The 139261-nt window shown below is 55.1% G+C and overlaps 4 protein-coding genes across 9 annotated transcripts in view; 3 read left to right on the forward strand and 1 right to left on the reverse strand.

Moving 5' to 3' along the window:
* The first annotated feature begins 24945 nt into the window (after positions 1-24945).
* Positions 24946-42680, forward strand: NUP50 (nucleoporin 50). 2 transcript variants are annotated; one of them, XM_070411282.1, is made up of 8 exons: positions 24946-25300; positions 28916-28994; positions 30993-31076; positions 32170-32356; positions 33213-33869; positions 36181-36262; positions 37917-38035; positions 39272-42680. In XM_070411282.1, exons 2-8 carry the CDS (start codon positions 28926-28928, stop codon positions 39472-39474), a joined length of 1401 nt encoding a protein of 466 aa, XP_070267383.1. In that variant the 5' UTR covers positions 24946-25300; positions 28916-28925; the 3' UTR covers positions 39475-42680. The 2 variants fall into 2 exon arrangements, with proteins under 2 accessions (XP_070267383.1, XP_070267384.1); XM_070411283.1 differs by lacking the exon at positions 30993-31076.
* Positions 42681-47952: 5272 nt separating this feature from the next.
* Positions 47953-88795, reverse strand: KIAA0930 (KIAA0930 ortholog). Its single transcript, XM_070411284.1, has 10 exons — positions 88667-88795; positions 60056-60207; positions 56312-56443; positions 56138-56215; positions 55873-55974; positions 54454-54594; positions 53811-54005; positions 51205-51367; positions 49619-49777; positions 47953-49300 (listed from the first exon to the last, which is right to left on the reverse strand). The coding sequence occupies exons 1-10, from the start codon at positions 88728-88730 to the stop codon at positions 49260-49262; spliced, it is 1227 nt and encodes a 408-aa protein (XP_070267385.1). The 5' UTR covers positions 88731-88795; the 3' UTR covers positions 47953-49259.
* Positions 88796-99607: 10812 nt separating this feature from the next.
* On the forward strand, positions 99608-107928 carry UPK3A (uroplakin 3A). Of its 2 annotated transcripts, XM_070408026.1 has the most exons (6): positions 99608-99721; positions 100591-100746; positions 102009-102288; positions 103919-104001; positions 104771-104903; positions 107615-107928. In XM_070408026.1, the coding sequence occupies exons 1-6, from the start codon at positions 99670-99672 to the stop codon at positions 107772-107774; spliced, it is 864 nt and encodes a 287-aa protein (XP_070264127.1). In that variant the 5' UTR covers positions 99608-99669; the 3' UTR covers positions 107775-107928. The 2 variants fall into 2 exon arrangements, with proteins under 2 accessions (XP_070264127.1, XP_070264128.1); XM_070408027.1 differs by lacking the exons at positions 104771-104903; positions 107615-107928 and adding an exon at positions 104572-104750.
* An 8637-nt stretch (positions 107929-116565) lies between these two features.
* Positions 116566-139261, forward strand: part of FAM118A (family with sequence similarity 118 member A) — a 22747-nt gene continuing 51 nt past the window's right edge. The window contains exons 1-9 of one of the 4 annotated variants that reach the window (XM_070411289.1): positions 116566-116671; positions 125527-125582; positions 126267-126522; positions 129679-129900; positions 132864-132992; positions 133912-134197; positions 135836-135865; positions 136666-136743; positions 138808-139261. The exon at positions 138808-139261 is cut by the window's right edge and continues 51 nt beyond it. In XM_070411289.1, coding sequence (XP_070267390.1) covers positions 125536-125582; positions 126267-126522; positions 129679-129900; positions 132864-132992; positions 133912-134197; positions 135836-135865; positions 136666-136743; positions 138808-138827 — 1068 coding nt within the window. In that variant the 5' untranslated portion in view covers positions 116566-116671; positions 125527-125535 and the 3' untranslated portion in view covers positions 138828-139261. The remainder of the gene's footprint in view (positions 116672-125526; positions 125583-126266; positions 126523-129678; positions 129901-132863; positions 132993-133911; positions 134198-135835; positions 135866-136665; positions 136744-138807) is intronic. The other 3 variants (XM_070411290.1, XM_070411288.1, XM_070411287.1) reach the window with 3 other exon arrangements.

The raw sequence follows: 139261 nt of genomic DNA on the forward strand, positions 1-139261 counted from the left end.
TCAATTAGTAGGTGCACCGGTTAATAATGCGGATTTTTTTCACTAGATGGAGTTACACATATGGTGATATATATGCGATTTGTTATGTATGCTATTTTGTTGTATTGACAACAAGCTTCAAAACTTCACGTGTCAAATTTTCTGAAGGTGTTAAGGTATTTTTACACTTAAAAATGTCAAATTTCATGCCAAAGAAAGAGCATTTGCGGGAAGTTTTAATTCATTATTTTGAAGAAAAGTGCTGCTGAAAGTTATCGTATACTTCGGGAAGCTTATGGTGAACATGCTCCATCTCAAGATACTGATTTAAACGCTTTAAAAGTGATGATTTCGATGTGAAAGACAAAGAACCAAAAAAAACTTGCATGCCCTGACCGGTTTGGCTCAGTGGATAGAGCGTCGCCCTGCGGGCTGGGGGGTCCCGGGTTTGATTCTGGCCAGGGGCGTGTGCCTGGGTTGCGGGCACATCCCCAGTTGGGGGTATGCAGGAGGCAGCTGATCGATGTTTCTCTCTCATCAATGTTTCTAACTCTCTATCCCTCTCCCTTCCTCTCTTTGAAAAATCAATAAAATATATTTTTAAAAAAAAAACTTGCAGACAATTACAAGCATTATTGGATGAAGATGCGTGTCAAACTCAAAAACAACTTGCAGAAAGATTAAACGTTGCTCAGCAAACAATTTCCTATCATTTATACGCAATGGGATTTTAAAGCAGTGGTTCTCAACCTTGGCTGCACATTAGAGTCACCTGGGAATCTTTTTAAAATCCTGATTTCTGGGCCTCATCCTCCGGAAATTCTGTTTCTTTGTTATGGGGTGGGGCCACAACATTAGTAACAAAGAAACAGAATTTCCAAAGGATGAGGCCCAGAAATCAGGATTTTAAAAAGATTCCCAGGTGACTCTAATGTGCAGCCAAGGTTGAGAACCACTGTTTTAAAGGAAGGAAAATGGGTGCCAAATCAACTGAATGAAACACAAATGGAAAACCAAAAAGTCATCAGTAAAATGTTGCTTCAACAGCACGAAAGAAAGTCTTTCTTGCATCGAATTGTGACTGGCGATGAAAAGTGGATTTATTTTGAGAATCCCAAACGCACAAAATCATGGGTTGATCCAGGTCAACCATCAACATCGACTGCAAGGCCAAATAGCTTCAGAAAGAAGACAATGCTCTGCGTTTGGTGGGATCAGGAAGGTGTGGTGTATTATGAGCTTCTAAAACCAGGTGAAACCATTAATACTGATCGCTATCGACAATAAATAATCAATTTGAACCATGCTTTGTGAAACGATCAGAATGTGCCAGAAGACACGGCAAAGTAATTTTGCTTCATGGTAACGCACCATCACACACTTCAAAACCAGTTAAAGACACATTAAAAGATCTTGCCTGGGAAGTATTAACCCACCTGCTGTATTCACCAGACCTTGCCCCTTCAGATGATCACTTGTTCGAATCGAGGGCACACGCACTTTCTGAGCAGCACTTCAAAACGTACGAAGAAGTGGAAAATTGAGTCTCTGAATGAATGGTCTGCCTCAAAACAAGAAAAGTTCTATTGGGGCAGTATCCACAAATTCCCTGAAAGATGGGAGAAATGTGTAGCTAGCAATGGACATTACTTTGAATAAAGCACTTTTGATGTTTCTCTTGAAATGATCATGTTTTCTTTGCTTACAAAATCCGCATTATTAACCGGAACACTAGTAACATCGGAATGCCTATGCCCTGTGAATAGCAGCCAGTATGTTTGCAAGACGCTGGGGAGAAATGGTGCAATCGTACTTTAAACGTTCACACTGATCCATCACGATCACTTCATACTCCCCCCAGCACAGAAAGCACCTGGCACACACTCAACAAATGCCCCTTTCAACCCGTGCCAGCCGGCCACCAGCCACGCCAGGCTCAGCAGAGCTGTGGCATGTTTTTTCAGCCGGGCCCCAATGCAGTTCTGGACTCTCAGTGCCAGTGACACGTGTGCTTGTGTGTTGGGCTCCCTGAACACGGGGGCCTGCCATCCCTGCCCTGCTTCCGGGAGCCTCCGTAAGGGAGCTGGTTAACTCCTGAGCTTCGTCATCCAACTCGAAACTAACACATGTTCTGAGTGGGTGTTCCACTGGGTTTAGCACCAACGGGGGAGAAGCAGGATTCACCAAATGCAAAACAGAAAGGCTCACTCTAGGGGCCCCCGGGTTCAGCTCAGATGGTGTCCAGCTCAGGGTGGTGTCCCCCTGCTCAGTGCGTGTGCTGGCCTGGGCGCCAGCCTGGCCTAGTGGCTGCCCAGGGGGCCAGGATCCCGGGAGCCAGAGAGGGAGCTTAGGAGAGGATTCTACTGAAATCGCTGTAAAGGTCACTGGCTTTTTGGTAAAACCTATAATCATCTCATTGGTCACACATGTGTTGAAATCAACAGAGCGTATTCAGGTTCCTCTCTCTGTGGCCCAAGCCACAGTGCGTGGGAGGTCATTGCTGGGGAGTGAGGAGAGTGCGGAGGGCCTGGCTTCTACTCGCCATCGCGGGGTCCTGCTAGGCGTCTGGGTGTGAACAGCGGGCGAGAACCCAGAGGAGGGAGCCCCATTCTCACTGACCGGCTTCACACTCCATCCAGTCCCTGACTGCTGCGGGGGTGACAGTATCGTCACCTGTGGTCTGATGGGGAAACTGAGGCTCAAGGTGGCTGGGTGACTTGCAAGTCACCTAGTTAGTGGGTGTCCGTGGGGATCCAGATCCTGGCCTTGAAGCTGGGCCCCAACGGGTTCAAATCGCAGCTGTGGGGGCCGGGACGTTTCGGGACCAGGCAGCCAGGAAGCCCGGGTGCAGAGCTGGAATGCATGGGTGGTCTGAACACAGGTGTGATGGGGAGGAAGGCGGTGGCTTGGATTTAAGCTAGAAGCCAACCATGCGCTGGGAGTCAAGAGAGAGTGTGGCTGGGAGATCAGTCACCCCAGGGGTGACCCCGGAAGCACGGGGTGGGGTGTGGAGGTGAGCTGGGAAGAAAAGGAAGCCCCAGGAAGTGGGTAAGGAGCAGTCACCTCCGTGGTGGGCCACGGGCGGCTGTACCGGGGATTCTGGAGACCGTGTGGACCTCAGCGCTCAGCGGTCCTGCTCAAGAGGAGAGAGCAGGGCTGCTGCTCCCCCACCTCCCTGCCCCTCATTGCCCCAGGGTTGCTCCCGGGGGACAGCGCCCACAGACCCCCCTGCTCCCGAGGTGGGAGAGCACAGGTGACCTCAGGAGCTGGGGTGCGAGGGAGGAAGACAGAGGGCAGCGCCTGCCCCGGGCCAGAGGCCAAAGGCTTCCTAAAGCAGGTGGGATGGTCAGCAGGCGATGGGGAGCCATTGACATTTAAAGTGCCCTGACCAGCCCTAGCTGGTTTGGCTCCGTGGATAGAGCCTCTGCCTGAGGACTGAAGGGTCCCAGGTTCAATTCCTGTCAAGGGCACATGCCCAGGTTGCAGGTTCGGTCCCCCCTTGGGGGCGTGCAGGAGGCAGCCAATCAATGATTCTCTCTCCTCATTGATGTCTCTCTCTATCCCTCTCCCTTCCTCTCTAAAATCAATAAAAATATATATTTAAAAAATAAAATAAAATGTGCCCTGACAATGTTGTTGTCTGCAGAATCCAGATGTGGGGCGACGTGGGGCGGGGCAGGGTGAGCACGCTGCCTTGGGAAGAACATCCAGACCTGGCCCAGCGGGGAGCAAGGAGCTGGTGAGGGGAGAGCGCTTAGGCCAGCCAGGCGAGAGCACCAGGGCCTGTCTTCCCGGGGAGCCCGGTGGGCAGCGGTGTTGCCTGGCACAAGCAGGGTGGATGGGCAGAGCGGCGGCCTGGAGAGCTGTGGCCAAGGGCACCTGGGGGCTTGGAGCAGCAGCTGCGGGTTTGTTGAAGGCGCAGGGGATGCGCTCAGTGACTCTCGCTGCCCCTGATGTGCTGCCCTGATTATGCCCTGGGCCTTGGCCTTGGGGGAGGGGGCGGGGGGGCTGGCGATGGGGCTCCAGGATGGACCTCTGGGCCCTGTGCTTGTCTTTTCTGGGTGGAGAAAGGAGTCGGGCAGCCCAGTCGCCTGAGGCTGGAGTCTCGAAGCCTCGCCAGCACCGGCACCGCTCGTCTGATTGCTCGAAGTCCCGTCTCTCCTCCTCTGAGATGGGGGTTGCCCACTCAGTCGACAGTCACAGAGCTCGCGCTAGTGCCGGTGGGAACAGAGAGCGCGTGAACGCAGCTCCTCCCTCTTGGCCACACCGCTCAGTGAGCCGAACCGCGGGCGCAGGAGTAGGCCGTGCCAGGGCGGTGGGCAGGAGAGGGCCTGGCCCCCGAGGGACTGCTGTGCTGGGCTCCGCTGGACCCCAAAGTGCAGGTGGCGCACCTGGGAGGCAGCCACCCGGTGGGAGTCATATTCAATGTCAGGCCTCATGCTCAGGGCTTTCCACGTTGTCTCACGTTAATCCTTCACAAAGACCCTGGGAGGCAGTATTATTAGCCCCATTGTATAGATGAGGAAACCGAGGCCAGCATCCATTAGGAGACCTACCTAAGGACTTGCCTAAGAACAGCCGGTAAGTCACTTTCCAACTGAAATGAATGCAGGTCCAAGCCTGGCGTGCTGCCTCCACCCCGCGGCCGAGCTGGCCTTGCCGAAGACGCCTGGCAGACACGGCCCGGCCTGACCACCAGGGCCTGCGGGCAGTTACACCCAGGAGGGCGGAGCACAGGCTTCCAGCCCCGTTTTCTCTCTCTCTGGGGAGGACACAGGTAAAAACCCTTCTCCTGCCATGTGGCAGCCCCTGGCGAGAATCGCAGTTCGGTAGTTACGAGTTATCAATAACATTTATAATAATGAAATGAGGATCATTACTACAATCATGAGGGGTACCGTGGACTGGGGTTAACTGCAGTGACTATGAATTTATTGGGGAAATTAGAAGATGGTTCAAGGTTTGTAAACCTGGGAGGAGTGAGAAAGGCAAGAATGTGAGCAGATGTGTGAACCTGGATGTTGTGAACATCTGCCCCTCCTGCTGACCCGCCTGGCCTCTCCCTCGGCGGCCAGGCCAACCCAGCCCACCTCCAACGCTCTCTCCTGCTGTCTTCTGACCAGCTTCTCTCCCCGCCCGCCCACGTTGGAGACGCCCACCGATGGCCACATGGAAGCCACTGGCCAGGCCGGCTCTTCTCTCCTGAACGCCCCACCCCGTTCCCCAGGCTCAGTACCGCTAACGTGTAAGTCACCCCTTCCCCCCAGCGTTGCCCTGAGTTAGAAGAGAGATGGTTTTCCCACTTCTACCAGCCCCCTCTCCGCCCCCCAATTCCATACCTGGGTCCCCTGTCAGGTGCCACCTTGGAGAGGATTCCTAAATCTTTCCCTCCGAGCACCTGGACCTCAGGCCCATGCTGCCTGGTCCTTCCCCCACCTGCACCCCAGGACCAGGCTGGCGAGGCTCTGGCGGTCCTCCTGCCTGGGCCAAGTCATCCCCTACAACAGACTCTGGGTGACACTGCTGCGCCCCCGGCCTCGCCCGCCCCTCAGACCAGCACAAGGCCCTGCTCTCGGCCCCCTCCTCTCCTGACCCAGCCCTCCCCACTGCCTGGCCTCCTCCAGCCCCTTCACCTTCACACCCTGGCACCTCTGACAAGCTCCCTCTCCCGGGATCCCCATCCCTACCTCCTGCCTGGAAGCTCCGGGGCCCCTGGCAGATTCCATCTGCGCGGCCCCTGCTTCGGGACACTTCCCAGGTGATCCCTCTCGGGGAGACCCGTCTTCCCTCTGCTCCCGGCTGCTCGGAGCTGGAGCTCAGCGCGCTGGGCGCCTGGGCAGACGGAGTGAATGACTGTGAATATGTCAGGGCACATGAACACGCACAGGGAAGCTCCTACTTAAGGCGTTCCATCAGGAGTCACTTCCTAAACAGAGCCTCTTCCCAGCGGGAATGACCTCCCTGATCCCCATGGCGCCGGCGGAGTCTTCATGGACAATGTCGCGTCTCTTAATAAAAAGAACATCTCACAAGGACATTCCTCGTTGCCAGAAACTTTATTCCCGAGCCAGCAGGGAGGCCAGGAAATACAGTGAAAGCTGCGCTGGGTTACGCCAGCTGCCAGGACCCTACGCAGCCGGTGTCCTGGTGTCTTTGCTGGAGGGACGGGTGAGGCTGGGTCAGAGCCGCTGCTGGGCTTGCAGAGCTCAGTGCAGATGAAACGCAGAGCCCGGCTCAGCGATTACAAATCGCCAGGCAGCACCGCAGGACAGTAAACCGAGTGCGGGGCTGAGCCAGGGCCCTGCATGGCGGCCCAGGTCCACGGGATTCTTAGAAGGGGGTCTGGACGGGGTGTCAGAGCCTCACGCAGGCCTCACAGCGGGACCCTGGCCTGGGGGAGGCTGCCCGGCGGGCAGGACCCCGAGGCTCTCAGCACCGGCCTGTGGAAGATGATGGATGGCATTGGTAATGAGGTGAGAGAGGGTCTGAGGGGGCCCAAGGACTTGGGAGCAGAGTTTGTGATGAATTCTAAATGGTCCCCCAAATCCCAGCTTCAGTGTCACCTCCCCTGGTGTGGCCCTCCCCACCCATCCAAGCTCACCTTCTGAACCACGCACAGGGGTCTGACCACACGCACTCCCTCACCGGTACCTGCTGGTTGGCGCACCTGTCTCACCCACCATCCAGAGGCCTCCATAGAGGGCAGGGACCTCGGCCTGATTCCCTCCTGGGGCCCAGGCCCTGACCCCAGGGAGGAGCCCAGTACGTGGTCCTCAGGTGAATGAGCAAAGGAAGGAAGGGACAGAGGGTGGGAATGTGAGTGCAGGGGTGGGATCTGAGCGGAGGAGGAGGGCTGGGCCCTGCAGCCAGGGGAGTGGCAGGGAGTTGGGGTGTGGGGACTTCCTGTTACGGCCAAAAGGGGCCCTGAGTGGGAGTGGGTGTGGGGTGTGTGTGTGTGAAAGGATTGAGAAAAGACAGACAAGAGAATGAAAGCTGGGTCTCGGTGGGACGCTGCTCCCTGATGAGGAGACAGCGCCAGCGCCACAAGCCGTGTCTTTATTTGATAGCAGATGCCACGAGGCAAAGTAGGGGCGTGATCACGTTGTTTACAGCATTCTCGTGAGCTCCAACCTCACTTAACTACATGCACCTGAACTCTATCCCAAGGCACGTGGGGCCACGTGTTCGGACCATAGGTTCAAGCTCACAACCACAGCCGTTGGCTATGATTGTGCTGGGAGGGCCCTGCCCTCCAGCTGGGACTTGCACGTGGCAATGAGAAGACCCTGTCCTTTCATTAGTCCGAGGCTCGAACCTGGCCAAAACACTGTAGCCTCGACCCACATCTCCCCCTTTACTTTTGTTTTTAAACACGCCTATTTACATTATCCAAAAAACTAAACAAATTATTCAGCATAATCAAAACAGACTTCTGGTTATTAGCAAAAGCATAAACACAGCAATGTTAACAAGAGAGAACAAAACTGGCTAATAACAAAGCAATACCAATGCAAAATCAAACTACAAACATGTGAATGTTTTCAGGATATCTTACTCAAAGTCCTTAGATTTAGCTCCGCAAGATTTTACAGAAAACTGACAGTTTACTAACGTTAGCATAGCTTCCACTTGCTTCTCTAACATCTGCTTGGCCTCAGTCGCCATCTTCTTCAGCTGACTCCATGTTGATACCTCGGCCACTTGCATAGTAAAATGCCGCCGATGCAAAGATGTCGTAGATGCAAAACTAGTCCCCTGGATCAGGCTGTTTGGAAGGTTGACCTCGACACTGAGTCCGCACCAGTCCCAGTCAAATCAGCCCTGTCCGCACAGGTGGAAGTCTGGTCCCTTCTCAGCCTCTTTCTTTAGCCCAGCCGTGGGCAAACTACGGCCCGCGGGCTGGATCCGGCCCGTTTGAAATGAATAAAACTAAAAAAAAAAAAAAAAAGACCGTACCCTTGTATGTAATGATGTTTACTTTGAATTTATATTAGTTCACACAAACACTCCATCCATGCTTTTGTTCCGGCCCTCCGGTCCAGTTTAAGAACCCATTGTGGCCCTCGAGTCAAAAAGTTTGCCCACCCCTGCTAGCCGCTACTGCATGGAAACGAGCAGCCCTCGGTCCTGCAGAGCCGGAGACTTCCAACTCTGAGTCTGGCGTCTCACACAGACCCACAGTCCCAGGGAGCTATCAGGTCACACAAGCAAAGATAACCAAAGCCCAGAAACAATGCAACTGCTCCAAGAGCTTACAATCTAGGTCTAAAATAAAATTACTTCCTTAAACATCAACCACCACAGCCATCTTCTGCTTTACAGTGGCTTAACAAAACCTAGGAGATTTCTACCTTATTTTGTACTTCCTAATTACTGATTTTCTACCGCTTATTTTCTACCACTTATTTCTACTTATTTCTCTATTCCTACAGCTTATTTCTACCTTACCTATCTTTAGCTTAACAAAACCTAAGAGATTTATTTTCTATTGCTTATTTCTACCGCTTTTTAATTTTTATTTTATTTTTAGGGATCCACTTTTCATGCTTTTCTACCTCATCTCTTGTCTATTTTTTATTCTCTCAAGAAATTTTAAAATGCTTCAATTAAGCGTTATTCCCATGTTTTACACCGAGCTAAAGTTTACCACACTTCAGCTCCCTACCTTATTTTTGTTTTTTGGCCTTCTTACTTTTGCTTTTTAAACTTAACTTCTTATTTTCTTACTTTTGTTTTTTAAGCTTACTCTCTGCGCGCGCCTTGGAGCCTCCTTTCACCTGACCGCTTTTTAAATTCCCCCGAACTCAGGCCTGTTCGGACGCCACTAGTTACGGCCAAAAGGGGCCCTGAGTGGGGGGCTGAAAGGATTGAGAAAAGACAGACAAGAGAATGAAAGCTGGGTCTCGGTGGGACGCTGCTCCCTGATGAGGAGACAGCGCCAGCGCCCACAAGCCGTGTCTTTATTTGATAGCAGATGCCACGAGGCAAAGTAGGGGCGTGATCACGTTGTTTACAGCATTCTCGTGAGTTTCAACCTCACTCAACTACACGCACCTGAACTCTACCACAAGGCACGTGGGGCCACGTGTTCGGACCATAGGTTCAAGCTCACAACCACAGCCGTTGGCTATGATTGTGCTGGGCGGGCCCTGCCCTCCAGCTGGGACTTGCCTGTGGCAATGAGAGGACCCTGTCCTTTCATTAGTCCGAGGCTTGAACCTGGCCGCGCCCCACAGCTTCCCCTCTGGTTTGAGGAGCTGGTGAAGGAAGGAGCTCTGCACAGTCTTCCTCCCCTCCTGCCCCGTTCCCGCCCCCTCCCCCCCCCACACCTACTTGCCCCTCCTTCTGTCCTTTGATTTCTGGCTGAAGGGTGATTGGGCAGGTAGGCTGGTCACACCTGAGGTCAGATTTGACCAGCTGTGCTGTGCTACCTTAAGTAAGTCATTTAACCTCTCTGAGAAACACACTTTAGTCAGCCTCCTTCTCTCTCTCGCTCTCTCTCTCTCTCTCTCTCTCTCTCTCTCTCTCTCGGGAGGGGGGGGCGGGGAAGTACTTCCTGACTTGCAGAGGTTCTGGGGAGCTGAGAGGGTGGAGGTGGAGGCTCTGCACATGGCCGTACTAACTAATAGCAGAATTACAGTCACTGCAGGAATTCCGAGTTATGTCAACTCCACAGTTAAAGGGGGTGTTTTCACGTTCAGAGCCATTTCAGGAAATCAGGTATAATTCATGCTGCCACTGGTTCCCACGGTGAGTTATCTGCCCTGAGAGGGGTGATTGGTCCAGATCGTTAACTTGCAGAGGGAAGAAGTGTCAGAGAACAGCGGAAGCACACGGAATCCTCACCCAGCACCATTCTCTGCTCGCCGGGAGGGACCAGGTCCTGGGCCTGCAGGGCGGGGCCGCCGGAGGATCCCGCGGGTCGGACAAAGGAGAGACTGCACGTGGGAAAGGGGCTCATGAGACCACGCGGCTCTGCTCAGGGCTGGGTGTCTGCTGTCCCTGAGCTCCGAGCCTCCTCCCACCGGACACGGGGGTCACCCCACGAGGCTCCCTGCGTGAGGTGCCCGGTCGGCAAGCCCTGCCTCACCGTCCACTGCCCCTCCCCCAGGACGCACACTGTGCTCTCAGCGTGGGCTGCAGAGCGAGGGGTGGTTCTTTTTTTAAAATATGTTCTTATTGGTTTTAGAGAGAGGAAGGGACGAGAGAGATGAAAACATCCGTGAGAGAGAAACATCAGCTGGCTGCCGCCTGCACGCCCTGCACTGGGGGTCGAGCCTACAATCCGGGCATGTGCTCTGACCGGGAATCGAACAGGTGACCTCTCAGTGCATGGGAAGACGCTCAACCACTGAGCCACACGGACCAGGCGCAGGGTAGACTCTTGATAGGTGTTTGTCGAATGAATGGGTGTGGAATCCCGTCCGTGAGGCCCGCCAGCTGCCGTGTCCGCCTCCCCAAGGCCAGCCCTCACTGGAGAGGCCCTGCCTCAGTACGCGGCACCTTTCTTTCCTAGTTGTCACTCAGGGCCATCCTTCCTGCCCGCCTTTGTGGCTTCCAGGGCGGGGACACCTGTCCTTCTCGGCACGTGGGCAGGCTTTGGGCCTCCCTCCGGGGGACCCCACTGCGCTGTCATTGCCCAGGTGGGTCTGCCGGCCATGCCCGGCTGTGGAGCCCTGAAGCCCAGGCCCAGGGCCTCTGCCCGGTGTCTGCAGCCCTGGCTCAAGGCCTTGGATCATCCAGGGACCAGAGGGCACTCAGGGTGTGCGTTCAAATTGAGGTTTGAAATATGAGAAGATGGGAGAGACGTTCTGAGCAAAAGGACTGAAAGGCCCCAAGTGAAGCTGAGATGGGAGTTCATGGAGGAAGGACACTCTGGGTGGTAGGTGTGTGTGTGTGTGTGTGTGTTTGGGGGAGGGACGGGGGGGGGGGGGGGAGAAAGGGACCGCCTGGCATCGCCCTGTGCACAGAAAGGTTGCTGGTTCTATTCCTGGTCAGGGCACATGCCTGGGGTGCAGGTTCAATCGCCTGTCGGGGCACGTAAGGAAGGCAATTGATCTATGATTCTCTCTCACATGGATGTTTCTCTCCTTCTCTCTCTCTCCCCCCACCCCTTCTCTAAGCATGTACTAGTACTTGGGTGGGGTGGCAGGCAGTGCCCCCTGAAGGTGGGACATTTCTGAGGAGCCTTGGGCAGCACGGTTAGGAGTTCCCGGGCTTGGGAGGAAGGATTGGACTCTGGAGGGCGGGGAGAGAAGCAGATTCCCGGATGGAGGTCATTGTGGGTGAGCAGGGAGGGGAGGATGTGGCAGGAGGGGTTCCATCGAGGCCGCAGGCCTGGCAGCTGAGGGCTGCACCTGAGGGGCCGAGGGCACTTCTGAGCAGGAGTCACTGTGTGTGTGTGTGTGTGTGTGTGTGTGTGTGTGCGCGCGCGCGCCGAGCGCAGGGTGGACCTCAGGAGGGTCTCCTGCATGAGGAGTGAGGAGGCCCGAGGCTGGAAGGGTCCAGGGCAGATGGAAGTGTCATGGGCAGTGGGCAGTGGGCCAGGGCAGCTACTACACGGGAGGAGCGGGGCCAGCCAGGAGGGTGGGGAAGGGCCATGGAGGGCAGGGAGGGAGGGCACAGAGGAGCTGCCTGGGGCTCCAGCTCAGCCTGAGCTGGCCTCGGCCTCGGCTTCACCCCCACCCCCGGGCCAGACTCTCCCAAAGGCACAAGCGCCCCTGCTCAGTGGGGTCTCTGAGCCTCTATGGCTGGTTTTTTCCTGATTTAGTAAATCCGGTAACTAAGAAGCAAGTGCAGCGATAGGAAAGTCAAGGGAGCTGAGAAGATCCTGAGTCCCTTACTGGCCAAACACATAAATCCAAGAGCAGGACATTCATTTTTCCAGGAATTGCATTGTGGAGGCCTCGGTTTTAGCGGGGAAGGTTTCTGGAAACCAAGAAGTAACGACACGCGCTCTCTCTCTCTCTGTTCTAACACAGTCCTCCACTTACTGGGGGGTGAGCTCCACCACGGATTTCAGGCTTCCGAGCTTCGGTTTCCTCCTCCAGGGAGCCCCCAGGGTTGAGAACCTGGAAAGCACTTGGAGCCCCGGCACATGGCAGGAGCCGAAAAGAGCCGAGAAAGTATCAGCAACCGCGTTCTAACCGGCGGCATGGGAGGTGTCCGCCCCACTCACTGCACCTCGGTCACCGCCCTGCGCTGCCCCTCCGCCTCTGGGGGAGAAATGACGTTTCCTCCCAGGCAAGGGCTGCCCCTGTTGGACTGTCCTGGCTGCTGGTAGGAGTGGTTTTAGGCCAGTGATGGCGAACCTTTGGAGGTCGGCGTGTCAGCATTTTGAAAAACCCTAACTTAACTCTGGTGCCGTGTCACATGGAGAAATTTCTTGATATTTGCAACCAGAGTAAAACAAAGACTGATATTTTTGATATTTATTTTATATATTTAAATGCCATTTAACAAAGAAAAATCAACCAAAAAAATGAGTTCGCGTGTCCCCTCTGACACGCGTGTCATAGGTTCGCCATCACTGTTTTCGGGTTTATTATTACTGACCGGAACCTGAAAAGACCCTGTTTACTGACCGTGAAACACTTGGTCCTCGGGGCGGTGCTGGGGGCCAGGCGCACTCGGGGTGTCCCCAGGGGGAGGCGGGCGCAGGGGCGCTGGGCGGTGCCTCCGGCCTGGTGCGGCCCGCCCGCATCCCGCGGCACCGGCTGTACCCGGTGGCCCCACACCCTTAGACTCTGCCTCCCACCCTGAGGTCGCCGGGCTCAGTCATTTCGTTAGTACTTTTCACGACCTTATTTTTTAAAGTTTAATAATATATTTTATTTAATCAAATATTTTTCAAAATATTGTCATTTTGACCCATAATCAGTATTAAGCTTTTGAGATATTTCATCCCCCCCTTTTCACTAAGTCTTCAAATGCAGTGTGTGTCTCACCCACAGCACCCACCGCGCCCCTCCATCGCGGGAGCCCTGAGGAGGCCCTGGCGGGTGGGAGCACCGGCCTGTACACCACAGGCCCCCGCTCCACTCCTTAGGGGCGTGAACATCCATGTTTCTGTCTCTCTCTCCCTCTCCATCAATTTTTAAAAACCACAGAGCCTTAGGGGAGGATTTGTAAAAGGCCTCAGAGGACGGCACCGACCGTGAGGGGGCACTGCCAGGGTGACTAGTAGCAACTGAAGCCACACTTGGCTGTTCACAGGCTTTCACGGCCTGGGCGGCTGCCTGGGCGGGACGAGACCTCTTTACGGATGAGGACCCCAGGCTGACGGGTTCTAAGTGGCCTGTGGTCGTGGGGTAGCTGACCTGCCAGGTCATCGCTAACGGGTGCCACCTGGTGTGGGCGGGCGGGGCCTGGCCCAGTGGAAGTGCCTGGGCTTGAGCCACAGACGCCCACCAAGGGGTCTGTCTGTCTGTGGACAAGGAACGAAGGCGGTCGCAGACAGTGTTCTCTTCCAGGGAAGCCCAGCTCTGGCTGCACACACACTGGGGCGCCTCCATTTTGCTCAGATGGCTAGGCTGGGCCACTGCTTCCTTGGAAAGTTTGGGAGGTGGGCGGTGACATTCTTAGCTGCTATTTCCACGGGCTGTGCTTAGTCACTCTGGGCAGCTCCGAAGCCGGCAGAAGCCATCCCACTGCCTGGGGTTGCTCATCTGACTGCAAACCCCCCCCCCACACACACACACACAGACTCTACCTGCTGAGGAGAGGCGCACTTAACTCCCCCCTCTCGCCCCCCAGGGCCCATGAGGACCCCCCTCCTGCCCTCCAGGGCCCATGAGGACCCCCCTCCTGCCCCCCAGGGCCCATGAGGACCCCCCTCCTGCCCTCCAGGGCCCATGAGGACCCCCCTCCTGCCCCCCAGGGCCCATGAGGACCCCCCTCCTGCCCCCCAGGGCCCATGAGGACTCCAGAACAGCTCCTCCCAATTTAAAACAGAAAACCCAGGCTCCCGCCAAGGCCAACTCCACAGTGAACCCGCCTCTTCGGAGACCCATCACCAGCTCCCTTCACACCTGGAACATTCTCTGGAACTGGAAATAGCAGAGGCGGCTCCTGGACATTCACAATAGATGCCCAGAACCCCAACCCGGAGGTTCACACATATAATCACGCGAGAGCCCCTGGCACTCCTACTCTAAGCATTTATTTTTGTTTCGGCTACAATTAAACAGCCTGGGTCCGCTCAGGGAGGGCAGACTCAAGGGACAATTCCTCGCTCGGCCCTGCGGGCCATGAGAGCAGCGCGGGCGGCTTCATCCGTTGCATCATAAGGTCCCTTCCACCCCCCCCATACCCCGAATTCCCATAATCCTCAGCACAGATCACCGAGAATGAAAGTTACAATTCATTCCTCAACACCAAGCAAACCAAACACTTCCACAGATATTACTGGGAGACGCTTTCTTCAGCCTGCCCACCGCAGCCTGGACCGCCGCAGGCCCCTCCGCCCCTCCCCGCCCCCTCTGGCTCACTTCCCTGAGCCGAATGTCCTCCAGGCTCACCCACCTTGCAGCCTGTGTCAGTTTCCTCCCTTCTTCGGCTGAATCACATTGTTTGTCGGATGGACCGCACGTTGCTTATCCGCTCATCTGTCCGTAGACACCGGGGCTGCTCCCACCTTTTGGCGACTGTGACTAGATGAACAAGGGTGGACAAGTATCCGGTTCCCCGCTTTGTTCTTTTTGGTGTTTACCCAGAAAAGGGTTTGCTGGGTCATAGGGTAACTCTGTGTTTAATATTGTGAGGAACTGCCATTCCTAAGTCCCGTCTTTCTTTCTCAGTAAAATGCTCAGTTTTAATGGAAATTCCTAGGTTTCCTCAGGCCTCACCTCCTTGGTGACAGGCCTGTGCTGTGTCCATCGGGGGCCTCTTGCCGGAGGACTGACCTCCAGGCCCACCCATGGCCAACGCTCCCGCTCCCATATCATCTTTTCCGCTGCCCAAAGTGCCCAGTCATACCTCTCCCAGTCACGAGGTGGCGCGGACGAGTAGCCGGCTTTCTGGGGGAATGACTGGCTGAGACCCCCGCTCTCGCCCCACCCAGGTCTTTCCCCACCCTTACCCACTCCCTCTCCCACCCCCACCCCCACCTCCACAAGCCGTCACTCTGGAGAGCTATTGTGACCGATCAGGTGAGAAATCACTTCCCTTACACAGTGTGTGTGACTGCACCATGGCCTGTAAGAGCAACAGGGAACCACGCCAGTGAATAATTTCTGAGCCCGAACTCCTGAGCGTGGCTTTCCACACGGAGGGAATAGCCCCCGGGCCCGCTCAGCGCCCCGCTGAGGTAAACAGTGGGCGTTCTGTAACTGGGCTGGGTCGGAGCAGAGCCACCACGGTGGGTCCAGGAGACCGTGGGACCCCAAGAAGCAGAACGCACCAGCAAAGGGACTTGATATTCTGCTGGGGGCCACCAGCCAGCCAGCGAGAGGAAACCGGCCCGGGCTGACGTGCCTCCGGCTTCCCGCTTCACTGACAACTGCGCCAGGCGAGTGCAGTCAGGCAGCAGCCAAGCCGTGGGGCTGTTGCACACACAGGGTGTTGTGTGCACAGGATGGGGGGGGGGGGGTCTTGAAGAAGTGTCGGGGTTGCAACAGTTGGGTTGTCTGAGACTCAGGACCTGCCTGGCTCCTTGCCCGTCACTCTCTCCCCCTGGGAGCGTCCCCTGGCCCTCCTGGGAGAGCTCAGCCCACCCGGGCGGCAGCCTGTCCCAAGGCCCAGGCTCCACTCGGGACCAAGGAGCTCCAAGCTGGCTCCATGCAGGTCATCAAGGCAGCAACCTGAGGAAGTTAAGATTTTTAGGGGGAAAAGCAGGTGCCAAGTTATACAAACAGCTTAAGCTCACCCAGGTAAAAGAAGGAAATATGCCACCTACCAGCTGTAGCAACCTTTCAGAGTGAGTTTTTTCCCTAGTTTTTTGCATTTTCTAAAATTGCCTATAATGTGCCAGAACCGGTTTGGCTCAGAGGATAGAGCGTCGGCCTGCGGACTCGGGGGTCCCGGGTTCAATTCCGGTCAAGGGCATGTACCTTGGTTGCGGGCACATCCCCAGTGGGGGGCGTGCAGGAGGCAGCTGATCGGTGTTTCTCTCTCATCGATGTTTCTAGCTTTCTATCCCTCTCCTTTCCTCTCTGTAGAAAATCAATAAAACATATTTTTTTAAAAAATAAATAAATAAATAAAATTGTCTATAATGAACATACAAGAAATAATCCTATATAATAAAAGCCTAATATGCTAAGTGTCTGGTCGTCAAGTCGTCCATTCAACCAATCAAAGCGTAATATGCTAATGATATGCTAAGGCTGCTCAACCACTCGCTATGATGTGCACTGGCCACCAGGAGGCAGATGCTCCGACTGGTAGGTTAGCTTGCTGCTGGGGTCTGGCTGATCGGGACTGAGCGAGATGGGCCAGACACACTCTGGAGCCCTCCTGCGGTCCCTCCCCGGCCTGATCGTGCACCGATGGGGTTCCTCAGCCTGGCCTGTGCCTCTCGCAATCCAGGACCCCTCAGGGGATGTCAGAGAGCCGGTTTCAGCCCAATCCCGAAGGCCAGGCTGAGGGACCCCACTGGTGCACAAATTCATGCACCAGGCCTCTAGTAAGAATAATAAAACGAGACTTTAAAAATCTCAAGGTCCTGCTCTGAACTTATGTCCAAGTTCTGGTAACAAAACCCACGCACGGGGAGCAGTGCCCACCTCACACCTGACAGGGAGACACAGCACCGACAGCTTCCGTGAGTGCAGGGGAAGAGTGCGGGACCAGGGCCGGGGGACTTCCGGTCCTCGTCCTCCGGGTGGGAGCTAAGGCGTATTCACCTGAGGCCAGAGCTGGCCTCCTGCATGCACGCCTGGCCTTGCTTCCCCTTCAGGCTCCTCCCTTGTCCACCCCGTGCAGTCCTGCTTGGCTGTCTGCTTCTCCCAGCCGGGTGGGCTCAGGAGGCAGCCGGACAGAGCACAGCCGTGGTGCCTGAAGGGGGGTGGTGGGGGCACGGCAGCTGGGCAGAGCTGGGCCCTGGGAGAAAGATACTTTCTCTCCCTCGGGGCCTCCAGCGCTGAGGATCCTGCGAGCCCAGAGCTGCTGATTCTGCAGCTGCAGAGAAAGGCTGCTTCTGAATGAAGCCGAGGAATGAGAGAACAGTGCTTAGACATGGAGAGACCGAGTCCTGGGGACGTCGCTAGAGCCGATCTGCGTGCCCAGGGCCAGCCCCAGCCCCAGCCCCAGCCCCAGCCCCAGCCTCCTGCAAGTTCTTCTTGCTGATGCAATCACTTGCCTCCTGGAGCTTTCCGGAGCAAGTGTGGGTGGAGTGTGTACCCCATTACAATGGAAAGACTTCTGGGGCAACCACCGTACAGGATCGGGGTACGGAGACCGCACCCAACCCTACCCTGGCTCCCCACTAACAAACCCCCAGATGCTCGAATTACTACGGAACTTGCTTTCCTCAAAAGTGATTAGAGCAAACTTACTCACCCGGGGAAGGCGATGGAGGAGGAGAGAAACTGTCTACAGATCCTGGGCACTTCCCTGGAGACGTAATTAGTGTATCTGGGCCATCACTCATTCTCGGCTGTTGTAATTTTCAGCTGCAGCTTAAGCTGCTGAGTATGAAGTAGCAGCTATTAATTAGTACACAGATTCATCAAGTGATGAAATAGAGAGGAATTGGTTGGGGGAATGGAAGTAGACATCACTCCACACGTCGATTCTCACGATTGCACCAGTCTGCCTGCGGGGCTTCCTTAGGGGATCAGCTGCTGTCTTCTCTGACCCACGGCCTGGTCGCAGCCCCGAGAGCCTGGCCACTGGTGACGGGGCCAGCCCTCCCACCCAGCTCAGCCCAGTGTCCCTCCCTGTTCTCTGAAGCGTCATTTTTAAGTTTACTATGTCCTGTCCTAGACATGGCTTGTTCAGTGGCCTTCTGTCATCATTAACCTACTCCTGCCTTTTAACTTCCACTGTCATTTAAAAAACGCTGCCACTGAGAATAAGAACGCGAGGGGAGAGACCACACCATGCCCCACGTGTCCAGCATCGAGCCCTGATGTCAATAAAGTTACGTAGGAAACGGTCACTGCTGTAACCGAGAGGTGTATTCCCTTCCTGCAAAAACAAAAACAAAAACGCAACGAAACACAGCCCACCGGGTGCGAACTTGGGCATCACGAGCTTCTGGTCATTCAGAGCTGAGGCTGTGGGACAGCAACCTGCCCACAGCGGCGATGGAAGGGGAGGCGGGACCTCGATACAAGTTCCGGTCACTGGGCCTCTGGAATCCTGCAGTGACGCAATGAGGGGCCCTGGTGATGGGAACAGGAGCTAGATGCTCCTGGTTTGAATTAAATGTTTTCTTTCAAATGTTCAGACAGCCTCCTCCTCCTCCAACACCATAGCAACCAGGCGGCAGCTGGGAGAGCCGCCTGTGAGCTGGGCTGAGTTGAGGGGGAGGCCGCCCGGGAGTAGGGACCTCTGCTCCCCTCTCTGAGCCTCAGTTTTGGCATCTAGAATATGGGCACAACAACCTAGTTGTCGGTTCCTGTCAACCCAGGTGCTCCAGGAAGCGGAGGCCCAGGCTGGACTCATGAGCGGGAAGGCCCGGGAGGGAAGGGAGGCGCTGGGGAGACCCCTCATCATCTCGCAGCTGGGGCTGGGCAAGGCGGTGGGGAGTCCCCGTGTCACGTTGTAGCCTGCGCTTCCCACCAAGCAGCCTGCCTGGTGCGCCCACTGCACTGTCGCTGCAGAGGAGCCTGGGGAAGCGGGAGACAGGGCCGCGGCCTGGACACAGGGATGGAGCTCCCTGTGAGCCCTGCGGTGAGAGGTCTGGGGGTCTCCCCTGCCGGGGCACAGGGCTCAGCTGTTCCCAGAACCCGGTCAAAGCCCTGGTTGAGGTGTGTGCTTGAGGCAACCAATCAATGTGTCTCTCTCACATCAATGTTTTTCTCTCCTCCTCCCTCCCTCCTTTCCACTGTCTCTGAAAAAGCAATGGGAAAAATATCCTCGGGTGAGGATTAACCAAAATAAATAAATGAATCTCAGCACATCTGACAACTGGGTACCCTTTCCCCGGAGTCCCCGGTGCTGACAACGGCAATGAGAAGCTCAACAGGATCCTGAAGACAGGAAGTGGTGTTTCCTGCAGGGATCGCTCCCACCACCCTGATCTCGGCCTTTACTGTTTTATACTTTCTCCTTCTGCAGCCCTTCCACTGTCCTTTGCCGGCTGGCGAGAGCCATTTGCAGAGCTGAAGTGCTGTTTCATAAACAAAGCTTTTAAAACAAGAATCCCGCTAGAAAAATAACTTGGCCTCCTAATAACGGTCCATGTACTGAGCCCTTGCTGTGTGCTCTACAGGAATGCTCTCTGCAATCCTCACAACCCCATGAGAGGTCACAGGTGAAGAAACTGGACTCGACGTTCAACAGCTTGTCCAAGGCCCCCACCCAGCAAGCAGCATGGTCAAGAACCAAACTCCAGGCCATCAACTCTAAAGCTCATGTTCTTTTTTTAAAAAAAGTATTTCTATTGATTTCAGAGAGGAAGGGAGAGGGAGAGAGAGAGAGAAACATCAATGATAAAGAGAAAATCATCCATCAGTTGCCTCCTGCAGGCCCCCCACTAGGGGTTGAGTCTACAACCCAGGCATGTTCCCTGACGAGGAATCGAACCGTGACCTCTTGGTTCATAGGTTGACGCTCAACCACTGAGCCATGCTGGTGGGGCTAAAGCTCATGTTTTTTTATTTGTTAATTATGTACTTACTTAATTAAAAAATTTTTAAAATAATTCTTTATTGTTGAAAGTATTACGTCCCCTCTTATCCCCCATTGACTCCCTCCACCCGCCCCCAGCATCCTATCGTCTGTGGCCATGGGTTATGCGTATGTACATACAAGGTCTTTCATTGATTACCTCCCACCCTCCCACCCACCTCTCCCCCGCCTTCCCTCTGAGATTCCGCACTCTGTTCCATGCTTCCATGTCTCTGGATCCACTTCATTCATCAGTTTATAAAGCCCATGTTCTTAATCACTGTATTAAACTATTTTATTCACCTCCTTTCCCTCTCTCAGTTTGGTAAACCTTTCCTTCCCCAACAACTAGAGGAGGCCTTTCCTTGAGGCTCAAGCGTAGGCAAGAAGCATCCTGGAAGGAAACAAGATGTGGAGCCCTGGCCAGTTTGGCTCAGTGGATAGAGTGTTGGCCTGTGGACTGAAGGGTCCCAGGATTCCGGTCAAGGTCACATGCCCAGGTTGCGGGCTCGATCCCCAGTAGGAGGCGTGCAGGAGGCAGCCGATCAATGATTCTCATCATTGATGTTTCTCTCTCCCCTTTTCCCTTCCTCACTGAAGTCAGTAAAAACATAGTTTTAAAAACATGGAGATGCTTGTGGTCCTCATGAGCCGCTGGACTATGGCTCCCAGATGCGCCTGGGGACACATGCATCTTCCAGGAACTCTTGAGTTCCTTCATTCTGCTGCTTTAGTACTTACCTTCTCTTGACTGTGGAGGTCATTTTATCAATATTCAATGTCAAATTCATGGAGAGCTGAAAGATGGGGGAGGAGAAAAGCAGTGATATGACATTCTTTTCAGCACTGAATGCTTTCTGCCCATTTGTCCTAACCCTTCTTTCCTTTTCTTTAGGTAAAAGACACAGTAGGACAGAGCACAGACATTGGTCAACAAATGACCCAAAATAAAGAGAACGCCTCACTTCCGATTCAAAAAGGTCACGCCAGACACAAAGGCTTCCAACAGCTGGGAACCTCAGCAGGGCCACTCCACCTGCCGCCCCACGGCTGGGCCGATGACAGAACACGCCCTGTTTTAATTCCTTAAATGAGGAGCACAGCGCGGTCCTGTAGGCTTCCTGTTGTTGGGCGTTTTCTGGTAAGCCCAGGAGAATGACTCCCATCTCAAGTCTGAAGCCTACCCAAAGCAAAGGCCAGAATGCCGCTGGAATTCAACAAATGCTGCCTTGCAAGTCCCTTCACCAGGGTAAACTGGGCATGAATTGTCTGAGACACGTGTGACTTGGTCAGAGTGGCAAAGCTGACACAATGTCATGACACGCCAGCAACAGCAGGAAATGCAAGATCACATAGCCACGAGCTCGTTCTGAATTAGGTAAGGCAGTAAACCCACACGGCTAGTAATTTACTGAACATAAAGATGAAAATGACCAGCCTGGCGACCATAAAAATCCGCAGGGGTTGAGCACATTGAAAGGGATTTTTGGAGGTAGATTTCAGAAAAAACGGGCTAACACCTTTGGAGGGCTCGTTCATAAAACGAGGGACAAAGAATCTCACTGAATGGAGCAGCCAAATTCAATGCCGGCAGGAGTCGGCATGCAAACGGCCTCCATTCTCCTGAGTTACAGGCAGTTTAAAGCTGTCAATTTAGTCAGCACTGAGATCCACCATGCAACGTGCATGTCAGCTAAAGTGCTATTGTATGCATAAATCCTTTTTTATTTGTAGCAGAAAGGCATCAATTACCTCACGTTACAATATGTAATTAAGTAAATGTGCTATTTTGCTTAGCCTTAAGGATAAATATTGTACTACTGTAAGAATAGAAGTTGTGATTTTAACAAGCCACATTTCAACATAAGAACTGCGAATATAAGAGAGTCTTTCACTACCTAAGCCATGTCCCTATACGGTACATTCTAGATATAGCTGACCTCCAAGAAACATCCAAACCTGTAGAGAAATTTTGTGAGTTTATTTGAGCCAAACTGATGACAATTGCCAGGAAGCAATATCTCAATGGATTGAGAAAGTGCTCCAGAGAATGGCTGTTTGACAGGCTTAGGCCCTGACTACCTGCCATGACTCACTTTTAGGAATTACTGTATACATGAGAGTCACAGGAGACATAAGGGGGTTACATGAAATCCACTGATGATAGATTAGAGAGGCGGGAGAAAGTAAAGTGGGGAAATCTCTGAGACTGAATAAAAAGTCAAATGCAGAGCCCCCCTGGTGTGGCCCAGTTGGGTGAGTGTCATCCCGTGCACCACGAGATGGGTTTGATTCTGGTCGGGGCACATGCTCGATCCCCAGTAGGGAGAGTACAGGAGGCAGCTGACCAATCTCTCTCTCATCAATGTTTCTCTCTCACCCTCTCTCTAAGATCAATAAAAACATATATATTTTTAAAAAGTCAAACGAAGCCGAAACCGGTTTGGCTCAGTGGATAGAGCGTCGGCCTGCGGACTGGAAGGTCCCAGGTTCGATTCCGGTCAAGGGCATGTACCTGGGTTGCGGGCACATCCCCAGTAGGAGATGTGCAGGAGGCAGCTGATCGATGTTTCTCTCTCATCGATGTTTCTAACTCTCTATCTCTCTCCCTTCCTCTCTGTAAAAAAAATCAATAAAAAAAATATATATATATAAAAAAATAAATAAAAATAAAAAGTCAAACGAAGAGATACTTCTTTTACATTGGCAAGTACAGGATAGTTAATAAATTACAGCACAGAGATGCTATGTGGGCAACAATGAGGGGTTCTGTGGTCTCATGCCCTGGGGGGAGGTTGTACTACCAAGGGGTCTGGAGAAGGGGATGACTCTGACATCCCAAGGATGTGTTATTGCTCAAGCTAATTCCACCATGTCATAAATGCAAGTTTCATCAAAAGGTTGATGGAACCTTGAGGATTGCCTGCTGGAAATGGCTAAGGGCATTTCCCCACACCTAAAGATTTGCATAGATGACAGCTCGGTGCCAGACAGCTGAGGGCATTTTAATCTACATGTTATTTGCCTCCTACTGACCAAACACCAGCCGTAGGCAGTTCCCCCAATATGACAATGGATTCTGTATGCTAACCCTGGCCTTTGATGTGTATATCTACCTTGCCTTAGGACAAATTGTGTTAATAAAAAGCAAGGGGTCCAGAGAGACAGGAGAATTTGGTTCCTTCAGCTAAGTCTTCTCTGGCTCCCCAAAATGCCTTCCAAAATTATGTTTCGTCTCTGGACTCTTGATTAATTTACAGCAGCCCCTTCTCCAGATTCCTGAACCCATCTAGATGCTGGATAAGACCACCAGCATGTTATATTAGATGGAAAAAGGCAATAAATAAGTTCACTAAAGGTAAAGATTGCCCTTTGCCAAGGAAGCTACAGGCTTAGGCTGTGCCTACCTGCCGTGACTGGCTTTTAGTGAGGAATTTTAGGTTCACGCCATCTGGGGTGGTTACTTTCTGTCTCTGAGTGTGCAGGGCCCGCCACGCAGACCTCCCCGAGCTTGTCAGGTTTAGCATGTGGACCCTGTTCATCCACAATATTAACGGCAAGTTGACTAATAATTATACTTTGATGTTCAAAGCAAAAATTACCCATTTATAAGGCACTAGAGAACAATTTGGGATGAATGAGCTTCACACAGACAGAACTAAACATAACGATCCACAAGCTATTAGTCAGAAGGGAAATATCGGGGATAATGTTTCTATCGATAAAGAAAAAGCATAATTAGTTCATTTGGTAATTAGTTGAGTGCCTATTATGTGGTAAGGATGGGGAAGCAAGAGGCGAGGCTGGGGGTTGAGAGAAAGGTGGCTAGAAAGGTGTAAGTGGTAAGGATTTAGTCAATATGGCATATGGAAAAGCTGACGGGGCGGTGAGGAGACCAAGGGCCACCTGTAGCTCGCCACCAAAGATCTGTGGCGTCCCCAGGAGCAGGCATTCAATGTTGAAAGCGCATGTGGAATGGGGTGGACGTGAGCCCTGGGCTCTGGCTCCAGCTCGGCCACTCACCAATCAGATGGCTTCGGCAAGCTATACATATAGCATCCTGAAGGGTATTATAGGTGCTCTTTTTTGTTTTTGTTATTCTTTTATATGTTTTTGTTGATTTTTTTTTAGATAGAGAGGAAGAGAGAGGGAGATGAGAAACATTCATTGGCTGCCTCCTGCATGCCCCTTACTGGGGATCGAGCCAGAAACCTGGGCGTGTGCCCTGACCAGGAATGGAATGGGTGACCTTCCAGTGCATGGGATGACGTCCAAACAGCTGAGTCACTCCATCCACGGCCTCTTTTTGTTGATAAAAACAAAGACACTGCCCTAGCTGGCCTGGATCAGTGGATGGAGCATCAGCCTGTGGACCAAAGGGTCCAAGCTTCGTTCGATTCCAGTCAAGGGCTCCCTGGCCTGGGCCCTGGTCGGGGCTCGTGCAGGAGGCAACCAATCCATGTGTTTCTCTCACATTGATGTTTCTCTCTGTCTTTCCCTCTCTCTAAAAATTAATGGAAAAATATCCTCAGGTGAGGATTAACAACAACAAAAACCCAAAACAAACAAAAAAACAAAGACAATGACGAGCAATGCCCCTAAAGACCTCTCTTTCTGCAATACACCGTTAGCCAACATTCTCTGACTAGTTATACACACAGTTTATATTATTCTAATGTTACAGAAAACCGGAGAGCCAAGCAACGCACGGGCCCAGAGAAAAATGTCTCTAGAATTCTGGGCGAAGTCACACAGGAAGTTTCCTGTATTTATACCATTTTACCCTCTTTGTCTCCCAAACATGGGGTTTTCCGGTCCCCTTTGCAAGTTCTTAAAGCGCCCCTATGTGCTGGGGCTTTGAGACCTCAGCCAGAGGCCACCCTCACTGACTGACCGTGCTCTCCCGAGCGCCTCGCAAGTCCCACCCGCGACTGCGCAACCGCAGGGGCCGCGCGAACGCCGCCAACGCGCGCGGCGGCCGCCACGTGACCAACGTGCGTCCGCTCCGGCCCCGGGCGCCGGCTCCCCGGCTGAGGCCGGCGCGCGCATGCGTGAGACATGGACGCTCCTCCCGGCGACGGTTTCCAAGCCTCTGGGCGCATGCGCCGCGCGCCACCCCGCTGCCCGCCGAGTCAGGGCCGGCTGAGCAGGGCTCCCGCGCGCTTGCGCAATCGCTGGACGCGGGCGTTTCTTTCCTCCCTCTTTTCGAATTGGGTTTGAGAGGCGGATTGGAGTTAGAAAATGGCGGCCTGGGGCGCGCTCGGCGCTGTTCCCCCAGCGGCCTCCGGCTGAGGGGACGCTCCCCTCGCTGCCGAGCACAGACAGACGAGACCCGGGGGACATGGTGTGTGAGGCTCCGGGCCTGCTCATCTCCGAGTCCTTCGAGAATCTCCGCGCCCCGGAAGCGGCCAGGTGCGCTCAGCCGGCGAACGGCCGCCGCTGCAGACCCGAGCGCCGCGGCCGCGACCTCGGCCCTGCTCGCCGCCGCGCACCCGAGCTTCGCCGCGCCCACAGCCCAGCGAGTCCCGCGGCCGCCGCCCCGGAGGTGAGAGGCTGGGCAGCGGGGGAGGCGGAGGGGTCGGGCGCCGGGGCCTGGGGACGCGGAGCCGCACCGGCCTGTGGGACCCGGGGAGGAGCCGCGGGATCCGGGTACGGGGTGCGGGCCTGGAAGGGGACCCTGGGCCGGAGGAGCCGGGTCGGCGGGTGGGGCCCGGGCCCGGAGGGGGATCCTGGGCAGGAGGAGCGGGGGTGCAGGTCCCGGGCCGGGGAGGGGCGCGGGGCGGTGGGTGCCGCGGGGGCGGGGCGGTGACAGCGGCCACGCCATCGCGGCTGTTTGTGAAGCGGCGCTCGGGGCCGCCTTAGGTGAGGCTCGCCCGGCGGCGGGGCCCGGGGCTGGGCCCGGCGGAGGCCGGCGGCCGAAGGGGGGCAGGGCTGGCCCGGCGTGGCCTCCGGTTTCCTTCCCAGCGGCTCCTCTCGGTACTTCTGGCCCCTCGGTCGTCCCGCCTGTCTCTTCTCGCCCCTCCGCTATCTCTTTGGCCTAGCTCCCCCCTTTAAAAAAAAAAAAAGAAACTTTTTTTTATTGATTTCAGAAAGGGAGGGAGAGAGAGCGCTAGAAGCATAAATGGTGAGAAAAATAAATAATCGATCGGCTGGAGCCCGCCGCCCAGGCCTGCGCCCTGACCGGGATCGCACCGTGACCTCCAGGTTCGCAGGTCGCCGCTCCGCCACCGCGCGACCTGGGCTGGGCGCTGGCTTCCCTTCTTACCGCGGCGCCGGGACATTGATCAGCCCCTTACTCTGTTCCTTCTTTAAAGAAGCAGTTAATGTTTTTTAAAAATTGATATTTAGGGCGAGAGAGAGGGACGGAGAAAGAAAAAGACATCGATTGTTATCCACTTTATTTTTTTTTGCCAACCTGTCTCCTTTTTTTAAAAAAAATATATTTCTTTATTGATTTCAGAGAGGAAGGAAGAGGGAGAGAGAGAGAGAAACATCAATGATAAGAGAATCATTGATTGGCTGCCTCCTGCACACCCTACTGGGGATCAAGCCCGCAACCCAGGCATGTGCGCTTGGCCAGAATCGAACCTGGGACCCTTCAGTCCACAGGCTGACGCTCTATCCACTGAGCCAAACTGGCTAGGGCCTGTCTCCTTTCTAAAAAAAAAAAAAAAATAGTGTCCAAAGTATTACGTTTACCCCCCTCCCCCTTGTTTATGCTTTTTTGCGTTCAGCTGTGGCTGCTGCTGTGCCCTGAGCGGGATGGAAGCGCAGCCCGGGCCGGCGGGGGCCCCTGTGACCATCGGACCCGCGGGCGGGGAGGAGGGCGGTTCCTCTCCCGCGGGCGGTCTGGTCACGGGCCTGACGCTTGTCCTCTTTTTCCTCCGGACACCACCCTTCCATGCGGGGTCCAGCCTGTTTTCCTCTTGAAGTGAACTGATGCGGACAGAGTTCCCCCCCGGGGCTGGCAGCACCGGATGGGGAGGCCGCGTGTCCCCCAGGTCGCGCTGGGTTTCAGTTTCCCAGCACAGCGCTTCCTGGGCCTCATTGTGGGGCCTTTTCGCCACAAGCCCAGACGCTTTGGAGTTCCTTAGGCTGATCGCTAGCGCCTGGGGCTCTAGGTGCCCGGCCTCGCTCCAGGACTCCGCAGGGATGCTGTATTCCTCATCTTGCACAAAATGAAAAATTACTGTCTCCAGGGTCATACTTTGAAACAGAATATGGGCTGGTTAAAATGTATTTTAAAGCTTGGCTCATAATTCAAGGAAATACTCTTTTTCTAGGAACTTTTACGTTTTGGAGGAAGAATAGTATTTTATAGCCTTTGCTTCTAACAAAACATTTCTTTAATGGTATTTATTAAGCCCTTCCTCTGTTCCAGGCATTATTCTTAACTAAGTTTTTTTTTGTTTATCTCACTTTGTTTTCATACCTCCCTGTTCTACATGTGAAAAAACGGAGGCACAAAAATGAAACAACTTGTCCAGGGAAATGGGAAACCTGGGTTTCCAGCTTCTTATTGTAGCATTTCCCAAATAGGAGTGTCCCAGGTCACCCGCTCAGCAGCTGGCACAGCTGTCGGGATGGGCAGGCTTGGGTGTTTGGCGTTCAGCCAGCACAGAGAACAGAGCCCCCTGCCCTCTGGTGGGGTCCTGACTGTGGCTGAGGTAGGACATGAGAGCAGCTACTTTTAGATTGTTTTGCTGCGCCTTATGATTATCCACTGTGGGTATGAGTTAGAGGTTAAATTCTTCCTTTGTTACAGTTTCTGTACTTTCAGCTCCACCTCCTTTTCCTTTTAATATCTTAACAGTTAATAGTTCATCTTAATAGCAACAGCGATTATTTCAACTTCTCACCTCTCCTGCCCTCTGGTGGGAGTGGGAGTGGGAGTTATTGGGCAGCAAAATGGCCAAAAGAATGCAGGCAGAAAGACCTGGCCCTGGACAGTCAAGTTCAGTAAGGAATTATGTGTAAAGCTACATTGTTTTCGTTTGGATTACAAAAATTAGTAGCCAGACTTGACCAAGTGTTGGCGGGGAGACATTCAAAAGGGGATTCAAACATTATTAGGATGTTATTCGAAGCTGAAAACCCCCTATGTAATTACGGGGTTGGATTTTGGAGGACTTTGGAATGTCAGCAAGTGATGTTTATTTTATAGGCATTAAAGAGCAGTAGGTGATGCATAATTTGTATCCTAGTGAACATGAACTTCTAGGAACTTACTCGGGGGTTGTGGTGTTGAGGGCAAACCAGGCTGGAGAAAGACTGTCAGAAAGGCTGTGGGCAGGCTCGGAGCCCTCAGCGAATGGTTAGTTCCCAGGCCCCTTGGGCTGGTGAGTTAGGCCACTCACAGTGGGCTCTCCATTGATGGTTTTTGTTTCTGATGGCAGAGGTTGTGATGTAGGATCAAAAAACAAATGACAAAGGGACAGGTGCCAGCAACCCTCTTTCGAGATAACATTGTCAGTCCCCGCCTCGCACCCTGCCCTGCCCTGCCCCACCCCGCAATGGTGTCATAGGAACTGAGCTCATGGCTTACTTTGAAAGGGTTATAAATTCTCAGAATGTTAACACATCCATATTAATTACAGTTTGAGCTTTTAAATGATGTCCTATTTTAGCAATATGTAATTTGGGGTAATTAAATGTTCAATCTTGGAAAGTGTATTTATACCAATGTCTGTAGCCTAAACAAGAGGACTTATGCTATGAACTTATGACCAACATCTTATTAAAATTCCTACCTAAGCATGAACTTCACTGGATCATCTTGAAGAGAATTTTAAATATTTAAAATGTTTTGTCTGTAGTAAGGCTGTAAGTATAATTTGCATAGAATAAGTTACTTAGTTAAGCACTTCTTGATTATGTGCGGTACTTAAAATTTCAGTTTTAAACAATCAGTTGAGGTTGCATATAACTTCCTTTCAGATAGAGTTGGTTTAGTGTTCAGAAGACCCACCTGCTTCCTCGAGTAATCCTGTATTGGATTTGAAACAGTGGGAACCTAAGAACACCTTTGTAAAGTCCCGTTAAAGCCGTTCCCAGGGGAGTGTTTCCTGTCTCATTTCATGCTGGAGTGAATTTTGAAAATTCTTTGTAAGCGTGAACTCTTGGTCTAGAAAAGCAAATCTTCTAATCTTTTTACTTTTAGCTTCGAAAAAATGGCCAAAAGAATTGCTGAGAAGGAACTGACAGATAGGAATTGGGATCAAGAAGACGAAGCCGAAGAGGTAAAAAGTAGTTTTCCTAAGAGTGATTTCGTACTGCTTCTCAATTTAAACTGGGTTCCTCGTGAAGACTGGTAAAATGAAAAGGCTTTTTAAGACCATCCTGCACGGAAACAGTGTGGTTTCTAGTGACCTGTACTTGATAGAGACATTTATTTACACTTGGGTGTGCCTTTCCACCAGCACCTAGTTCCTGAATATTGGGCTCCCTTGTAGAGGCACCTTCCTCCTGAATCTCATATACTTGCAGCGTTCAAAGCTGAAGGATGAGTAAATGATCGAGTCACGAACTTAGCGCAGTGCCGCGCTCAGACTTGACAAGTGTACACCACCACCCTCGTGGTCTGCCATCCCTGTCGTTTCAGATTCACATGGTTGAGTTCCCCTCCCTCGCTCTAATCTTCTCAAAGCCCAGCTTCACTTCTCATTCCTACAGATCAGAGAGGCTCCCCTCCCCCCAACAATGGCATTAATGGAAATAGAGTTTACATTGGCCCAGTTTCTTTCCTAACAAAATCAGAATGGCCTTCCCTGAGGAAATCTTTCCGTCTTTTGGGTGCTTCATCAGCAGTGTGGGACACCCAGGCCGGTTCACCAAGGAAGCCTGCACCCAAGCTAAGAGGATAGTGTCAAGTAAAATAAAATAAAATAAAATAAAGAATCTGCAAGTGTCTTCAAGCTTATTCTTAGACTAGAGGCCCGATGCACGAAAATGCGTGCAAGAGTACACCTTTCTTCCCTCAGCTGCTGGCACCAGCTTCCCTCCGGCACCCGGGCCCGGGCTGGCTTCCCTTGGGCCGCCCCCAGTCACCCGGGACCCTGCTGGCTTCCCTCCGTCCCCAGCTTTGTCAGGAAGGGCATGCAGAATGACGTCCGGAATGACGTAGGTCTAGTTAGCATCTTACCCTTTTATTATTATAAATGGCTATCTTCTTTCTGAGTCTATATCCTAGTATTAATATTTTTCCTTTACAAATGTTTGCACCAATATGGTTAGGAAAGTCAAAATCACAAGCATGTTAATATTTTAACAAGGCTTTTAACATTTCTAGCTGCCGTCATGCTTTTTCGCCAAGACTTGGGTAACTGCATTTTTTCCCAAGTCTTACAGACAGCTACATTCTGAGCCCAGTAAGATTTAGACTACCATATAAAGATTGCTTTGACATTAAAATACTTCAGGAATGAAAGAACTCCCGTTTGGATAGTTGCTAATGAATGAATGTGGAAAGACAGTTACATTTGGGCAAATGCAACTAAATGATCCCTTCTGTGGCTGCAGAGTCCTCTTTGACATTTCCTGAAATAGCTGGGGACGGAGGTTTTTACAGGGAATACTGACGCCAGCCGTACGGGGAACAGCGGGCATGGCTAAGCCGGCCTCGGCACGCTCCTCGCTGTGGACCTAGTGCTTGGGGGTTAGCAGCAGTAGTCACCCAGAGTCCCAGTGCCTCCGTGGTCTCTTGGACGAAGGGCAAATGGGCAGAGCTCTTTGTCAAAGTAAGAATTATGTGTTTCATAAATACAATTTTACTTTTGAAAACGGTAGTAGTGAGAGACTAGATTTGGGCACCTGGGTTTCAGAACTTGTTCCACTCCCAGCGGTTCATGATCTTTAAGGTACCTTCCAGCTTAAGTTTGATTAATACCTTTGAATGTATTTGAAATATTTGAAAGCTGTACTAAGTAGTTTTGCACCATAGTTTTGGTGGCCTTAGCCTTGTCAGACTTTCGTGCACGCACTCCTCTCTCTCTGATTCAAATCTTGGATTTGTAGGCTCCAGAAGACTGGTGCTTCACCTGACTAGCATTGGAATTCACCAAGATAGAGCACGGATATGAATTTTAATGTGCCCTCTCTATAATTTGTATTACGAGGATTAACAGTACTTTGAAAACTAGCAGATAATAGATGAGTTTGCCTGGTCTAGCTTTTTCATTCAGCATTTTATTTCCATTTTGGCCTTATCTTACTGCTGTTTAATTTGTGTACTCCTGCAGGTGGGAACATTCTCAGTGGCCAGTGAGGAAGTCTTGAAGAATAGAGCCATAAAGAAAGCAAAGCGTAGAAATGTTGGATGTGAAGTGAGTGTTTTCTACAGCTTTCTATGGGGCGGGGGAGGGGACAGTCAGATCAGTCAGTGCTCATTAAAGTGCTTTCGCCACTTGGGAAAGCACTTGGTGTAGAACAGTGGTCGCCAGCCTTTCGGCCCTCACGGGTCGGGCCACCGGTTGGCGACCGCTGGTGTAGAACATACAGAACAATGAGCACGGGGGGTGTGCTTACAGGGAGCTCCCAGCTTCGAAAGCGATACAGATGCAGAGAAATTAGAGTTGAGTGCCAGTGTGGAGGAGGAAATGAGGACAGCAACATGAAAGACCAGAGAAGTGTGTGTCAGTAGCAGTGAGGAAGGACGAGAAGGAATTCTCAGTCTCCCTACTGCCTGGGGTCGAGGTGTGGGTTGGAGGAGTCCTTTGACCGCAACAGCCTTTCCCGTGTCCACTGTGTTGCGCATTAAAATGCTTCCTTCCTGTGCTCGGAAGATCAAGGAGGAGCTGTATGTAGCTCAGAAACTGCCAGGGTTCAGCAGTCACTCCACGTTTTCCCCGGGACTGTGCTCAGCCCTCATGCATTCCAGGCCTGGGCCTCTGGGTCAGGCAGGAGAGGGGAACACTCCGGTGGCAGCTGCGGGAGAAGCTGTGCCTCTGCGGCCTGTTCGGTCCACGTTCTTTCCTCGTTTCCTCTCCTTCTTTAGACTGGTGTTTAGTTGGCTGTAGGCGATCAGCGAGGTGATGTGTGATGGGGAAAGGGCCAACCTCACTAGGAAGGAAATGATGGCGTTCGTTTTGGAAATGGCCTTAAGGGTGGTGTGGAGAGCTCTACAAGCCACTAGTAGACTGGCGGAGTCTCGGAGCAGAGGTGGAGCGAGAGGGAGAGGCAGGAGGAATCAGCCGTCCGGAGGCTGACGCCGCGGGGGTGAGAAGAGCTCATGAGGAGGACGGAGCTCTGGTTTGCACAGCTGTCATGAGTAAAATCGCTCCTGTCCTGTTTCTGCTCTTGCCAGCAGTTTTCCTGTAGTGGATGGAGGTTGCATGATTTAGCCAAGGTAATACTGCCCCTCACTTGCCTACCAGTTATAACAATTACAGTTATCTCTGCTCTTTCTTTCTATTTCAGTCTGATGGTGGCGGGGCCTTCAAAGGCTTTAAAGGGCTGGTGGCACCTTCTGGAGGAGGAGGGTTTTCTGGATTCGGTGCTTGTGTTGGAGGGAAGCCTTTAGAAGGACTGTCCAATGGAAACAGCATAGCAGGTGCCCCGCCCTTCTTCAGTTCGAGAGCTGCCACCGAGACCAAGGTGGCCTTTGGTAAGTAGGTCCCCCCCTCACTCACTCACATCTGTGTAAAGATAACCATGAAAATCACTTCGCAGAGATGTTTTTCTTGTACTTACCCTGGGTCCTGGAACTACCTGAGCAAGAACAGTCGTAATGAAACACACAGAAATGAGGGAAATGTTGGCTATTTGCGTTCTGAGTAGAGAATGAGCTTTTGAGCCAAAATAGAACTAGGTTCTGTTCTTAGCTCTGTGCCCGTGGTGAAGTTCCTGAACCTCTGAGCCTCCAGATCTTTGTGAAATGAGAATGAGTGATGAGAACTGACCTAAGGGTCAAAGGAGGAGAGGAAGCTCTTAGTGGGCCTCTGTGAAGGCCTGTCTCCCCAGGCCTTCGTTAATACGTGTACCGAGGACTGTGTGTGCCACACACCTTCCCGAAACTTGGGGGTCCTCCCCTCTAGATTTAGGATGTGTTGGTTGCCTGATCTTGTTTTGAGGGAATTAATCAAGATCTCGGGATTAGCAATAGAGAATAAGATCATGGATTAAAATCTTGAGTTCTTGGAAAAGAGCCCTACTCGTTGGATTGTTTTGGGGATTAAGTTTTGTACTCAGAGTATTTTGACAGTTCTGGGTAAAATGGGCATCTTTTTGAAGGAAAAGATTATTTTAAAATGACTGATGCAGCATATAATAGGTACTGTTCCTGTGTAGAGTTTGATTTGATTTTTGTGGTAACCAGATCCTAAATGTTAGATGTGCACATACTTGAACTGTCACAAAAATGGGATGCAATAAAGGCAGAAAATACGAAGAGCGATACAGAAATCTAGATGATTTAGTCAAATCGCCTTCTAAGTAAATCTTAAAGCTTGACTTTCCCTTAGGATCTGTTGCTGCAAATGGCCCCGCCTCCTTGGTTGATAATAAGATTTCAAACCCCAAAAGGAATGGTGACAGTCAGTCCTCTGGTCTTTCCTCGAGCACCACTCACCAGGGGAACGCCTACCACAAGCAGCTGGCGGCCTTGAACTGTTGTGTGCGGGACTGGATCGTGAAGCACGTGAACGCGAACCCGCTGTGCGACCTGACGCCCGTGTTCAGGGACTATGAGAACTACTTAGCGGGCATCGAGCAGCAGCTTGGTGACAGCGGGAGCAGCGGCTCCGAGAGGAAACCCAGCAAAATGCCACTCGACTCGCAGTCTCCCTCCCTGTTTGGTTCAGCAAAGTCACAGCAAGAGTCAACATTTCTGTTTCATGGGGATAAAACTGAGGGCACCTCTGAGAAGAAGACAGAGGCTGCGCCTGAGAAAAAGGGGGACCCATCACTGGGAGCGACAAGTGCCTCGTTTAATTTCGGCAAGAAAATTGATGGTTCTGTTTTGGGCTCCTTAAACTCTGGCCCCCTGGCTGGGTTTTCATTTCCTTCTGGAAACTCCAGTTTATTTGGCAAAGACATTACCCAGAGTAAGCCCGTTCCTTCACCGTTCTCCGTTACGGCACCGGAGAGCCAGGCCGGGGGCGGCAGTGCCGGCTGCAAAGGTGAGTGGGATGTTCATCCTTCAGCCCGGTTGTGGTCTGTGGAGGTTTGTGTTTAGTGGAAGAAGCAGAGACGTGCTGCCATCATTTTCGAGCCGCGTGATCCAGGACAGGTTGGTGAGCCTCTGAGTCTCCGCTTCCTTATTTGCAAAGTGGAGTAACGTCTGTGTTGTAGGTGATAGATCCTCCCGTCCCCCAACTGGTGGGCTGAGTATGACATAACCTGCAGCTGGGAAATACCTGAGTGACACCATGTACCTTATATGGACTATACATTGAACCACCAATCCACACCTGCCCAATACCCTAAGCCAGCGGTTCTCAACCTGTGGGTCGAGACCCTTTTGGGGGTCGAACGACCCTTTCACAGGGGTCACCCATCGGAAAACACATATATAATTACATATTGTTTTTGTGATTAATCACTATGCTTTAATAAATGTTCAATTTGTAACAATGAAAATACATCCTGCATATCAGGTATTTACATTACAATTCATAACAGTAGCAAAATTACAGTTAAGAAGTAGCAACGAAACTAATTTTATGGTTGGGGGTCACCACAACATGAGGAACTGTATTAAAGGGTCGCGGCGTTAGGAAGGCTGAGAACCACTGCCCTAAGCCCTAGTTCCTATATGGACCATACATTAAGCCACCAATCAGCGCGCGCTGAGTACACTCAGCCCCCATTCCTTCCCATCCTCCCCTCAAAAGGCGTGCCCACCTCTGCACGGGTTGCTGTTTTCCCATTTCAAGACAGCCCGGCAGGTCTTTTTTCCCTTAATAAAGCCTGTAATCCTGGTTTTCGGCTCCCGACTGGTCTCTCAGTAGGGTTATTGTGAGGATTGAGGATACAAAGATTAAGAATATGAGATTTTCTGGCCCAGTGATTTTGAAAAGTATCGAATACATGGCTTGTATGTAAAGAATTAAGTGAATTAACGTTTGAAAAATTGTATTTTATTGAGAGTTTATCATGAATATCCACTGAATTGTTTGTATTTACGAGATTTGGTTATAAGTCAAGTCACATAGCAAAGCAGGGCTGTAAATTTAACAGGGAGACTTCATAAGTCAGGGGAACAAATGAACGAAGTCTCTCCAAGACATGTCTGGGTTGCACCGCCTTCCAGGACTTCTGCTGTGTGTGGTGTCTGCCCCTTTTTGCCCACAGTTCATTGTTTGAGCACCAGAATTGTTTCTCGTAGAGTCGCTTTTTAAGTTGCTTTTTAGTTTAGGGAGTTTTATGGGAATGCCTTTCTCTTTAAGAGGATGGGCATTTGCCTCTGTTGCCCTGTCTTTGATCTCCCCTGTGTTGGGGCTGGAGTGAAAGGAAGCGCTGTTCTGGCTCCTGCAGGGTCAGGGTGGGGGTTGGGGACCAGAACACGGGAGGCATGTGATTCAGACAAAGCTCGTTACTTACACTTGGCTTATCTTTCCCTCTGGTTGCGGATGTTTGTTCCTTGGCGTGATGCCGGTTGGTCACAGGGACATTTGGAGGTGAAAGTGTTAGAAGCATATCTGAGATTTTAATGTTCCAGTGCTGATCTGAGTCTATTCCTGAGTGTTTATTACCTGTGTGTGTGCCCAAGGCTTCACACGTCAGAATTTGAAGGAAAGTTTTATTGATCAGGAAGGTGCCAACTGAGAAGATGGGAGACTCAACCTCAAATCCATCTTAAGAAAGTACAAAATTCAGGCTTTTTTATGTGAAGGGAAGGGGAAGAGGGAGAGGCAAGAGTGATGGACCCCAGGCCACAGGGGTCCGAGGAAGACTGCTTCCTCTGTTGACCCTAGTTGATGTGAGTCTGCTAAGAGGTTCCTGCAGATCTTTGATAACCAGTATGTGCTTCCCGCATCTCCCGGGAGAGGCACTTCCTGGTCCGGGGCAAGCAGAACTCTAAGGATCCGCTGTCTGTGTAAGAAGGCATTGGCCTGCAGCCTCTGGGAACAGCAGGTTGGACAGGGCAGTCAGAGGCCCAGCACTTCACTCTGTCACATGTTTGATTTTTTTTTTTTTTTCTGTAAAAGTTTGCGTATGCACTGCATCATAAGCAAGGACATTTTTTCATTCCAGGGCTTTCTACAAATTGACAGTTGCTTTAGACTAGAGAAGTATGTTCCCATTAAAAATTGTTCTCGTTTTTCACAAGATAATAAAAACCCAGTGGGTACACACACACACAATTTCATATCAGCTTACGTGGAATTTTAGGTGAAAGGGGCGGGGGGTAGGTAACAAACTTGCGGTGATTTGAATTTTTAAGCTCTTGATTTGAATCTGACTGAGTTCGTGTTGTTTTTATAAAAGGTGGAGATGAAGAGGAAAATGATGAGCCGCCCAAAGTAGTAGTTACTGAGGTCAAAGAAGAAGATGCTTTTTACTCCAAAAAGTAAGTAAGAGTCTGAGCCGAGGAATCCACTTGGCGAAGGTGTTCAGAGACGTGAACGGAGGCTCTGACTTGTCTTCTGACGTTGTCCCAGAATTTACTGTGCCGGCGGTGCCCACTCCTTGAACTGGAGCGAGGAAGCATTCTCGGCCCGTTGATTTAAAAACAAACAGGTTCTAGACATTTTCTCTGGGCACAGCCTTCTCTCCTGCTGAACCAGCCCTTCTGCTTCAACGTGCCCTTCCTGCCCCTCTGGGCTACTTCCTCTCCCCTTTCTCTCCTCCCTGCCCCCGCCTCCTCCATCCCCCACCAGGAAGTCACCGTCACTGACTGGGGTTCACGGCTACTTCTGCTCTCTGATCCGCCCTGGAGACTGGCTGGCCTTCACGGATTCTCTCGCAGGTCTGCCCGGCCCCTTCCGTGAAGGCTGTGTGAACACTGTCTTCCCTGCTGTCGGGGCTGCTTTGTTTTTAAATTTATTGGGGTGACATTGGTTAATAGAATTATAGATGTGTCAGTGACACTGTGACACCTCGTCTGTGAGTTGCACCGTGTTCACCCAAAGTCACACGCCTCCGTCACCGCATATTCGACCTGCTTTTGCTTTGACAGGAAAGCTGCAGCTTTTAGAAGAAAGCAGAAGGGGGTTTTGAGTTAACTCTCAATGAAATGAAATTAGTACTTTTAAGAGATATTTACTGAAAAATATTTTTGCCATTTTAGAAGCTTCCTTAGAGGTATTTTTCTAATAGAAAAAGTTCAGCCTAATGAGTCAGCATTTTCATAACAAAAAATCACCATGTCCTCTGAGATTCCCAAGTGTTAACTACTGCTGAGAACTTTTAAAAGAGGCAACAATTCCTTTTGCCTGTTTTTAAGATTAATTTACACAGATGACTGAAAGGCGTCGTCAGTTTTTTTCCTAATCTGAGCAAATCAGAGGAGCAGTGGTTTTGGTTTGTTTATTGATAACCTAAGGAGCTGTGTGACACAGACTTCTAGGAGATGTTTTACTGCGTTGTCATTAGTTAGGGAATAAAAAAATTGTTGGAGTCCTGAAAAGAATTCAGAAATAAGAAAGGAAAAAAGGGGAGGGCTGTGGGCAGTGTTTGTTCTGTTTTGCTGTTGTTTTCTTTTTTTAAGTTAATCCTCACCGGAGGATATTTTTCCATTGATTTTTAGAGAGAATAGAAGGGAGGGGGAGAGACAGAGAGAGAAACATCAATGTGAGAGAGAGAGACATATTGATTGGTTGCCTCTCACGCTCACCCAGACCAGGGCTGGGGATCAAGCCTGCAACCTGGGACCCTTCAGTCCGTGGGCTGATGCTCTATCCACTGAGCCAAACCAGCCCGGGCTTTTCTCTATTTGTTCTTGTCCTTGGAAGACCAGATGGCCGTGATTTTGATTGTCTTGAGAAAGGGTAGTTTCAGAAAGTTACGTAATAATTTGGGAAAATAGTGGGAAGGTTCTCGAATATCTAACCAGGCTCCTATCTGGCTCGTGCCCAGGCCCAGTCGGGTCCACAGAAGACGGGTCTTGAAGGTTCCTCTGCTCATTCAGTAGAGATTGTCCACACAAGTATGAATAGCGGTTGTTAGAAACAGACCTGATTTGTCATTGTTTGTCTGACTGGACCTGTTGTTTTTCTCCGTAGGTGTAAACTTTTTTACAAGAAAGACAATGAATTTAAAGAGAAGGGTGTAGGTACTCTGCATTTAAAACCTACAGCGAATCAGAAGACACAGCTGTTGGTGCGGGCAGACACCAACTTAGGTGGGTGCCCTTTCTCCCAGGCGGCACCGCGTCGGCAGTCCCGTGGAACCGTGTAGAAGCCCAGTACTTGCTCGGCTCAGTCTTTGGGATTTTCAAGTCCATTGATGTGGGGTTGGGAACAGAGGAGACCGTTCAGGCCAGATTCATCCTGGACTTAGCGGTTCTTGCGGATTGATTTGAGTCCTGGGGGATAGTGTGTAAGAACATGCACTGCTAAAAGCTATAGCACAGCGGTTCTCAACCTGTGGGTCGCGACCCCTTTGGGGGTCGAACGACCCTTTCACAGGGGTCGCCTAAGACCATCGGAAAACACATATATAATTACATACTGTTTTTGTGATTAATCACTATGCTTTAATAAATGTTCAATTTGTAACAATGAAAATACACCCTGCATATCAGATATTTACATGACGATTTATAACAGTAGCAAAATTGCAGTTATGAAGTAGCAACGAAACTAATTGTATGGTTGGGGGTCACCACAACATGAGGAACTGTATTAAAGGGTCGCGCATTAGGAAGGTTGAGAACCACTGCTAGGGCAAGACCTTAACAAAATGGTCTGCATGCTCCTTTGTGTTAGAGACGGGACTAAGAAGCTGGAGGAGAATTGGATGGTTTAATGATAGACACACAAGGGGAATCAATCATTTAAAGGAATCCTCTTATGTAGCAAGTAATCGTTAATGCACTCCCCTTAGCCCACCCTCCAGCTGGGCCCTTAGAACAGTCCATGGAAAGCGGGGTTTTGGAGGGGCCTGCGGTCTAAGAGGCAGCGGCGGGCCCCAGGCGGGTTGGAGGAGGCCTCCGCCAGCCTTTCTCTTCCTGTGAGCCGGGCTGTGGGTGGGGCCTGGCAGTCCTCCACTCCCCAGGGAGCCGGCCCCCGGGGACGCGTTTCTTCGCTGACCGCTGTCTGTTCCGATGACTTAGTGAGCTCGGGGCAGGCCAGTGTGCCCAGTGGATGGGCCGGCGGGATGGCCGCACCCGCGGAGGGCGGAGAGGCGGCTTCTCCACAGTCAGGCAGAGCCAGTCCTGCCGGTGGCCTCAGGGTCCTCTCGGGACACCCTGCTGGCCTCGGTCAGGACCGGGCCGTTTCTGTGACATTCCCCGTGGCCCCGTCTTCAGTCCATGGAGTGCAAGAGGGCTGCATGTTTCATGTTCAGCGCCTGAGAGCTCTGGTTTCATGGGGCTGCAGTTTGTATGATTTGGGTCGTTTTGTTTCCTTAAATGCAGGCAACATATTGCTGAACGTCCTGATCCCCCCCAACATGCCGTGCACCCGGACCGGGAAGAACAACGTGCTCATCGTGTGCGTGCCCAACCCCCCGGTGGACGAGAAGAACGCCGCCGCCCCCGTGACCATGCTGATCCGGGTCAAAACCAGCGAGGACGCGGACGAGCTGCACCAAGTCCTCCTGGGGAAGAAGGACGCCTAGCCCCGCCCCCCTTAGTCAGGTTTCTTCTTCCGTTGACGTTCTGAGAACTTTTAGATAACTTACAGCCTGTGAGCAAGATTAATATGGCCAATAAACCTTTAATGTTTAGTGTTAAGAACTGTCTAATGTGTAAACTACATTTGAAAGAAATTTTGGTATTTTTAATGTTCATTTATTAAATTAACCACAAGTGATTTCTTAATGGACTGAAATCAGGGTAGTGATCGGATTTCCCAAAGCTTTTCCCACCCGTGGGTTTGGGCGAGGCTCCCGAGGGTGGGTATCCAGAGGAGCCTGGCCCTACCCTCCCGCCCAGTGGGCGAAGCTGGGCCGTGGGGACAGCGCCCCTCCCAGGTGAAGCGCTGCCCTGCTGGCGGGGGTGTGCTTGCGTTAAGTGTTCTTCTGACGCTGCAGCGCGGGTCCTGAAGGTCACCCTCTGCCGGGCCGCTCAGCAGACGTGGCCTTGCCCCTGCAGGCTGCTGGGCAGGACCCAGCACTGCTTTTCTTTTTACAGGAAACAAGGACTCATTCTTTAGCTGTGGAGTGTGATTCATGAGGTGCTGTTACTTCTGTGTCCCCTCATGACACATGGTTAAGGGGGTTGCCAGGGATGAGATTTAAAAGCACAAATTTGGTCGCTTATACTTTGTAAATCATCCTACAGCAGAGAGTGAATGTGCTTGTACCACGCATGCCCTGTGGGTCTACAACTACCTACTGCTTAAGCCCTAGGAGCTTTTATTAGGCACGAGCCTTGTGAATCCACCAGGAAAGGGAGGGGAGAGCGTGTGTGTAAATGTTGCCTTTACCTTGGACACCGGGATGTTCCATATTCCCATCAAGTTCCAGTTCCTTTCTGAGTGAGGTTGTTCAGGATGCCCCCGGGGAGGGGAGTGCCGTGGGCTCAGGTGTGCCGCGCTGCTTCCCCACGGCTGTCGGTAGCTCACGCCAGCTTCCCTCAGACAGCACGTGAGAGACGGGCTTTGTAGGTGGACACGCCCGTGTTCCTGACTCAGCACCGGCATCAGGCGAACTTGTTTAAGACTCAGTTGGTGCCTGAGGGCTCACACTGTATGTTCTGACCTTCAGCACATCTTCTGACTTAGAAAAGAGGAGTCAAATAATTGTAGATAGTGTAGTTGTTTTTTTAAAAAAACAAGCTACAAGTTTTAGATGTAAAGGGGGCGGGGAAACATGATGATATATAATAAATATTGGAGGCCAGGTGGCTGGACCAGTGTTTGCCATGAGATTCCTGCACTGCTCTGTTTGTTAACTGCACGGGCGCGTCGGCCAGGGTGACGGGATGAACGCGCAGACAGGCGTGCTTGCTGTGATGGATGTGGGCCAGCTCGTCTCCTGCGACCCAGGCAGAAGCAACAGTGGTTTTTGCATTTACTGCTTAGAATTGAGATTACTCATGTGCTCTGGTTACAGATGATTGATAATAAACAAGCTGTTTATTATTGATGCTGTAACAGTCGTCCTGCCCCTGCCCCTGCCCCTGCCCTGGGCACATAGGGTTCTCTGTGTATCCAGCTGTCAGAAGGAGGAAGTACAGGGAGCGCACGTCGATCTGTTACAGCCTGGCCACACGTGCTCCGGGGCCCCGCCCGGAAGAGCGGAGCAGCAGGGAACTGGTGGTCATGGTGCATCGTTGTTAGCTTTTTTTTTTTTTTTTAAGTTTGGATCATAATTTTAATCGTTGTTAGCTTTTGTGTGACTGGCGAGATGCGCACCAGAAGGGGCACGGGAGCACCTGTGAAGGTGGTTGGCTTACGTCTTTCAAACCAGTGATGGCTACGTGTGCTTCTCTCCTAACATTCCCAGCAAATTCTTGCTGCTAAGACTCACTGTTAAAGTGAAAATTACAGGGAAGAATGTGGTGTGTGTACCATAACTCAGAATGTGATATTTTCTTACAATTCTCACGCTTTAGGAACCTGTTGGTCTCCACTTTAAACAGGTGCTGGGTACCGGCGCCTGGGAATGTGTGGATTTCACTGTAACCCGACCTCCTCGCGTGTGGCCTGGGGAGGCTTGCCTTTCCTCCCGATTGCGGGACAGCTACACCCTCCCCGTGCGGTCATGCTCATCTTTAACGAAGTGTTAGAAATGAGTCTTTAAAATGTTTAAATGTGGACTGAAATGTTCATTTTTGGTTTAAGAACCTATAAAGTGTATTATGTATGTGGCCTACAGTTAGTGTGTGTATCTTTCGTTCTGAATCAGGTACTGTTGCATCTTGACAAATGCTGAGCATCCCAGCGGCCTTTTCCACACTGGTGTGTCCTTCTCAGCCTTTTGGGCCTTCCCAGTAGGCGAAACACCGCTGTGGGCTCCTTCATCATTAGACTTACAGACGGAAGATGTGTGTCCAGGTGTTTTTTAATTTCAGGGAGAGGGAGAGAGATAGGAACATCAATAATAGAAAATCATTGATTGAGTATCAAGCCCAAAACCCAGGCACATGCCCTGACCAGCAAAAATACTGTGATCTCTTGGTTCATGGGTCCACACACAACCACTGAGTCACACCGGCCGGGAGCATCCAGGCTTTAAAGAAGTTTAGGTTGTGTTTCCTGGGAAGAACGAGTCCGACTGTTTAGGAACTGGTTTTCTTTAAAAGGATGGCCGTTTTACAGCTTTACTCCAGATCCTATTTTTGATGCGCTGCATGCCAGAATACCTACCTACTGTCGCATCTTGCTCTTAGTTCGGACCGGTGCTCACTGAGAAAGATGGGGGGGTGCTTGGGGGCATCTGTCAGTCATTCTGGAACAGCCCACATGCAAGTGCAGTGCACTCGAGGCTTCGTACACCAAGCGGCTCCCAGCCCCTGTGTCCATTCTCCTTCTGAAAGTGAGAAATGGACAAGCTTTCAAGGAGAAACGGGGTTGTCCTGTGCTGCCTGCAGGGACAGGGAGCCTCTTGGCAAACTGGTCTCAGCCCCGCGCTGAGCACAAGGCGCTGGGAAGTACTTGGCCTTGGCCGGGAGACTCTCCCAGACCAATTGTAACGGAGATGAAAGCTTCCTTCTTAGCAATCAGGTGGATACATTGTTTGCTTTCTATTTTAAGTAGGAAACGTTGTTTTTAAATACTTGAATTGTCAGCCCATGTAATCCCTTTGTGTTAGTTTTTGAATGATCCCATTGAGGACTTGTAACAATCCACGAAATGTGAATAAATGGAGAGGAAACAACATCTGTGTTTGACATTCCATGTTCCTTCTCGACGCACCTGGCACTAATACAGGGCACGAGAGCAGAGGGGTCTGCAGTGCAGGGAGGGGTGGGGGGGCGCGGTGCTGCTGCAGAGCTGGGGGGGCCTGCAGAGCCCCACCCAGAACCTCCTGCTTGGAGGGAGACGGAAGTTACCAGGCCCGAGGCCACTCCCACGAGGCCTGGAGTAGCTCTGGGGCTGCGATGGGAGCTGTGCCCGGCCTTCTCCGCTCACCTGGTCTGGTCCTCACAGCAGGCCTCCCGCCCTTGGCCTGGGTGGGTTTCCAAAGGAACGAGTTCAGGCAGCTTCAGTTTCTCGCAGATAAGCCAATGGAGCAGGGATCCGTGTTCAGATACGTCTCAGGAAAAAATCCGAGCTCTTCAGGACATTTTAAAACTAAGGATCAAAATGATCAAGAAAATGTAATGTTTTGAGTTTATGGAACTGTAGATTTTCGGTGCTTTAGAAAATCACTATGAAGGCATTGACAAGACTGTAGTATTTGGAGTCAGGCTCCTGTCTTTTCCAGCCCCCGGAGTTGCTCAGCACTTGGCCGGCCTGGAGGAGATGTGCCCTGGGAGAGAGACCCCGTCAGTGCTTTCCCTGAACCGGCAACAGCTCCCGGGACTGTGCTGGCTCTCGGCTGAGGGTCTCTAGTGTGGCCCTGGGTGCTCGGCTGCCCCGAGGGCCTCAGACACCTGGGACCCAGAGTCAGAGCCCGGCGGTGGCCAGCTTGTCTCCTGATGATGGAACTCGCATCTACAAAATCCACTGTGTACAGTTCAGCCGTGTTTAGTATATTCACAGAGCCATGCAACCATCACACCAGCACATTCCAGAATATTCTCTGGGTTTTAATAAGTGGTTCTGATATAGGCTCCGACTTGAGAACCCTGGGCTACATCTGTGCTCCCTCGTGATGTGTTTGAAGATAACCTGTGGCACACCCTCCGGGCACATTCGGGGGGGGGGGGACTGGCAGAGCTATGGCAGCCCTGGTACAGCCCTGGTACAGTGAACTTCGGTGGCTGGCGATTTTGCTCCTCGGGAAGCCCAGCCCAGGATGAACAACGGCCCACAGGGTTGCGGCTTGAAGCAGGAGGGGCCGGACCCGCACAGCTCATCAAAGGGTTGGTTTCTGGAATTGAATTGTTTACCCAAAATATAATCATTAAAGTTCACTTAACAACCATGGTTATTTCAAACAGAGCAATCTGATGGTTTTATTCAAGTTAGATTCCAAGATGAAAGACCATAACCCACATACAGGGGAGAGAGAACTTGTTAAACCTGTTAGCTCATGTGGAGGCCAAGTTGGGAGGGAATTCAACACAAGGCTGTAGGCAAAAGACAAGACATCCCGTTACCATCCCCGAAACAAAGACCTTCCTTCCTCACACGAGTTTCCCAGGCTCCTGTTGTTTAACAACCAAGCACAGAGTACAATGCGTTTACACATCACCACGTCTGGCCTATATACAATGGCCGTGGGGTCGGATGGACCATTTCACATTCCCCCTCCTCCCAGTGTAACATTCCCTCGTTACTGTTTTCTAGGCAGGGGCATGAGTGGTTCCTAGAAGTCCCCCTAGGTCAGATTTACCGAAAGGGATCCAGAGTCGGCGATACATAGCAAAGACGTCCAGGTAGCTTCCCGGGGAGACTTTCTCCAGCTGAACGTTTTCAGGTGACTGCTTAAAGGGACCTAATTATTTACCGGTTTGATCTGTGTGGCGAGGGCGTCGTTTTAACCCACCGAGCTGCCTCTTCCGTAACCACCGTCTCGTAGTCTGCCCAGGTGATGCTGGTGCACAGTTCTGGCTCAGCTGTTCCTAGCAGTTCCCAGGTGTCACCTGGATGTGCTGCCCGTACTATTTCCAGTGTGTGTGCCTCAGACCCCCTTTCGCTAGTCTAGAACTTTCTGCAGTGTCCTAGGCCTTTTGTACACCCAAGGCATCATGACAGCCTTCGTCTGACCATGGAAAGGCAAAGAGAGCCCCTTGTGTGAGAACGACTCGGGCTGCTTCCATCCATGATGAACTTGCAATAAACCAGCTACGGCAGTTAGCGCAGCGTGGCCACGTGCTCAGCGTCAGCTTGAATCATCGCAGAGCACGGCACCAGAGCCGGTGGCCAAAGACCAGCTTCCACAAGACCAGGGGGCTGGTGAGGAGGCGCAGCCGGAAACCTGACAGCACACTCAAGGTTGTCTACTTCCCGGGGCTGAGCGCCGAGGCTGAGACGCAGCTCTTGGATTTAATTTTGCAAACACAGCATCTGACTCAACCACAGCGGCGGCCGACCCCTGGCCGACCCGAGGACAGCCGAGGTCCTGCAGGGGGTGGTTTCTGTCAGTCCCCGGCAACAGGTCAAAAATGTAGCTTGTGTCAGGACTCCAAACAGTAAGAAATCTTTGGGGGGCGAAAGAAGGTTTAACCACTATGTGACCACATCGCTGTAATAGCTGCATTTCATCTGCAATACCCTCGGAGAGAAACAAATAACTAGGTACAAGTTCGGCAGAGGAAGACACGGAGGAAAAATAAATGTAATATTCACCATGCAACCAACTTCCAAGAGGAACGCAGCCTCGTGAGCACAGCGGAGAGCCACGCGAGCACGGCTTAGACGGGGCTTCCTCGGAATGCAGACGCCGCTGACCGGAAGCCGCTGACGATCCGACCTGAAGGCGTTCAGTGCGTGTCGCCAAGCTGCTTTTGCAGAAATCACTTTAGTTACGGCTTCAAAGTTAAAATCTCCACAGGTTTCCTTGCGGGTCTCAGCAGAGAACTTGTTCGGAAAGCACAGGAGATAGGGATTTACACCCACATCGCCCCACCTTCTGTGACGGGAGGCCCAAAGGGCAAGAAGGTGAGGGGCGGCGCCTCCTGCGTCCTACACTCAGCGGGTTTGGGATCTGCTGAGCCCCAGGCAGGACCGCGGCTGTAAGCACTTCCTAGTGTCCGGCTTCCTCGCCTTCTGAGGCTCTACCTGTTGCAGAACTCGGACCGACCCCAGGCCACTCGGTGGTCAAGTGATTTGGCTTCTGCGTGTGGGGCTCCAAGTTCTCCAGGGCTGAGTCAGGGCAGGAGGCTTCTCTCCATGAGGGTCAAGTCCATAAGGGAAAGGGAAGAGGAAGTGACAGCACACACCTTCCTCCACTCCCAGGCCGTCTCCGTCTCCGAGGAGCGGGCTGGAACTGCGGCTGCCTGACCAAGAGCACACCTGCTGCCAGGGCGGCCGCTGACGCTGCCGAAGGCGGCGCGAGCTCCCGGGCAGGGGCAGCCAGCACTGCATTGTTATGTCTCGGGCTGTGTCCTACTGGGTGGGTTTTGATAGGGAAGCTTGTTTTCTGGTTCCAACACGAGAGAAAGCCTGAGCAGGAAGTCAATGTCATGCCAACAGATACTGGTTTATGAAACTGAATATAAAACTAAATTCTGCCTAAATTGGAAAACTGAACTATGTATATATATCCCCAAAATGTATACACATTTCAACAGCTGCTAGCTCATGTTTCTTTTCAGATTTAACCCATTGGAATGAATAATTATTCCAAGTGTGTATACATTTTTTTGAGACAACTTGTATGTATGTATGAAACCTATTAAGTCTCATTAAAAAGCTAGCAGACTTGTAATATGTAAGCCTTTAAAGGATTTTGGCCGATTTAAAACCACCATATTATGACAATGTCAAATAGATTTTTCAAGTCATTAGAATATACCAACTGCATAGGGACTACCCCGTGGAATGTGTTTTAATGGAAAAAAATCTTTTATTTCATTCTTAAAATGCCTTCTAACTAGCCCCGGCCAGGGTGGCTCAGTTGGCTGGGCATATCCCATGCACTGAAAGGTTGCCAGTTCAATTCCCGGTCAGGGCACATGCCCGGGTTGTGGGCTTGATTAATGTGACACGTAGGTTTCTTCAAAGAAAAACTGGACTTTTGATTCCAAGTCCCATTCAAGAAGTTTACGAACACGTTGTCATCCCTGCATAACACGCGACAGGCGTGTCCCCAGAAAATTAAAGATGGCCTTACAACTAAAGATGGACCCACACCCAGACCCGCGGGGACGGGTTCTGGTCCTGTCACTTGTGCCTGTTATTGGTTACTGATGCCATTTGTCACTTGGAGAAATCAAACCTTGGCATAACAGCTCACTGCGCAGCCATCAAGCACCTCGGAGCAGGTTTTCAGTCCAGTATCACAGGACCTCTGGGATTTAAAGACAAAGGTCAGCTCCACCAAACATCCATCCATCTGTCCTGGCAGCGGTGTCAGGGCTCAGTGCGGACTGGGGCGAAGCCGCAGTGGCCTCCTGCCCGCCATGCTTGCGGTCAATCTTGGGCGGTCACTTAACCTCGGGCGGTTTCCTCATCGGTAAGATGGGACAAAGACACGACGTGCAGGTGCTGCCTACGTGTTGGATGCAGAACAGCCAACCGCGGAGTGCTGTTCCCGGGCTGCACACGAGGTGTGAGCTCTCGAAGCCCAGCCGGCACATGACCCCGCTGCCAGCAAGTGTCTGAGTTCCGTGGCGTCTTCCCGTTACTGCACTGGCCCCCAGCACCCCGCGAGGTCCCCAGGAGCCTGACTTGCCGGCCCAACCAGGAGCAGTGGCCACGCCTTGGAGCTGGGCTGACCACTGGATTCAGCGGGGAACCTTCTGGGGCTCCCCCCCTCTGAGGACAGGGGGGACCCTGCCTCCTGCACGTGCTGAACTAGCTCGTCCCCCCACCCCCCTGGGAGCTACGTCAGGACCGTTTCTCCCAAGAACCGAGTTCCAGTCTTCACACCCCAGATGACCAGGAGAGAACGGTCACTGCAGAGCCACCTGGGACCCAAGCTCGGGCTGCGATCGGCCTCCCAACACCCCTCGGCGCCTGGAGCCCTGGGCCACGTGGGCTCGCTCCGAGGCTCGGCTCGGCTCCCAGCTCTGGCCTGCCCTGACTGCTGCCCTGCCACCTGCTTCGGAACTCGAAATTGTGCAGAGCGGGGCACCGCTGAGCACAAGCCGGGCGCAGAGAACGCCAGAATGTTCGAACTCAACCCATCCAACGTCTTCGGGTCGGGAGGGGGTGACAAGGACGGGGAGAGGGAGATTCGCAGCCAGACTCCGACCCCTGACCCCAGTGGTGCAGAATGGCTGGCGATCGCACCCTGACCCAGTTGTGTACTGGAACTTGGAGACGTCAGTGAGGTAGGTGGTATCAGCCCCATTATACAGGTGGGCAATCTGAGGCAGAGTGAAATGCAACAGCTCGCTTTTAATAACAGCGTACAAAATCTAGAGAAAGCCCCATAGTCCCTGTCCCGGAGCCCAGTGCAAACCCTGGAGCACAGAATGAGAACAGACGGAACAAGCCCCGCAATTCCTTTCCTGCCCCCCAAGGGGGCCTCTAATGCACAGCAGGACCCCTCAGGTATTTCCAGGGACTTCAGACCCAGCCACGAAGCAACAGAGACCGGCGACCGCTCCCAGGGGGCTGGCCAGGCCTCTCTTGCTGAGGGCTTGGCTTTGAGAAGGGCACGTGCGTCCTCACAGGCGGAGATCCTGGCTGGCACCAGGCCACAGGCAAGCCCGGGGCTCCTGTGCCACCCACACCTGACCATACCGGCCGCATAGAAGCCAATTCCCTTTCGCCTCAGTGCGTTGGTCTGAGAAATGGGACCAGCACACTCAGGCAAGGGAGGTAATCTCTAGAAAACCAGAGAGGAGACCCCAGCCCCTCCCGGCCCGAGGAGTATGAGCCTTCCTAGGAGCCTGCCAACCCCACCCACCCCACCCCTCCTGTCTGGCCCCGAGCCCTCCCGTCCTCAGTCCACGTTCTGGGCTCAGCCGCCGAGGCCTGGACCGGGATGTCTCCCGGGTGGAGGTGCGTGGGCGGTGCTCTTTGGCTGGAAGCGAAGGCCATTCTGGCGGGATCAGGGCCTGTCTGCTGAGCTCGAGGCCTTCCTGGAACCGGGTGTGGGGGGACATGTTCCCGCCCAGGGCCACACCATCCAACAGCTGTGCTCCCATCTCCCCAGGGCGCCCCCTTTAGGACCACGCTAGGGAGGACAGACATGTCAGGACCAACGCGGACGCTGAGGTTCATTGGCACGGAACTGCAAAATCGTAAACGCTTCCTTAAGAGGTGCGGACAGTGGGCACGGGGGTGCCCCAGCTGGGCGGTCCACCTGCTGTCAAGCGGGACGAGCACCTGGGGTCGGCGGGTCTGGACACACTGGACGCTGCTGCTCCTTCGCTCTCTCGATGGCCTCCTGGCGCCTGTGGTTGTCTTTGGGTGCAGAGGGCTCTCCAGAGACGGGCTGGAGTGATGGGGGTGGGCGCAGGGCAGGGGCAGAGCCAGCGGGGGAGGAAGAGGCACTTCAGTTTGGGCTGGTGTTCATGGAGTCGGCCCTGCCCAGGGGTGGAGTGGCCCGCCTGGCTCCGGCTCCGGCTCCGGCTCCGGCACTGGGCTGTCACAGAGACCCCGGTGGCGGTGGACAGGTAGGCACTTGGCAGTACTCCCAGGGCCGGGCCGGGGGCTCCGTGTGGGCTCCGCGCACGGCTAGGTCATCAGGATGGGCTTCTGCCGAACTTCCAGGATGTCTGTGGGGAGGTGAGGAAGGACAGGACAAGGAAGTCAGGACGCAAGGCCACGCCATGCAATTCCCAGGATTCCCTCTTCCAGCCTCGCCGGCTGCAGTGCTGGAGGGCCCGTGTCACGGACAGGGACTCGGGGTGGAGCCAGCCCCGTCAGTGGGACAGGGCTGCCTCTCCCAGAGGCCCCGCAGCGAGTGTGAACAGGGGCCTGACTGGGAATGATGGGACAGGGTTGGTCACCCCTGAACTGGCCTCAGGAACCTGGGGCCCAGGAATCAGGTTGGCTACAAAGCAGTGACGCCCGTTTTCCACAGCAGACGTTACCTGTTAAGATCCGATGCAGCGGCAAGGTGACGTAGGTTAAGTGTGCATAGAGAAGGAAGTTTCCATCCGCTCTGTTCAGCTTCAGCCAGGACCCGACCAGGGACCGCCCGGTGCCAGACAGGGACCGGGACCGCAGGTTGGTGGCATTGTGCAGGTCAGCTGGAGGGCAGGAGGCTGGGTCAGGGGTGACCCCTTCCCGCCCCGCTGGGCCCTCTGCGGGCGCTTTATTACCCTGGCCTGTGACATCTGCCCCCGCCTGCCCTCTGCCCACCCCATCCGTCAGGGCTGCACCCACCCCTCCAAGCTCCCCCCACCCCCTTCTCTGTCTGGAGTCTCCTCCGTGGGGTCATGCACCCCGCACACTGCCACTCCTCTGCTTCCCTGTGGCCCTGTCACCGGAACTAGGTGCCACCAGCCTGCAGGACCCGGGGCGAGGCTGGGATGACTCGGCATCGTCACCAGGGAGGCAGGTGGGTGGTTGTTCGTGCTTCCCTGCGGGCGTGGGTCTGATCCGAGATGAGGGCACTGCCGAGCTCACAGGGCGGTCAAGGCCAGTGCTGGAGTCTCTGGGTCTGGGGGGCGGGACCACTCAACACCAGCGCCCCAGCTCCCGTCCTGCCGTCCAGCAGACACACCTGGCGTTCCTGCCCTGCCGGTGGGGCCGCTGGTCCGAGGGCCACGGTGCAGGATGCACTCGCACTTGCACTTGGGGCCTCACCAGCAGGGAGTTGAGCTGGAACTCCCCCGGCTCCTGTTAGCCGGCCCCCCTCCTCCAGTCCATTCTCCACATGGACCGCGGAGTGGGATTCTGAATATTCCAATTGGACCTTGTCGATCCCTGGCTCACAGCCCTCCACTGGCTCCCCAGGCCCCTAGGCTCCATGGCGACATGACTGCCCCTCTGGCTGCACGATTACTGATGGCGGGACCGACACCACGAGGCACAGGTGTGCTGGGAGGGACTGCAACTGTGTGGGCCAGACCCAGGGCCTCTGCGCAGGCAGGCAGGAGGCTGCGGAGGCCGGAGAGCGGGAGGCCTGGACCCCTGCGGACCCCATAGAGCCGGTGGGAACGTCTGGATACCGCCTGGAAAGTCACTGGGGCTGGCCTTGCCAAGGCATTAGGGCTGCGTTAAGGAAATGTCTGACCCATATCGTGGCTAGTTTTCGTTTTCTGCAGGCTAACGCTTAAGTTGATGCATTTGCATGGCCCGCGAATGATGTTACAAATATCCACATGGCCCCGGCAGAAAAAAGGTTCCCCACCCGACTCTAGAGCAAGGCTGAGTGGCCAAAGACAGCGCAGGGGGTAAACAGATCAAGTCACAAAATGCATGAACAAACCAGAGCCCACTCCCTCGCACGCACTTCCGGCCCCTGTGGGGACAATCAGACCATCGGCATCTGCAAGTGCACGGACCCTAACACTGCGACTGCGCTCGGCCCTCACGTTCTGAACAGACACACTGGAGGGGCGCGCCTCGCGGCAGGGATCTGTTCAGCACCTCCCCCTGGACAGGCACCCTCTCTAAGAGGAATGAATGAATGAATGAATGAATGAACCGAGAGGCATCAGGGGCCGGTCACCTGCACCATCGTCCTCCCGGAAGAACTCCTCGCTGTCGTTGGCCGAGTGAGACTTCTTCATCTCGGCGATGCGGTTCCGGGGCACCTTCCTCTTGAGGGACGGGGAGAAGAAGGTGGGCCGGTTGTTCCGCTCCGGGGTGGGGGGCGTACTGAAGGAGGTCATCTGGGGACAAAGAGCCGTAGTCACAGAGCGGCCGCCAACCAGCGGGGATCCCAAAGCCACTCACCTGCCCTCAAAGAACCCGACACAGAGCTCCCCCTGGGAGCACTGGCTGAGGAGGGGACTCGGCGGTGGCACCGAGCCCACCCTGCTGCGGGCTACGTGGGCACTAGGACATGGTTTCAGCTCAGGGACCAGCAGGACGGCCTGGCCACCAGCTCTGCCCTCAAACAGTGGCAGGGGCTGGGTTAAGTGCCAAGACTGGCTGCTAACGCTGCTCAAGCACCTGCCACAGCACTGAACCCACAGAACTTCCACGAGACAGGACCCGGCACTAACCCTCGGGCAAGTGAGGACACGTGAGCTTCCACATCATCCGGCAGGATGATGGCCAAACGGATTGCAACTCTGGTCTTCCGCCCTCATTTCTTGGCTAACGTGTCCCCATCCCCATCCCCCCAGCATTCTTCCACACACTTGCTATGGCTGAGTGGTCCATGCTCTGTCCCCTCCTCTCCTCTCTTCTAACCACACTGTTCAGTTCACCAAACATTCTCCACACCCGCTTGGGGCCCAGCGGACGCAGCACTAAGCGCAGACAGGCACATGACACTGGTCCCTGCCCTCAAGGAGCTCACAGTCTGCTGGGGCAACAGACTCAAAGAGGAACAACAATAGACTGCACGTTGGTTGCTGAGACAGATAAAGAGAGGCACGGAATACAGGGGAGCACAGAGGCAAAAGCCCGAGAAAGCAGGGAAGGCTTCCTGGAGGAGATGCCGCTGGAGCCGGGTCTTGAAGGACGAGTAGGAGTTCGCCAGGTGAAGAAGGGGGGGAAGGGCGTTCCAGGCAGAGGGAACGTGGCCCCTCTCCTCCCTCCTCCCCATGCAAACAAGAATCTGAGGAACAAGATGAGCTGGGACCGAGACTTCCGGAGCCCCGTCAGCCTCTTCATCATGGCTCTGACGTCCACCAAAGTCCCGGCGGCCGCTGGCTCCAGGTGGTCCTCCCACAAGTCAGGGAAGGTTTTAAAAGATAAAAAACAAACACCAGAAACCACAATACACACAGAATCTGCATTTGTCATACGCTGGTTACAAATGACCCCCCTGGAAAAGGAGGGTAAGCAACAGTGAGCACAGAGGTGGCGGGGGCCTGGAAGGTCCCCAGGAGGTCAGGCCCTGCCACGCACAGCTGTGTGACCCTGGCAAATCCCTCCCCTTGACCCCAGGACCACCCTGCTAAGAGAGGCCCCTGCTTGGGATTCTCACCCCTCCTTACAAAAGTACCGTTTATTTTGTTCTGCTTATAAAACACATTCATCGCAGAAAATACACAACAAGGAAAGGTATAAAGACGCTAAAGAAAATGGCCTCTGGCCTCCTGGAGATACGCCTGGTTGTCATCATTGGACAGAATTAAAAGTACGGCGAACACCCTCCCGCACTCAGCACATAGCGCGTTATCCACATTCTTAAGAGTCACTTCCCAAGCGGGTCACCAGCAAAGTCACTACAGTGGCTGCTCCCTGGACACCTGCGGGCCAAGCCCTGTGCAGGCGCGTGGGGTGCAGCGGCTCCTCGGAGCCTGCCAACACTGCAGGGAGCCGTGTGTCACCCCATTTCCGGATGAGCGCACTGAGGCTCAGGGAGGGAGAGACTTGTCCCAGGTGGCGAGCAGCAGCGCCCGACTGCAGCCCAGAGCCTCTCCCAGCCCCTCCTGGCGAGCGCTGAGCAGGGCTGCCTCCTGCCCACTGTGCTCACATGCCTGTCTCCTTCCAAGACCCCGGGAACCGCTCTGAGCAGCCCCGATACCCAAGCCGGCAGAGCGGCCAGTGGGCTGGGGGGAGACTTCCTCCTCCCTTTGCCCCGCTGAAGGCCGAGTACAGCCGCTGCCGACCTGGGTCCCCACCCCGGGGAAGGATGGTGGCCTGGAAATGGCAGGGCTGCAAGGCTGTGCTGTCACACCAGAGTCATGCGACCCGGGGTTCCCAGGTCCATGGACAGGAAAGCTCCCTCCTGCCCGCGGGGTGCGGGGGGCTGTGCAGCTGCTCACCTGGGAGACACCCGGCGGGCAAAGAGCAGAGCTGCTGCTCAGGGAACAGGACGGAGGCCAGTGCCTCACGGTCACGGTCCCCGGTCCCCGTCTCTCTCACAGGGAAGGCCTGTCACCCGCCTGCGCTCGCCCAGCAGCTCCACCGAGGCAGGCGCCAGCGCAAGGTAAACTCAGGCTGGCTGCACGGACAGCTCGGGGGAGCAGAAAGGGCTCTGGCCCGGGCACTAACCTGCTGTGTGAGCCTGGGCAAGTGACTTGCTCTCTCTGAACCTCGGCCTCCTCACCAGAGAGTGGGGACAATACCTACCTCCCCTGGGGCTGTAAGGATCAGGGAGACGGTGGGAAGCAGAATCAAGGGACAGGAAGCCCTGCCCAAGGGGGCAGCCCTTACCCGCTCGTGCATGGGCGAAGCCGGGCTGGAGTCCTCTTCAGTCCCGCAGGGGGACGTGTCACCAGTGGACACACGGCTGACGGCCATCTCCGCGTGGCCCTTGCCCTGGGGCCCCTTCATGCGCACGAACTCCATGTTGTTGTACTTGTAGAAGCCAAATGACATCTTCTGCGCCATGCGGGCGGCCACGCTCACCTGTGGGCAGGTGGGAAAAGGCTGAGCCAGGCTGGTGGGCGGACAGTCCTCCCTCCCGGAGCAGGCCGCCAGCAGGCAGGGCAGTGCTGAACACGTGGGGTCCCCGGCTGACATCCCCCTCACTGCCGGTGACCCTACACCCAGCAGGCCCAGGGCCCGGCTGGGAACAGAGCTGCAGCCCCAGAACCCGAGCCCGTCCCCACCCCCCACCAGCACAACCCCCAGGTTCCCAGGAGGCGAGCCTCAGGGTGGCGCCCAGCTCCGGTGAGAGCCTCCACTTGGCTCCTGTCCTTCAGGTGAGTCAGGGCCGGCCCTGGGGGTGTCCTGCTGGGAGTGGCCGTGGGAAGGTCACACAGCGCTGGCCCTGAGCCACCTTAGTGGGCCTGGGTGCACAGCTACTCTGAGGAGGGTGGCACGGAGGGGCTGGGCCCGGGCCGCCCGCGCTCACCCGGTTGTCGTACACTTTCTTGAGCGCCTCGTAGCGGATGGAGCCCTGAAAGATGACCCCTTGGAACATGTTGGTTTTGTCACTGGCCACCAGCTCCACACAGACCATCTCTCCTTCCCCCACAGTCATGTCGCTGAACACCTGGGGTGGGAGCAAGCGGAGAGAAGACGTCAACTGTCAGCTGCTCACCACCCACCCCTCACTCGCCCCGAAAACTCCCATTTAGCAGATGAGAACACTGAGGCACAGATGAGAAACCTGTGGCCACCCAGCTCTGCCACCCTCCGCCGACCCAGCGCAGCCTAACTGTGGGGCAGGGGCAGCGTCCAGCAGAGGGCGCTGTGCCTGTGACTCTGGGAGGGAAAGGGATGGACTCCTGGCCCTCATCACACCTCCAGGCTAAGAAGTTAGGCAGTTAGAGGGCTGTCCCGCCCAGGATCCAGGATCTCCCCGCTACGGCCATGGGGGACCAGCCCCCCCCGAACTTCTCAGTTTGTATGCAGGCACAGAGTGACCCCGAGTTTTGAGGCCACACAGACTCAGGTTCAAATCTCAGCTCCTTGGATGAACGAGTTGTGTGAGCCTCCAGGGGCACTTAGCCTCCTGAGCCTAAGGTGCTTCAAGACACCATCAAGCTCTGGCTGGTGTGCCTCAGTGGATAGAGTGTCGGCCTGCACACTCAAGGGTCGTGGGTCTGATTCCCGGTCAAGGGCACATCCCTGACCCCAGTCAGGGCACCTGCGGGAAGCAACCAATCTATGTGTCTCTCTCACATCGATTTTTTTTCTCTCTCTCCCCTTTCCTCCCTCCCTTCTACTCTATCTCAAAAAAAAAAAAAAAAAGATACAATCAAATCCAGGAGACCCTGGAAGCCACCCCACCCCCTCCTCAGAGGCCTCCGGTGGGGGGAGACTGGCTGGGCAGGTGCTGTTTCGGTCAGGAGTGGGACACAGCCTGGTCCTTCCCAGCACCTGCTTCTTCCCAGCACCTGCTTCCCTGGGCGAGTCACCCTTTGCCCAACCTTAAAACAGACGCGTGGCTGGATGACTCCCAAAGTCCTGCCCCTCCCCCCAGGGTCCCAGGCTGGAGCAGGCGGGGTGGAGGCGCTTGTTTAGAGTTTTGTGGCGATGCTAATGACCCTCCTGCAGGGCAGCACTGCTGAGGCCTTCAGTGCGGTCTCCCATGCAGGCGCCCCTTTGACCTCCGACCCTGAGGGTAAGTAGGACAGATGAGCACGGTTTTACAGGTGGGAGAACTGAGGCTCCAAGCTGGGGGCACCCTTGCTCCTCGTCCAACACCAGGAAGAGTGGGGGCCACGTTGGTAGGAGTGCAGACCCATCTGCTCTAGCCCTTCCCGCCCTCCACCGCCTTTCTGCAGGGGGTGAGGCCGGAGGGAGCGATGACGGGAGACACACTCACCTCCTCGAAGCTGTCGATCATGAAGAAGATGTTGGGGTAGCTGATCTTAGACTCCTCCCCTTTGCTGTCCATGGGGTGTTTACTAGGGGACGCAAACACTTGCTGAAAGAAAGGAGATTTACGGACGCAATGAGGCCCACCCTGCACCCAGGTGGAGCGTGTTGTCTAAAACACACCTCTCAGAACCAACCCAGGGCAGGCAGGGGCTGCGATTCCCGGCGGAGCTGGCAGCTGGGAGGCCTGGGGCTCTCGGTCGGTGGCTCACCTGGGATTTCTTCTTATGGATGTGGATGTCGCCCCCCTCGGAGCGCGTGCACACGGCACATGTCACCATGTAGTCCAGCTGGAAGAGAGCAGGAGGGGGTACGTGGAGGGCTCGGCTGTCCCTCAGCGCCCACCCACTGCCCTGCTGATGGAGCCCCACCCCGCCGGCCCTTACCTTCTGGAGGATGAGGTTCAGGCAGACGCTCTCCTCCCAGTCAATGTCAGGGTCCCCCAAGCCTGGCAGCTTCTTGGAGTCCCGCCGGTACACCTCCACCTCCACCTCCACCTCGGGCTCAGCCTCCGCCAGCTGCGAGCACAGGTAGGAAGGGAGTTGGTGCTTTCTCCCCGGCCACTGCCTGGGGCAGGTGTCAGCACACAGATCCCAGCCTTGCCCTCAGCCTCTGCTGAGATCCTGAGTTCATCAGGAGCTGAGCCTCCCAGGCTGTCACCCTTTCAGAGGGCCTGCCCGAGGGCGGGGATCCCAGCATCCTGTTCCACCCACTCTCTGCTCCCCAGCCCACAAGCAGGCAGCCCATCCGCCCACCCACCCTCCCCTGCTAGCGCAGGCAGCCCGCAGGTTGCTATGGCGACTGTCTGCTCTGCAGGCTGCAGGATGGAAGGGGGCGGAAGCAGCCTGGGCTTGCCGCAGAGCACAAGCAGTGCGCAGGCGCCCCAGAGAGCTGGCACTGCACCTGCCAAGGGCTTGTCTTTCCATTTTGAATGGTGGGGGCAGGAAGCCACCTGGGAAGCTGCCATCAGGTTTCCCCACATCCCCTCCCCACCCGCCCTGCACCCCCCAGGCCCATGGGGCCTCCTCAAATTGCCGCCCACCCCCTGCCCTTCAAACACCAAGCCAGACGCAGCAGGGCCCACCCCTCCCGCTTCGCATGTGCCGGTCCCTCCACACAGGTCCTCAGCTCACTGCTGTCCCCTCTGTCCTACAACATTCAGCTGAGGTCACCTCCTCTTTTTGGGCCCCCACCCGCTCCCCATCTTCCCACCATCGCAGCTCTGTGTCACTGGCTACGCCCTGTCCCAGCAGACTGGGGGTCCCCAAGGCCAGGGCCAGGGCCAGGTCTGATTCATTTCTGTACACAGCTCTCTGTGCGTGGTCGATGGAACATTCTAGCACATGAGCAGCTGGACACATGCTCCCATGCACTCAGGCTCCCTCACCGACCTCAACACCCCCCGATGTTCAGGAGCGTTTACACAGGGCTCTGCTCCCTCCTCCACATCCCCCCCGCCCTGGACCAGGAACCTCTCTCCTGCCAGGTGAGAGCTGTCTTTCCCCACTCACTCCCCGCTGGCCTCTCCCGCCCGCCCTCCTACAGGGAGAATCCAGGCGGAGGCAGGTTAAGAACACCCTCCCTGGGGGGTGGGGGCGGCCAGGGAGAGGTCAATGGGGGAAAAAGGAGACTTAAGTAATACTTTAAACAATAAAGACTTTAAATTAAAAAAGATAATAATAAAAATTAATGAGATATACAAAACCGAGAAAGCGGAAAACCTGAATGCTAATCTTAGCTTTGCCGCTAATTCAGTTCTTTCATGTGTAAAATGGGGACCTAAGCGATTGGACTGCAAAGGCACATCACTTGGGCCTGACTCTGTCCTCTCACAGGTTAGTCCAGTGGTCGGCAAACTGCGGCTCGCGAGCCACATGCGGCTCTTTGGCCCCTTGAGTGTGGCCACGAAGTTTCAATCACACTGTATGTGCGCGCCCGCACGTGGTATTTTGTGGAAGAGCCACACTCAAGGGGCCGCAGTTTGCCGACCACTGGGTTAGTCTATCTCCCAAGGTCCCTTCCAGCTCCAGTAACTAATAGAATTCTAGTGGTGACGTACGCATGAGGGAACTGGGCGTCACCTCGCCATGCAATTTTGGAAACTTTAATCTCTGTTTGGGAACTGGACATTATTCAAGAGCCACAGGCCATATTATAATATTAAATGACCCCCCCCCCCCCCCACACACACACACACAAGAACACCCTCCCTCACCAGGGCTGGGGCCTGGCCCTACAATGAAATTCCAGAAACAGTTGGGAGTGCCTCAGGCCCCGACCTTAGTCCTTAGTCTGCTGCAGTGACTGCCTTTGGGAGAGACCCTATTTACAATCACTCCAGCAGAGGCCTACGGGCCAGAGGGTGATCCCCCCCCACCCATCTCTCTAGCCAATCGCTAGCTGTCTCCTCTGCTCCCTCCAGCATCAGGCTACCTCAGGGCTGTCCTAGGCCTCCTGTCTCCCTCCTCTTCCCACGGTCTCCCAGGCCCAAATCTCTACCTCTGTCCTCGACCCCCTAGCAGAGTTTCAGACAGGCGATCCACCGCCTGGAAGACATCCCACAGGCACCTCCGACCGACTCAGCCCGTCCCACACTCACTCCCCTCCTGCTGTGAGGGCACCAGACTCCCCTGCCCCAGTTCAGTCACCTGAGGCCCTGCTGGGTTAAGCCCACGTCCTGGGCACCGGCTGACACCCTCTGCACGGCTCCCCTCCCTGGTGCAGCCCCACCAGCACCCTCCCAGGCAGCCCTGCCTCTGCTCCGACCCTCTCCAGCCCACCCGCCGCCGCCGAGCACTTGCTGAACGGACCTCTGACCGCATCCCCTTTCTCAGTTTAGGCTCCAGGGGTGTCCCAGGGCTTTGGAGAAAACGCCTCAATTCCTGGGCGTGACTTCCGCATCCCTGTGGTGCAGCCCCTGCCTCCCAGGTGTCCTGCGTCCCTCTCCTTCAGCGCAGCTGCACAGACACAGCGAAGCCCAGACGCACGGGATTTTACGCACTGTCAGGCCCACCACTGTGCTGCTGGGAACACCTTTCCCTTCAGGACTCATCTCACCAGGGGCTCGGCTCCCATTCCTTCTGGTCACTAAATATGCCAACCCTGGGACTGTGCTCGGTCCCAGTCACGAAAGTCCCACAGCCAGCTGCCTGCACAGCAGCCGAATGCCAGGGACCCAGGCCAACCCCAGGGTGTGGCTCTGTCCCCCCACATGTCACGAAGCCCAGCCAGACCAGCTATACTGCCACCGACATGCAGAGGGCCAGCTCGGCAGGAAGTCACCGTGTCTCTTTGCCGGGGATGCCAGGCCTGTTCATTTGCAGAAAACCTATTCTGCATGTGTCAGGCCCCAAGAGCAGGCACATGGCAGGGCGAGGCCTTCAGGGGCTCGAAGTCGTCCCCCCGCTCCCCCCGCTCACCCCACTAACAGGCCTGGCCCGCAGGGTTCAGGGCCCCGGACCCGGAGCCAGGCAGGCTGCACAGTCCCGGCTGCCTCCACAACCCTCCCATGTTTGTGTTTAAAAGAAAGCCATGCATTGCCATGTCTGGCACACAGGTTGCTAAAACATTTTAAAACGAAAGCTTCTGAAAAAAGAGCAGGAAACATGCAATTTGTTGCATTAACTCGTCCACACACTTAAATGCAGTGGATGAGAAGCCGTGGGCGAGTCCGGGCATCTGAGTGCTTGCTTTCCTCATCTGTAACGGGAAGAGGAGCATCTGCCCCGTCGAGGTGCCGCGGGGACATGAGATCAGAAAGTGGAGAGCCCACATTGGGTGGCCCGTGGTCTGGGGCCTAAGCTTTGCTCTACCATTTATTCACTAGTTATGAGAGGCTGCCCGAACTACCTTGCCTCTGAACCTCAGTTTGCTCAAAGGTACAATAATGATAACACTGCTGCCTTTCAGGGTCACGGTGCAGGTTAATAATAATGTGCACCACCCCCAGCACATCACACCCCCAGCAAGCATGTGTGACTGCCTCCCCACGGCTCCCGGCACATAGTAGGTGCTCAGTGAACCTCGTTTCCCCCTTGGACATGCACGGAAGGGACTGCAAGGGAGGCCGCCTCGCTCGCCAAGAGCAGGCTCTGCAGGGACCCTCAGCCGGGCCGGAGGAGGTCACGCACCTTCCTCCCGTCGACACCGCTCTCGGTGCCCGAGAACGCCAGCTTCCGGCGCACGTAGAAGAGCATGTCGTCCTGCCGTGGCGCCCATTTCTCCATGAAGTAGGTGGAGAACATCCAGGTCCAGAAGGCGATGCGGTCATCCTTCAAGCACCCTGCAGGGGAGGCCAGACAGCAGTGAGAAAGACGGTCAGCCTGGCCCTCGCCATGTGACCTTGGCCCAGCCTGTCCCCCTACACCCCCACTCCCAGGCCCAACCTGCATTTCTGGACAGAAACCTGCCAGGGCTCTGCGCTGTCCAGAGCCCCCTCCTCCCACCCCACCCCACCAAGGGGCAGCCAGAGAGGCTCAGGGGCACCTCCCTTGAGGCCCGACGCTCCACCCAGAGGGGCCCAAAGGCCCAGCTCCCAGCCCCACAGCTGCACTAACTCCAGCCCGAGGATGAATCAGCAGCTTCTGGGGAAAGGAAAGACCTAAGAAGGGATGGACGTCACAGGCTGTCGGGCTGGGGCTGGAGCAGGAAGGGCTCTGCAGGGGAGACCAGTCGTCATCAGACAAGCACCACCCTCAGCCCACACCCCCACCCTCACCCCAGGCTGCGGCAATCCCCAGAGAATTCGACTTAAAGGAACAGCTGCCCCTTTGCCAACGAGTCTCAGCTGTGGGCAGAAAGCAGCGAAGACAGGCACAGCCCCTCACCCCTGCGCTGCGGGGCCTTTTAGCAGCGAGGTTTACTCTTGCTTGGTCTTCAGGGGGGCTCTGCTCCTTTGACAAGTAGCATTTCTTTAAGGTAATACAGCTATCGTAATGCCTTCTGCAGAAGGGGAAAAGCCCGGCTCTCGTAGGGTGGGAAAGCCGGGCTTCCACGCACGCCCACCTGCTGTGACAGCAGGCCAGCAGCGTGGCTCTCTGATGCCCCGGCCCCTTGTGGTGAGTGTGGGCTGACGGAGCCATGGGCATGAAGGCCCGTGCCTGGCACAGAGAGGATCAGCCTGCCTTTCTAGGCAGATGCAGGGAGACTGCAGGATCCCCTCCAGAGCTGCTGCGTATACCCTCAGGGCATCCCTCGGTGCTGGTTCCTTTCCCTCTGCCCCAGAAGAACCGGTACCATTGGGACCTCGGGCTCCTAGTCGATGCAGGAAGGGCCTGACCTAACCCTGCACGGAGAGACAGCGAACCAAGCCCTCGCCCTCACGGGCAGTTCAGTGGCCCGACCAGGACTGCCAGGTGCCCTGCCTCACAGCGCAAGCCCCCTAGGCCTGGGGGTCAGCCATCAGGCTCTGGAAGGCTGAGTCACATGCAGAAAACCCGGCCTTGGTTTACTTCTGCCACAGCGCTGCCAGCGAACCAGGCTCCAACCAGCTCCCGACCCCTCCCTCTGCTCTCACAGCCTGCCTGGCTCCAGGGAGGAAACAGAGGGGTCTTCTCCAGCAGGGTCTAGGTCTGATCCACATAAACGCAGCAGAGGAGGGGGGAGGCGGGGAGGGGGGAGGCGGAGCCTGCAGGACTGACAGCCTCTCCAGGCTCCCAGGCACCAGGGGGAACCAGGCAGGCTGTCTGCACCACGGATCTGAAATTCCTGCCACACTTTCACAACAGGCAATGCCCAACTCACGCCACTACAGACCCCCTACAAAATTAAGCAAATGTGCTGTGCTTATCTATATATATAAAAGACTAATATGCAAAGCGTCCCCTCGGGAGATGGACCAGGGCACCAGGAGTTCCATCGCTCGCTATGATGTGTGCCGACCACCAAGGGGCAATGCGGAACAAAGGAAGGCCCCGGCAGGCAGCCAGAGGCCCCGATCGGCCCTGATCGCCGGCCAGGCCTAGGACCCTACCCATACACGAATTTGTGCTCCGGACCTCTAGTTCCTGAATAAAACCTGAACTCCTGCCTGGCGGGCATGGCTCAGTGGTCAAGCATCGACCCATGGACCAGGAGGTCATGTTTCGATTCCTGGTCAGGGCACATGCCTGGGTTGCAGGCTCAATCCTCAGTAGGGGGCCTGCAGGAAGGAGCCGATCAATGATTCTTATCACTGATGTTTCTATCTCTCTCTCTCTCCCTCTATCTTCCTCTCTGAAATCAATACACACACACACACACACACACACACACACACACATACTAGGGGCCCAGTGCACGAATTCGTGCACCTTGAAAGGAACTGTGGGCCATGAGGCTGTGGTGGGCACAGGGGCAGGTCTCGGCCCATCCTCATGGCTCCGCCCGGCCCCTTCTGCTATGGCCCCCGGTCCCCTCTCTGCTGGCAGCCCCGCTCCTGCTGCTGCCACTCCCACGCACTGATGGTGACAGCTCTGCTCACACCTGCTGATGGTGCAAGCAGGGGGAGGTGGAGAAGCCCTCAGGGGCGATTGGGGCTGCAGCCACCGCTCGCACCCACTGACGGCACTGAGTGATCAGGACCGGCACTGGGCGTGAGCGGCGGCTCCGGAGCCAGCTGTGGGTACGAGTGGCATCTCTGGTGCCGCAGTGGGTGCGAGAGGCGACTCCAGCGCTGGCAGTGGGTGCGAGAGGCGACTCCAGCGCTGGCAGTGGGTGTGAGAGGTGACTCCAGCGCTGGCAGTGGGTGCGAGAGGCGACTCCAGCGCTGGCAGTGGGTGCGAGAGGTGACTCCAGCGCTGGCAGTGGGTGCGAGAGGCGACTCCAGCGCTGGCAGTGGGTGCGAGAGGTGACTCCAGCGCTGGCAGTGGGTGCGAGAGGCGACTCCAGCGCTGGCAGTGGGTGCGAGAGGTGACTCCAGCGCTGGCAGTGGGTGTGAGAGGTGACTCCAGCGCTGGCAGTGGGTGTGAGAGGTGACTCCAGCGCTGGCAGTGGGTGTGAGAGGCGACTCCAGCGCTGGCAGTGGGTGTGAGAGGTGACTCCAGCGCTGGCAGTGGGTGTGAGAGGCGACTCCAGCGCTGGCAGTGGGTGTGAGAGGCGGTTGCCAGCCCCAATCACCCCTCAGGAGCAGGGGCTGGTGGAGAAGCCCGAGGGGCGATTGGGGCCGGCAGCCACTGCTGGCACCTGCTGATGGCGCCGAGCGATTGGGGCCAGTGCCGGGCACTGGTAGTGGGTGCGAGCAGGGCTGGTGCCGGCAGCAGGTGCAAGCACCAGGCAGGACCATGGCACGTGGGAGCAAAGAATTTTCAGTAACCACCAGAGGCTCGCCCCGATGACAGCGACCGGTGCCCTGCCTTGGTCTGGCGCCCCTGCTCACCTGCTCTACCATTCCGCTGTGGTCTACGCTTGCCATGTTCAGCGCTCCTCCCCCTGCTGCCAACACCCGCCATGTTCTGCACGCGCCCCCTGGTGGTCAGCGCATGTCATAGCAACCAGTTGTTCTGTCGTTTGGTCTATTTGCATATTAGGGTTTTATATATATAGATAGAGATATAAAAAGAGAAAGGGGAGAAACCAAGATGGCGGCATAGGTTAACACCAGAGTTTGCTGCCTCGAACAACCACTTCAAAAACACAACTAGCCGAAGCCGGTTTGGCTCAGTGGATAGAGCGTCGGCGTGCAGACTGAAAGGTCCCAGGTTCGATTCCGGTCAAGGGCATGTACCTGGGTTGCGGGCACATCCCCAGTGGGGGATGTGCAGGAGGCAGCTGATCGATGTTTCTCTCTCATCGATGTTTCTAACTCTCTATCTCTCTTCCTTCCTCTCTGTAAAAAATCAATAAAATATATTTAAAAAAAAAATACAACTAAAAGACGGAACGGACATCATCCAGAACCACAGGAAGGCTGGCTGAGTGGAAGTTCTACAACTAGGAGGAACCAAGAATCAGAGGAGGCGCAGTGCTGAAGTAAAATACTAAGGTGCGGAGTGCACGCGGCACGGGCTGGTGGCTGAGGGCGCGGTTGACTGTTTCAATCCGGAGGGAGCCTCAGACTCTGAGCTCCAGATCCCGGCAAGTCTCTAGGGACCCAGACTCAAACGGGAGAAGCAGGACTGTCTGGCTACGGTCCCTCCGAGGTTTGCAGCGGTTGCTGGGACAGAGAGGCAGAGCCGCTGGGGACGGACTGAGAGCAGCCATAACTGCTCCCTCCTCCGCCCTGTTGATCCTGTGGGACCTGCCCCGCCCAAGCCCTGCATAGAGGCATTTGCCGGATAGCCTCAGGCAAAGGCTAGATTAGCACCTCCCTAGAGGACACAAGTTCTTCCACTGCAGACACAGCTGATTATCACAGCCAGTCGGCCTGGAGGTCAAATCCCTCTAGTATTAACTACAACAATCAAGGCTTAACTACAACAAGACTGCGCACAAAGACCACTAGGGGGTAAAAAATGCGGAGACAAAGAAACAGGACAAAACTATCAAGGGAGGATATTGAGTTCAGAACCACACTTTTGAGGTCTCTCAAGAGGCTTCTAGAGTCTGTCGATAAACTTGATGAGATGTACAGGAAATGTAATGAGACCCTCGATGGTGTGATAAAGGACCATCTAGAAAGTAAGCATACACTGACTGAAATAAAGAATATTATACAGACTCCCAACAGCAGACCAGAGGATCGCAAGAATCAAGTCAAAGATTTGAAATGCGAAGAAGCGAGAAACACCCAACCGGAAAAGCAAAATGAAAAAAGAACCCAAAAATATGAAGATAGTGTAAGGAGCCTCTGGGACAGCTTCAAGTGTACAAACATCAGAATTATAGGGGTGCCAGAAGATGAGAGAGAGCAAGATATTGAAAACCTATTTGAAGAAATAATGACAGAAAACTTCCCCCACCTGGTGAAAGAAATAGACTTACAAGTCCAGGAAGCGCAGAGAACCCCAAACAAAAGGAATCCAAAGAGGACCACACCAAGACACATCATAATTAAAATGCCAAGAGCAAAAGACAAAGAGAGAATCTTAAAAGCAGCAAGAGAAAGAAACTCAGTTACCTACAAGGGAATACCCATATGACTGTCAGCTGATTTCTCAACAGAAACTTTGCAGGCCAGAAGGGAGTGGCAAGAAATATTCAAAGTGATGAATACCAAGAACCTACAACCAAGAGTACTTTATCCAGCAAAGCTATCATTCAGAATTGAAGGTCAGATAAAGAGCTTCACAGATAAGGAAAAGCTAAAGGAGTTCATCACCACCAAACCAGTATTATATGAAATGCTGAAAGGTATCCTTTAAGAAGAGGAAGAAGAAGAAAAAGGTAAAGATACAAATTATGAACAACAAATATGCATCTATCAACAAGTGAATCTAAGAATCAAGTGAATAAATAACCTGATGTACAGAATGAACTGGTGATTATAATAGAATCAGGGACATAGAAAGGGAATGGACTGACTATTCTTGGGGGGAAAAGGGGTGTGGGAGATGCAGGAAGAGACTGGACAAAAATCGTGCACCTATGGATGAGGACAGTGGGTGGGGAGTGAGGGCGGAGGGTGGGGTGGGAGCTGGAAGGAGGGGAGTTATGGAGGGAAAAAAGAGGAACAAATGTAATAATCTGAACAACAAAGATTTAATAAAAAAAAAAATTAAGCATTAAAAAAAAGAGAGAGAGAGAGAAAGGACTGCTAGAGCAACCACCAGGAGGGGCCGTGGGTGCCACACCAGAGCCACAGGGGGACCAGACAATGCTGACCATCTCCACACCCAAGACACTCAAAGTATAAAAGCAAGAAGAGCTGTGTGGCCCAGTTAGTTGAGCCTTGTCCCATGCACCAAAAGGCTGCCAGTTCGATTCCCAGTCAGGGTGCATGCCCAGGTTGCAGGTTCCATCCCCAGTCGGGAGAGTATAGAAGGCAGCCAATTGGTGTTTTTCTCTTTCTTTCTTTCCCTTCCTCTCTCTCTCTCTCAAATTAATAAAAACAGATTTTTTTTAAAATGCAAAAAGAAACAGCACAAACATTAAGAGCTGCCCTTCTGAACATTCAAAGCTCCCTTCATGCCCAAGAAAGCAAAAGGAACAAGAAAACCGGGAGGGAAATCCTAACACGTGAGCAAGGACCGTAATAGAGAGAGTTCACACCATAGCAGTTATGAAAGAAAGTGCGTAAGACTCCGATAGATAAATGTGTAAAATACCCAAACAGGTAACAGACCAAAAGGGAAATATAAGTGCTTAGCCTAAATGTGGGAAAATATTGATCTCGCAAGTAGTCAAAACTTCATATTAAAAGAACAAGTTGTCATTTTAAGAGGGCATATTTGGTAGTATGTATTTATTTTTAATTTTTAAAAAGTATTTTTTTATTGATTTCAGAGAGGAAGGGGGGGGACAGAAACATCAATGATGAGAGAGAATCATGGATCAGCTGCCTCCTGCATGCCCCACACTGGAGATCGAGCCCACAACCTGGGCATGTGCCCTGACCAGGAATCGAATCGTGACCTCCTGGTTCACAGGTTGATGTGCAACCATTGAGCCATGCTGGCCGAGCCAAATTTGGTGGTATTAAAAAAATACCACTTAGGAAAATAGGCAGATTCTTACAAGCTAACCATATTTACCAACAATTTGCCCACTGCTAGGTACTTACCCCAAAGAAATGAAGCCTGTGCCTACCACACACGGGTACCCACATGTTCCTGAAAGCTTTATTCATAACAGCCCCAAACTGGGAACCAGGAGGATGGACACACGAATCATGACACAGCCACTCAAGGGACGATCACGGGCAATAAAAGCAAACCACTGACCAACCACACAACAGATAAGTCTCACACTTGTCCTGCTGAGCGAGGGGAGTCACACAAAAGGCTGCACCCTGTAAGGTCACAGTCACGTGATGGTTCAGCAAAGACAAAACTATAGTGACAAAAGCAATGGCAGTTTCTGGTGTGGTGGTGGCTTCACAGGTTCACGCAGCCATCAAACTGTTCCCTTTCCGGAGGATGCCATTTATCTTACATAAACTAGACTCTAATATAGGGGTGGGCAAACTTTTTGACTCGAGGGCCACAATGGGTTCTTAAACTGGACCGGAGGCCGGAACAAAAGCATGGATGGAGTGTTTGTGTGAACTAATATAAATTCAAAGTAAACATCATTACATAAAAGGGTACGGTCTTTTTTTTTTTTTTTAGTTTTATTCATTTCAAACGGGCCGGATCCGGCCCGCGGGCCGTAGTTTGCCCACGGCTGCTCTAATATAAAGTGGGTAAAACACTGTAATTATGGAAGCTGGCAAGGGTGCACTGAGCTGGGGACTCTCGTATGTACAAGAGAACAAAAATCATTATAGTCTTTGTGAAAATCAAATGAGCATTCTCCTATTTCTAGGACTCTGTATTATAGAACAGAAATAAAACAGACAAAAATAAAGCCTCATGCACAACGACATTCCCTGCGTTGTAATGACAGCACCGCGAGGTGGGTTCCGCTGGGGGTTCTGGGGACCTTCTGCCTGCTCCTTTCCATGTCTCTGTTGGGGGTGTGGCTTGCTCAGACGAGGTCACTGGATCCCAAACTTCCCAATGTTGCGTGGTGCAGTAACTGTGTGTGAATAAACACACGAGGGGGGACTGGACCCTGGGTGGCCTGTGAAATCAGTGCTGTCTCTCTCCCACAGGTAAACCCTGGACCCCGAATCCTTCTCCAAGGCCTGACCAGCAAGAAGTCCCCTGGGTGTCAGCCCTGGGAGCTGCCATGCCAGCAAAGAGCTCCCTAATCTCCAGATGCTCCCTGCCCCCGTCTCCCTGACATCTGGCCTCGGGACAACGGCTTTTCCTGGCCCCTGAGTCCAGTGGATGCACTTAAACAGGGGTCCTCAAACTACAGCCCGCGGACCACATGCAAATACAAATATTGTATTTGTTCCCGTTTTGTTTTTTTACTTCAAAATAAGATATGTGCAGTGTGCATAGGAATTTGTTCATAGTTTTTTTTTAAACTATAGCCCGGCCCTCCAATGGTCTGAGGGACAGTGAACTGGCCCCCCGTTTAAAAAGTTTGAGGACCCTGCACTTTGAGGAGATGCCGTCAGTCCGGACGCCGAGCCGCTCGCTTGGGCAGCACCACGGACAGCTCCACGCCGCAGGCCTGCCTTTCCTGCTGGCCTGGGTCCCAGAGAAGCAGCCTTGGTTACAGCCCCTTCTCATTCCTGGTGGTTCTGTTCTATAAAGTAGCCACAAAGGCTGCATTAGCAAACACCAAACAAACCACAGCTCCGAGGAGAAATGCAGGGCTGGGTTCCTTCAGGCCTCTGGTCACAGAATGCTTGTGTCTGCCAATCAGCACATAACCTTGTTTTATGTGTGTCTCTGATTAAAGACACCCTTCTTTACTACATGGCTGGCTCACTAACAATGAACTCCGGGCCAACAGCGCCATAACGCGTGCCTGGACGAAGCTCACCTGACGTGCATTTTCTCCATAGGCCCCTGCAGCCTCCGCGTGCCGGGGCTGGCCAGCACGTCAGCACTATGCGTGGGGCCGGTTCAAACAGCAAATCACCGACACGAAGCACACAAACGCACCAAGTGACGGCAAAGGACCCCGTTTACGGCGGGAGCTGAAGCAAGAGGCAGCGCCCCGCCCTGTTCCAGCCAGGGACACGCCTCTCAGGCGACTCAAGTGTTCACCGTTCTGCACGTCTCCAGTTAACCTCGAAAGCTCCCTAAGTATAAATTAGGGTTAGAAGTAAATGTTGGCAAGTAGCCGAGTTTGCAAACGCAGAATCCAGGAGTGATGAGGATGGTGCATCAGGAAACCCGGCACCTGCCAGCTCCGAGGGCTGCCGCCACTGGGGGACCTGCTTTTGTCACCACTGTCCTCAAACTTCAGACCTGGGAGAGCCCTTTCTGGATGAGCGGCTTCAGGGATGGAGAGAGGGCACAGGGCCCTCTGAGGCCAGAACCTGCGCCTCTCTTGCCCGCTCAGTGCTCTGGAACTAGGTTGTCACAGATTCTGCCTCCTGGACGACAATGAACGGGTGACGAGTGTCAACAGCTCAGCAGGACTCCTCAGAGATTACGGTTCGGTTGCAGACCAGCGCAGGAAAGCAGGTTCTGAGTAAAGCGAAGCATCGTCTTTTTTTATTTTTCTCACGAGTCATTATGTTTTGCTGGTGGAGGGTCTTGCCTTCAATTTGTAAAAAATGCGAGACCCGTGAAGCTCAGTGAGCGAGGCGCAATAAAACATGGTCTGCGGAGCGGAGCGTGAGGACAGCTCAGTCTGCCCTGCTCGCTACAGAGCTCTTTCACTGGGGCTACAGGCCCTCAAGGCAACTCCGGGGAGCTGGGGGTGGCTCAGCTAACTGCGGCCTGCAGTGTCAAGATAAGGCGAGTGACACCTTGGAATCCCGGGACTCGCTGGCACCTGGGGCTCAAACGCGGCCCCTCTTCTTTCCAAGGCCCCGAGCACAGACACATGCAGGGCGCGGATCCTGGCCCTTTCTACCTGAGGAGACAGGGGACCTTCAGGTCACCTGCTGGGAAGCCAGAAAATCAACTCAGACTTCTCCCAAACCTTCCCGATACATGTCTGAGCCCCAGGAACAGCCCTGCCCGGGCCCTGACACCCTGACCCTGCACCAGGGGGTAGGGGGTGACAGTGGCCTCCTGAGCTCTGTTGTGCTATGGTATCCAGGAAGGACGTCTGGATGAGCGTGTAGTATGGGCTCCACTTCCAGCAGAGTGGCAGTTTAACATAAATAAACTACTTTCCACAGAGGTGATTCTGGGAAGGAGGGGAACTTTCATATCTTATAAGGCTTTCCACATTAATGCAAACACAACACGGGGTTAGGGGAAGCCTTTGTCAGCAGAGTGTTTAAGGGTAGACTTGGTGCATGTTTTTTGTTTGTTTTTTTAAATATATAGCCCTGACTGGTTTGGCTCAGTGGATAGAGCATTGGCTTGTGGACTGAAGGGTCACAGGTTTGATTCCAGTCAAGGGCACATGCCTGGGTTGCAGGCTTGATCCCCAGTAGGTATCCTGCAGGAAGCAGCCGATAAATGAGGCTCTCTCATCATTGATGTTTCTGTCTGTCTCTCCCTCTCTCTTCCTCTCTGAAATCAATAAAAATGTATTTAAAAAGTAAAAAAAAATATTTTTAATTGATTTCAGAGAGGAAGGAGAGGAAGAGAGATAGAGAGAAACATCAATGAGAGAGAATCATTGATCGGCTGCCTCCTGCACGCCCCCTACTGGGGAAGGAGCCACAACCGGGGCATGTGCCCTGACAGGGAATCAAACCCTAACCTCCTGGTTCATAGGTTAATGCTCAACCACTGAGCCACACTCGCCAGGCTGGTTCACATTCTTGACCATTGTCTACTTGGGTAAATTAACCTCTCAAGCTTTGTTTCCTTATCAATAAAATTGGGAGAAGAGCAGCTCCCTCCTGCAGTTACTATGGAGACCAAAGGAGATTCTACAAGGTGCAGGTCCAGCACCTGGCACTTTGTAAAACTCACTGAATGAAGACTGCTACTGTTATTATAAATAACTCGGAACCACTTTCCATTAACTAACCAGACGTCTGGAGTAATCCTGAATTGGATTTCAGACGGCATGCCTCGAAACGCACCCCTATTCTTTTCTAGACCACTAAACCACGTAACACTAATTTTCCAAGTGTACAGCCATTAAACGTGATGGTCATGTATAACAGCAGAGAACACTGTCCAAGAGCTACTCCCAAGAAAGCACACTCGAGTAGAAGCTGAGATGTTTGAGAGGACAATTCTACCAGATCTTGAAGACAGAGTTACTCACACGTTTCTAGAGCCTAAGAAACTTGCAAATTCTTTTCAACAAGGAGGCACAACACACATTCCAAAAACAGTGTGCATGTGCCCTTCTCCCTCCCCTCCCCCCCAAACACACAATTACAGGCTACTCTCACTCCTGGATATGAACATAAAAACCTTAAATACAACATTAAAGGGAACCCATCAGTCCACTGAAAGGACATGCCATGAATAAGCAGGATTTAATTCAGGAATACCAGAAAGGTCCAATGTGAGGAAATCTATTCATAATTCACTATATGTAGGTAGTTCAAGTGAGAAATAACAAGAAATAACACACAATCATCTCCACTGATGTAGGAGAACAATAAAATTCAACTCCCATTCTTGATCTAAAAAATAATTCCCCATAAAATACGAATCTAAACATTGTTGTAAAGACACCAGACATTTAATTAATACTGAATGTGCACTATAATTGAAAAATAAAAAGTAAACAAAATAAAGGAACTAAGACACTGCAATTATACAGGAAAGATACTGATAATAGACACTGAATATAAGGTAAAATTAACATTAGTTATAGATGATGTTATACCTGACCTGAAAATGCAAAAAAAAAGAAAGAAAAACATATTAAAAAATTATTCAAACTTCAAAATAGAAATCATAAGGTATTTGAGGACAAAATCACTACATCCAGAAACCAACAACTTTGATAAAAACCAACACTCCGCCCTAGCCGGCTTGGCTCAGTGGATAGAGTGTCAGCCTGCGGACCAATGGGTCCCAGGTTCGATTCCGGCCAAGGGCACATGCCTGGATTGTGGGCTCGATCCCCAGTAGGGGTTGTGCAGGGGGCAGCCGATCAATGATTCTCTCTCATCACTGATGTTTCTATCTCTCTCTCCTTCTCCCTTCCTCTCTGAAATCAATAAAGAAATGCATTTTTTTAAAAAACCAACACTCCTAGCCCTGGCCAGGTAGCTCAGTTGGGTAGAGCATCATCCTGATACACTAAGTGGCAGGTTTGAGCCCAGGGGTCAGCGCACATACAAGAATCAACCAACTGTCTGACCAGCGTGGCTCAGTGGTTGAATGTTGACCCATGAACCAAGAGGTCAAAGTTCAATTCCTGGTCAAGGCACATGCCAGGATTGCAGGCTCGATATCCAGTAGAGGGCATGCAGGAAGCAGCCAATCAATGTTCTCTCTCATCATGGATGTTTCTAGAGCTCTCTCCCTCTCCCTTCTCCTCTCTCTGAAATAAATAAAAACTTATTTTTTTAAAGAAGAACCAACTAATGGATGCTAATCAATAAATAAAAAAACTAAAATCCAACAACACACAAACCAACACTCCTAGTTAGAAGCTATATTGGGAGCAGTGGTTATATTGTGTTTGTTTTTTAAAAAAAGATTGGAACAAATGAAAAGGTTTACCAAGTTCTTAGCCAAGAACATTCAAATCATAGAGCAATTCTACCTGATTTGATCTATCAATTTAACATGACCCAAAAGAAAATGCAAGAGAATGTCAAACAGCCAGGAAAATGTAGAAAGAGTGACGTAGGGACATGACCCCTATCACGTATTAAAATGTACTGGAAAGCTAAATCCCATGTCACCGCCCACCCAAACCACACTTTCCCCGTCAGTGGTGCAGCCGTGAAGCCTAGGGCGGCCCGAAGCCTGTCTTGCGGGGGGAGGAGGTCCACCTGCAGCAAGAAAGGGCCAGAGGCGTCCAGAACGAGCTGGAGAGCGAGGACACCGGGTCCTCAGTATCGGCACTGCTTTTCTTCTGGAGGTTTCAACCGCCCGTTAGCCGGTAACTTTCTCTTTTTGGTTTCTTCACTTGTCGCCAAAGGAACCCTAACAAATGCAATACTCAAGACTCACCAACTTAAACCAAAACCAAAAACGTAAAAGCCTCCCTTGGCCCCACATCACCCTCCAGCTCCGGCCTCGTCAGAAGCTGATTCCAGCCCTCCTTTTCCTGGACCTATTTGTTAATTTAGGGATGTGTCAGTTTCTGCCATCACCGCCCCCCCCCCCGGCCCCCCCCCCCCAGAACTCTCTACTTTATCTCTGTACCGTTTCATCAATTCCATCTCCAAACAAGCCTGGGAGCCAACCACCTTTCATGAATGACTCTCGCGCCCGGCCCAGCTGCTGCCAGGGCCGCCTCCGCTGCCCAGCTTCCTTCTGGACCCCACACTTACTAGTAGGTCAGTCCTCGTCACTTCCCTGCTCACAATCCTGCGGGAGGCTCACATCCTTACCTCCCTCCGGCTCTTCACTCAAGTATCCAGCTTCTCGGGGGGGCCTTCCCACACCATCCACTAAAAATGGCAGAGCCCACCCCAGCACCCCCTCCCACCTCCGCAGCACTGGCCACTAGAGGGCACAGTAGAAACTTGACTACTTATGGTTGCTTTCCATCCTTCCCTGGCACAGGAGCCAGCAAACTTCTTCTGTTAAAGTTCCAAACAGAAACTACTTGAGGCTCTGCAGACCATCTGGTCCTGTCTCTACTACAGAACCAGCCATAGTATCACACGGAGAACTGGGCATGGCTGGGCTCCAAGGAAGGTTTATTTACAAACACAGGCGGCAGGTGGGAGTCGGCCTGGGCCACAGTCTGCCAACACCTGCCCTTCCAGAACTAAGCTATTTTTTTAAAATATATTTTTATTGATTTTTTTACAGAGGAAAGGAGAGGGATAGAGAGTTAGAAACATCAATCAGCTGCCTCCTGCACACCTCCTACTGGGGATGTGCCTGCAACCAAGGTACATGCACTTGACCGGAATCGAACCTGGAACCCCTCAGTCCACAGGCCAACTTTCTATTCACTGAGCCAAACCAGTTAGGGCTGAGCTATTTTAACAGAGAGAACGTGAGCTCCACGAAAGTCTGAATACCTTTCCTCTTTGATTTTGTTCACCGATGGATTCTTAGTCCCTAGACTACTGTTTGACCTACAGGAAACAGTAAGTATTGGCTAATTGCATGAATAAATGAAATGAACTAAGTGATTAACGACAGCGAGGTGGTACTGGCACATCATTAGACAGATCAATGGAACCGAAAAGAAAGGACAGAAATAGAACTAAAACACATGGTAATTTAATTGATATAAAGGCGCCACTTCAACTCACTAAGATGAAGATGACTGTGTGTTATTTCTCACTCCACAGCTGGTCCTGGTACAACCGGCTGAGGAAAAAGAGAAGGCTGAGTCCCTGCTCAGGCCTCAACAAACCCCAAGAAGATCACAAGTTTTAAATGTCCTAACTAAAATCATTTTAAAAATACCAAATAAACCATGAATTAATTTTTCTGTTTTCTCAGAGAGAAAAGCCTTTCTAAGTAAAGCACAAAAGCTATTAAAGAAAAAAATGACAAACCACATAAGAAATTTCTATGGAGATAAAAACCCACACACCATAAACAGGAAAATAATGAAACCCTTTGCGAGGGCCGACTGCCTCAACAAGTAACACGTTTCATTCGACGCCTAAGAACATGGAACAGAGTGAAAGCCAAGAGCGATACAAATGGCTTTTAGAACAGGAAACACACTTACCTTCCTACCATTAGAGAAATGTAAGCGACAACTGTTTTTTTCACCTCCCCAAACATCTGATGACACTCCAGGTTCAAGAGGGTGTGAATGGACATGGATTTCACACCTAACAGTGGAAGGTGGACTGATAAAAATCCCTATGGAGTGCTAGCCCGTGTAGTTCAGTGGTTAGAGCATCAGTCTGAGCGCCGAAGGGTCATGGGTTTGATTCCTGGTGAAGGGCATGTACCTGATTTTTTGGGGAAGGAGGAGAAAATGGTGGCCAAATAGGCAGATCTTTCTTGCACCTTCTCCCAGGGCCAGATTGGAAATAAAACTAAAGTGGGGAACATACACTCAGAATTACCAACTGAGGTCCAGTCTCTTCAATAAGTGGTGCCGGGAAAACTGGATAGGTGCATGCAAAAAAAATGAAATTAGACCACCAACTTACACCATACACAAGAATAAACTAAAAATGGATAAAAGACTTAAAGGTAAGTCATGAAACCATAAAAATTTTAGAAGAAACCATAGTCAGCAAAATCTCAAACATCTCTCATAGCAATATGCTCGCTAATACATCTCCTGGGGCAAAGGAAACTAAGGAGAAAATAAGCAAATGGGACTATAACAAAATAAAAAGCTTCTGCACAGCAAAAGAAACCATCAACAAAACGAAAAGGGAACCCACTGTCGGGGAGAACATATTTGGCAATGATACATCTGATAAGAGGTTAATTTCCAAAATACATAAGGAACTCATACAACTTAACAAAAGGAAGACAAACAATCCAAATAAAAAAATGGGCAAATGACCTAACTAGACATTTCTCCAAAGTGGACAGATGGCCAAGAGACATACGAAAAAATGCTCAAAGTCACTAATCATCTGAGAGATGCAAATTAAAACAACAAGGAGGTATCTATCACCTCACACCTGTCAGAATGGCTACCATCAACAAATGAAAAGTGTTGGAGAAGATGTGGAGAAAAGGGAACCCTCGTGCACTGCTGATGGGAATGCAGCCTGGTGCAGCCACTGTGAACAGTATGGAGTTCCTTAAAAAAACTAACAGTGGAACTCCCATTTGACCCAGTGACCCCACTTCTAGGCATATATCCTTAGAAACCCGAAACACTATCAGAAAAAATGTATGCACCCTTATGTTCATAGCAGCACAATTAACAATAGCTAATATTTGGAAACAGCCCAAGTGCCCATCAGCAGATGAGTGAATAAAACAGCTGTGGCCCATTTATACCATGGAATACTACAAAGCAGTAAAAAAGAAGAAACTCTTACCATTTGCAACAGCATGAAGGGACCTAGAGAGTATTACGCTCAGCAAAATAAGCCAGTCAGAGAAAGATAAATATCACATGTTCTCACTCATATGTGGACTCTAATGAACAAAATAAACTGATGAACAAAACTGATCCAGAGACATAGAAGCATGGAACAGACTGACGAATATCAGAGGGAAGACAGGGTGGGGGTGAGTGGGAAGAAATTAACAGGGGAGGTCGACCAAGATGGCGGCGTAGGTAAACACCGGAGACCGCTGCCGCAAACAACCATTTCAAAAATACAACTAAAAGACTGAACGGACATCACCCAGAACCACAGGAAGGCTGGCTGAAGAGAGACTCTACAACTAGAAGGAAAGAGAACAGCAAATCGAGGCTCAGAGGCGGCGCAGTGTGGAAAATACAAAGGTACCGAGGTGCGCGCGAAAGCGGGCTGGTGGCTGAGGGCGCGGTTGTCGTTTTCTGTCGGGACTGAGTCTCAGACTCTGGGCTCCAGATCCGGGCGAGTCTCTAGGGACCCAGACTCAAACGGGAGAAGCGGGATTACCCGGCATCAGTTGGAACCTGAGGGCAGCTTTCTCTCCGAGGTTTGCAGCGGCTGCCGGGGTTCTGAGAAGCAGAGCCTCTGGGAACGGGACTGAGCGTGGCCATAACTGCTCCCTCCGCCCGCCCTGTTGATCCCGCCCCGCCCAAAGCCTGCGCACAGCCATTTGCTGATCGCCTCAGGCAAAGGCTGGATTAGCGCCTCCCCAGAAGACAGAGTTTTCCGCACAGCTGATTACTATAGCCAGCCGGCCTGAGGGTCAAATCCCCCTAGTGTTAACTACAACAATTAAGGCTTGGCTAGAACAAGACTGCGCACAGAGACCACAAGGGGGTGCACCAAGAAAGCATAAAAGATGCGGAGACAAAAAAACATGACAGAAATGGAGGATATGGAGCTAAGAATCGCAATTTTGAGGGCTTGCCATAAATTTGTGCAGAACCTCACGAAAACTAATGAGACCCTCGATGCTACGATAAAGAAATTAGAAAGTAAGCATACACGGACTGAAATAAAGAATATTATACCCAATAGCAGACCAGAGGAGTACAATAATCAAACCAAAGATTCGACAAAAAACACCCAATTGGAAAAGCAAAATGAAAAAAGAATCCGAAAGTGTGAAGATAGTGTAAGGAGCCTCTGGGACAGCTTTAAGCGGTCTAATATCAGAGTCATTGGAGTGCCAGAAGATGAGAGACAGCAAGATATTGAAAACCTATTTCAAGAAATAATGGCAGAAAACTTCCCCCACCTGGTGAAAGAAATGGACTTACAGGTCCAAGAAGCGCAGAGAACCCCAAACAAAAGGAATCCAAAGAGGACCACACCAAGACACATCATCATTAAAATGCCAAGAGCAAAAGACAAAGAGAAAATCTTAAAAGCAGCAAGAGAAAGAGGCTCAATTACCTACAAGGGAATACCCATACGACTGTCAGCTGATTTCTCAACAGAAACTTTGCAGGCCAGAAGGGAATGGCAAGAAATTTTCAAAGTGCTGAATACCAAGAACCTACAACCAAGATTACTTTATCCAGCAAAGCTATCATTCAGAATTGAAGGTCAGATAAAGAGCTTCACAGATAAGGAAAAGCTAAAGGAGTTCATCACCGCCAAACCAGTATTATATGAAATGCTGAAAGGTATCCTTTAAGAAGAGGAAGAAGAAGAAAAAGGTAAAGATACAAATTATGAACAACAAACATGCATCTATCAACAAATGAATCTAAGAATCAAGTGAATAAATAACCTGATGTACAGAATGAACTGGTGATTATAATAGAATCAGGGTCATAGAAAGGGAATGGACTGACTATTCTTGGGGGAAAAAGGGGTGTGGGAGATGCGGGAAGTGACTGGACAAAAATCATGCACCTATGGATGAACACAGTGGGTGGGGAGTGAGGGTGGAGGGTGGGGTGGGAGCTGGAAGGAGGGGAGTTATGGGGGGAAAAAAGAGGAACAAATGTAATAATCTGAACAATAAAGATTTAATAAAAAAAAAAAAAAAAAAAAAAAAAAAAAAAAAAAAGAAAGAAATTAACAGGGGAACTTATATGTGTACTAGAGGCCGGGTGCACAAATTCATGCACCAGTGGGGTCCCTCGATCCGGCCTGCGGGATGGGGGCAAAACTGGCTCTCTGACATCCCCCGAGGGGTCCTGGATTGCGAGAGGGTGCAGGCCAGGCTGAGGGACCCCACCAATGCACCACTGGGGCCGGGGAGGGACGCAGGAGGTTGGCCAGCCAGGGAGGAACCATGGGAGGGCTCGAGGGTGTGTCCAGCCTATCTTGCTCAGTCCCGATGGGCCGGACCCCAGAAGCAAGCTAACCTACTGGTTGGCTGTCTGCTCCCTGGTGGTCAGTGCATGTCATAGCGAGCGGTTGAGTGGTCTTAGCATATCATTAGCATATTACGCTTTGATTGATTGAAAGGATGATTGGACACTTAGCATATTAGGCTTTTATTATGTAGGATATGTACAGCCCATGGACACAGACAATAGTGTGGTGAAGGCCTGGGAAGGACGGGTGTGGGGTGGAGGGGAGTCAATGGGGAAAAAAACAAAGGAGACATCTGTAATACTTTCAACAATAAAGATAAATGGAAAAAAAAAAAAAGAGCATGTACCTGAGTTGCAGGTTCAATACTTGGCCCCGGGTCATGGCCCATATGGGAGGCAATCGATCTCTCCCTCTCTCTCTCCCTCCCTCTCTCTCTCCCTCTCTCTCTCCCCCTCCCCTCCTCTCCTCTCCCCCCCTCCCCCTCCCCCTCCATCTCTAAAAAAATTAATGGGGAAAAAATAAACTCAGGTGAGAATTAACAACAACAACAAAATCCCTACAGAGGGACTTTGTGTAACACCCACAAATGCTTACACCTTTGACCCAGCTGTTCCACTTGGAGGCCTTCCCACAGTCTCACTCCCACGTGCGAAGTTATGTAATTACCATGGCCCGTCTGCAGCCACATGACCATGGCCGTGCAGACCCCACACGCCATGGACTGCAACTGGAAAGGCAAACCAAGCAGCCAGAGGCTGGCCTGGCCTGGGCTTTAACATGGAGCAGCTCCTCGGGGCAGCGCCCGTCCTCTTGCCCTGCTGGAGATGAGATTGGGATGGAGGGAAACATGACACTGGAAACCCAGGGGTTCAAGTCCATGAAAATAAAAATTCCTCCTCCTCCATGTGAGTCTCAGCAAATTCCTCTCCTTGCGACATTCCTCTCCTCAAGAACTCCACTTCCTCCAACAACACACAGGGACACAGAGGGCACCCCACCGATAACATCACACTCGGAGAAACAGAAACCGGTTTGTTTACCAGCCACCCTGGGCACACAGCTGGCTGGGGCTAGAGCTGGAACCGGGAGCCACTGGCCCACACCTCATTCCATCCGGGCCCACATCTATCTCCGATGCCACTGTAGAGGCGGTGCTCGGGGCTGGGGCTGGGGCTGGGGCTGGGCCGGTGAGGGTGAATGGCATCTAGCACGTCCCTGACCCCTGGAGCGCGTCAGCATGTAGCAGACGAGGGCGGCCGCCTGGGCAATGGCAGGAGCGCAGGTGTGTGCCCTGAGCCCATGACGCACATCAGGGTGTCAGGGAGGCGCCCTGAGGAGGGGGTGTCAGCTGAAGGCTCATAACTATGGGTTCAGTGGGCAAAGCCGGGCACAGCACTGCAGGCCCCGCGGCGGCAGGGACCGCCCGGTGAGGCGAGGACAGGAAAAGGGCCCAGGATGCTGAGCGAGAGCCCGAGCTGGAGCCGCCCCAACCTCAGACCTCCTCCCTGGCTGGGGGGCTATGTGGGCATCTCAGAGGACTCGGGACCCCTCACGGGTGTGGCGGGGAGGGGTTGAGGGAAGTCTCTCTGGAGTGTGGAGAATGGACAGAGGACCCCTGACCCACAGAAAGTGGATGCCCAGTGCTGTCGGAACAAGTGCCTCCTGCGAGTTCGCCTGGCTCAGCAGTCTTTGCCCAGCCTGGCCTTCCCCCCAAAATGGGGGTCAAGTGTCGTTTTTGGGGAGCGTCCAAGGCAGCGCTTGGCCGCTTCCCCTCCGGGCAGCCAGGGCCCAGTGAATAGGCCTCTGTGTCCCTCAATAGCCCTTTCAGACCCCGTGCCTCGCAGTGCCCTTTGCTGCCGAAGCCCCTCCCTCGGGCACAAAGACCAAGGAGCTGCCTGGGGCCAGGACTGTCCTGATGAGGCCTGGGCTGGGAAGCTGGGCCGATGGGTCCCCACGTGAGCAGCCCCACAGGCCAGCTGGGCCTCTGCGCCAGCCTAAGGGAAGCAAGGGGTTTCAATGATGCAAATGGCAGAACCAGGACCGGCTCACACCCCTGCCCGCGCCCTGCCTTCTTCAGTTCAAAGGCCTGACTCCTCTGCCAGGCACAGTACTCCAGGCCCTGCGGAGGGGGACCCCCGGGGAGGTGAGGACAGGAAAGGACCTCTCCAGACAGCCTCCTGAACTGAGGTGTGGCCCCACGCTCCAGCCCCCCGCCTTCTTCCCTGACGGAGGCCCAGGCGGCCTGCCTGTGAGAGTAGCTCAGCTGTCACCTCCCAGGACGGGAGGGGGAGGGTCCATTCCCCACCGGCCGCCCCCTTCCCCGAGCCCTGTGCCTCCTGTACCCACGCACCTGATCCCTCCCATTGCTGGGCGCCCACCTGCGCTGCTTTACCTGCTTTGATCTTCACCAAATCCCACGGGATAAAATTACTACCTCCGTTTAACTGAGGAAACTGAGCTCCAGGCTTGAGTCACTGTCTGATGTCACTCTGCTAGCAATGGCAGAGCCAGACAGCCCACACCGCAACCAAACCCTGCTCCAAACCTGTGCTACACAGAGCCTCGTCACACTGGCTCCTAACCCCTGGCTCAGGGCCCTGCCATCCAGGGTGACCTCAGACCCCGCACAGGGCGGGGCCACAACAGGGAGTCAGCAGAGCAAACATGTGACTGACGAACCTCGTTTCCATCTTGCTCAGGGAATAATGGGGCAGCTTCGAATCTCACCCTAGAGCCCTCACCAGCAATAACCTCATTCACGCTCCCTTCTTACCTGTGCACACTGTTGCAAAATTCTCAACGTGCTCTTTCAATCCTCATATCACGTCTGGGATCTCCCTAATAAGCCAGGTGACTCAGCAAGATGAGAACGGGAGCTGGGTCTGGAATCCAGGTCGGGTTCAACCAGCACCCGCTCTGTGTCAGGCCCTGCGTGAGGCCCTGGGGCCCAGCGAGGAAGAAGCCGGACCCTGACCTCAAGATGGCTTTCATGGGGTGGGGCTTCCGCCACAGCAGCCCTCGGCCTGCAGTTCCGACAGCAATCCTGCAGACTCTGCAAACAGCAATGCCTGCACCCTGCAGCCCTGTGGCATGTGACACCTGGCTCCCAGCCAGCACCGTCCGCCTGAGCAGTCAGCAGCCAGCGTTCCCCGCTCCAAGTCCCGCTCCTGGGAGCCCCTCATCGCCGTGGGCCTATTCAAACTCCTGACTCACTGCTTTGCTCTGACACATACAAGGGCCTCCAAACTGCTATCCTCCTGAGCAATCTCTCAGGATTCCTCGGCCACCCACACAGGTGCCCCATCCCAGACAGGAGCTGTGACCCGGCCACCTCAACTCCCACCTCCCCTCCGCTCCCCAGCTGCCTGGGGTCACCGCCCAGTCAACATCCCACCTCCTCCCGCCTTCACCACAATGGCGACACGGCATGAGGCAGGTCGCAGAATCCTGGAAGCCTCGGCCAGAGCTGCCAGACATGCTGCAACCAGCTCACTGTATGTGGAGACACTAAACCCTGTCAGAGGGACTCGGGCGTGTGCGTTCTGCACGCCTCCTCACTGAGCCAGGCTTGGACCCAGCCCGACCCACCCACCCAGCTCGGAGCCGCAACAGGGCCTTTCTTGCTCACTGCTGTGCCTGGCACCCAGCTCCCGCGGGCTCTCCGGGTTCAGGCAGTTTACTAAGCACTCGATGAGCCAAGAGGCAAAGCTGACAACACGCTGCAGGGAACGAGGACTGCAGCGCAGCTGGTCAGACACCGAGGGACAAAGGGCCCTTCAGTGGCCCTATCTCCAAAGTCACCTAGCATCCTCCCTGTGGAAACCAGACAAACCACCCCCCCCCCCACACACACACACACCCAGAGGCCGTTCTCTCATTTCCCCAGATGAGGAACTGGGACCTCGGTTCCCTTGCTCAGTTCCTGCCTCAGCTGTGCGGTGGCCCCAGAAACGCCCAGCCTCGCGCAGCCGCCTCTGACAAGTCCCCTCTACTCTCGCTTCTACATCCTTCTTCCCTGTGAACAGCCACACAGACAGAAGGCCCTCCTGGGAGAGATGGACAGGTGAGTGAGAATGGACAGGCAGCAGCCACGTGCGGGACACCTGGGTCCCAGACCTGCTCTGGGCCCTGAACTAAAGCCTCAATCTCTCACGAGTTTCATCGTCTTCCCCTGCCAGCGGGGATGTACCCTTGTCACAGGGTGGCCAAGGGAAGGACACAATACCAGGCGCGCAATAACAGGAGGAGGTGGCTCTCCGGCCCCAGCCTGCCCGGGAGAGAAGCGCCCGGGAGAGAAGTGGCCTCGCTGGGCTCAGGGGAGGTGCTGGGCGCAGAGCCCCTGGCTGCAGACGGCTTCATCCTGCCCCGGGGCAGCACGCAGCTTGCACGGTCTGGCTCTTCAGGTTTTACTACCGGAGCAAGGATCCCAGGGTCTGAGCAACAGCTAATGAGCTGCTGGGGGTGGGGGGGCAGGAGGAATCTGGAATCCCTGGCCCCACCTCCCTGGCAGGTGGCACAGTCTCCAGACCACCTGGGGTGGCACCAGGCACCACAGATAAACTGAGCATCAGGAGGACGGACCCGGGGACAGAGCTGGGGGGCTCGGCGGGCGTGAAACCTACAGCCCAGGCTGCTAAAGAAATCTTCCCAATGCACAAACCTTTGTACAAATAAAGAGGTTTGTTGCAAACGATTTATAACAGTGAAAAACTAAGCTAAGTTTCCCACGGAGCAGACCAATTCCGGAAATTATGGCACACCCACTCAACTATCTTGTAGTCATTTAACTAATGTGGAGAGTTTGAACAACATGAAAAAGGTTTTAGGGATTCTAAGTAAGAAAGCATGGTTAAGGACCTCTATGTACAGAATATCAAGTATTCTTTAAAAAGCTTTATAAAGACTGGAAAGCAAGACTTTGCAAAGTTCATAAATAGTGTGCCTCTGGGTGATTGGAACTATGAGTAATTTTTTTTCCATTTCTTACATTTTCCAGTTTCTATTATGTGCGTGTGACTTTTTTTTTAAATTGGAAAAAATTGAGGGGTTTTTCTTTTTTTTTTAAATATATTTTTATTGATTTTAGAGAGGAAAAGAGAGGGAGAGAATGAATAAAAACATCAATGATGAGAGAGAACCATTAACCGGCTGCCTCTTGCACGTCCCCCACTGGGGACCAAGCCCTCAACCCGGAATCGAACCTGGGACCCCTCAGTCTGCAGGCCAACACTCTATCCACTGAGCCAAACTAGCTAGGGCGAAATTGGGGGGGGGGTTGAGGCTGTTTTTTAACAAGTGGCTCACAGCTTGTCTGGTACTCAGGAGCGTGCCCAGCGTAAGAAGCGAGTTTAAGTGAGGACAGCAAAGGCTACAAGCCGGGGGGACGTAACTTGTCCCAGGACACAGAGCAGGCCTGGAGGCCAGCCTGGGGGAGGGAGGATGCTAGGCGGTGCCAACACAGCTGATCACCCTCTCACCTTGCAGGTGTCCCTGCAGCTGTGACCCTCGGTTTCTTTAAGGTGTGAGGTCCAACGTCCTCACGTTTCCCAGAGAGACCGCAGAGTCCCTGCTCGGGGAGAGACCACACTGGCAGATGGAGGCCGGAACCCACAGGCCTTAAAAATAGGCCCAGGAACCGAAAGAGGCACAGCTACGCATCCAAACGGTCCCACTTCCTCTCCGCCACTGGCCCAGAACCAGCTCTGCCTCCTTAGGGTCGGAGGGCCCGGGGCCCAAGCTGTCCCCAGTGACTGCAGAGCAGCTGAGCCTGAGTGTGATCCCAACCCTAGTTCTAGGCGCGGGCACGTGTCTTGTATCCTTTATGACAACAGCAGCATTAGGGGCGACCCTGTACCTGCCGTGTCTCATTTACTCCTCTCGCTGCCACGAGGCTGTGCCTGTCACTTCTCCAACCCCATGACCCTCTAGACTTCGCTGTGTCCACTTTTCAGATGAGGACACAGAGGCCTTGACGGGCGACATGTTTGGGCCCCATAGACTTCCCTTCCGGCCACAGTCCCACTCAAGTCCCCCACCCCGTCTCTACACCCAGCGCTGCTGCCCACAAAACAAGGGCCAGGCCGACGGCGTGTGTCCTTTTCCCCATTCACAGAGTGGTGGCAGGTGCTCGGCACCCAGGAGAGGTTCATGGGGAGGCAGTTCCCCTTCATTCCTTCCGGCTCATTCCATGAACGCTCTGCAAAATGGCTATTTGCATCTGACCGGCCTCAGTGGGAGCCTCATGGCCCCCAGCCCTGCCACCTCGCGGCTGCCTGACCTCGGATGAGCCACTGTCCTCCTGAAGCTCGGTTTCCTCATCCGAAAAATGGGGAAGAACAGCAGCTCGGCACGGGAGGTCTGCCGCAGGCACCGAGCGGCTGGCACACGCAGGCGGGCAGCATCCTCTGTGCTCACAGCCCCTCTGGTACCGGCCACCCCACAAATCAAACACTCGACAAGCTCCTGAAGGTCCGACCAAGAAAATTCGAATTCTCAGCCGGGCATTCGGGGCCCCAAACCACCCTGCAAGCCGCATCAGCCTGTCCTCCTCCGTCACCCGTCTGTCCCGCCTGGGTCCCTCTCAAAGGCCACACACTGCACATTCCCCCTCCCCCAGCCTCTCTTCTCTGGGCCCCCAATAGGCACACCTGTGGGAAACCGCCTATTGTCTTCACTGGCAGAGAAGTGTAGACAGAGAACCCGGAAGGTGGTGACCTTTGAAGCCCTAGCAAAGGTCAGAGCTGTGCACCACCTCTGTTAATCCAGATAATGGTAGCTGAAGCAACTTCCCACCTTTACTCGTGTAAATCCTTATTGATAAGATAGTCTGTGTGTTACCGGAACTTGCCTGTCTAAGGGCTATATTATGGGTGGATCCCAAACCGATAAAAGGTTGGTGCGGCCTGAGCACCAGTGGAAGTCCTTCCCCTTGAGTTGGACTTACCCACCTGGCCCCCCAATATTTCCAAATTATCTCTTGTCTCTTCTTTTTCATTTGTGTGCAGCTCCTCTTCCAGATCCTGAACCCTGAACCACGCGGGACTGGAGGGAAACATTTACAACACACACCCTCATACCTCAGCCTGGACCCTTCCCCAGTCCAGCCTGTGCCAGGCAGCTGTGCACACCTGTATGGCCTGGCTGCCAGCGCCAGAGGACAGGTGTGTGGGGGGCCTCACCTCTGCTAAGAGCCTGGGCGTTACCAGCCATGGACCTGGGGACCGTTACTTCACCTCTATAACTGAGCTTCCTCATCAGCAAAAGGAGACACTACCGGATAGGACTATCTTGAGGACAAAAGGAAATAGTGAACAGATAACATGCCTTCTGCCCCACAGCCTTACAAACATAGAGTTCCCCAGGCTACCCAACAGCAGGTGACAGCCCAGAAATGCCCACCCCACGCAGGACCCAAAGACAACCAGCATGATGGAGGCCCCACCTGCACACGCTCCCGTGGCCAGGCCATGGCCACGTGGCCTGACCGAGCGTCAGCGTCCTGCTGCCCCTGTTGGAAGGGAGCCGCCGCACAGCACGCCTGGACTGATGTCCAGGGCCCGAGAAGGCCCAGACCCCAGAAGGAGGGTCAGGTGACAGCCTCCTCTGGTCCAGATGTCTGCATCACACATCTGGGCACTGGCCCCCTCATGCTTCCCAGCTGAGATCCTGAAGGCCCACAGACGCGACCTCAGCCCGCCGGCGTGGCTCATCCGCTACCTGGAATGACAAGCAGCTTCCTGTGGACAAACACCGAGATCCTGCCAGGAGGGGCCACAGCCCTGGCTGCTTCCAGCAGGGCCTTTACTCCAGTAGTCACCTGCGCGCCTGGCTTCTCCCCTGCGCACTGTGCCTCCCGCCAGGCAGGGATCAGGGCCGCTCCGCTCCCGCACGGAGCAAGTACTCCACACTGCGGTGCTGTTCCAGTCAGGTTTGGCTCTACAAGGTGCCTTTCATCATGACAGCCAGCTGCAGGGGGCGGTCCCTCCTCCCGGCTCACAGACACACACTGTGACTCAGAAACACAACAGCTTGTCCAGCGTCAGGCGTCTCCACCACAGCCTCCCGGACACTTTCAAAACAACCTCAGCGAACACGGCACAGTTCGGAATAACCTGCGCTCGAGTTAGACAACAAAAACCTGTGAGGTTTCCATTCATTCCCAAACGTAACAGGTTGTCACAGCTGTAGAGTGGAGACGAGAGGGTTTCCTGAGCCACTGGATGTACACGTGGCTCGGGGCCGGCGTTCCGGGGTCAGGCTGGGTGCTCTCTCTACACTGGGCATGAGGTCATGACTAAGCTTGCCCCTTTCTGAACATCCCACTTCTCATCTGAAGAATGAGAGACGGGGAACGTGAGCCCTTCTAGGAGGTTAGGGTTCCGTTCTCCTTGCCATCCATACCCTTCATTTCCCAGCCCTGGGCCCCTGCTCTGCACGGGCCTGTGCAGGACACCGAGGAGACTCAGACTGGGCAGTGCCCGGCAGGGGTCCCTTGCTAACTAGGGAAAAGCCACGCAGAGCATTACGGCGCCACAATCATCCCGAGCGAACAGCGGACACGTACCCAGTCCACGGGCACAGGCAGCGGGGCAGGGAGTGGCAGGAGGGCTCCCGGGGGCATCGCTGGAGCTGAGGCTCGAGGGGAGACCTGTAGGTGTTTGCAGGGCAGGTGAGTAGGGGTGGCCTTCCGGGTGTAGAAAACGGCAGGCCTAAGGGTGCAGCGCATCAGAGCAGGGCCGAGTTCAGGCGAGTATGGGGCAGGGTGAGGGGTAAGACAGGGATTCCTGTGAGGAGGGAGGACTGGAGGTCAGGGGAGGACAGAGTAATCGCATGACCAGCAGGCTCTGCCCTCGGCCTACGACCAGGGGACAGTTCTCACCAGGTGCAGCACAGTAGGTGCAGCACAGTAGGTGCAGCAGGGCCTGGCTGGGGCATTCGGGGGGAGGGGGGACAGGATCTGGGGTCAGACTGACTGAGGGTCAATCCCAGCTGTGCCACAGCCTCACTGGTTGTCCCTGGGCAAGTCTCTTGCCTCTCTGAACCTCAGGCACCTCTTCGGTGACATGGAAAGAAGATTCCAGTAGCAAATTGACAGCACACAGGAGGCACCTGGCACATGGTAAGGACTCAACGAATGCCAGCTGCTGGAGCAAACTGTTACTGTTCTTAGGGGATGGCCTCGGGGCTCCTTGGGGTGGGGACTAACAGGGGGAAGGTGCTCAGGGGGTCAGAGGGCAGTGGGAGCATGTGGACAGGGGAGTGGGGAGGGGCTGCCCGGAGCTGCTGAGCGAAGGGCTGAAGGGCTAGAGCAGATGGTCCCTCAGACCCCTCCCATTTCAGACATTCTGTGCCAGGTGCCAGGTGGGCATTCAGCCTGGCACACAGTAGGTGCTCAGTGAATGTCTGCTGAACGAATGAACTCGGATCCTTCCATTTCTGCTCAAAACTAAGTTGTGATACTTTTCAGAAAAGAAACCTATATCCTCGTCCACCGCCACTGTGTAGGCACCCCACCCTCACCCTCACCCCCACCCGCACAAGAGCAAAGCTTCACTCTAGGGCGGGCCGGCGGGGACCTGCTCCCAGAGCAGTGTCTTAGGCTCAGCCTGCCTCTGACACAAAGGAGGACTGTCATTCATTTCCTCTCCTCACCCACCCTCCAGGGTGTGGCCTGCGGAGGGGCCTGGGCCCCCGGGGCTGCCTTGTCCCTGCTGCCTTGTGACTTTAAGGGGGCTGCGTGGGCTCCCGGGGACTCAGTTTCCCCAGGGGTGAATGAAGGGTGTGCTGGCGAAAGCTCCCAGGCTGACATGCCTTCTCCACGCTGCTGTCGCCTCCTCAGAAATCCCCAGCCCAGACTCGGGAGGAGGGTGGGGTGGGGGCGGCAGACAACGTGCTATGAAGTCATTCCCGCATGGAGAAGGGAGGGGTCTTTCCGCGAAGAAAATGGCAAACCCCACACCACAGGGGAGGGGGCTCCTCCGGACCCATCGGCACCGATGACCTCACACCCCGCCAAGCCCGAGACCCCCCCACACACACCTGCAGTCAGTCCCAGGCTCTTTCAACAACACGGGGCACCCCCCCCCCCCGCACGACCGTGACCTGGGCCCTCCAGGGAGCAGAACCGCACCCCGAGGGGCCGCAAGCCCTGCTCCCTCTGCCGCGGGGGGGGGGGGGGGCGTTTAGGGGACCACAGCCCAACAGGTCCCCGGTTACAGCAAAGGGCCAGGCAAGTGCAGGAGGACAAAGGCTCGGGAAGCCGGGACGTGGCCTCCGTGTCGGCTGGAAGGTCGGCCACAGCCCGCGGGGCCCCGGCTCTGCAATGATGGGCTGGGGGGCTCCCCAAATCCAGCGCCCACACTCCCTGCGGCGGCCCCGAGGCCCGGAGAGGACTTCCTGGAGCAGGAACGGGCCTGGCAGCGCCACGGAAGGAAGGAGGAAGACGAGCCGAAGGAGACACCGATGACCCGGGAAATAGAGAGCGACGGGGAGCAGAGCCGGGAGCCGCTCGGGGGACCCACATCGGGGACGGAGGCAGAGGGGCACGGGATGACCCGGGCGCGGGGACCTGGGGCGCAGGAGGGGACACGACACGCAGGGCGCCCCGCAGACACGCGCAGGGACAGAGATAGAGACAGAGACACGCACGGGACGGAGACGCGCAGACACCGGAGGCGCGCACAGCCCGGCCCGGCCCGCCCCGGCCCCGCCGCCCCGCCGCCCCGCCGGCCGCACTCACCGAGGCCGCAGACCTCGCGGCGCAGGCTGAGGCGGCCGCGCTCCTCCGCAATGGCGCGCAGCATGCGCTGCAGCGAGCGCTCCTCGGCCTCGGCGCTGCCCGCAGGCTCGGGGGCGGCGGCGGCGGGCAGGACAGGTGGCCCGACCCGGAGCCCCGCGGGCGCGGGCGCCGAGGCGCAGGCCCAGCCCGGCGGCCGCGCAGAGGCCATGCCGGGCCCCGGCTCATCGCCCGCGCCGCGCCCGCGGGGACACCCGGCGTGCCCCGCCGCCCCCGCCTCGGCGCCGCCCGCCCCGAGCGCCAGAGAAGCCACAACCGCCTTTGTGCGCGTCGCCGCCGCCGCCGCCCGCTGAGCCTAGTGAGGCGAGCGCACCTCCGAGCCGCCTCCGCCCGCGCGCCTCAGGGCCGCTGGCCGCCCCGCCCCGCCCCTGCCTACCAGGCCCCGCCCCTGCCTACCAGGCCCCGCCCCTGTCTACCAGGTCCCGCCCCGCCTCTAGGCCCCGCCCCGCCTCAAGGCCCCGCCCCACCTCTACGCCCCGCGCGGACCGCCAGGCCCCGCCCACACTGCCTGCCGGTCACTTTCCGACTCACCTCCGGCTTCCCTGACCCGCCCCCGATTCTCCAGGCCCCGCCTCTAATTTCCTCCAGCCCCGCCCCTGCCTACCAGGCCCCGTCCCCTGCCCGGCTTCCTCCGCCCCGAGTCCATGCCGGCCGGTTCCTTCCCCCGCAACCCTCCCACCCGCTCCTTCTTTGGCCCCGCCCACTTCAGAGAGGCGTGCCTCCGCCGACCACTCTCTTCCTCAAATGGCCCTTGCGATCCCGCCTCGAACCCCAGCCCAGGGGGCTGAGCGAAGGGCTGAAGGGCTAGAGCAGATGGTCCCTCAGACCCCCTACCCCGGGCTCTGGCCCCACGGCCCTTTCTGAGACCCGCCTCCGCTCCTGAACGCCTTCAGCAGCTTGAGCCCCGCCCATCGCAGCTTCCCGGCCTCCTACCCCTGCCTCCTCCTTCCTGCTGCTGCCCGCGCGAGATTGGCTTTGTCACCCCCCTACTCGCTGTCAACCTCCCTCTCGCCACCAAGTTGCAAAGACTAGTTTCGCTGAGAACTTCCTGGAAGAACCCAGAAATGGGTCACACCCATCCCCCATGGAGAGGTCTCAGGGCCGGCCCTAGGCACTTCGGCTCAGCAAATAGAGCATGGGTCCTCTACTGAAGGATCCTGGGTTCGAATCCGACCACGGGCACATACATTGGTTTCAGGCTCGATTCCTGGCCCTAGTCGGGGTGTGTTCAGGAGGCAACCAATCCATGTGTCGCTCACATCAATGTTTCTCTCTGTCTCTCCCCTTCCCTCCACTCTCTCTCTCTCTCTCAAAAAAAAAATAATAATAATGGGAAAATATTCTCCGGTGAGAATTAACAAAAAAAAAAAGAGGTCTCAAGAAGGCACGATGGCAAAGCCCTTCCCGCCCACACTGACTGCTCCACCTGGCATAGCGCAGGAGTGGCCAAGGGCTATATGAGCCTGTTACCTCAATTGTGCTTTATGGGGGTGTGCCCTGAGGGTTGAGTAGGGCTGAGGGGGGTGAGGGTGAGGGTGAGGAGGTAGGAGGTCAGCTGGGCATGTGATCCCGATGAAGGTCAAGGTCCGGCCTGGCATCCATCCATGTGCTGGCATCTGCAGACAGAGGAAGACCTGGGTGAAGCAGCCAGAGGCCTCCCCCAGACCGCACCCCTGGCGGCCGACTTCCAAGGATAGGGGGCGATGGAGAGGGAGGGACAGAGCTGGGTGCCAGCTACCTGAATCTCCAGTCATCCCCGCAGGCACACTAGCCTCCATTCCTCAGACCCAGCAAGGACGGTCCTGCCTCCAGGCCCCACCCTGTCCCTCCTCCCATTCCTTGTAAAACTCACTTCCTCGGGTTTGGGGGACCCCTGTGTCACCTCCTCAAAGAGCCTTCCTGCTTCAGGCCTCGCCTCTAATTCTGTGCCCATGTCTGGGTCCCGAGCGCTAGGCTTGGGGCTGGGGACTGGGGCGGGGGGGGGGGGGGGGGGGGGGGGAGGGGGGTGTTGCTCTGTAAAGAAGTGTGGAGTGAGGGGGGAATTAGTGAAGTGAATGATGGGCCGTGGGTATATCTCTCTCCTCTAGGCCTGTGTCCCCACCTGTAAAATGGGGCGCAGGCCTGAGGGTTAGGCCTCCAGTTCTGAGTCTGCACAGCTGAGATTGGAGCTGGGGGAAGTGGGAAGGGGAAACGTCTGCGCAAGGCTCAGAGGCCGGCGTGTCCAATGGCCATAGCCCACCTGTTTCCCAAACTCACGAGTCCCAGCTATTCACGCGTCCCTCCCTCTGCTCAGCTGTTCCCCTTGCTTCACATCCTGTCTTCACTACTGTGCTCACGGTCCCAACCCGCTTTCCCTGGGCAGCCATCTGATTGGGTCTGGCCCATGCACTTGTGTTCTTACCGCTTCACAAACTCCCTTCGTGCACCCGCTCACCCCATGGCTGCCTCCACAGACTCTGTGCCATAGGACCAGCAACGGATCAACGAGCCCATATTTCCTGGCACCAGGCCCAGGACAGGTGCCAGGACATATCTGCTGAATGAATACATGAACATCACTTGGCCCCCTCCTTTTTATTTCGATGCACGCCAGGTGATGTCCCATAGGGAATGTTTTCATGTCAACAGGCCTGGAGTTCTGTTTGGGACTCACAGGGGGCATGAGCAGGGTTCCTGGGGCCACAGGACATGCTCTGTTTCTTGATCTGGGTGCTGATTACATGGGTGTGTGTGGTCAGTTTGTAAAAATCAAGCTGCAACAGCGATTTTTTTTTTAACTTAAATTCTTTATTGTTGAAAGTATTACATATGTCTCTGTCTCTCCCCGCCCCCCATTGGCCTCTCCCCGGCCACTCCTCCCTGCCTGCAATAGCAACTTATGCACTTCTCTATACACAGATAAAAATGATTTGGCCCTGGCTGGTATGGATCAGTGGTTAGAGCATCGGCCCGCACACCGAGGGGTCTCAGGTTTGATTCCCAACCAAGGGCACGTACCAGGGTTGTGGGTTTGCTCCCTAGTCCTGGCTGGAAGAGACAACAAGTTGATATGTCTCTCTCACATCAATGTTTCCCCCGCCCCCCTCTCTCTCACCTGCTCCTTCCTCCCTTCCTTCCACTCAGAAAAGCCATGGAAAAATATCCTCAGGAGAGGATTAACAAAATAATAATAATAATAATAATATGATTTTAAAACCTTGATAAAAATTCTGGTTTAGCCACATTTGCCATGACAATGAAAATGTTTTCTTCGAAGAAGGGACATGGACATTGAAAGACCTCTGAGAAGAAAAGTGTGTCGGCAGACGAATGGCCCCACAGGTGTCCACACCCTCACCCCTGGATCCTTACATGGCAAAATGGGGTTTTGCAGAAGTGACTACGGGGATGGCCTTTGAGATGAGAAATGATCCTGGGTAATCCATGTGGGCCCAACCTCACACCATTGGACCTTGGAGGGCCTGGGTCAGAGCGGGCAGGCGCAGAGGAGCCCACGGTGTGACTTCCCTGGGCCTGGGCACTTCTGCCTTTGTGGGACCCTCCCTTCCTCCATTAAGAATAATACTAATAAATAATTAACACTATTTACGACTGCTTCGATATGAAAACAGATATATCAGAGTTGTATGCTAAGGTGGTTTCTTCTACATAAAGTCCATTCTCCTTCTCCTGACTCCTGCGGAACTTGGGTAAGTCCTCCGTGGGGTGGGCGCATTCCCATAGAGCCAGCACGCTCCGACTCTGAACCGCCAGCGGGGCGCCGCCAGGGGGCGCCAGACACCACGCGCGGCCCCACTGGGCAGCCGGAATGGGAGCTGGGCAAGGGCAGCGCATCAGCAAGCTGGGTCCTACTCTGAAGGCTCCAGCACAGCCGCTGGGGTCCCCAGAAACCTACTCCGCACCTCACGGCCCCTCTACCCATTACAAGACCCAGTGGAGGTACCGCGGCCTCCAGGAAGTCTTCCTGGGCGGCAGGCTGGGCCAGGCGTCTTCCCTGGGCGCCCACAGCCTCCTGGGGCCCTGACCACACAGTCAGTCACTGTTTCCTTCTCTGAGGACAATGGACAGTGAGTCCCCGGCTGGGATGGGCCTGGGCCGCCTAGGGCCACTCGGGAATTGTTTTCAGGTGAGTGACTCTGGGAGCGGGGAGCCCCACGCAGCTTTCCTGGGTCACTCCCAGCCTTGCGAGGGGCCGGGTGGCCACAGGCGCTCAGTAACGGGGCTCCCACCCGTCCCGTCCTCTGTCTGGACCCTCTGAGGACCCCCCCATTCCTCTGGAGGCTCAGGACCGGCCCTCCCACCTGCAGGGGAGACTCGTTGTCAGTTTGTGACAATAGCAAAGTGCTCAGATGTTGGAAATTATTTCCTCAGTCAGTGAGTCAGAGGGATGCCGCTATCCCTGTAATCGTCGGTTTCACGCCTGATTTTATTTATTTATTTAAATCACCAGTTATCCCGCACCCCCTCCTCCACTTCCGCCCACCCCCTCACTCCTGTGTTGTGACCTTGCGGGAGGGGCAGGCCTGGCCGACGAGGTCAGGGGTCGTGTGTCTGGCCCACGAGCGGTTTGGGAAAGGCTGGATGTGAGCACTGAGCCTCCTGCTCCCCAGGGTCCCCTGGGGGCCTCAGGCTCACACACGCACCGTGCATGTGGTTCCTGGCACAGACGGGAGCGGTTCTGCCAGGTGCACACCCTGCTCCAGCTCGGCCCGCTGTGTGACCTGAGGTGAGCTCCCGAACTGCTCTGTGACTCAGTTTCTTCATTTGTAAAACGGCCTAGGGGTATCAGAGCTGGGCCCCTCCCCCCCATTCTCTGGGAGACTGAGGAGACAATGGGTGCTGTGGGCTGGGACTGGGAGACGGGCCCAGGCTATCCTCTCTTCCCCTTTCGGGTTGGAAGCCCGGCTTCTACTCTCGCTGGCCCCCCAGTTTTCCGGGGGGATGCGTCCTCAGCTATAAAAACAGGACACTGGGGTCCGCTTCCCCCAGAGTCAGCCACGCACGCCATCGCTCCAAACCCCCGGTGCCAGGCACAGCTCCTGGGACCCAAGCTGCCCCAGGGAGGTTGTGTTCTGTGCAGGGGGTCGGGGTGGGGGGGTGGGGGGGGGGAGGAGACAGAAACAGGGACAGGGACAGCGGCCTGTGCTGCCCCTGCGGGTGGGGGTGGCTCGGGCTCTCATGGGCCCCTGCGGGCTGGCTAGAAGTGCCTGGGATGGAAGGGGTTGCGGGGAGCAGCAGGAGTCCCAAGATTCAGCCACTACCCACGGCTTGGGGGTGCCCCACCTGCTCCCTCCATTTCCAGCGCCCACGGCCCCCAGCCCTGCCCAGAACCCGGAGGCCCAGACGCAGGGAGCGGAGCCCACACAGACTGGTGGCAGCCGAGGCAGGTCCCGGCCCTGGCAGGAGTCGGGAAGTCATGCAGCTCAGAACTGTTTTCTCCTCTGTAAAGTGGGGTGGGGCCCCCTGGCTCCCAGGCTGCTGTGGGGTGAAGGGGAGGATGGAGGGAGGACTCGGGGGCTGACCCACCCAGGTGGAACGGGGGTGAGGGCTCCTGTGGTGGAGGGAGAGCCATTCTGAGCATTCGGGGCTGGGCGGGAGCCGCCCCATGCCCGGCAGCCTCCAGATCACACAGATACGGAGACATTAATGTCTAATCCGGCTTCATTCCAGAGATGGACAAACCAGTTTGCCACCATTCAACCAGGAAACCTCACCTTCCCCCAAGGCGGGGGGGGGGGGGGGGGCGGGGGGGGCAGACCCCCTGACCCTCTGCCCTTTGGCCTTGACACGGGGCTCCAGGAGCTGCTCCAGGCTCCTGCGGGTCTGTGCCCAGCGCTGGGACTGGACAGCGGGCAGCACCGGGGGACGCTCGTTAAATTCACGTGGTAAATGGGTCCCCCTACCTCCTGCCACCACTCGGGTGTCACCGGGTGGGGAGCTGCCACCCGCTCCACAAACTCACAGAAGCCCCAGGACAGGCAGGCCCCTGATGGACGCCACCCGGAGGGGAAGCTCCCCAGGGTCTGACCGCTGCTCTGAGCTGCTGCGCGGCTTGGCCCGGCTGCTTCCCCCTCTCTGGGCTGCAGAGCCTCGATGGTAAGAGGAGAAACAGAAGGTCTAAAGCCCATGTCGCGCCCGGCCAAGGCGGCTCCGTGGTTGAGCCTAGAACTATGAACCAGGAGGTCATGGTTCGATTCCCAGCTGGGGCAGGTGCCCTGGTTGCAGGCTCCACCCCGGATCATGCAGGAGGCAGCCGATCAATGATTCTCATCACTGATGTTTCTCTCTCTCCCTCTCCCTTCCTCTCTGAAGTCAATAAAGATGTATTTTTAATAAAAGAAGCTAAGGCTTTGTAAAGGGGCAGGGACTGGCCCAGGGAGAAGCAGAGCCAGGCCCTGGGGGAAGAGCAGGTGTGAGGGTGCGGGGATGGGTGGCTGCAGCTGGGAGTGAGGGGGGCTGTGGCGCCACTCAGAGCTGGAGGGCGTGCGTGAGCCCCCAGGGCCAGGAGCCTGGGCTTGTTCTGTTTTCAAGTGACTGAATCTCAAGGGGCAGAAACGCTTGGCTTCCAAGACCTCCCTGATGTGGCAAACGCTGAGAGCAAGGGCTGGGGAGGGGGTACCCCAACTGCCCTGACTTCTAAGGAAGAGACTCGTGGAAACTGACTCAGGCCTCTCTGACCCTCAGAGAAACATTTCTGGGTCAAGAATTTCCAGCCCATAAACCCCCAGGTTTCAAATTCTCAGGAGGCCGGCGCGGGGCTGGGGTTTGCATAGCCTTTCACACGGAAGAGCTTCCTGCTCCGCGGCCTCCCTCCCGCCCAGGCTTCTGGGCCAGGGTTCAGGAAGCTGGTCTGATGGACTGTGACAGACAAACAGACCGAAGTCACGCAGCTCAGGGCCCTGGAATCAACGAGATCAAAGAGGGGAAACACTTTCTTTGCAAACATTTTTTGGGATGTCCACGTAGGGGGGCAGGCCACAGTGGGGAACACTTTCCACACGCCCCCCCACCCCCCCGCAGCCTGCATGGTGTCTTCCAAAGGACCCTGCCCCCTAATTCCTTTCTCCCGCTCTTTCCCCAAACAGTCAGCCTCTGTGCAGTGGGCACTTGCTTATAAATCCAAGATCTTATATATTTATTTTTTAAAATATATTTTATTGATTTTTTACAGAGAGGAAGGGAGAGGGATAGAGAGTTAGAAACATCGATGAGAGAGAAACATCGATCAGCCGCCTCCTGCACACTCCCTACTGGGGATGTGCCGGCAACCAAGGTACATGCCCTTGACCAGAATCGAACCTGGGACCCTTCAGTCCGCAGGCCGATGCTCTATCCACTGAGCCAAACCAGCCAGGGCCAAGACCTTATTTTTGCAGACCATTTTTGGGCCTTAGCGGGTTATTATCTTAACACCCCTCCCCCCCCCCCCGTGTTCTCCCCATATTTGGGTGAAGCACGGAAGCAGAGGCCTTCTGCTTGTTTTTTCGTAGATCTGCCAAGCCTTGGAGAAGGGACAGCTCCCGGACCTGCTCCCGCTCACTGGGCTTCGGGCTGAGCCGGCAAATCAGCTCTGCGGCCTCTGATAAACTCAGGTTTACACACTATCGCTGGACGAGAAATGTCAGTCCATAAACACGCTTGGAGGAACACCCCGCCGTTTGCTCAAGAGTTTCTTATCTCGGGGCATTTTCTGTTCCCTGGAGATAGGATCTGATCTCTGCTCCTGGCACGTCAGTGCTGAGAGCCCTACCCATTTCACAGGGGGAAACTGAGGCCCAGAGAGAGGAACAGTGGGTTTCTGGCGGAGCTCAGAATCTCTTACTCCCAGCATTTTAAAAAATTAAATGTTTTTATTGATTTCAGAGAGGGAGGGAGAGTGAGAAAGAGATAGAAACATCAACAATGAGAGAATCATTGATCGGCCGCCTCCTGCACTCCCCCTACTGGGGATCGAGCCTGCAACTCAGGCCTGTGCCCGGACCCGGAATGGAAACATGACCTCCTGGTTCTCAGGTCAACGGTCAACCACCAAGCCATACCAGCCGGGCCAACATTTTTACTTAAAAATTTTTCAAAGCTATAGAAACACTTGCAGAACAACACGATGAATGCCCATATTCACCAACTGCTAACATTATGCTACATTCGCTTTATCGCTTGCTCTCTCTCCCTCACTCCATATACAAGTGTGTGCGTGCGCATTTCGGATACTGTGACACTTCACCCATCAGACTCCAGCATGTACCTCTTTCATAACCACAACACCGTGGTCACGCCTGGGAAATTTAACATGGAATCGATACTGTCATCCAATACACATCCCCCAATTCGGATTTCTCCCATTGCCACCCTGACTACAATAGTGTTTGTGACAGGTGATTAGTTTTTACCCGAGGACTAGTCGAGGCCGCGGGGGGGCAGCTGGTTCTGTCTCCCAGTCTCCTTCGGTCCCCAGTGTTTTCCCTTGTGGTTGCCTTTGTCGGTCATGACACTGACATTGTCCACGCGTCCAGGAGCTGGCTGGCAGGAAGTTTGTTTCACATTGATTTGATTCGGATTTCACTTCTTAGACAAGAGCCGTGACCCCAGAAGCCCATGAGCTCAGCCCGTCGTCCGTCCCTTTATCGGTGATGTTAGGCTCATCTCATCACATTGGTGTCCCCAGATCCCCGCCAGCGTGTTCCCTAACATCCTTCCATCCTGGGTTTCACCAGCCTCCTGTGCCAGTGCCTCTGCCCAGCCCATGACCCTTCCGGCTCTCCTGTCCTTCCTCGGCTCTTCTTGACCTTTCCCGAGCCAGTCCTGGGGTCACCCCGCTCCAAGGGATGCCTGTCTCTGGGGAATGGGATTTCGGATCCAAGAGTGTGCAGTGAGCTCATTCATCTAGGCCCTTCCAGTACAGAGCTTGGAATTCATTGTTATTTTTCTTAGCAACACTTCTAATTAAGAACACCTGGCCCCGCCGGCGTGGCTCAGTGGCTGAGCATCATCCCATACGTCAAAGAGGCCGCCTGTTTGATTGCTGCCGAGGGCACAGGTCCGGTTGCAGACTCCATCCCCAGTAGAGAGCGTGGAGCAGGTAGCCGATCGGTGTTTCTCTCTCATGGATGTTTCTATCTCTCTCTCCCTCTCTCTAAAAATCAATAAAAGCATAGTTAAAAAGACAAAAACGGAACACCATAGAGTCAGTCCCTCTCCCTCCTCCGTTCCAATCTCCGTCATCAGCAGTGAGTGAGGCCTGGGTCCCAAGTTCCTCCGCCTCCCCAGGCTCTGTGACAGGACCTTGTCCAGAGAGCATCTCCTCCGAGGACGTGCAGGCAGCCAAGCTCGGTCCAGTCCTCTTGGACGGTCTCTTTCTCCCGTGTTCCTGCACGTGACTGTCATCAACGCAATGCACGGGTTCACTGGTTTCTACGGGGCTCAGTTCACCTAAGAATGAAAGGGCCTTTCAAGGAGGGGCACACGCATTTATTGAGATCGATCGGGATGGCTATTCAGGGTCATCGATTCAGGCAGGAACCCACCTCCTCTCTTATCAGGAGGCAGGCGATGGGCATGTACGTGACAGGGAAGGGGAGCCGTGGCAGCCACAGGGGGAGGCGCTTCTGCTGTGCAGACGACATAGCTCAGCGCCTCGAGTTCTAACCACTGTTTCATTTCCGGTCGGGCGCCACCGGCCTGGTCCTTAGTCGTAACGGCCGCCACATTATGACTTTGCAGATTCTTCGGGAAGCAAGGTTGCGTGAACCCCGTCTGAAGGTTACTTTGCCCTGTTCCCACACTCCAGGGTGTGAGGTCTGATGCGTGGGCCGCTCCTCTGGGATGGGGCGCTGGCTCCGTTGGCAAGGGGCTCGCTTGTATTACTGTTTGCAGTTCCAGTGCTAATTCTCCCCATCCCTGAGGATCTACTTTTAGTGCTTAGATGTAAAATGTCATCTTCAAGGTGCGCTCGGAGAGGGGCACGGGTCCTGGTGCTGGAAGGAGCCGCTAGTCCAGGCGGAGCTGCGACACTATTTTCCGGTGCTCCCCCTGAGCGGGCCTCATCCTGTTCCATCCCTTCTGAAGCGCCCGGTCTGGACAGCAGGACCCCTGCGTTCCACCAGCTGGGCCTTTCCAGGGCGTCCGCGTGCAGCCTTGGCCTTGTGGGGAGCTGAAAGGGTCACGCCACAGACCTCCAGACCCGCACAGACCCAGGACTTCAAGGCTTAGGCTTCCATGATAGCACTTAAAAATAAAAGTTTTGAGAGAGAGAGAGAGAGAGAGAGAGAGAAACATCGATTTGTTGTCCCACTTATTTATGCATTCACTGGTTGAGTCTTTTATGTGCCCTGATTAGGGATCGAACCTGCAGCCTTGGCCTACGGGGATGGGGATGGGGATGATGCTCTAACCACTGAGTGCCCGACCAGGGCCCATGGCAGCGCTTCCCCTGGTTAACCTGGTTCCTCTTCACAAGAGCCAGTGAGGGTCTGACACTTAGTAGGGTCTCTATCAACAGTTGGAGGAATTAGCGTCCCCATTTTACAGGATGGAAACTGAGGCTCAGAGAGGGGTGGCTTGCCTCCCCCGCTCCTCAGGTATCATTAGGCGAGAGACACGGTGAAAGCAGGCCCAGGCCTCTGCACTCAGTAGGCACTTTGGTAACAGCTCCCGCACAGACTGAGGCCTCATGCCTTCCGCTGGGCACCTTGCGGGCCGGGAGTCCGGGGCGGGGCGGGGCGGGGCGTATGTAAATAGCCCGCCAGGAGGCCGCGGATTGGCCGGAGCAGGCGGGGGCGGGGCGTATGTAAATAGCCCGCCGGGAGGCCGCGGATTGGCCGGAGCAGGCGGGGGCGGGGCGGGGCGGGGCGCCGAGAGCTCAGGGCTGGCAGGTGTGCCGCGGGGAAGAGGCGCGGAGTTCGTCCGCTGGACCGGCCGCCCCGCTCCTTCGTGGCTCGTCCCGGGCGATGCCTTCGCTCGGGGCCTGGCTGGCCCTCGGCTGCCTGCGCTTGTGCCTGGGTAAGCGGTGATGAGAGGAGGGGGCCGAGCCCCGGGAGGGCGGGCAGCTGCGCCCTGGGGCGTGTCCTGCGCCGGGACCTTCCCGAGGAGTGGGGAGAGGGGCCAGGATGGACCAGGCGGTGAGGAGGGAACTGCATTTATTCACCGGGAACAGCGGGCCCGGGATTAACCATAGTCAACACTGATTTACGAGCTTCCTCTGCTGGGGCTCCCAGGGCCCAGGCGTGGGGGGAGCCCTGTGGTGGGTGCCGCGGAAGACAGACAGGGAGAGGGGCTGTGGGGAGCAGAGAAGGCACTGGACTAGACTGGGGAGGGGGGGGGGGCTGCCTGGATGGGGGATGGAGGGATGCTCTCGATGAAGGCGCAGCTCAGGAGGAGGGAGGTGGCATGGACATCCTGGGAACCTCTCCATTGTCCACCCAAGGGGCTGGAGCTCGGGGTGAAGGGTGTGCCTAGAGGTGAGGCTGGAGACCCCGTGAAGCAAGGCCAGATCGTCCGGACCTCACTGCCCCTCCAGAGGCGGGACTGCACTGGAGGGCAGCGGGGCCAGAGCAGGGCCTGGCCTCAGAGGACAGGGTCAGATGGGCACACCAGGGGGCAGGGGATGGGGAGGGCTTATTACCAGGACTCAGGTGAAGAGGGGGGCTCCACGACTGGGATGCCGGGGAGGCGTGCTTAGGGGGGCAGTGGGGTTCTTGGCGACTGCAGGGCTGCGGAGGGAGAGAGGGGGCAGTGGTTCAGCTGGCCTGCCGGTGCCTGGCCAGGTGTATGGGTGGGGGTGTGTGTGTGTGTGTTAGGAGGATGCAGAGGGTGCCCGCGGTGTGGACAGTTCTGCGGGGGTCAGGTCCTGTCCGCACTGCTTCCCCCAGGTGTGACCCTCCAGCCCCAGCTGGCCAGTGTCACCTTTGCCACCAACAACCCCACCCTGAGCACTGTGGCCCTGGAGAAACCGCTCTGCATGTTTGACAGCACAGAGGCCCTCAACGGCACCTATGAAATCTACCTCTACATCCTGCTCGACTCGGGTGAGGGCCCTGCTCCCCTCCGGCCACGGCCACAGCCACAGCCACGCTGAACGGGTCTGACCTGTCCACGGGGAGGGAGGGGCAGGTGGAGGGGTGCTCCCTCCCTGTGAGGAAACCACCCCCGCACCTCACCAGCCTGCACTGTGTCTGCCTGAGCCAGCGCGGGGCTGGGCCCTGAGGGACACCCTGTGTGGGGGGAGTTATGACAGCACCGGCCGCCGAGCACCCACCGCCTCATGCAGGTGCCTGGGGCCCCGGAGAGCTGATATTTACGGCCTCCCTTGAGCAGCAGGGTTTGAGCTGCACGGGTCCACTTAGATGCAGATTTTTTCAATAAATACTGTAACTGCGTTTTTTCTTACGACAGGTCCTTTCTCTTACTGTATTATAAGAATACAATCTAGAACCCATATACATACACAAGAAGTGTTAACTGACTGTTGATCTTATTGATTAGGCCTCCCTCCACAGAAGGCTATTGGTTAAGTTTCGGGAGTCGAAAGTGATATGCAGATTCCCCTTGTGCCCTCACCCCCCACATCGTTCAGGGGTCACATGTATTAGGTTGCCCATCACAGAGCAAAGAATGAAGGCTCCGAGGGGCCGAGGGACTCACCGGGGCCGCCGGAGCGGATGGCGAACCCAGGCTCTGGTCCTCAGGCCCCGCTCTCCCCGAGGCGGCTCCAGATCGGTGTTTCCCAGGGAGCCTGCTGGCTCTGGTCCAGCCTTCCCCGGTCACAAAGGAACCCAGTGACCACCTCTTACATTTCTAGCAACCAGCCACTTACAGCACCTCATCAGGTCATCGACCTCACTTTTCCTGCGAACACTGATTGGCCGCCTGCCTGGGCCCGAGCTGTGGGCTGGCGGGCATTTCTCTCCCAGTTCCCGGGCCTCATCACCAGCTGGTCAGGAGGAGCCCGAGGGCCGGTCAGGTCTGGCTGCTCCCCCTGAACCTGTGACCCTCCTTTTCCCTTTCACACAAGGCAGAATCCAGGGCTCTCGGCAAGGAAGCGACAATGTCTGTCCGGGTGGGAGGCTTCCAGGCCTGTGCCAGGAGGGGGTGCGTGAGAGCTGCACACAGGGCCGGCACCTCCATTGCACAGGGAGCCCTGAGGGTGGGGACTGAACCTGTGCGTGCCTGCGACCCAGGGCACAGCACAGCGCTGGCTCAGAGGGTGCTCGGGGGGCGTTTGATGAATGACTGAGTGAGTGACTGAGCTGGGGTGGCCGGGACCTCACTCCGGGCACCACCCCCACAGCCAGCTCCAGGAACGCCTCCGTGCAGGACGGCACCAACACCCCGCTCAGCTCCACGTTCCAGCAGACGGCAGGAGGGAGGACGGGCCCCTACAAGGCCACGGTCTTTGAGCTGACCCCCTGCAGCGACCTGCCCAGCTTGGATGCCGTGGGGGATGTGGCCCGGGCCTCGGAGATCCTGAATGCATACCTGATCAGGGTGGGCGACAATGCTACCTGCCTGTCCGACCCTAACTTCCAGGGCCTCTGCAACCCGCCCCTGTCGGCGGCCACGGAATACAGGTGGGTGTGGGCACCTGCGCGAGCCAGCAGTTGTGCCCCAGCCCCGCCTGACTCGGGAAGACCCCGTGTGTGAGAGGCCACATGTCTGAAGAGCCTACTATGTGCCAAGACCGTCTCGTGTCCCATAAAGGGCTTCCGGGGTGTGCGGCTGTGCACAGGGCCCCGTGCTCAGAAGGGCCCCCACTTGGCTTGAAATTCTTCATTTTGTAACAAGGGTCCTGACTTATGCACCCGGTCCCGGCCCATCACCCAGGTGGCAGTCACCCGCGCAACCCCCTGCACTTGACAGGGAAGGACATTGTGGTCTAGAGCGGGAGGGAGCCACCTGGTGGAAAGCTGGGGCCCAGCATGACCTGGAGGCCTGGCTGAGGCTTCGCCAGCTCCCAGCCCACGCTCTGCTTTTCCTGCCTCCCTCCTGCGCACCTGGGTGTGGCCACCCCACCACAGTGGGTCCCTCGGCCATGCCCACAGATGGGGGCTCAGCCCCGACCCATGGCCAGGGGGCTTACCTGGTGCCAAAGCCTCTCTCGTTACCATGGAGATGCCTAGGCTGGGGTCTCCGTACCTCCCAGGCTGCACTTGGGGGCCAGGCCATCACTCACCTGCCATCCTCTCCCCTCCCTTCCTTTGGCCCCAGTCACCAGGCAGGACAGGAGCCCTGTCTCCTCTGCCCCCCTCAGCCCTCCCTCCCTGCTGACCTGGACCTCTCCCTCCTCCTGGATCACAGAGCTCACCACCTGGGCACACATTTGTGTCCCAGCCTCTCCCAACCCTGGAGAAGTGGGGATTAGAGATTTTAAGAGTCTTATTTTTGCTTCTTTACATGTTAAGCTAGAGCAGGGGTCCTCAAACTTTTTAAACAGGGGGCCAGTTCACTGTCCCTCAGACCATTGGAGGGCCGGACTATAGTTTAAAAAAAAACTATGAACAAATTCCTATGCACACTGCACATATCTTATTTTGAAGTAAAAAACCAAAACGGGAACAAATACAATATTTGTATTTGCATGTGGCCCGCGGGCTGTAGTTTGAGGACCCCTAAGCTAGAGGCTGTCCATTTCTTAGTTCTCAGGACATCCATCATTTTAAACTGACCTTCAGTCGGCTATGGGCATTTTGTACTGTAGCTCCGGATCTTCCTTTAGGGTTCTAATGCTGGGTGGGGCTTTCTTCATGTAAAATGTAGGCCTTATCCCAGAGCCGTGGGCGTGGGAATGGATATTATTATTCAAGCCCCGTTTGTGGGACCAACGGCCAGGCTGGGAGCAGTGGAATGCAAAAGTGCAAGGAGGACGAAGGGTCAACACTCATCAGATACACTACACGCGTCATGTACGCCATAGAGAAGCAGAGGGGCTCCGGAGGGAGAGTCTAGAGGGGGCCCCGGTGCTGAGGGCTGCCTGGAGGAGGTGACACCTGAGCTCAGGAAGGGTCACGGCAGTGATATGCAGCAAAGGTGCTGATGCAAAGCCCAGCACCGCCCTGTGCCCAGAGCCCACCCGTGGCCGCCTGGATTGCCATCTAGAAGTCCCCGCTCTGTCCCCCACTCCAGCCACCCTAATCCCTCCCACCTCCAGGTGGCCGGGCTCACAGGATGGATGGAAGTCATCCGAGCTCCGTCTCCTTTCAGGTTCAAGTACGTCCTCGTCAATATGTCCTCGGGCTTGGTGCAGGACCAGACCCTGTGGTCTGACCCCATCCGAACCAACCGGAGTGAGTGGTGGGAGTGGGCCGGGGGGGGGGGGGGGGGGGACGGGAGTGGATGGTGGTGTGTGGGGGATCCTCAAGGGAACCTGGGAAAGCAGACTGGGGCTGTCACTCTGAAAACGCTCCCAGACACAGGCAGGCCATTGGGTGATGAGGAAAATGCATTTTAAAACAACTGAGCCTTCCCCGGGACACTGTTTGGCACTGGCCAGAGCAGGGGGAGCCCTGGGCACCTGCTCCATCGCCCAGGGCCCTCTGCTTCGCCTTTAATAGTTTGTAATCTGCATCCCACCCACCTCACCGGTAGGCTGCAGGCCTGTGTAACTAAAAGTTATGCACAAAGACAGTTAAAAGAGGGAGAGCCCGGCCAGTGTGGCTCAGCGGTTGAACATCAACCTATGAACCAGGAGGTCATGGTTCGATTCCTGGTCAGGGCACATGCCCAGGTTGTGGGTTCCATCCCCAGTAGGGGGTGTGCAGGAGGCAGCCGATCCATGATTCTCTCTCATCATTGATGTTTCTATCTCTCCCTCTCTTTTCCTTTCTGAAGTCAATAAAAATGTATTTTTTAAAAAGGAGGAAGAGACCAGACACACTCAAGAGAAAGTTGGGAATTGGGATGTGGGGACAAGCACCTCAAGGCAGGAGAGACAGTCCCAGAACTGGGTCCCCCTCGTCCCTGGGACCTGCTGCCACCAGGGCTGGGAAGACGCTGTGCATCCTGGGTGGGCTGAGGGTGCAGCGTCTGGGGAGCCATGGGCCTGTGTCCTGCTAGTAACCCCGTACTTGGCGATCGACACGTGGCCGGGCCGGCGGAGCGGCGGCATGATCGTCATCACGTCCATCCTGGGCTCCCTGCCCTTCTTCCTGCTCCTGGGCTTTGCCGGCGCCATTGTCCTGAGCCTCGTGTGAGTACCCACAGCTGGAGGCAGGACTTGGGGACATGCGGACACGCTCCCCTGGGAGTGTCCTCTGAGGCGGGGGGAGCCCAGCAGGCAAGGGATCCGCCTTCCCCCCTGGGCGGGGTGGGGCCTGGGAGTGGGGGGCCGAGTCCTGGGGCTCCCAAGGTCAGGGTTAGCCTGGTGGGAGGGGTTTGCGGGCAGATGCCAGGTCTGACACCTACAAATGCACAAGCTTGGGCACGTATCCTATCTCCGGTGCCTGAGGATCCCCTTCTGCAGAATGCAGATACTAATAGATATTACCCTCCCTGGGGTTGTGAAGGTCACGTGAGATAATCCCTAGTCTTCAAGGAAGCGCCCAGGAGCTGAACAAGTAGTGCATTTTGTTGTCATTGTAATTCATCCAACTGCAGTCCAGGTGGGGAAACTGAGGCCTGAGGGAGAAGGGTGGCCCAAGGTCCCACAGACAGTCAACACTGGCGGGACCAGAGCCCAGTCTCCTGACTTCACTCCCAGCCCTGAGGTGTGTCTGTTTGGGTCAGACTCAGTCTCCAGGGGACCTGCAGCAGCCATCAGGGCTGCCTGGTGGCAGACAGGTGTGCGCACAGCCCACTGTTCCTGGGAGGATTGAGCAGGGGGTGAATCAGGGCAGGACCAGGTGCTGCGGGAACCGGAGGCGGGCAGGGCAGATCCTGCCTGTGTTGTAGGCAGGAAGGGCACCTGGTGTCTGACTATGGAGTCAGACCAGTCCTGGGTTCAGCAACTTCTGTACTCGGGCTCTGGCTAGGAACAAATTCAGAGCCAAGACCCAAACTGTAGGAGAACATCCCTCTATATAAAAGCCTAATATGCAAACTGCCCCCTTGGGAGGTCGACCTACCGGGAGACAGGGAGTTCACTTGCTCGCTACTATGTGTGCTGACCACCAGGGGGCAGCGTGGAACAGTGAAAGGCCCCAGCTGGCAGCCAGCAGCCGGCAGTCCCTAGGGACCCTACCCATGCACAAATTTCGTGCACTGGGCCTCTAGTCCTATGTAATAAAGAGGTAATATGCAAACTGACTGTCACACCCTCACACAAGATGGCCACCCCCATATGGTCACAAGATGGCTGGCAGGGGAGGGCAGTTGGGGGCGACTGGGCCGGCAGGGGAGCAGTTAGGCATCAATCAGGCTGGGAGGGGAGTGGTTAGGGGGCAACCAGGCAGGCAAGCAAGCGGTTGGGAACCAGCAGTCCCGGATAGTGAGAGGGATGTCCCACTGCCCATTTAGGCCCGATCCCACCGGGGGTCTAGGCCCCCACTGATTGACTGGCCGGCACCAGGGCAGGGTCATTAGTCAGTGCAGCTGGTCCTGAGGCAGCCAGGGTGTCACTTGTCTGGTTTTGCTGCTTTTGCAGCTGAGGCCCAGACGTTATCTCTAGGGAGGAAAGGTCAGGTGGTCTAAACCACGTGACCCGTGATATGATTCAGGAGAAAAAGTCACCCTGGGGGTGAGGTCCCACCTGACATCCCTCCTTACAGTTGTCACCGGGGCTTCCCACCCTGGTGACCATCGTCCTTGCTCTGCTCACGTCCGTCTGGCTGCCCAGCACACCTGGCGCACCAGGCGGGGCTCCTGGAGGGAGGAACAGCAGGAGCCCTCTCTCCTCAGGACAGGGGTGGGTGGAGGTCACAGGCAGCGTGCCGCTCAGAGCGAGGGAGCCCCGGGGCTGTGGAGGTCCAGAGGGTGCCTGTCCAGTGGGAGTGGGCAGCAGGAGGGACAGCTCCTTGTATTGGTTGAAATAGTGGGCAGGTGGGAATCAGCCAGGCAGGAAAAGATGTGGGAGGGTCCGGGGTGGGGATGGGGCTGTGAACTTGAAAATCAAGTTGCTTTCTGACATTTAAATGAATAAAAATGCAGCCCTAGCCGGTTTGGCTCAGCGTCGGCCTGGGGACTGAAGGGTCCTGGGTTTGATTCCCGGTCAGGGTTGCAGGCTTGATCCCCAGTAAGGGGCGTGCAGGAGGCAGCTGACCAATGATTCTCTCTCATCGCTGATGTTTCTCTCGCTCCCTTTCTAAAATCAATAAAAATATATTTTAAAAAATTAATTAATGAAAACACAAATAATAGATGAGATTAGCCTGGGAGCAGTCAGGAAGTGGTGATGCCCCTCCCTCCCTTGGGGCGACGCCCTAATCTGGCCCCAAGGCCCTGTTACGACTTTAGCCTGATTCTTCCCTTTGTCCCTGCTATCATCTCTGGCTCCAGCTGCACAGAGCTTATCACCTTTGCCCCAGACCCCCAGCCATTCCTATCATTGCCCGAAATGCCTTCCTGTACCCTCATTCTTCTCCTTTAGGGCCAGGTGAACTGCCGCCTCCTCCAGGAAGCCCCCCTGTGGCTCCCACCCGGAGTTGTCCATTCTGTGTGGTCATTGCTGTGGTCTGTCTCCCTGTACAATCCTAGCTCTTTAGGGACAGGGGCAATGGCCTCCAGTGTCCAGCTCAAGATAAAGCCTATAGATTGTTCACTTAGTTCCAAAAGGGTGACCCTTTCCTTATCCCAGGACGTGGCCTACAGTGAGTGCTCAGGAAAGACTGGTCGACTGAACGAACGCGTAAGACGTAAGACGGCATCTGTGAAAGCCATGTCTCAGCAGGAAGGCCCCTGAGCAGCTCACGGGGTTCGGGCTTGCTCTGCACCCCTAACCCTGGCTCTCTCCATCCTCTCCGTCAGGGACATGGGCGGTTCTGACGGGGAAATCACACACGACTCCCAGATCACACAGGAGGCCGCCCCCAAGTCCCTGGGCACCTTGGAGCCTTCATACGCCGCTGTGAACCGGGGACTGCAGCTGGACAGGGCCGAAGTGTATGGCGGCAAGCTCCCGGACTGAGCCCCGGCGGGTCCCGCACTGCGGCCTCAGGGCTCCGCGCAGCTGGGGTCACCCCTGGCCCCACCCACGGTGGAGCAGGGCCAGGGGTCCAACTGCAGGAGCAATTTTGATAAATTCTTCCCAAGAATTTGAGTTCAATAAATATTTACAGAAAGAGTGAGCCGATCAATGAATGAATGCACGTGTATTGAGCACGTGGATTGTGTCTGTCGAGGGTGTGGCCGGGGGACTGATTTTCACTCAAAGCCAAGGTGACAAGGGCGGAGTCGGGGCTGTGGGAACATGGCCGTCCACCCTCGCCTGTGAGAGGAAAGCCAGCCCCTCTGTGATCGCCGTTAGGGCCTGTGAGCCGGGCTGTGTGAGCAGCGGTTGGATGTTGTTTGGGTTTGCTGGCTGCGAAGTACTGGAACCCTGGAACCGAAATGAGTCCTGGGTGCAGCCCTGCTGGTAACTCACCTTGTTACCTCCGCAGTCATCTCTTTCTCTCTGGACTCAGTTTCCTCATCTGTGAAATGGGCTGATGTAAACTGTTAACTTCAAGGCCATGCAAGCTTGGGCTCCTTCACAGCTTTCAAGTCCCAGTGGGAGGACAGCAGAGGCTGCAGGACACAGAGGAGGGTGTCAAGGTCACTCAGGGGTGAAGAGTCTCTCCAGTCCCGGGTCTCTGCTCAGATGATTCAATTCTGTCTTCTGAGCCAGGTAGCAGGCCCAATTCCGAAGAAGAGGTTTGTCAGAGCGGAGTGGTTAGAGCAGGAGCACAGCCCAGCAGGCTGATGGGTGCTCTGGGGGGGCATGCAGGGTGCTGCGGGGGCACACATGCACAAGAGGGACCCCCAAGCTGCAAAGGCAGGCAGCAGAGGCCGGGAGAAGGAGCCTAGGGGCTGGGAGGGGCCTGAAGAAGCCAAAGCAGTTGTGGGTCAGTCCGGGTGGTGGGAGCCACAGGAGCCCACGGGAGCGAGTGTCTGAGCCCGGGAGCAGGAGGAAGGAGTGGTGGGTGCTGTGCCCAGACCACCTACTGGCACCTCCAGACCGTCCTGTAGGCCCAGGAGGCTGGCCTTGGCACTGACACTCCCTTCCCTCCCCAGGGCCCCCCAGCTCTCCCGGAGACCCTGCAGCAGAGGGAGGCGGCGCTTCTCCAAGTCGGCCCTGGTTAAACACGCGTGCGAGCTTGCCTTCTGCTTTACAGCATGCCCGTGTTCGTTTTATTTTTTAAATATATTTTATTGGTTTTTTACAGAGAGGAAGGGAGGGGGTAGAGAGTTAGAAACATCGATGAGAGAGAAACATCAATCAACTGCCTCCTGCACACCTCCCACTTGGGATGTGCCCGCAACCCAGGTACATGCCCTTGACCGGAATTGAACCTGGGACCCCTCAGTCCACAGGCCGATGCTCTATCCGCTGAGCCAAACCAGCCAGGGCAGCCGTTTTATTTTTTAAATGGAGGTGAGAGTCGCAGGACATAGAATTACCCATTTAAAGTGAACAATTCGGTGGCATTTAGCACATTCTCAATGCTGTGTAGCCGCCATCGCTGTCTAGTTCCAAAACTGATTCCTCACTCCTAGCAGTTCCACCCCTTTTCCTCCCCCATCAATGGAACCCTGTATGTCAGCTCTCATTATTATTATTCTTTAGCCTCATCTGAGGATGTTTTTTTATTGGTTTTTAGAGAGAGTGGAAGGGAGGGGAGAGAGAGAAACATTGATGTGAGAGAGACTCTTGGATTCTTTGCCTCCCACATTCGCCCTGGGGCTGGGGACTGAAACCCACTTATACGCCCTTGATCAGGAGTCAAACCTGGGACCCTTCGGTCGGGCCAGTGCTCTAACCATTGAGCACACGGGCCAGGCTCACCCCTCATTATTGTTCCTCCTGGATCACAGCGCCCTCACCCTGCTCTCAGCTGTAATTGTCTAAAGCAGTCTCTAGACCAGAGGTTCCCACTGGGGCACACACCCACAGGGGGGCAGTTTGATTTTTCAGGGGGCAATTCGAGAATGAGTGATTTTTTTGCATTTCTTATGGTTCTAGGGGCCTCATATACAGCATATAAATACATATTGTGACATATTTATGCATTTCAGTTCTCTATTATATGTTTTGAAATTTTATTTGCTATTTTTTTCACATCACTTCATATTATTATTTTTTAACAATTTCTTATTTTTTTAAAACAATTTCTTAGTGAAATGCCCTTTTGTTCTTTCATTTTTCTCTTTCATGGATGCCATGTTCTTTGGAAGCTTGTTTAGACCAAGTGAATGGCCTTTCAGGCTTCCTCCACGTGCATAGGAGTCACTTTTTGAATAATAAGAATTCTAGGTCTTGGGGGGCGGGGGGGGCATCAGGATGTTAGAGATGCTCGGGTGGGGCGTGGCCAAAACGAGGCTGGAACCACTGGTCTAGTCCAGTGGTCGGCAAACTCATTAGTCAACAGAGCCAAATATCAACAGTACAACAATTGAAATTTCTTTTGAGAGCCAAATTTTTTAAACTGAAACTATATAGGTAGGTACATTGTTATTAACTTAATTAGGGTGCTCCTAACTTGGCCTTTGCTAAAAACATCCTCAATCTGATTGAGGTACGTTCGCTGAGGTCGACCCCTTCCAACTCTCCCATCCACACTCGTCTTGTATACTTGTTTCGTCTGTCTCCTTCCGTTCATCCTCTCCATATGTCCAAACCATCTCAGCATACCTTTCTCAATCCTCGACACTACATCTTCTTTCACTCCACAACGTTCCCTAAAATTAACTTAATAAACTTTACTTAAAGTTTTACGTCTTAGTTAAACTATAGGTACGTTGAATAAAACTTGATATCATACTTAATAACGATATTATTTATTGATAAAATTAAATTCCTTACAATTTACCTTACAATATCCATAAAATTAAATCATGACAATGACTGGCAAACACTAATGTGAACCATGGCCTTGCGTCTCCTTGGAAAGTTTGGGTAAGTCAGGTTTGTATGTTGTTGCCCGCACGTGGTATTTTGTGGAAGAGCCACAGTCAAGGGGCCAAAGAGCCGCATGTGGCTCGAGAGCCGCGGTTTGCCGACCACTGGTCTAGATTGACTGGAGGGCAGGTTAAAGGTCGGATCCTTTTCTGTGATACCTCCCAGGGCCCCCAGCTCAGCACGTGCCATCAGCAGGCAGCACACCAGCCAGGCCTCCTCTCGCTCGCTGGCTCGCAGGTCGGTGTTGGAAGCCCTGGGCTGGCGAGACCCCTCAGGGGTGCGATACAGAGAAGGCAGAGCACAGAGCCCTTCAGCCTCGGGGCCTGGCAAGGAGGACCCGAAGGCAGGAAGAACTGACGGGGAAGCCCACCCTCACCCCCAGCTCCCTGGGTGACCCCTGACCCTGGCATCTGTTGGCTTCCTTGGTCCCAGAACCTCGCTGCCACCGAGACTCAGTGTCCCCTAAACCACCCCCCCCCCGCCCCGCCCCCCACCGTCTGCAGACCAGCAGCTCCTCCTCCAACCGCTGGTCCCTGTCACTGTGGCTGCCACTCAGAGGGGCATCGGGAGAGGCAGCACCGCCGTCCTCAGTGGGCGACTGGATCCTGGGCAGGGGTGGGGTGGGGAGGGTAGGGGGGTGGAGGGGGTGGGGGGCGGGGGGAGGAAGTGGGGGCAAAGCCTTTGCCGACTTCCAAGCAGCTGTATCCAGTCTTCGCAGAAGGAGCCAAGCCTGCGGGCGGGCGGGTGGAGGTGCTGGGCTGGCTGCTGAAGAGTCTAATTCTAACCGCCCACAGGAGCCATTTCTGCAGCTCCTCCCAGGTGCCCAGGGACGCCTCCTCCGTGGCTGAGAGGGCGGCCCTTCGGAGCTGGGCTCTCCCCCGCCACCCAGATGCCGCTTCCCTTCCTCCCACCAGGCAGCCGCCGCGGCTCATCTCCGTCGCCAGGCTGTGTGGCTTGGGGCAAGGAGGCCGCCTCTCTGGGCTCCCCTGGCCTCATGGGGCCGCTTCCCGTTTGGGGTTATTCCAAATAGAGGCGCTGTGAACAGCCCATCCCCCTGTGGGCACTGCTTTCACTTCTCTTTAAAAAAAATGTTTTTATTGATTTCTTAGAGAGGAAGGAAGAGGGACAGAGATAGCAACATCAATGAAAGAGAAGCATCATCTATCGGCTGCCTCCGGCACACCCCCTACTGGGGATGGAGCCCACAACCCGGGCATGTGCCCTGACGAGGAATGGAACCAGTGGCCTTGGTTCATGGGTCAACGCCCAACCACTGAGCCACACCAGCCCAGCTGCTTTCACTTCTCCTGGGTAAATACCTAGGTGTGGGATGACTTGGTTGGTTGTCCCCGACCAGGGCCCGGGCCAGGGAGGAGCCTGCAATCGAGGTACGTGCCCTTGACCGAAATCGAACCTGGGACCCTTCGGTCCACAAGCCGACGCTCTATCCACTGAGCCGAACGGGCCAAGGCCTGACTCATTTTTTAAAAAAACTGCCAAATTGTTTCCCAACGTGATTGTATCATTAAAAACAACAACTTGGTTTGGAAGTGATCATCGGTTCCAAGGAAATTGCAGAAAATGTGCAGGAGGGTTGGTGTAGCCTTCCCCAGCCTGCTTACCGTTACAGCTCATATGGCCACAGCTTCATTGCAGCACAGCCAGGAGCCAGCGCCCGTCCGCCCACAGCCTCTTCCCGGTTCCCTGTTTCCAAACACGCCGTGTGTTTCTGTGCAATCTTCTCGCCGCTGCAGGTTGTGTCACCACCACCGTCAAGTACAGCACTGGCCCTTCACCACAGGCTCGTTGCCACACCGACCCCTTCCCCCCACCCCTCCCCTCCCACCCCTCCCCCTTGGCCATCACTGATCTGCTCTCCATCTCTATAATTTCGTTATTTCAAAATGTTACAGAAATGAGATCATACAGTCCTTATTTGCCATCCATGTATCTGCACAGCTTCCTGCAGCGCCGTTCTGAGTGCTGCCCGCGTCAGTCGTACCTTCCTTTCCATGGGTGAGTGGGGTTCCATGATAGGAACGCCCACACTTTCCCCGGCTCCAAGAGACAGCCGGATGTTTCCAGTTCTTGGCGACTGTGACTGCAGCGCCTGTGAACAGTTGTGTAAGGTTTTCGCACGAACACAGTGTCCATTGTCCCGGGATAATCGCCGAGTGCGATTGCTGGCGCGCACAATGAGCTTGTTTACTTTGAAGGGAAATTGCCAAACTGTTTCCCGGCTGGAAATCATTTTACAACCCTACCAGCGACATGCGGGCGGGCGGGCCAGCTTTTCGGCACCCTCACCAGCATTTGGCGTTATCGCTGTTTGGTTCCAGCCCTTCTGATGGGGGTGCGGGGGGTGCGGGGGGGGGGGGGGGCGCTCCACGTTCCGCTTGCGGTCTGCGGAGCTCAGCTCGCCCCATCCGTCCGGGCAGGGCTGGGATGGCTTTGGGGTGGTGTGCGCTGGTCATCTCACTGGGCTTCTGATGTGCGTAGCCTCACTGTATACTAATGTTGAGCATCTTTTCGGGTCCTTATTTGCCACCCATGTATCTTCTCTGATGAATATTGTGTTCAAATATTTTGGCCAGTTTTTTAAAAATTGGGTAGCCTGTCGTATTATCCAGTTGTGACTTTGCAAACATCTCCCAGCCTGTGCCTTGCCCTTTTACTTCCAAAGGTGTCCATCCCTCACCCAACTTCCTCTTTGCGGCCTCATCACGCCCAACACACGTGTGTCCTCTCGGCTTCCCCATCTACACTGTCAGCTGCTAGCACAGGGGTGCTCCTGCTTGTCCCCGGGCTTTAGCAAGGCTGGGTGGGGTAGGGTAGGCGGATGTGGATTGGTGAGTGGAGACCCCAGAGCAGCCTGTTGCATACTTGCAGGGCCAAGTGAGGAGGGCTGAGCTGGAGCTCGGCTGGGGCTGGAGTGGGCTGGGGTGCGGGCCGACCCCAGGTTGGAGAAGGGGGGCCAGACAGACTTTTCCAAGGGGCACAGGTTAGGCTGCCCTCCTCCCTTCTCCTGCCAGCAAAGCCTTGGGCTACCCCGTGCACCCCCCCTGCTGCCCAGCGCCCGCATCACAGTCCTTTCAGCCATCTGCCTAACCCAGTGATGGCGAACCTGTGACACGTGTGTCAGAGGTGACACGCAAACTCATTTTTTTTGGTTGATTTTTCTTTGTTAAATGGCATTTAAATATATAAAATAAATATCAAAAATATAAATCTTTGTTTTACTATGGTTGCAGATATCAAAAAATTTCAATATGTGACACGGCACCAGAGTTAAGTTAGGGTTTTTCAAAATGCTGACACGCTGAGTTCAAAAGGTTTGCCATCACTGACCTAGCCCCTGGGGCAGCAGAAATGTGATATGGGGTGTGTGTTTGTGTGTGTGTATGAGTGTATGTGTGTGTCCAACAGGCTTAATTAACTCCCTTCCATCAGCATGCCTGCAGCATGTGTGTGTAAGGGGATGTGTGCACCGTGTGAGGCTGCGTGGTGTGTTGTGTGTGGCGGGTGTGGTCCAGGGCACAGGGCAGGGCGTCTGTGTATTGGGAGGTGGACGGAAGGCTTGTCAGCTGGTCCCCGGTGTCTTTCTGTTCACTCTTTGGAGCAGCCCTACTGGCGCCGCCTGTGACTCTGTCCCTTCTCTCTTTTCTGACAACGTAAAGCCCCTTCCGGAGCCACACAGCCCCTGCCAGCAATTCCAATGCCACTTTCCAGCTTGGCCTAGTGATGGTTAATCCTCTCTGTTCTTCAGTCTGTTCAAGGGGAACAGTAATACCTATTGCATACAGTGAGTGTGAGGAGGAAGCTAGATGAAGAATTTAGCACATAGTAGGTGCCCAATAAACACACACACAGACACACACAAGCATGTCCTTCCACACACACACACACACGTGTCTCTGGGCAGCACACACATGTTCACTCCTCTGTTCATTCAGTACACTAAGAGGTGCTCATGCCAGCTGGATGGGGGTGGGGACACCGACACCTACACCCTAGCATTAGCAACGTGTGACACACCCACAGGCCAGTGCCCAGCCGGCCCCTTATCTCCTCTGAGAATGCTCGAGGCGGCCAGGTGGCAGTGCCGCTCTCTCAGTAACTTTCCACAACCTGAGAGGAGCTTCGGCTCACTGGGACACGGGGGAGGGGCAGTGTCCCTAGGGCGCCCCTTCTGCTGGCCTCGTCCTCCATGGGCTGAGTTTGCGGGTGGAGGGGTGAGCCTTCCAGTCTGTGCTGGGGCTGATCTGATTAACCTCCGGCTCCACCACCTGGCATGTCCCGCCCGGGGCCCCAGTGCACCTGGGCCTGGCCTCTGCCAGCACCTACCCACAGGGCCATGCTTTCCGAGGTCCCTGCTGGGCCATGTCCCCTGCGGGCCTGGGTGCCGGCACTCAGCACGGAGTGGGTGATCATGAACTAAACTGTATTGCGTTTCAGTCCTGCATCCAGGGCTCGGCGAGCTGTATGCGGCGGTGGTTAGATGTGGGGGCTGGGCATGGCACTGCCTGGGCGGCCCCCCTCCGTCTCCTCCTGTCAAGTTAGAATAAGGATGGCACCTTCCTCAGAGGGTTGTTCCCAGGACAAAATGAAGGAACACGTGCCAAGGGCAAAGGGAAGAGCCTGGCCCCACACAGGAAGCCCGGGTCTGCCTTGTGCACTCCCCAGCCACTGGCCCCCTCAGTGTCCTGGGCTCCGGGCCCCCCAGAGTTTACAGGCTGCTGAAACGGCCCAGCACAGCTCCCCTCACAAATGGGGGGCGTCCGTGTGAGCTGGGGGATGTTAACAGCCAATTTATAAACCGGGCCGGGATACATGTGCTCAGGAGAGAGGAGACAATCCTGAGCTCGCAGGCTGGGCTGGGCAGAGGAAGTGGCTTTTGATCCTGAACAGGAAGGGCTGTGCCAGTGGCGGAGAAAGGGAGGAGGAGGCCACGGGGATGATAGGATCACTAGGGCACACTGACCCACGTGCCCGCCCTGTGCCAAGCCGGCTCAGGTAGTCCTCTCAACCACCCCAGGAGGCGGGAACTCGGGCACAGGTGGGCGGGGCGACAGGTCAGAGGGCCTGACCCCATTATCAGCTTCGGAGGAAGAGTATTTGTTGACGAGGGCTGCACACTAGGAGGACACCCCGGCATTGATAAACAGGTGGGCACCCATCCTGTGCTCTGCCCCGTTCTTGCTTCGGGGGACGCAGGGGTGGACTTGACGGACAGGATCCGGTTCTCACTGGAAGGGAGAGAGAAAACGAGTGTCCTGCATCCGGAGATAAGAACTCTGCAAGGAAGGAGCGCGGGCTGCGGGAGGGGGTCGGCGGTTCGAGGAGGGCAGGGGTCTTTGGGCAGCAGGGCGGCTCGGGTGCAGGAGGGCGGCGCGGGATGCTGCCGAGGGGCGCTCCCCATCGCAGCTGATGCCCAACACGATCCTGCCAGGCGCGCCCCCCCTTTGCAGCTGAGGAACCCGATTTGCACGGCCAGTGGGGGACGTGGGGCTCCCACGCAGGTTCAGAGGGCGGGGCCTCTTCGCCCGCGGGACCCACCTGCGCCTGTGCTCGAGGGGGCGGGGCCTCCCGTGGGGGCGGGGCCGGCGGCTCGGGGCGGGGCGCTCGTGCTGGCCCCGCCCCCCGCAGGACCGTTGCTTTGGGGGCGGAACCTTCGCGCGGCGGGGGCGGGCGCGCGGGGGAAGGCTTTGCGGCGGCGCCGAAGCCGGCACCGTGGGAGTCGCAGTCGAGGGCGGCGCGGCGTCCGCTCCGCTGCCTCCCGGGTGCGCGCGCAGCCCCCGCCGCGCAGCCGCCCCCGCGGCCCCGCCCAGCGCCAGGCGTGCGGCCGCCGGGACCGCGGAGACCGGACCGCTGAGCTGGAGGCGGCGGCGGGGGCGCGAGCTCCGACCAGCGTCCGGGCGGCGCCGCAGGTGAGAGGCGGGCGGGGCGCCCATCGGGCCCCCTGACACTCCCGGGGTCCCCGGCCACCTCCGCGACCCCGGCGGACCCCGGTTCCCAACAGCCCCGCCCCCCTCCCCCGGGACACCCAGCCCCCAGCCTCCTCGGGGCCGCCCCGGCTTCCTGGCCTGCCGGTCCCTGGCCACTCCGGCGCCCGCCGCTCTCAGGACTCCTCGCACCCCAGACCCGTAAGGCTTTTCCCGGGACGACCTCCCACCACCGCAGGGCCCGGGGTCCCCCAGGAACCCCCTCAGGATGCGCTCAGGACCCCGAGACAGGCCTCCTCAGAACCCCCTGGGCCGCGGGGGCCTGGGTGCCGCCCGTCCTGAGCGCCCGGCCCGGTCCCCGCCCCCCACCTGCCCCAGGTTCCGGCCCGTGGGGCGCCATCTCCACCCCGGCGGGTCCCAGGGCGGGCTTCTCAGCCTCAGGCCCCGGACCGTGGGCGTCTGTGAGTAGCCGCGGGCTTTGTGAATTCCGGGTGATAAAATAAAGGCGGAGGCGTTAATAGGTCACCCGGTGACCCTTGGTTACCCCAAGAGCAGGGGCCGGGCTCTCCGCGCCCACATTTGCATCCGTGTTGACTGTTGCGGCGGCCGGAGCGGGGCGGTGTTTAACTTTTAATGCTCCTTGGCGTAGAGTCTAGAGTCAAAGCCGACGGAGGGGCGGGGGGAAGGGGGTGGAGGAAGCAGGCGAGGGCCTGGCAGGTGAGGGTGCCTGGGGCTTGCCTTCATCTTTTCCCTCCGGGCACTAACATTGTTTCAATGCCTGACGGTTCCCAGGACTTGGCGCTGGACTTAGAGGCGGCTCAGTCCCTGCTCAGGGCCCCCTGGGTTGGGGGGGGGGGGGGGGGGAGGAAGCAAGAAGGTAGTTTTTATATGGTGATGGCAGTGTAGCGGCCTGAACTCAGCGGGGAGGGGTGGGTTCTCAGAGGGCTGTTAAGAGGGGAGGAAGTGACAGGTAAGGGGCGGGCTGATGCCTGAAGGTTGCCAGGGCCATGCCAGGCCGAGGGGACAGGGTGGCACGGCAGGGAGGCAGCTACAAAGCAACCGGGTTTGGAAACCAGAGGTATGTCTGGAGCATAGATCCATCCTGGGGTGAGGTGGCTGGAGCCGTATGGTCCCCGTAAGGAAAGAGGTTCTCAGGGTGGAGTTGGAGGGGCTTTTAAAGGGCCCGGGGGGGGGGGGGGGCAGCTTTGTTCCCGAGGCCCCCATGCCCTTGGACCTTTCTTTAAAAAATATATATTTTATTGATTTTTTTACAGATAGGAAGGGAGAGGGATAGAGAGTTAGAAACATCCATGAGAGAGAAACATCGATCAGCTGCCTCCTGCACACCCGCTACTGGGGATGTGCCGGCAACCAAGGTACATGCCCTTGACCAGAATTGAACCCGGGACCCTTCAGTCCGCAGGCCGACGCTCTATCCACTGAGCCAAACCGGCCAGGGCGGCCCTTTCTTGAATTACGGCTTCTACCATCCCCCTGAGCCAGTGACAGTCCCTCGGCGGGGAAGGGAGAGGAGCTGGTCAGTGGAGGGGGTGAGGGAAGTGTTCCAAGGAGAGACCACAATGGGAGAAACTGGGAAGTCTGGCCCAGTGCAGGGTTTGAGGCGGACGAGGGAGTCAAGACCAGAGCATGGAACCTTCTGGAAGACTGGAGGAGCTTACCGTTTAAGGGAGGCCGTGGGAGGGTTTAGGAGGGAAGTGAAGATGGTTTTTGTTAATCCTCAACAAGGGAGGGGGAGAGACAGACAGAAACATCGATGTGAGAGAGAGACATCCATGGGTTGCCTCCTGCACGCGCCCCAACCAGGGCCGGGGATTGAGCCTGCAACCGAGTTACGAGCCCTTGACTGGAAATGAACCCAGGACCCTTCAGTCCGCTGAGCCAAGTAGGCTAGGGCGGTGTTTGTGTTTTTGGACACTCACTGTCTGGTGCAGGAGAACGGTTGGAGGGAGCAAGGCCACGGGAGAGGCGGCAGTGACCTGGGCAGGGCGGTGGCAGTGGGGCCCTGGCTTCCGCAGGCACAGCTACGCTTCAGGTCCAGACCCCCAGACGGGTGAGTTCTCTCCTGCCTGAGCCTGCGGAGTTCTGGGCATTGCCGCTGGGAGCGTTCACCCTCGTGGTCTTTATGCCAAAGGGCAGGTGGTCCCCCAGGGCCGTCTCAGAGTGACCGTCGGGTGTCCCAGGGAGCCCAGCACCCACACAGGAGGTGCAGGCGCCGCCGGGGCTGGATGAGAGGCTGATGCTCAGAAGCAGCAGGGCCCTGAAGTGTGGCCGCCGGCGGGGTCTGAGGGCGATGGAGAGCCCTGGGAAGGCAGACCTGCAGCGTGTCCGTCTGAAACGTCGCTCTGGAGGGACGGCTGCGGGGACCGGAGCAGTGGCAGGGGGTGTGGTAGGGAGACTTAGGAAGACAAAGCCGGAGGACGAGGTGGAAGTCTGGACTCGGTGAGGGAGGAGGAGGCCAGGAGGGTGCTCACGGGAGACTGAGCTGATGCTGGGGTCGGGCCTGCTCTCCTCGCGGCTTTCACGTGTGTAGAATGTGACTAGCGTGGCCAGGGAGCAGAATTTTCAAATGCAAAGGGTTTGGTGGGAAGCAGGCGGTTCTCAGCTTGTTCTTTTTTTTTTTTTTTTTTTTAATATATTTTATTGATTTTTTGCAGAGAGTAAGGGAGAGAGATAGAGAGTCAGAAACATCGATGAGAGAGAAACATTGATCAGCTGCCTCCTGCACATCCTCCACTGGATATGTGCCCGCAACCCAGGTACATGCCCTTGACCGGAATCGAACCTGGGGCCCTTCAGTCCGCAGGCCGACGCTCTATCCACTGAGCCAAACCGGTTTCGGCAGCTTGTTCTTTTAAATGTCATCTCTTTTCTGTTTCCCACAGTCCTGTGAGGTGAAAGTATTATTCCTTTTGTACAGATGAAGGAAGCAGGTCCGATGGTAGAGCGAGGGGTGTCGGGTCGTTGAACTTCCAAGGCTGGGCTCTTTCAGGGAGACCCCACTTCCTGCCCCCAGGAGCCTGAGGATCTTGCCAGGAGCCAGCAGTCCCGAGTGCAGCCTTGCTCCCGCCCAGCTCCCCGAGTTGTTCCCTGCTAAGGCCCGTGACAAACGCCAAGAGCAAACAGAAAACTGTCCGCCTCCTCGACCTCTGACATCTTCCCACCGGCTTCTCTCAGGTTTTGGAAAATGAATGGGTTAGGCCCGTGGTCGGCAAACTGCGGCTCGAGAGCCACATGTGGCTCATGGGTCCCTTGAGTGTGGCTCTTCCTAAGCCTTAGGAGTACCCTAATTAAGTTAATAACGATGTACCTACCTATATAGTTTAAGTTTAAAAAATTTGGCTCTCAAAAGAAATTTCAATCGTTGTACTGTTGATATTTGGCTCTGTTGACTAATGAGTTTGCCGACCACTGGGTTAAGCAGCAGGTGGAACTGCGGATCAGCCAAACTGCGGGCTTGTTACTTTAGGGTGCGTGTTCCCGAGCTGTGGTGGAAGGTTCGGTGGTAAAGGCAGAAGCTAGGGCCGTGGGTGAGGTGTTGGAGGCACAGTGGACCAGGGAATGAACACCCAGCACAGTGCAAGTGACGGAGCAGGAGTGAGTGGCCCCTAGTTCCTGGGGGACCTTGACCAAGTCACTGCCTCAGAGTCTGTGTTCCTTCTGTAAGAGGGCACTTGGCATCCATGGTCTCTAGGATCCCTCCAGCTCCGGGAGTCTGTCCCTTTAAGTTGAGTCGGAGGTTTGCTTTCTAGAATCTAGAGCATCGCTGGTTTCCCGTGGGACGGATGAGTGCTGGCCTCTGAATTGGTGTGTTTGACCATTATTGGCTTATCGCTAGGAACACGTCTATTTGGATTATGCAACGTGTCGGAGCTGATGGACAAACTGTAAAGCAGTTAATGATTTATCGGTTGGCAGGGCTCCCAGTAAAATGCCGAGTGTGTTTGTGTGCCAGTCTGAGCTGCAGCGACACCAGGAGAAAACGTGCGTGACTGTTTCCGCGGCGGTTGGCCTCCGGGAGGGTTGAGTGGCGCGGCCAGGTGAGCGGTGGCAGAGGCCACGCCTCGGTTACGGAGAGGGTGGCTGGGGGCCAGACGTGTAAAATGCTCAGGACTTTCCCTTCACCCCAGTCAGGGCGCCAAGTGCCATCATTAATGTTGCTTTTTGAACTAAACTGTGACCTTTACATTTTTTATTAATAATTTTGTTCTTTTCTTGGTTTGAGCATTTATGCCCAAGCAACTCTGGAGGCACTGGTTTCAAGAAGCAAGTGAGCACATTTTGATTATTACAAAATGAACATTCTCTCTGCCCCCATCGTAATTCATTGACTCAATAAAAGTGATCGGTTTAGTAGCATGTGTTCAAATTAAGGCTTTGTGTTTTCTGTAAATTGAAGGAGTTACATTTTATCAGAACTGTGGTTAAATTTTTTAAAAATTACTTTTTCCACCTCCATTTATTCCCCCTATATCCTCTTACACCCCCTCCTCCCCCCGCAAGTGGGTGCATTAGTATGCAGTTCTAGTGACTGCGTGGGAAAGTGAGCCGCAGCGAGGGAGAGCGCTGGCTGCTGAGGGTCGCAGGAGCAGGTCAGCATTTATATTCAGCTCTGCGCCTGCCCCACAGCGCGTCAGTGGTGTGTGCAGTGGACTTTCCATTTGACAGATTTGGAAACTCAGGTTCAGAGCGGTCTCCCGCAGGGAAGTGGTGGGGTTTCCTCGCCTCCAGACCTGTGCTCTTCCCTGTGGAGCCCGCACTGCTTCCAGTGGAGAAGTTGCCGTCCCTGGTAGTTCTGGAAGCTTCCTCGTGGTCCCTCTGCACCTGTTTCCCGTGCAGGTGCACCTACTCATGCTCGTTGAACTCCCCTGAAACCATAGCTACATCACAGGGGACACTGGTGGTCGCAGGTGTGCTTGTCAGACGCACTTGAAGAGTTGCTCTTGTTTCCGTGATTTCTGCTCCTGGGGCCCCTCCCGAGTCTGCACGGAACCAGAGCGCCTGGAGAAGGGCAGTTGTGGGGATTCAACCAGAGAACGGGGGGCATGGTGTAAAGGACCTGCAGTGTGTTGGGGGCTGGGGAGTGCCTGCTCCATGGCTCCCAGGCTTCCAGACCTGCCAGGTGGTCCGAGTACAGTGGATGGGTTTTGGCCCCTTTAAGGACATTCCAGTCCTCAGGAAGGGCACCGGTTACATGGATTACACTTAAACTGGCATCTCCAAGTCTCGGGTCTGCTGGGAGCAGCACGTTTATACTACGGAGCAGTCCCTCATTTCTGATGTGGTCACTATTGTTTTCTTGACACTTTTGTCTTCCTTCTCATCCTTCTAATGGTCATGGCTGTGGAGACGGGGGTGGCGAGTGCATCCGACACCCCCCGGTTCTGTAGGCCAGGGCCTTAGCTGGTTGTAGGTTGTGTCCCTGGCTGGGTGGGGGTGGGGGTGGGGGGGCTGGGGTGTCAGCTCCCAGGAGTGCAGGCTCTCGCGTCAGAGCTTATCAAACTCTTTGTTGTGATGGTGGTGTTAATCCTCACTGAGGATATTTTTCCACTTTTAGAGAGAGTGAAAGGGAGGGGTGGAGGGAGGGAGGGAGAAACATTGATGTGAGAGAGACACATTGATTGGTTGCTTCCTGTTTGTGCTCTGAACAGGCCTGGGAACAAACTTGCAACCCAGGCATGTGCCCTTGATTGGGAATCGAACCCACGGCCCTTCAGTGCCCAGGCTGACACCAGGGCAAAGCACTTATCAAACGCTTGCTTGCTTGCTGATACTCCATCGGCCAAAGAAGTCACATGACCAAGCCTAGAGTCAGTGGGTGAGTGGCCTATCTAAGGGTATGGTCACCAGGGGGCGCAGTGGTGAGGGGGGAGGTCTTTAACAGGCTAGCACAGTGGGGTTAGGGAGTGGAGGGCGGGGCTTGTTTTGCCAGCTGTAAATGACAGCTGGTGTTTATAGTTTACTCTCTTAAGCATCGGGACTCAGTTTGATGAGCATTTATTTGGTGCTGGATGCTGGGAATTCAAAGAATAAAGCAGTCTCCGGCTACTCAGAAGCTAGTTCATAAAATACTCCTAATCTCACAAGTGAAGCAGAAAGCGTCCTGCTAAGACTTAGTTGGGCTTAGGTAACACGGCAGGAGCTGCTCACGCGGGTCGGTGCCCGGGCCCATGGTGCTGCCAGAAAGCGCCGCTGGGTCCTTGGGAAGAAATGGGCTGCTGTGATGACTTGGCGTTGGCCCTGCAAGCTGTGGTGACAACAGAATCACCAAGGAAACCAAAAGATGCAGCTTCTGAAAGCCCCTGGAGGCGTTTGTTATGTTATCTGGAACCCGACTGGCCTAGAAGAGCTGGGTGGGAGCACATGCGGGCTCGCTGTGCTTCCAGAACTTCTAGGGTCCCGTGCTCGGGGCTTTGGGTGTCTCCTGCTTGGCCTTGTGTGCAAACAGGAGAGGTTTGGAGTGCTTTCTAGGGTACGGAGATGCAGCTCTGTGATTGTGCTGCTGGAGAACAGGAAATGAGGTAATGTCTTGTAAGGTCCTGTTGCACGAACTTAAATGCCTAAATATGGGCAGCTGAGCCCTCACTGCAGTCACGGAGCGGAGCGGAGCTGCGGGATAATTGGTGCTTCCGCGGCGGCCCCTCAGCCTGCCGGGAGACAGCAGTGTGAGTCTGGGGAGGTTCCGTGTGAAGCTGAGCCAGCTCCAGCCTCCAGCTCAGGCCCAGGAAGAGGTTGGAGCCCTTACCCAGCAACCAGCTGGCGACGCTCGCCGCAGGGGCTCAGCTATCAGCGAGAACTTGTTCTTTCGGGAAACTCTGAAATCACTTGATGAGGAGTTAAGTCCAGCCCATAAAAGTTTACATTGTTCGTACCTTTTTGCAGATGTGTACGTGCAACGTTCAGTTTTTCAGTGTCGCTATAACCATGAATGTATGGAGGATCAAAAGCAGTTGAACAATAATTAAAAGAATTAGAGATTTTTATTTTTTAATTAATCAATTAATTTTTTATTTTTTAAATCAATCACCTGAAGATATGTATATATATATTTTTTACTGATTTTAGAGAGGGGAGGGAGGAGAGAAACATTGATGTGAGAGAGAAACATCTAGTGGTTGCCTCCCATACCTACCCTGACTCTGGATCGAATCTACAACCTAAGAATGTGCTCTGACCGAGAGTCAAAACCCCTCTGACCCCTGGTGGGCGGGGTGGCTAGGGCCCCGCACCTGCCTGACTGCTGCCGGGCAGCTGGTTGGCATCAGTGAGCCGTTTTCACCGCCGGGACGGGGTTCCTCGTGCTTGGAGGAAGTCGCAGACGCCTTTTGGGAAGCTCCGAGTCCTTCCCCTGGGTGACACCTAGTGACAGAGTGTAGGCATCTTCGGGGACATTTGTAGGCTCCGTGTGCTCTGAAGTGTAATGTGCTTAGAAACGGATCTTGGAAGATTATTTTAGGTGACCTGATTCTAACTGAGGGAGAAAAGATGACACATCTAAAAACGGTGCCCCCCCCCCCCCCCCCGGTGCTGGTTAGGATACCGCAGAGAGGCGCTTACATACCCCGCTGCCCGCCGTCTGGAAAGCAGCTTGGTGGCGCGAGCTGGCGTGTTTTACAGGCTCACATCCTGTAACTCAGCAATCCTGCCTCTCGGGAACTCCTCATTCACCCCTTCAGAAGGTGGGGACACTTCGTGCACAGGGTGGTGGTTAGAGTGTCTGGCAGCGTCCTGCATGGGGGTTGGAGGCTGGGGATGTAGATAAAGGAAATGATGGCATGTCGGGAGGCAGGGTCCCAGGGACGTGGCAGTGCACTTACACCTATGAATCATGCTCATAACATACAGGAAGTGCTGTGGTTCTAACGCATGAAAAGGAGGATGTGAACAGTGGTCTCAAATGAGCATGCAATTTAAAGAGCAATGTGTGGAGGGAACATGTACATGTAATAACAGCTGCTGCTCGTGGTGGGATTCAGGGCTTTTTTTAGACGGTATTTTTCTGTATATTTTCTTGTTTCCAGTAAATAGTTCTGGAATTAGGGGGGATGGGATTCTGGGAAAATGATAGAATGTGGAGATAGTTTGGCAATGGCAACCTAGCTGGTTAAGGTCTTGTTTTGTGTAAGTGGAGAATTGACCGTTTATTGATTTCAGAGTGAGGAAGGGAGAGAGAGAGAGTGACAGACAGACAGACATTGATGTGAGAGAGAAACATCGATTGGTTGCCTCCCTTATGCGCCCCGTCCGGAGATCAAATTTGCAACCCAGGTGTGTATGTGCCCTGTCTGGGAATTGAACCCGCTACCTTGTGGTGTACGGGATGGCGCTCCAATCCACTGAGCCATCCGGCCAGGGCTTGCCCTCTGACTGCGATGATGTCTTTGGACCGGATGTCAGTACGGCCACGGGGAGGCCTGGCATCTGGGAACTGGCTGAGGGTCATGAGCCCCGGCAGACGCGGTACCCGGTGCCGGGAGCACACAGGTCCCGCCTGCACTGCTCTGCGCCTCGCCGGCTCTTCCTCCGGTGGAAGCTCTTCGGGAACAAGACCTGGGGGGGGCAGCGTGAGGACCCAGCACCCTCCCCAGGCGCTGCAGGCCGGCCCTGTTCCCGTCGGGAGCAGAAGCCGGAGCTGCAGCCCGGGGGAGGGATGGTGGCGCAGGAGCCGCTGACGCGTGTTTTGTGCTGACGCTTCTCAGGTGCCCAGTGTAAGCGAACGCCCAGGACCTCTGCTCTCACCCCCGCCTTCCCTCTTCCCCGCACTAACCACACAGCTTCCATCTGGGAAATGGAAGTCGCTTCTGACTAACTTCTCTCTTTAGGATTCACAGATGGATTCACTGGAAAAGACAACACACAGAAGTGAACAAAAGTCCAGGTAAATCAAGTGAACGCCCCCTGGTGCAGTTGGTAGCTCTGTCACCGACAGCGGCGAGAGGGAGGGGAGAAGCTGGGTCTGACGGAGTCGCAGGGGCTGTGTAAGCCTCCGCGTCAGCATCAGCAATGCCCCAGGACGTGACCAGGACCTGGTCTCCCAGGAGCAGCAGGGTCAGGGGGCCCCCGGCTCAGACGGCTGTGGCCGCGGGGGGCGGGGGGCAGTCTGCTGTAGACCCGGGTTACGCCAGGTCGGAGGCGCTGCTCTTGCAAAGCGCGGGGATGGGTAAGTGGCAGAAAACCAGCGTTTGCCAGGAGTTTACCCGTCTCGGGAAGCAGGGATCATTTCGCCGCCGTCATTGTTTCCGAGCGCTTTGCGGCTCCGGAGAATGAAAATGGCGGTGCTTTTTGTTGAGCGGTCACATCACTTACCCGTGCGCTTAACCCTGGGACTCGACGAACAAGGTGCCGCTGTCCCCACGGCCCCTGTGGAACAGGACGGAGCATGTAGGACAGACAGAGAACACAGCGCTCCTGCTGCAGCAGCGGAGACGGGCAGCGTGCATGCGTGTGTGTGCATGTGCCAGGCCGACAGGACCCAGCACCTGCACGTCTCCCCAAATGCGCTGCTTCTGTTCGGGTGCCGTCCTTTCACGCGGACTTTCATTCTCTCCCTCCGGTTTTTAAGCAGAAAGTTTTTAAAAAGCCTCATCCAGAAACAGCCGCAGGAACTGCTCCTGGTGATCGGCACGGGCGTCAGCGCGGCCGCGGCCCCCGGCATCCCCGCGCTCTGCTCCTGGCGGAGCTGCCTGGAGGCCGTCATCGAGACCGCGGAGCAGCTGGACGTGCTGCACCCCGGGGACGCGGCCCAGTTCCGCAGGAAGGTGATGAAGGACCGGGACCTGCTGGTCGTTGCCCACGATCTGATCCGGAAGATGTCGCCGGTGAGTGCTGCTCAGGTGTCCCGGGGTAGCTTGGTTCTGGGCCAGGTGGTGAGTCTGTAGCTCTCACGTTCAGTTTCTACGAGCCTAGAGCCTACGTGTGTCTTTCTCAGAAGCGTCAGGCTGAGGAGCCGGAAATCTTTCCATCCCTCAGAATCCCGCCTCTAAGCAGTGAAGCCAGGGACAGCTGGGGGCTCCTGAAACAGCCGTGTCCTGTGGAGCCTGCCTGTGGGCTGTCGGGTGTCGTCTGGCTACGCTGGGTCGAGCCCTGTGGCTTCCTGTCACTCAGGGAGGGGTTGCCTTGAGGTGCGCTTTGGGCCGGGGCTGGCCAGCCGCATCTCTGCGGTCACTGGTTCCTAGAAGCACTTCAAGGTGGGAGCAGTGCTGGCTCGTCTGCAGATGGACGTGACCTGGTGGAGAGAAGCACTTGGTGCTGCAAGAGGTCGTGGCTGAGTGATGCCTGGAGTCGGGGTCGGTGCCGGAGTGGGGGTCTCCCGGCACAGGTGTGTGGCAGGTCACCATCACACGGGCCAGGACAGGTTCCTCTCGTCACCCGGGTGTTTACTGGAGAAGCACAGCTGTCGTCTGGGAACTGGGTCAGGAGGAGGAAAGGGAGGAGGATGAGGACGAGGCCCAGCACAGGAGCAAGTGGGGAAAGTCGGCATTGGGAACGTTTAGGCTGCTGTGGAAGGAGACCCCGCCACCGGCTTATGTGGGATTACACTTCGTTTCTCACATAGAAACCTGCTCCTTTTCCTGCTGCGCCAACATGGACCACGTCCGTTTCCACCATGTTGGCCAGTGTCACGTGGCCACACCCATTTTTCCAGGGTCTGGGCAGCGTTCCCATTGGTGCCTGTGCCGGATGTGGGTGTTCTGTGATGAGGAGCAGCGAGGTCCCAGGACGGGTGGCCCTCCTGCTGCCTTTCTGTGCGTGCAGCTCCGTGGGCCCCAGTGCTGTGCACAGAGCTCAGCGGTGGCACAGAGACTGGCCCGAGAAGCCCAGCGTGGTTCCTCTCTGGTCCTTTAAGGCCAGATGCCGGGCCTGTCGTGGGCAGAAGGGGGAGGGGTCAGTGGACTGAGAGGTGGCAGAGCTGCTGGGCAGACCTGCCCATCCAGGGGAGCGTGTGCACTTGAGGCGAGGCCAGGTGGGCTGCCACTTGTTTAGTCCGGGAGGTGAGCTTCATTCTACTCTTCTCTTTACTTTTGAAAACTTCATAAAAAAGAGTTGTTGCCAGGCGAGTTCAGCAGGCTGAGAGCAGGCGAGGTCGGTGGGGAGCTGGGAGTCAGGGCTGGGATTTGCCAGGGAATTAGTTCCAGCAAAGCCAGGGCAGGGCAGGGGGGCTGGAAGCTTCTCAAGGTAGTGGTTATAGTGGTTGTGGGATCTAAGCTGCTCCTGGGAGAAGCCTGGCAGCGAGGGAGGGAGAGACCAGGCCAGGGGGGCAGGTGCCTGGCTGCAGGTCGGATGGGGTGGACGTCCTGGGAGCTGCCGGGGCTAGAGAGCGGGGCAGGTGGAGGGAGAGGCTGAGCAGAGGTTCTGGAAAGGGTAACGGTGAGGTTTGGGAGGTGGCCATGGTGGGATGGGACCAGCTCATGGCAGGAGAGAGATGGGGGCGTGCCGAGACCTTGGTGCAGTAGGATCCCTCGGCACAAGCTGAAGGAAGTACAGCGGGAGGCGACAGTGACCGGGAGCCACCTATACCCTCTGGATCAGGGAATGGGAGAGCCAGTTTTCAGGTGGGGAAGGTGGTGAGGATGGAGGTGTGGGGTGTACTGAGGGCAGACCCCCCAGGAACAGTGGGAGGGTTTTCAGAATTAGGGTGGGGGTCAGAAAGGGGAGTGCCCAGATGTGCCGTGCCAGCACGGCCAAGGGTGAGCCTGAGGAGAGGCGGTGAAGGATTAAAGAAGAAAACAATACAGCTGGGCTCGGTGGGTCTCCTGTGCTTGGATGAAGACAGAAAAAACCGAGCCTCCAAACCGAGGCTTTATTTCATAGTCAGAGCACACAAAGCAAAACACGGGAAGTGGTCAGCATGTTACAAGGTTCTTGTGCGTTTCACCTGGTTTTGGCAGCACTTGCTGCGCCTCCCACAGCCCATTAGCCACCTGGGAAGGAACTAGGGAGGGCTGTAAGGTTCAGCTTAATTATTCTGGGAGGGCTCTGCCCTCCAAGCTGGGACTTGTTTGTGGCCCTGACTTAGGTCAATCCGAGGCTTGACCCTATAGCCGCTCCCTACACCCGGAGCCACGGGCTAGGTGATGATCTGAGAATCTTGTGACAGCTGACATCAGCGGGCTCGGAGGGCCGGGACAGGTGAATTCTGAGGGACAGCGGAAGCAGAGGCGATGGAGAGGCAGAGGATGGGCGAGGGGTTCCGTGCGAATGCACAGCCCGGCTCCATTGCCCGTGCTGCCCTGTGCGGTGGCTGGCGAGGGGCGCTCTTGCTGGGAGTGCCTCCTCCTGGCTCCCACCCCCGCTTAGCTGACCCTTCCCAGCACAGCTCTTCCCAGGAGTCGTTTGTTTCCCTGTCGCCAGTTGCGTGCTTCACCTCCCACACCCACCCCATGGGCTCCACTGGGGCAGCTCTTACCACGGCCACATGCCTTCTCCGCCGCCGTGTGTGCCATTGAGACACACCATTCCCTAGACCCCAACGAAGGGAACACCCGTGTGGCAGCTCTCGGAGGGAAGGTCTTTCCCTTGGTCTTCAAGGCCCCACGTGGTCTGGTGCTGGGTCGCCTCTGACCGCGCCTGCTGACAGCCCCTCACTCCTCCTGCGCGGGGGCTCCTTGGTCACCTTTGGGCCCACCTGTGCTACTGCCTCGGTGCCTGCGCTTGTTGCTGCCTCTGGGGATACTCTCTCCACAGGCCCCACTGCCAAATGCCCCTCATCAGGGAGGCCCCCCTGCCTGCGACCCACCTACCCTGTGCCCCAGCAGCAGCTGCCCCTTTCCTCTTCTTGGCGGCGTCACTTTCCCCAAAGCACTTAGCACTTATCATGTGTTTGTAAACTGTGTGTCTGTCCTCTGGAGTGTAATTAACTGCGAGGTCAGGGTCCCCTTCCTCCTCCCTCCCCTCCCTCGCACCCAGAGTATTGCCGGGTGGGGTTTATGTTGCCAAGAGGTGATGTGGTTGTAACTCCGTCCACCTTTCTGTAGCGGACAGGCGACACCAAGCCCAACTTCTTCCAGGACTGCCTGATGGAGATCTTCGACAACCTGGAGCAGCACCTCCAGCACCCGCAGGTGCTGCAGTCCATCCTCAGCCTGATGGACCGGGGCACCATGGTGCTGACCACCAACTACGACAACCTGCTGGAGATCTTCGGGCAGCAGCAGAACAGGCCCATGGAGTCCCTGGACCTGAAGGACAAGACCAAGGTGCAGGCTGAGGGTCCGGGGCGGGAGTGGGCGGGAGGGAAAAGGCTGGGAGTAGGTGTGAGGTCCGTCTTTGCGAGAGCCCCTCAGCTGTCCGCTCCTCTCCACTGTGAGACACGGCCCTCGCTTGGTCTGGACTGTGCGCCAGTCCCTTTGCAGGCAGCTGAGTGCAGGGCTCTGCCCTCGCTCCCCGGAGCTGCTCGGGGCCTGCTCTTGTCTTTTCCTTCTGTCCTGCTGACCTGGGGTTTCTCCTCTGCTTTCATTCATTGATTGTAGGAAGTCACTAAGGAAAGCAGAAGCATGCAGTCCTAGTGCTATGAATTTTGGTTAATTTGTTTTTTATTTTTTTATTTTTATTTATTTATTTATTTATTAAATATATTTTATTGATTTTTTACAGAGAGGAAGGGAGAGAGATAGATAGTTAGAAACATCGATGAGAGAGAAACATCGATCAGCTGCTTCTTGCACATCTCCTACTGGGGGTGTGCCCGCAACCCAGGTACATGCCCTTGACCGGAATCGAACCTGGGACCTTTCAGTCCGCAAGCCGACGCTCTATCCACTGAGCCAAACCGGTTTCGGCGGTTAATTTGTTTTTTAAAAAACGCCATAAAGTGGGATTGCAACATATAGAAGTTATTATCCTGATCCCCTTCTCCCCCGCCCCCCCCCCCCCCCAAATATTTTACTGTGAGCATTTTTCTGTCCTTGGCTTTTTACATTTTTTAAATTATTTTTTTGCCTCTGAGATCATATTTCTTTGGGGCATGATCTCGCCATGTCTGCTGCTCTATATCCTTGGCTCTGGGGGTTCCGCTCAGCGAGTCTGCAGGTGGCTCTCCAGGCGGACGGTTGTAGAATTTAGCTGTAATTTATATGTGGTCGTGGGAGGAGGCGAGCAGTGTTTGTCTACTCTGCCATCCTGACCAGAACTCCATTAAGCTGTTTTAAAAAACATGACTTTAAAGGACAGTATAATTGTAAAACTAAAGTATAATTGTTGCCTTTCCTCTCTTACTATTGGCATATTTTCAGCTGATCAATAATGCTGCAATGAAAATCCTTATACTTCTATGCCTCTCTGTTTATTTCTTTAGCATAAGTCCCTGAAGAGGTTCAGGGTCAAAGGGTATGACCTTTTTTTGTTAATCCTCCCCTGAGGGTATTTTTTATATTGTTTTTCAGAGAGATTGTAAGAGAGGGAGGAAAGAGGGTGGGGAGAGACAGAGAAACATCGATATGAGGGAGACCCATCGACTGGTTGCCTCCCCCATGCTCCCTGTCCAGGGGGTGGGGAGGGACCTGCCACCCAGGTATGTACCCTTGGTTGGGACTCAAACCCAAGACCCTTGGGTGCACCGCTGCCACTCTAACCACTGAACACGCTGGCCACGGCAGGGTGTGACTCTGTTAAAGATGGTGATATAAATTAAATGGTTTTCCAGCAAGGCTGCCAGTTCCTAGTCCCACCAGCTCCCTGTGGAGTGTAGGCAGGTCTCGCTTTGCTGCGCTCGACACGTTTGCGTTTTTTACCAGTTGAAGGCAGGACGCCCCACCAGCAGAAAGAGGACGGCTTGCTTTATTGCGGCGCTCGCTTTACCGCGGCGCTGCGGAACCAAATCCTCAAAATGTCCGAGGGACGCCTGGCTCCCTTTCTCCTGTCTTGCCAAACTAGTTTTACTCAAAAACAAAACCCAGTACATTTCACCCACAGGACGGGTGAGCATTTGGCATTTTTGTTTTCCTTTTCACTCAGGTGGAATGTAGCTTCACTGAGTGACTTCTCTTCTGGCAGCCGTGTCCTTTGGTGTGTGCTCACGAGTGTACTAGTCTGACTGGGAGCCAGTATTGCTGCCGTGTTGTCTGGTTCGCTTCATGGGGCACGGCCTGGGCCCCTCCGCGCACAGGAATCTAGAGGTCGCCACTCAGTCAGGCCTGAGTTGGCTGAGAGCGCGGCTCGCACCCGAGAGCTTCCCTTTGGGAGCCTTTCTCCCCAGCTGGGCCGAGACAGCAGCCAGGCGGCCGGGCACACGGGCCTGGCACAGGCTGTCCACCCCGCGCGGTGCTGCACAGCCTCCCGGTGCCGTTGCCCCCTCTGGACCACCTGCTGCGTCCCAGCCACCTGGTCCCACCGGGAGGCCTGCTCGCTGTGTAAGGGTGTCTCTGGGAGAAATGAGATGGCAGGTGGCGGAGATGTGGCTGCCCATCTGCTTGTTCTGGGTCAGAGCTGTTACTGTCCGTCTGTCTGTCTGGGTTGTCAGCAGCGCCTGCTGCGGAGAAAGCCCCGGCATGAGCTGGAACGTACACGCGCGCATCTGTTAAGGACCGTTGTTCTGAGCCTTGGACAGACATCACGTAGGGCTCTGCTAGTCGTTTTCCCGTACGCTTCTCTGGTGGGAACATCAGAGGCCCAGCAGCACCTGAAGTGTCCCAGGGAACAGGGAAGCGAGGTCCCCCCCCCCACCCCCCCCGCCCCCCGGTCCCGGTCAGTCTCAGCAGCCACTGTGATCGCCGGTCTGGAGGGTGTTTTTCACCCGCCTCTGCCTCCAGAGCATTTCTGATGCGACGGGACAGGAGTGACTAGCGCCAGCAGCGGAGTTACTCTAGGCCTTAAAGGTATAAGCCAGTGGTCGGCAAACTGCGGCTTGCGAGCCACATGTGGCTCTTTGGCCCCTTGAGTGTGGCTCTTCACAAAATACTGACTTCTGTGCATGGGACACGTAGTTTTAATTGCACTGTACGTGCGCGCCCGCACATGGCATTTTGTGGAAGAGCCACACTCAAGGGGCCAAAGAGCCGCATGTGGCTCACGAGCCGCAGTTTGCCGACCACTGGTATAAGCAGTGCAGACACCTCACTCTTTCCAAGTGGGTGTGAAAGACCACGAATCCCGGGTAGGGGTTTCCCTCACGCTGTTTCCAGTGACACCAACTTCCTCCCTCTGTCGCTCCCATGTCTGGCAGGTCCTCCAGTGGGCACGAGGGCACATCAAGTATGGAGTGCTCCACATCCACGGCCTCTACACGGACCCCTGTGGGATGGTCCTGGACCCCTCGGGATACAAGGACGTCACACAAGACCCGGAAGTGATGGTACGGCCCTTGGGACTCTGCTGGCAGCCGCCTGGTTTCCAGACCTCCAGGCTGTCCTGCCCTTCGGGACCTCAGGGCTGCAGGGATGGGCCTGCCTCCTGCCCTGCGCGGTCCAGGGCCTGGACATGCCATGCGCACAGGTGCTCAGAGGGCGCTTGGTGAGGGCTCCTTACAGCGGGTCCATCCTGACTCCGCCCCCAGCTGTCCTGCGCCCGCTCAGGGACGCAGTTGAATTTCTTCCGGTTGATGTGCAGACCCGCAGGGCCTGTGAGGCTGTTCTCCGGCCACTGCTCTCTCTGTCCATCTGTCCCTCCCTCCCTCCCTCTCTCCCTTTCTTCCTTTCATTTAAAGATATTTTTATTGATTTCAGAGAGGAAGGGAGAGGGAGAGATAGAAACATCAATGAGAGAGAAGCATTGATCGGCCGCCTCCTACACATCCCACACTGGGATCGGGCCCCACTGCAGGCCCGAGTGACTCCACACAGTCTGTCTTTCCCTGTGCCCACCCCTGGGTCGCTGTCACTGGTCCCTCCCAGCATTGCTGCCCTCACTCCCCAAACCCTCTTGCCCTGATGCCAGCCTCCTGCCCCCCCAAAGTTTCTGTCTGTGATCCACTGAGACACGTTAATTCCCGGGTGTGGCATGTGCAGTTCTGAACGGCAACATTTCATGTCCTTATTTTGTGTTTTAAAATTGTACACGATTTTAGAAAATTTGCATTGAGTGGGCACTCAGCTCAGAATCGGTGGGCAGGGTGGGCTGCAGGCTGTGCTGACTTGGGTTCATGTCACCTGGACATTGCCTGGGCCTGGAGACAGGGCTGCCTCTGCCCGTTCCTCAGGGGCCCTGGGGAAGGCAGCTGTGGGCCGGGTCCTGCTGAGCGCCAGCCGAGCGGCTCATGCCCCGTTGTCTCCCAGGAGGTGTTCCAGAGCCTGTACCGCACCAAGTCCTTCCTGTTCGTGGGCTGCGGGGAGACCCTGCGCGACCAGATCTTCCAGGCGCTCTTCCTGTACTCGGTGCCCAACAAGGTGGACCTGGAGCACTACATGGTGGTGCTCAAGGAGAGCGAGGACCACTTCTTCAAGCACCAGGCCGACATGCTGCTGCACGGCATCAAGGTCGTGTCCTACGGGGCCTGCTTCGACCACTTCCCGGGGTACGTGCAGGACCTGGCCACGCAGATCTGCCGGCAGCGGAGCCCAGGTACGCAGCCCTCACTCTCCGCGTAAAACCACGGGCCTGCCAGCGTTTCCTTTTTTTTTTTTTAGATATAATCTACACACCACAAAATAAAACGGAGATGTTTTTTGAGCTCTTTTTTTTTTAAAAAAAAATATATTTTATTGATTTTTTACAGAGAAGGGAGAGAGAGAGTTAGAAACATCGATGAGAGAGAAACATCGATCAGCCGCCTCCTGCACATCTCCTACTGGGGATGTGCCCGCAACCCAGGTACATGCCCTTGACCGGAATCGAACCTGGGACCTTTCAGTCCGCAGGCCGACGCTTGATCCACTGAGCCAAACCGGTTTTGGCTTGAGCTCTTATTTTACATACCATTAATTCACCAGTTTTTAGTTATTTCCCCAAACTGTCCCCGTGTACTTTAATCATGGAGGACCGGGTGATAGTGTAGTCTGCGGAGCCGACAGCTGTGCGTGGAGCCGCACACACCGGCTCAGGTGCAGAGGCCACGCCTCAAGGAGCTGCCCGGGACAGAAAGCACATCCGGCAGATGCATGCCTGTCCTTCACAGAACGGTGGGCAGAGGGCGCCCAGGATGACGGCTTCATTCAGATCACGCCTTCCGAGCTCGTTCACTGCCTCTCCTTGGCCCTTCTCCTGGGAGGTGCTCACCTGCCAGGAGTGACCGAGGTTGCAGAGCGACTCCTACCTCGGTCAGCTCGACACAGGGCAGCTGCCGGCTTGGAGTCTTATAAATCATGGATGACGTGCCTGGAAGAGTCTGTATTGGCTGTCGTTGAAGTGTAACAGGAAACGCAGGCCTCCACACGGCATGGGCGCAGCACGGGGATGGTGGCAGATGGGACCAGCTGTGAGGACTAGAGTCTCCGAGACCATGGCGCCGTCCCGCACCTGAGTTTCCCCACCAGCCCTTTCTGTAAATAGCAAAGTGGGCCGCTTGAGGGCGGTGCCATTGTGCCCTGAGTCGAGCTGACCGACGGAAAAGCCGGTTTCTCACCGAGGAGCAGGGAGCTGCGCTGTGGCCCGTGGCTGTGAAGTTCACGTTTGTGACCCTATTCCTGTTTACTCACGGTCCCCAGTGCGGCCAGCAGCTGATTATAGGTGTGGGCCGAGCTCAGGAGTGAACTGTGCCTGGCTGCGCCCAGGTGTTTTGAAGCTGGGATGGGATCCTGGACTCAGCAGGGGGAACCGTCCCCCTCCCGTGCCCCTGAGCAGGCTCTGATGGCTCTGGAGAGGGATGGCGTTCTCCCCACCTCTGCCCCTGACCGCCACCTCTTGCCTCCGCACACACAGGCCCCGGGCCCCGGGCACCAGGACCTGATGTGAGCCTGCATGCGCTTGGCTCCCGGAGTGCCGGGGGCCTTGCAAACTGTGCCTCAGGGACATCTGTACTTGCGTTGTGAGGTGCCTCTCCTGGCTGGGGAGAGTGGCATACGGTGAGGACAGAAACAGTGACAGCGGTGCCACCCCTGCCCCCTGCAGGGCCGGGGCTTCATGTGTGGCCCCTGGGAGGTGGAGAGCAAGGACCCTAACCGGCCTGGGGCTGACGGTGGTCACGCTGGGCAGCAGCCTCACCGTCCCTGCAGCTGGAGGGGCCCAGGTGGCTCCGTCTCTGACCGTTTTCCTTTTTTCCAGATGCCGACCGAGCGGACAGCACCACGCTGGGTAAGGCGCATCTGGGATTTCATCCGCCTGGTTTTGCCTACACGTTCCATTGTCTTCCTGCCGCTATTTGTAAATCATAGACACGTCCTCACATTAAATACCGGCCTAAGAGGACACAGTAGTGCCAGGCCAGGCCTGCCACCGGGAAGGGGCGACAGCACCCCCCTCCGCCGGGAGCACAGTGTAGTGGAACACGGCCCGAGGACACTCCTGTCCCCCAGCCGGGCTCAGGGCATCAGCTGAGGGGTGGTCATGGCCCGTCCCCTTCAGAAGTTTAACTGCAAACGTTCTAAGCTTTCGTAGGAAATGTTCTATTTAACGTGTTTGAAATGCAAATGCTCTTTCTGCTGCTCCACTCTGCCTGCCTCTGTCTATACACGAGGTGGCCACGTGAGCTCGGCTGCCCGCGGCCTCCTGGGGTAAGTGGGGCTCTGGCCTGCACGCTGGGCAGTTTGTGGGTCAGAAGAGGCTCAGCTGGGAGCGGGCCTCCATGTGCAGCCCCCGCCTCCCTACCGCTGGGCTCAGCGGCCCAGACACGGATCTTGCGAGTGGTGGGCTCAGTTCAGGAATGAAAGCGGTTCGGGATCACAGCAGCTCAGGAACGACATCAGGGACGTCTGTGTGCTCAGCTTCCCGCTCCCCTGCGTCTGTGCGGGACACGCTGTGTTGCTGTCTCTCTTCCACGGCCTCCAGCGCCGCCTCCTGAAAAAGCAGGAGCCCCTTAGAGCCCCTGGCTGAGCGGGGTGTGGCCTCCGTGGAGGGCTTGGAGCAGCAGCTTTCTAACGAGCGTCTCCTCGCAGGGAGCGGGTGCCAGGACTGCGCCAAGAGGAAGCTGGAGGAGAACGGAATTGAAGCTTCCAAGCAGCTCCGGCCCTCAGGTACCCAGGCTTCCAGGGGGCCTGCCTGTGGGTGGGGCTGCCGCTGCCGCTCACTGCCCTTGTCCGGGAGGAGGGAGGAGAGATGCGTGTCACTCCAACTGCCCGAGGGACCCACTCCAGACACTTGTGTTCATTTACATTAACGTGTTGCTGAAAAAACATGTAGAGAACATGTGAGGTCAGCAGTGAATTTTCACAAGGTGAATACACCCACGTATCCCATCTGGTTTCAGATGCAGAGCAGTGTTGAGAACCCCCCACACACACACTTTTCAGTCACCCCACCACCACCCAAGGGTGACTGCTGTCTTAGGCGCCCAGGTTTCCTGTCGAAGAGGGTCTGGTGCAACCCCGTTCCCAGTGCTCTGTGGCGGCCTGTCTGGGCACTTGGTGTTGAATTCCATGAGGGTGTTTTTGTGGATTCTTCTGTATGCCGTGCTCCATTTCCCCGTCTCCATTCTGGAACAATCTGTGGCTTCCTTGGTTATGCCCGTCTTCTTCCCCCTCTTGGATTCACACTGCTGTCCACTGCTGATTTCTGCTGTCCACTCCTGTAGTTTTCATTTTCTGTCTCCATTTTTCAAAAATCTTTCTGCGAGATTTCCACAGTTACCTTCGCCTCTGGGTTCAATGATTCTGACAGCGTGGTGGCTAGTTTCCAGGCGCTCTTGTGTTCTGAGTTGTTCTGCCCCAGCATCTGTTAGGACTGTGATGCCGTCTCAGGTCTCTGAGAAAGCAGAGGCTTCCCTTGGTACCTGACTCGCTCCATCTCTGAAAACCCCATTGGTGGGGCGGGTTTTCAGGTAACAGTTTATTTCTTATTACTTTATAGGAATTTCAGTAAAACACTCTCAACACCACACAGTAGCCCACAGGAACCTGGAGCTCCACAGCATGTGCCCCGTCAGTTGCCTATTTATTTCACATTTAAACTCCCCCCGGGTGTGTTGGAGCCACACTGTGACACTGCATTTCCTTCTACGCCACCGGGACCACGTACTGTTGAATAGTCTGTTGTAGATGTAAAGGCTCATAATGATGCAAATGACACTCAACCAGAGGAAGTCAGCAAGCACGGCAGTTGTTGATACTGGCTGCTTGCAGGGTGGGTGGTGGCCCGAGGTAGGACTGGTGGCTGGAGAGTGGACGGTCTTCTGTCCCTCGGGGGGTGGAGGAGAGCAGGCGCTGGGGACCTCGTGGAGGACAGTAGCGGCTCTCATGGCCTCTCCTAGATTTGGTACACATTCAGGGCACTCAGTAGAATGTCACTGTGCGGCCGCTAGAGGGAGCGTTCCTCCGTGATAGCATTTTGGATAAATTCTTTGCGGTCTTATGGGTTGTGAATTCAGCTCGTGGAAACTGAATAAAATCAAACAAGACAAGGGTCTTCGAGTTGTGTCCTTGTGGCCAGTGTTCCTTTCCTGCGGCGTCTTCAGGGCCACAGATGTTTGAGAGGCTGGCCCAGTGGTGGTCTCACTGGACTGTGGGTTTCTGCTGCTGCTGTGAACACACAGCCTTTCTCGCATGGGGGGCACTCGGAGCGAGGTGCTGCAGGCGCAGGCTTTCTGCTGGTGGACAGGGTGTGAGCTGGCAGCGTCCACAGCCTGCTTCTCCCGGCAGCTTCTGCCCGGCAGGCCTTGGTCTCTTTCTCGCAGGAAGCTGGCCTGTCCTGCGTGTGGGAGAGGCCCAGGTTCATCTTCGCGCTGCGGGCCGTCCTGCGCAGGCGGGAGAGCTGAGGGGGAGCTGCGGGCTCCCCCTGCCACGGCCGCCTCCGTCTGCACTTGACCAGGCGCCATCACATGTGCTAACACCGCCTCCGCCCCTACGAGGGAGGAGCACCACGTTCACGGGCGGTTTCCACGGCTCTTACAGAGCCCAGTGCGCCGGGGGGTGCTTCCAGCACAAAGCCATTCTGGACAGTGGCTACTGTTCCCAGCATGGAGGCATTTTCCGAGTCTTCAGCACATGAGAAAAACTGAAAGTTTTCTGGAATAGAAATCCTATGGCAAATACTTTTTCGAGCTGAACCTCACATATTATATTCCTTTCTTTCTGTTTAAACAGACGATGCTGGCGCATCTTGAAAGCTTTAAAACCGACAAACCTGCAACTTGAAAACCAGCCTCTGTGACCACAGTGCCGTAGCGGACGATGAGGAATGTTCGAGGACTCACACGACCTCTCACTTCTGACCGTCATGTACCCCACGGGAGCCCTGTGGGGTGTGGCTGCGGAGGTGGGGGGACAGTCCCACTGTGTGTCTAACTGCTCGGGGTGAAGCGCACACCTCAGGTATCCTCCGTGAGGACTGGCGGACAACTACCTCAGGGCCCGACGGCGGGAAGGGAGGGGCCTGGTGCTCCGGGCTCCCCGACACGCCCGTGGTCAGGTGGGCTTTCTAATAAAGGGGACAGTGGAGACTACAAGCAACAGTAGTTGCCAAAGAGAAAAGAAACTAGACTCTTAAATTTTATAATTTTTATGCGGAAACATGTTACCATAGAAAAAACTTTTAAGG

This window comes from Myotis yumanensis, unplaced genomic scaffold, assembly GCF_028538775.1.
Source record: "Myotis yumanensis isolate MYYU_CA2020_CCGP unplaced genomic scaffold, mMyoYum1.0.hap1 SCAF_3, whole genome shotgun sequence".
Lineage (NCBI taxonomy): Eukaryota > Metazoa > Chordata > Mammalia > Chiroptera > Vespertilionidae > Myotis > Myotis yumanensis.

Coding starts and splice junctions, on each gene's coding strand:
- UPK3A (XM_070408026.1), top strand. CDS start 99,670: ATGCCTTCGCTCGGGGCCTGGCTGGCCCTCGGCTGCCTGCGCTTGTGC. Junction 104,002..104,770: donor CCCCATCCGAACCAACCGGA/GTGAGTGGTGGG, acceptor GTGTCCTGCTAG/TAACCCCGTACTTGGCGATC. Junction 104,904..107,614: donor GCCATTGTCCTGAGCCTCGT/GTGAGTACCCAC, acceptor CCTCTCCGTCAG/GGACATGGGCGGTTCTGACG.
- NUP50 (XM_070411282.1), top strand. CDS start 28,926: ATGGCCAAAAGAATTGCTGAGAAGGAACTGACAGATAGGAATTGGGAT. Junction 28,995..30,992: donor AAGAAGACGAAGCCGAAGAG/GTAAAAAGTAGT, acceptor GTACTCCTGCAG/GTGGGAACATTCTCAGTGGC. Junction 32,357..33,212: donor CGAGACCAAGGTGGCCTTTG/GTAAGTAGGTCC, acceptor ACTTTCCCTTAG/GATCTGTTGCTGCAAATGGC.
- KIAA0930 (XM_070411284.1), bottom strand. CDS start 88,730: ATGCTGCGCGCCATTGCGGAGGAGCGCGGCCGCCTCAGCCTGCGCCGC. Junction 54,595..55,872: donor TGATCGACAGCTTCGAGGAG/GTGAGTGTGTCT, acceptor CTCCCACCCCAG/GTGTTCAGCGACATGACTGT. Junction 54,006..54,453: donor AGAAAGTGTACGACAACCGG/GTGAGCGCGGGC, acceptor ACCTGCCCACAG/GTGAGCGTGGCCGCCCGCAT.